Here is a 112,615-nt window from a genome sequence, read left to right as displayed (position 1 = left end):
TGCTAAAATCCTTCCTCATGACCATTCATATGACACCAAAGTAATTATGTCAAAAATAAACAACTAAATGACAGAAAAGTTCCCATTTTTTTTCACCAATTCCAATAGAAATTCCCCCTTTTCTTTTTTCTTTTTTTTTTTTTTTTTACAATGAATCCACAGTAAGATGAATAAAATCATAATAGAAAAACTTTCTGTGAATTAAAAACTGATTATAAAACAATGTAGTATCAGAACTTTTTCTCTAGTCTTAGACATTTATTTTTTACAATTCCAAGTCCAAAGAATCGTGATGACAGATCTCCATCCAGCTGGAGCCTATCCCAGCTGTCATAGGGCGAGAGGCAGGGTACACCCTGGACAGGTCGCCAGTCTGTCGCAGGGCCAACACACAGGGACAGACACTCACATTCACACCTAGTGGCAATTTGGATTATCCAATTAACCTATCCCCACAAGTTGCATGTCTTTGGACGGTGGGAGGAAGCCGGAATACCCGGAGGGAACCCACGCAAACACGGGGAGAACATGCAAACTCCACACAGAAAGACCCCGGCCTGATGGTGGAATTGAACTCAGGACCTTCTTGCTGTGAGGCAACAGTGCTAACCACCGTGCTGCCTTGATGACAGATCTTTCATTTGAAATTGTACTTCCCTTTTCTTCTATTAAGATATCTGAGGGATTAAATGTGTAGTCCAACCTCTTTACACTGACAAAAAGGGGAGATTCCCTCTGCCCCTGCTCTGTGGACAGGGTTGTTGTTGTCGTTGTTTGTTTTTTTTTGTTTTGTTTTTTTATGATTTCTGTGAGAGGGGATGTCTTTAATATGACCCTGTCGGAGACCACAGCTGTAGCTGAGCGCACAAGCTCCACCCACCTACTGTTCAAACTACCTGAAAGACATCAAATCAAAAGCCTTAAACGGAGCAAGGAGGAGAGAGGAAAAGGCTCATTTCAGGCAGCAAATAAACTGAGAGTTTGCACCAAGTATGGTGTAAATGATGAATGTTTTTAAACTTCAATGCAAAGCAAATCTGGTGGTGTCTATGCATAAAAATGTGCAACAGGAAATCAGCATAATAGGTTCTCTAGAAACATTCCAGCTCTATAGTGACAAAGTCTGTGAGAAAGGGATCATTTCAGGGAATTCACAAAGTTGTTGTCATGTGTCATGGACGCTGTCGCCGGGCGTCACTCCTTCCCGAAACCGAATGAGTGTTTCCAGGTGGGCGATTCAGGGATGTGATTGTTCTGACACTGTCTGGCCTTCATGTGAGAAAATAGTTTTTGACTCTATAGCTCATGTTGCCTTTGACTTGATGTTTTTTTTTGTTTTTGTTTTTTTAGAAACTTCACAGAGAGGCTGTCCATTAAAAATGACACAGCACAGTAATGGGGTGACCTTTATAGCCAAGCAACATTTTTCTTTTGATCTTGTCCTGCTAGCGGTCTGACGATACTTAAACTGAATAGTTTTAGTACACACTGGACAGGAATCCCTGCTCTCTGTGCTTAGCTACCATCAAGAAGTCTTCAAATTGACTTCTCTAGGAGCAGATTTGCATGCAGACCAACAGTAGCTACTTAAAACAAGCATTACTCTTTAAGCTGCAGTTGAGGAAGTCTGCTGCTTCTCTTCTTCTAAACTACACACATTCCCTCTTCCTAATGACCCTGACAGAGACAATTACAGTAGACCTACAGGGAACAAGCAGGCAAGATTTCCATTTAGATTTGAGACTTAGGCTTTCTGAATAGCTCATACACAGGGGACTGTATGTGTTTGTGAGAAATTACAGCTCCATCAAAGAGTAACAGATAATGCAGCCATGAGAGCGTTTTAGTTGCTTATTGAGAGCATAGATCCAAGTTTTCTCTCGTCATACTTGACTCTTCTCACTTGCATTCTGTGGCAAATTTCTTTTTTTCTAGACGCTTGGACCAATAAACGAGGATAAATCAGCTTCCCTGAAACATTTTGTTCCGTGTTGACTTCTCTCTCTCTCTCTGTCTCCCTGTCTCTCGCTCCGTCTTTGAGTAGCACAATGAATCTCCCAGATGAGGTGCAGTCACAGAAAGCAGCTCTGAGGGAGGTTATGCCACGTAGAGAGAATTTGGTCAGTGGAGAGGCTTTATTAAAGCGCTCCGTCTTTTTGGACAGGGTGCAGGTCAGACAGGCTGCCAGACCCGAATCTCTGTGCTGATTGTGTTTTAGCCTCAACATGCAGTCCAGATTGGGAGCATTGGAACAATTGCACATGTTTCATTCTTCAAACTCGGCGTCTCTCTGCAACATTCACTTTCAGATCAAATAAAAAATACACTAAAGGGCCAAGTTTCATCTTTAAGTTCACATCAGTTTGTTAGGATAGTGTTTTCATTCATGCCTACGCTCACTGGCCTCTTCATTGGGTACAACTGCTCGTTAGCGCAAATCAGCCAATCACATGGCAGCAACTCAGTGCGTTTAGATGTGGTCATGGCAACCTGGTGAAGTTCAAACTGAGCATCAGAATGGGGAAGAAAGGTGATTTAAGTGACTTTGAATATAGCGTGGTGCTCGGTGCCAGACAGGCTGGTCTGCTGGGGTTTTCCCACATAACCGTCTCTGGGGTTTACAGGGAACAGGCCAAAAAAAGGAAGTATCCAGTGAGCGGCAGTTCTCTGCTTGGAAATATCTTGTTGATGCCAGAGGGCACGGAGAAATGACCAGAGTGCTTTGAGCTGATAGGAGGGTAACAGTAGCTACAACCAAGTTATGCAGAAGAGCATCTCTGAAGACACTATATGTGAAATCTTTAAAATGATGGGCTACAAGAGCAGAAGAACGCGCTGGGTGCCACTCATGTCAGCAAAGAGGAAACTGAAAATACAACTCACACGGGCTCCCCAAAAGTTGACAGTAGAAAACTGGTGAGACGTTACCTGATCTGCTGAGTCTCGATTTCTGCTGCGAAAAACAGGGTCAGAATTTGTTAAACAACACGAAACCATAGATCCATCCTGCCTTGTATCAGCTGTTCAGGCAGGTAGTGGTGGTATAATGGTTCTAGGGATCATTTTGTGGCTCATTTTGAGCCCTTTAGTACCAACTGAGCATCATTTGAGCACCGCAGCCTGCCTGAATATTGCTGCCGGCCATCTCTATCCCTTCATAACCCCAGTGTACTCATCTCTTGATGGCTGCTTCCAGCAGGATAACGCTTCTTGTAGCAAAACTCAAATCATCTCAAACTGGTTTCTTGAACATGACAATAAATTTACTCTACCTTTGGGATGTGTAACAGGAAATTGACCAAATGGATGTGCAGCTGACAAATCTGCAGCTTTGTGATGCTGTCATCCATCGGCACCTTGTAGAATTAAAGCACTCCTAAAGGGAAAAGGGAGTTCAACCTGGTAAGAGTATAAGACTTTAGGTTAGCTGTGTGTGGATTCAACTTGTAATTTGAAGTTAATAATGTATTTCCAGACATTAAAGGTTGTTATTTCCCCCAAAATAGGCAGCTGGGTTAATTTAAAAACAACAAGGGGCAGGGATAGCTCAGTAGGTAGAGTGGTGGCCCCATGATCGGAAGGTCGGGGGTTTGAATCCGCTGAACGGCCACCCTGAGGTACCCATGAGGAAGGGACTGTCCCTACACACTGGGCGTCCAATGGCTGCCCACTGCTTCACTGAGTGAATGGGTTAAATGCAGAGAGGAATTTCCCCACGGGGATCAATAAAGTATACATTATTATTATTATTAAATGGCAGGTGAACACATGAAAATAATAAAATGTTATACAGCGGAATACAAGTTATCTGGATGAGTGGATTTGTGTGTTTAAGAAAACCCTGTTTTATATCTGCAATGTGTCATGAGTCCTTGTCAACGACCAAGCAAAGACCTCGAAGCCTCGGAGGACTCACAATTACAAAAAAAAGCCCTGCATTATTTTGAATCCAATTTCTGTGGGATGCTGAAAGAAAACATGAATCTGTCAAAAAAAAAAAAATCATGTATAGAGCAAACTGAAGAGAACAAGGAACGACTCACTAGCCGAAACACTCATTCATCATCAGACTCGGTGGTGCTTCTGTTTGAGCATGTATGGCTTGCCAAAGGAACTGGCACGCTGCCATCTATTGTTTTTGTTGGTCTATTGCTGGATGTAACAGGGTGGTCTATATGAGCATTCTGTGTGCTCTAATTAAGCAAAATGCACTGAAACCCAGTGGACAACGCTTCATTATTAAACAATGATCCTAAATCCTGGCCCGTTTAATCACTTGATCTCAGCTTGAACGAAGACAAGTCTAAAGGTAAGAGCATCGTGTTTAGGCAGGTAAAATCTGATTTTGACGTTCTCTGCTGAACACCAGTCTTCTGTTAACGATCAAATCAAATCTGAAGCAAAGCTATGCAGCCCTTCAGATACTTATGGTCTGGATTTGCTTTCCAAAATATGGGAGGAAAAAAAAGAAAGTAGACAATTAAACCTTTATGAGCAGATCTGCTGCACTTAACTCATGAATAATAACCATGTTTGCCAAAAGGGAAAATTAAGCAGCACCAAGGCTTCCCTCTGTTTTGATAGTGTTATCTGATATGACATTAAAGTTTCACACCAGACGTGCAGATGAATGGAGGTTGGCCCGCTGTTTGTGAAACAGGATGTGTCCAAATCAGAGCGAGTTACACAAGTGACAACTGACATCTATAAAAAGAAATCAGTCCAGTGCTTACCTTCTGAGTGCAACGCCAGAAATGAGAGTGACTCTGCAGTTTTACCGGCTTGCACTGTGAGTTTCCACTTGATTGAACGCATCATGTAATGCTTTTTTAGAAGTGTGGGCTGTCTTAAAGCTATATGGCAAAATAGAAATAGAAGATGAAAATATGACCTCATCTCTGAGCCCTTCGATTTGCTCTTGAGCCCTCTCGAGTTAGAGTCGGGGATCCAAAGGTCACAGTGACCGAATGACGCAAATAACACAGAGGGATAAAAGAATGCTTTTGTTTGCTTCCCCAAAAGAAAAGCAGCAGTAAGTGCTGTTTAGAATATATTACATACCATATTACATATCACGCAGCATTCATAGGTCAAACAAAGATTTATTATCTGAGTCAAATCTGTATGCTTGCACAGAAAAACAAAATGTGTTGACGCATCTTGAAAAACCCATAAAAATATCTGTTTTCTTCCTCTTACATTTTTGGGTCAGGTGTGCCTGTCCTCGCAGCCTATTTATGGAGTCAGATTGGGTGTGAAGTCGAGGACGAGGGCTGCCATTTAAACGGGCCGAGCTTTGCATCCTGTGTTTTTGCAGAGAGAAAAATAAACAGAATGAGGGACTAAGAGATTTCTGCTGGGTGTGTCGCTCCAGATTGTTTGCTAGGACGAACAGGGCTCCTGTATTAATCCTCCTGCTGCTGCTCCCGCTGAGTGGAGACGAGGACGAGCTGCAGAGCTGCCTGCCACACACACTCTTTTTCTCTTTCAGCCACAAATGCCACTCATTCTGGTACCAAGCACAGCAGGTAATTAACGATCAAAATTAAAGGGACGCCGTGGCTCGGAGATGCTGCAGTCTTTACAGAGTGCTTGCAACATTATGCTCCCAGACATAAAGTAACACTAGAAGGTCATAATCCCACCCTCCAAACAGGAGGACATTCAATAACCATGAATTATTGAAAGCTCTGTTCCCGTTTGCCTTTCCTTTCCCGAGAGACTGAAGGCCGATCTGCTTTTGTTTCATCAGTTACTGTGAAACAAAAAGACGTCTCCTTCAGATTTGAGTTGTTTGTCAGGTATAATCTGTTCAATCGTTGCTGTAGCAGGCCCACCATTTGTCATGTTGGTGTAGGCTCACTCGGGGAGGCAGAAGTCCTTTCTAATATTTCATTTTTTTCCTAAATTATTCTCAGCCGAAAAATAAGCGCGTATTTATTTTCAGCCTTGTAAATTCTCTGTGCAAAGTCATTAATGATGAACTGCAAAGTACATTTAGTCCTCTTGAGGAGACAGTCCCTTCTTTATCAAGAATGATGTGTTTTTTTAAGGATCGTAGTTACTAAAAGACATCAGGGAAAATCAGCGAGAGCATGAAGTAACATTTAAGTATATGATGTAACACAGACTATTGTCTTCTGCTCTTGTCTTCTCTAATCAGTGTTTTCTTCCAGCCTGTTTTTTTTTTACTCTTTTTAATAACTGCCAGATAGCCTACACATGATTTTACACATGAGCCATATTGGGTTTTAATGTCAGTTTTTGATTGCCCTGCTTGTAGGAATATAAACAAACACTAACAAACATAAATTAGAGAAGAAGAAAATACATCAAATACACACAATTTGTTGTCATTTTCTCGGAAAGTGTGCTTTACTGTGCAAGAATGTTATAACCGATGAACAAAAATCAAACTGGGATGGTCATCTTCTTGCTTATCTGGCAATTAATCTAATCCAACACTGATATCAAATGCTTTTGGGATGATAAATTGATCTTTATAGCACATTTATTGAAGGACTCATAAGAAAAGATGCTTCCTGTTTCCTCAGCTTCCACATTTCTGTGATATTCCTGTTAGGTGATTTTGCTCTTGCATCCTTATCCAACACACTACACCTACACACACCCATACACACCACTGTCACCACACACTCCCTCACTACATGTTTAGGTAAATAAATTGACAGGGGGGGTGAGGAGAGGATTACTTTTACAGAGTGAAGGTTTCCACTCAGAAATACTCTGTAAAACAAGAAGAAAGTTTTCATTTCCCTTTCTGTATGTTGGCACTGGACTTAAAACTGTTATTTACCAAACCGAGCTGAGCTTTGGGGCTAAAATAGTGAAATGACGATTTTCCATCCTGTAAAAAAATAAATAATTATTAAAAAGTCCCCTTCCTCCTGTTAACCAGTGACTGCTTGAGTTCTGCTGCTGTCGTGCATTCGTGCATCCTCTGTTTGGCAACACAAGCCAGCCAGCAGACGGCAGAAGAAAAGAGGAAGTGGAAACATCAGCACTATCTCTACGGCAGAGGGAGAGAGAGAGAGAGAGAGAGGGAGAGGAAACACCAGTGAGTGACACGCTCTCACACACACGGACACACACACTCTCTCACTCACAACACACAACTCCGGACATCGGCGCCTTTTAGTGGAAGAAGCGTCCTCGCGTCGTCAGGTTGGTGAAAGCCTCGTTTCCCTCTTCCTGCAGAAATGTTGTTGTTGCTGAAATTCCGTCTCACTTCCTTCGCGTTGTGGCGCTAAATGTTCCTGGGGGGTGGCTCGCAGTGTTTTTGTGTGTTCGCTGCGCTCTCGCCACGGCGTGCCCGAGTGTCTGTGCGTTACACCGGAGCGAGGCAGCGAGTGTGCCTGCGCTCACGGCTCTCTCCTGCCTGTCGCTACTTTGTTTTCGGTGGCCTCACAGCGGCTCCGGGCGCTGTTATTTTATTGACATGCTCTTTCTGATTTTCTTTTTTCTTTTTTTTAAGCATCACTGCTCTCTCTCTCTCTCTCTAACATGCGTGTTGAACTGCGATGCATAAATGAAAGTGCCAGTAAATCCAGGCTTTGTCCTCGGTTTAGTTTCTTGTTTTCCCCTTTTTTGAAACAAGTGCACAGCAATGCTGCAAGTTGCGTGTTTGCTGCAGATATACAGCCAAGAAGCAGCAGCGGTCTCTGCTTTTCCCGGCTTGTGTGATGGAAGTGCATGCTGCTGATGGCTAAATGCAACAAAAAAAAAAGAAGAAGAAGAAAAAGCTGTACGTTTTCTCGTCCCCCCCTAATTAAAGAGCTGCTTTAATTGTGCGCGGTGTGTAACTCCAGCCCTGCACGCTGGCCACACCGCGGGCCTGTGATTAGGCAAGAGGAGGGAGAGAAGAAGCCGGACAGCCTCTGATGCATGCAGAAGCTCTCTGCTATCCTCAAAACGGATCAGAACCTGCGATACCAACATGAGCTTCACTCACACCCTTTAAAGCGGTCTTCTTCACTTCTCTCTTTTCACTTCCGGTGGGTTTTCACCTGACCTCCCCCTTCAAATCAATGCGTTTTATTGAGTGTTGTTTCCCAAACTTCTGATTAGTCTTGTCCCTCAAAAAAAAAAAAAAAAAAAAAAATGAAGAAGGAGAATCTGTTGTCACTCCTCCCCTTGCACTGGCTGGATATCCAATCTCTTTGGGTAGAAAGACAGTAGTTAATCAGTTTTTCGTCATTGCTGATTTAATAACCTTCTGCTTTGTTTTCCTGCCTAACTCCTGTGGAAAGAAACAAGACGTTAGACCACATTAGACCTCTGTTTGCAAAGATTTGGCCCTAAGTAGCTCCCCTTCTTCTTCATTACCGCAGAAAGTATGTTAATATTGAAGATAAACAACACGGGGCCTGGGTGCATCATTCCAAGCATTATGTCTCCAAATTGCTCTTACGAGGAAAGACTGTGGAGTAGATCAGTTAATGTGAGATGTATATCAATTCTGATTTCATTAAAATATGATATCAAATGTTCTTCCAGCGTAGCCGGCGGATATCTGGACATATTGGGCCCAAAGCTTCCTGTTGTGTGCGGCGGTCATAATCTAATAACGGATCCAAATGCATTACTCAAAGTAATTAAAAGCCTAAATGCCAATCAAAGGATAGCTGATGATGTTGTGACTTTGATTCTTCCGGTGCATGTATTTATTTTTTTAGTTCTCCCTACAGATTGTTTACTGTTTGCAGCCAAACCCAAAAAAGAAAAAGCTTCTGGCACTGAAATCTTGTCTCTTGTCTGCAGATTCTATAAATTCATAAGCAGATATGTGTGGATTGGAGTGATTATTATCTCAACGCCTCATGCTGTGATTGAGAGTACACGACAAATAGGTAGAAATCAGTGAAAAACAGACTCAGAATCCATAGGCTAAAGGGGTGTAATGGATGTTAAATCTAAAAAAACCTCCTGTAACAGGATCGCTGTGACTTGATTCCGATGTGCAGCTACAAATCCATCGCACTGTGTTTTCCCCGCAGTGAAACGAGAAACAGCTCCATAATGCTTCCCTGACAATGCTTTTAAACTTGTGAGATAAGATGAGGTGGATGGAATCCATGCTGAAGATGAGAAAATCTACCAATTTGATGCCACGAATCCCACTTTTGTAACCACCTCACTTCAATCTGTAGCTGTTCTAAAAAGACCTCAACAGCAGACAGCTCGGCGTGTCTCGGCGCTGTCCTCGTCGCATCAGTCATCGTGCAGCCCTGGGTCTGCGCTGTTGTCTGCGTTCGGACCCTCTGCTCCTCTGGGCAACTTCTGGCAGAGTGAGAGCTCGTTTATACGCCCCGTTAGCCGCCAAAGACGTCCCTGTTGTGATGGAACCGCAAGCATGTTGGCATCATCGTGTCATGGCGAGATTGTAGCCTAGAAGCAAAAGCACTGGGACACACGCAGTCGTTACACTGGAGATGCAGAACTTGACCAGAAGGGATTCAGTGGAGTCGTTTTTCCAGTAATAATGTCCATAAGAATATTATTGTATGCATTTTTTTGCACTTTTGCCCTATATGTGCACCCCGTGACTTCTTATGACTGTGAGTTACAGATTTTCAGCAGAGGTCTGGCACAGCTTTACCACTCAAAGAAGGCCATTTATGAGCCATACTGGGGAACAGAGCGCTACCTGTAGCCCCATCACCCTGGCTGCGAGGTTAGTCCAGCAGCATCATATTTTAGGTTTACGTTCACACAAGGGACTCGTGTGCTTAAGTTTTTATCAGCTGCGGCAAACCTTCATTTCTTGTTAGCTCCCCTCGCCGAGTAAATATTTCTTTAGCTCTGCAGGGTTTTAAAAATCAGCAGCAGAAATGGAGTGTTGCAACACAAGAGCAAAACAAAGTTGGATGATGAAATGCGGCAGCAGTGACTCACCAAACAAACTGATGGAATTAAAATTGAGTACTTGGGTCTTTTTTTTTTTTTTAATCCCGAAATATAATCCAGGAAATCAGATTAGTACACAGAGGCTGAGATGGAGAGGCATTTGGGGAGAGGATGGGTGCCTGCCCTCGCCTCTTTGACTTGCATCACATGTGAGATCCTTCTCTGTACCCATTTGACGCTCCCTACTGTTTGGCATCTTCTCACCACCTCCTCAAGTGCAACCCTGTTAATTTCCTACTCCTCACGTCTGACAACCCCCCCCCCCCCCCCCCTCGCCTTTTTCTTATCAGCTTGCTCCCTCGCTTATGCTTCCTTTCTCACACATGCAATCCGTCTCTTGCAGTTTCCTCTCAGCTGCGCACTCTCACGTTGCACCCCCCCCCCCCCCCCCATTTACTTTTTCACTCTCTGTTGTTGCTCCCCAAGGGAAGCCGAGGTATGTAAATTGTTTTCTCCCTGATGTATCCCAAGCTTACTGCTTGTTCATCTTAAGCTGCAAACACGTAAATGCAAGTTGTTCCTAAAACAACGCTTTTAAAACTGAAGCGATCTTTATCCCAAGAGTGCTTTTAGCACCTGTTCAGAAGCAATCTCGGTCTATTACAGTGAGCTGCCGTTCAGGTACAGTGAACTCGTGAAAATGCAGGACACAAACTGACTATTAAGACCCCATCGGTCTCTGTCATTCTGTCCAAAGACTCTCTGCTTCTGTGTGACGCCAGTAAAACTCTATCCTGGAGTTCTCAAACTGAAACAAAGGAAGTAGCATTTCCAAAAGTCTCAGTTTTGGGAGTTCTGAAATGCAGGATTGCGTAAATACAGTAAAAGTCATGTGTTTTAGAGCAAAAACATATTAGCGTGGTTGTGAAATATGAACTGAGCTTAAAAAAGCTTCACAACTTTCTATGCCTTTTTAATAGACGTTTAACATTATTATTAAAACAAAAAGTCTCTTTAAAAAAAGATCCTTGCTGTTATCCTTGCTTCCACTGGTCATAGATAGGCCTGTCATTGTACAGCTTCAGGGGAGATTAATTTGCAGTTCCAAATTAGTTGAATGTTGCCTTGCATAATTGCTCCCTGTGGTATGAAGTTAATTAAAACAGTACGTAGGTACTGAAGGTGCAGTGGGGAAGTGCCAGACAGCCAATCACACATAGATGGGTGAGAAGAGATCTCATCGGTACTGCTGCCATGTTCTGCTCTTTACTTTACTGATTGTTGCTTCGGGCTAAGTTCAGAGCCGAACAACTCGATGAGAGTAAATGAGAATAAACTGATGGAGAGTCTTATTGTTTTTTACCACAAACCGTGATGTCTTGGCGGTTGCATAAGGCAACATGCTCGTGGGTACGTTTTGACCCTTAACCTTGGTTGGGCTTGTGTAACTATACATATCCTGCTCCTCGGGCACCGAGCCCATCCATTCTCAGAATATGAATCAGTTTAAGCGTAGACCATCCATTGGTGAATTTTTCGGTCCAAGTCTAGACTTCATGCGGCACGAAGCAGCCCTAGATGACCCAGAAACTCATACGGATCCCTCTGTATGCTTGCTCTGCCCGCTGCATTCCAGCCGTGGTTCTGCCGCAGAGCTCTGTAAATACTGAGTGAGAGGTTAGCCAGCTCTCTTGCTCTGTGTTTGTGGTATTTAGCATCTCTTAGCTAAGAGGCTCTCAGGCTTAGAGCCTACTGACCCAGTAGGATAAATGAATAGATAGCCTCTCTGTCTACTATATCCCCACTTAGCTGTGCGAGAGGCTCGAGATGATTTTACATTTATAGCTGGCCACTTTTTCAGATGGCCCGACTATGAGTAGGCATTAGGGCCTGCTGTAGTTGGATCGTGCTCACGTGCTGTGTGTTTTCAGCATCACTATGTGCATGAATTATGGCACGTGTGCACAGGTACTGCAAAGATTTGCAAAATTCTCTGCTGCGTCAGTTTTTATTTCTCTCCACTGCTTGCCTGTGTCATTTTCACAGCTGCTCGTGTGTCAGTATGACCCAGGTGCTTCAACCAGGTTTTATTATGTTGTAAACTAATTATAGCTTCCCCCCCCCCCCCCTGTGTGTCTCTGAGCCCTTTGGGTGGTGTTTAATATTACAGGTCACCACCTAATCTGTCTTTTGGTGTCCATATATCGATGGTTGTATCAATACTTCTGTTCCCTCTTTCTGTCAATCCATAAAAATATGATGTGCCAACATTAACTGAAGAACACACAAGTCACTGCTGAGTCCTGATCTCAGTAATTTAAAAGGAATTGGGAATGTAAATCTCTTTAGGTATATCTGGCTGGTAGGTGCCCTTGGTTCTAATTTGGACAGCCTGCAAAAAAAGAAGACAATCCACCACTGTACATTTACTCCACTACTCACTAATTTGACCTGCCTAATGGTTAAAAAAAACTATTATCCACTAAAAAAATAAAGACCGTTACCAAGCTAAGAAGTGCATTTCTTGTTCTCAGTGATAAAAACTCAAGGATTTAGGTTCTTAAATGTGCCCCTAAGTGTCTTGTCCACTTGGATCTTAAGTGAGCGTGAATTGATGGAAGTGCCCTAGTTTTCAGCGCTGCTCTCCCCGAACTGTGCTTTTGATTTTTTATTATCCTTTTGATGTTAGATTTGTGGAAGTCGAGAGAGAGACTTTTATGAACTTGTTTGCCTTGCACATAAAAGGCAAACACTTCATCGTACTAAAATAACGAAAAATTATTGATGCATTTATTTGACTTTCATCTGATGTAAACTCTTTAAAGTGGAGCCCCACCAGTTGCAAATGTCAGCGTTGGTTTTGGAGAACTATTACGTAAGTGGGGGGGGGGGGGGAAGCATAAATAAAGGCCTTTTGGATACAGAGGGAGCTGCGTGGAATCAGGATTATTTAGATACTCGGTTGGTATCAAACCTCTTAGACCTCTGTCTGCTCGAGGCTAGCGGCTCCATGCTACTCCACATGCAGCGTAACAAACCCAAATTTCTGACCAGACTGACTGTGGCCCTTCTGTTTCATTGTTGGTGCTGGTGCGAGTTTTTATTACGGTAAAGTAATGTAAGGAAAACATTAAGTTCTGCTGCATAGAGTTTAACAGTTCTTTAAAAGGTCCTTTACTGGGTCTGAGAGTGTTATGTGCTGCAATAAGTAGAGTATTTTTTAGTAAAATGATAGAAACCAAAGTTTTCTATTATTCTACTTTTTACTTCAGCCATTTTTACACTTTAACTCCATAAAATGACCATTTCAGAGGGATTCCCACTAGTGGAAGTACTGTGGTTTAAAGGGACGAGCGCTACCTGGACAGAGTGTGCATGAGGAAGGACGCCCGCTCACCCGTGCTGTTCTCACAAGGGTGCAATTACATGTCACACAGACTTCGTCCTAAGAAGCTGGCAGGTTAAAGACCGTTTAATATTCTCACATGTGCCGCTTGTCAAGTGACGTTGTTAAAAGTTTAAGGGCATGTTGGAAAAGGGCTTTTCAGGGCTGCATGTTTTAAGCTCGGCAGTTATTGGATGAGATAGAAGGTAGCAAAGTCCCGAGAAGTCCTCACGAGTCCCTCAGTAAATTTAACAAGAGCTTAAGGCTCTCTTGGTTTTCTTTGGGAACTCTCTGTAAATCCAGCAGAGCTTGCTTGAAGGAAGTACCCAAAAATGGCCTTTAAAAATCTTGCATTTTTGTAGAAGAGTGAATTACAGTTGAGGTGAGAAACCCGCAAACCTATTTCACCCTTCATCTCCAGTGTTGTTGTGTTTTTGTGGGTTTATTTGTCTTCATTGTTCTTCTGTTTCTAAAAGTAAATTTGAGCAATTATTATAAAGTCTGAATTTTCTTTGATTTATGTATTGGTTAAAAGCAACTCTGTTAAGACTTAATTTAATGCTTTGAAGGAAAGCAAAAAAAAAGAGGACGATACTGTTAAAATGAGTAGCTGCAGTTTTTTAATGGTGTTTATGCCTCACAAGCCTTAACACACAAATATGAACACATTTTCAGGTATTAGCCTTTCTGGGTGCTTGCTATATTTCTTGTTGCTGCTGCGAGCTTTTTCATTTCTGGTTATTTCTGTTAATGTGAGAATAGAGGTGAGGGGAACGGTGCGATAACGCTTGGCTAAATGAACAGTATAATTAATGTATGGGCTGAGATTGTGAATTTTATCCCTTTCTGGCTTGACGCCTCTGATGTCAGTGCAGCAGGAGTGTTTTCTATTAGACAAGTCAAGGCTACATCTACAGAGATGAGATTTAGGAGTGGAGGGCCTCTCGTAATATACCAAGGTCACCAGCTCGCTCGTTCTCTCTAGGCCCGGGAACTACAAGCGCTGGATTGAAGATATGTTGCTTTATATTGGAGCTGCTTCTGGCTCTCTGAATAAATCAAAACGCGCAAGAGCGTACGAGAAGCAGAGCATTCTGATATTTCACCCTCTCGTGGTTGCATCCCTTGGATACCCAATCTTTATGTCGCTCTTTTAAAGAGTGGTTCTGATTTAGAGCTGGGCTGGGCTTTGCAGATGCACATCTGCCTGTTCAAGCAGTTTGCTGGTACTCGGGACCAGTTTCAAAAATATGTGGAAAAGCTACAAACAAAGGCCACTATTGCTCATGTTTGTGGTAGTCCTTTATCTCTGCTTCAGCAGAGGAGGGGTAAGCAGACTTTGTTTTTTTGCTTTTCTTCCTCCTTTTGGTGAACTCTGGTAAGACTGATGTCTTTCCAGTTCAGGCCAACCCTTTACCCAATTACTACTTGAACTTTTCACTGCAGGACTTCATGCAAGTGCATCTCCATAGCCTTTGTGTTGGTTAAATGTGTGTCATCCCACTCTCTATCCTGCATGTAGGTGGAGAGCTACGCAAATGAAGACGATGTATTGGCCTAAAGACTTTAATTCCTCCTCTTTTTCTAGCATCCTCGTCAGTGTTTCTGACTCGTCTTTATCTTCTATCGTCATGTTTTCTCCATTTATACAGCTCCACATATCCATATTGCCCAGTCTCTGACCCTCACTACCCACACACTGACCAGCAGCAGCAGCATTCGTCAGGGCATCATTGCTCCAAGCCTCATTGGTCATCTCTCTTGCTGCCACTGTACAGCTCAGTAGCAGCCTGAGGTGAGTTTCTGTTGGCTCTAAGCAGCCGGGAAAACAACAAACCATAATTAGTTGTCACACCCTGATGGCAACGTTATCGCTTGTTAGAAGGAAGAAAAAATCTCAAGCAGGGTATTTGATCTGGAAAACAGCCACAGCGAAAAGGAGGCCTCCCAAAGCCTCGCTCAGGGGGATGTCGAGCTGTCAAAGAGCATCAGGTCAGATGGTGAAGCTCTTTTACCTCTTTTCCAATAGTACCTTGGCTCGGTTCAACTTGACTCTACTTTCTTTGGGCAGTTTTCTATTACAGTTGAGTACCGCCTCAATGTGCGTGGGGTCATTATTGCCAAAAGTCTCGTGTCATCATTTGTATGTGACACAAACACAACAGTAGAGGACATTGATGGTATTCCTGCTGCAAAACGTCTACGCCTCATCCTTGAACCACAGTGTTGTTTTGTGTGTAGCTATTTCCCTCATTGCAGGTTTCAAAGATGCCGGCTTTAATTCATGTTAAGGAGTCACTATTGTGACTCATCCAGTGATGACAATCTTTGGCCAATCAGTGGCACGCAGTCTGACAATGTCACATTTTCAGCTTAACTCAGCTAGCTTGTAACCCCGGACGAGTAGGCGCTAAAAAGGTACCTGGTACCAGGTAGTAACACCTAATGGAAAACCATAAAGGCTGAGCAGATACTAGTGGAGGCTGTTACGACGGAAAGCTAATGGATGCTTGGTCCAAACTTGCCTCATCCCACCTCAATGAACTATGAAAGACATATTAGTTTTACGTAACTGCCCAGGTTTGTTAAGTTGATCAGAAATACGTGTGAAAAACGCCTCTGTGTGTCTCTTTCTTGCCTCGTGAGCTGAGTAATTAGTACAGCATAAGAGTGCCAGCTGAGTTCACAACAAAATTAATGCATCATTGTCAAAAGCAGAGTATGCCTATGTCAAGACACCCATGTGGGAGATGGTTTTCTTTGGCAGAGACAAATATTTTGTCTTCTGTTTAGTTCTTATCAGAGTTTCTGCTTCTTGTTAGTTCTGCCAGTCACACTGTTGTGTCTATAGACACGAGTTCTTCGTGCCATCTGAGAATAAACACCGTGTTTTTTGTTGCTCTCACACTCGGCTGAATCATTGTGATGAGCTCGGGATTCTTCTGCCGTTTGTGGCTCGCTCAGATTCTCCATCTGTAAACCACCTGTCTTACCCCGTGTCACCCTGGCTGGTCTGTGCTGGCCACACATCAGAGTTTTCCATTTCCTGTGGATGTCACACGTCGACTGTGTGCTCAGCCCTTATCTTTTACCCTGCTATGTCGAAGTGAGGAATAACACATACGGCTCAGCTCGCTTGGTCACAGCATGGCTCTCTATTGAAAGAAGAGGGGTATTGTAGTGGCAGACAAGCTGGGTTTAATGTTGCCTTCGGGGCTTGTTGCTGTGTCTGTTCTTTTGTTGTCTGGAGGGGAAGCTTAACACCCAGTGTTTGTATTTTTGGTGTGTGTGTGTGTGTGCATGTTTGACTTGTCGAGCTGCATTTTCCAGCCCAGACAGCAAAGTAGAAGAAAGGTACAGGAAATACCGAGGGCAGTTTTACAATAATAGGGGAACTGTCAGATGCAGGACACTCTGTAAAAGCAGTGAAGGTTTGCTACATGCAAAGTGCGATTTCCCATTGGGGTTAAGAAGAGCTACTGTGGTTTGCTCTTATAGCTACTATATAGCACAAGCCTCATCTGAACAGAAGGTACAAGGTGAGCCACTTCCTGTCGATATCCACGTGTAAACCAATCCTTTTCCTGTTGACAGAAAGTACGTAGACAAAGGTCAAAAAGCACAGACAGAACTCCACAGCCCAATGTTATCAGATATTAATTTGCTTCCAGTGTGAATTACAGGGCAGCCTGACCAGCTGAAACAAACCGTGTCTGTTTCCAGACACTCTGTGAAAAGATGTACAGTATGAGGGCTTGATATGCACCGATTACATCATTCCAATGACATCGCACCCACAGCAATGAAAGCCTGGCCTGTGGAATGCCCACCACTGGTGTTTTTCTTTCTCTCTTTCCTCTTCCTTCTTTTTCTGTCTCTGTTTCGCAAAAATGTGGGTTACAAGCAATTAACCCATAAAAGGCAAACATGAACCTCTGAATCCTTTGCCCCAGTTTATAAATAGCCAGACTTCAGCCTCATTTCTGCTTTTGCTGCCACTGTACCACAAGCAAAGCCCTCACCCCTCAATTTTACTACATAGCTTGACAATTATAGGGCATGGGTGAAGCCCAAATGAATAGCTTTTGTATGACTTGGGCTGGGGATGCATACAGGATGAAAGTGTTTTAGCCGTGGCCAGTCACCGCACTGCTAGGGTGGAGGCTGAGCTGGCATTGTCACTGGTTTGTGACTGACCAGACCAGGCTGAGGGCTGTCACTGGGTAAACATATTGAGGGGAGGGCATGGTTGTAGCATATGGTTAAAAAAAGATGTGGGGTGGGGTGGGGGGGGGGGGGGAAATAAATAATAGGAAGGGGGGGGAGAGTGGGAAGCTTAGGGCAAAGCTTGGGGGTTAACAAATTAAAGGGTGAGCCCAGTGGTGGGGCACAGGGCAACTGTCAGGAGAGGGGGGAGGGCATTGTGGTGAAAGGGCGTAGTACGCCCTAAGTGGCTGGGGAAATAAGTCTAGCAGGCAAGAGAGAGAACAATAACAAGCATCTTGGAGACTTTAAAAGCAACAAAAGAAACCTGCCTCATGTGGAAAATATTCTCAAAAATAAGCCTCACCATGTTTTCCGTGGCACACATGAGTTCATTGTTGTGGGTGTGTGCAGTGGTGTGACGCTGATGAGCCGTTGGTGGATGGCGAAAAACATTGTGCCCCCCAACAGTGCGGTCAGTCAGTCATTCAGTGTGGCAGATAGGCAGTGACCACGCAGCAGGGAGGAAGAGAGTGTTTTGGTCAGACCAGGTCCTGAAGCCACCCAGGAGATGCGTGCTTCTGGGTGTGTTTGCGTGTGGAATTGAGGTTTGCTTGATGTATAGCCACAGCTGGGGGACAGTGGGAGGGGATGAAGAGACAGCTGGCAGGGCAAAGGGTGAGTGTAACGAGGAGTGTGTGTGACAGCCACAGTGACTCCTTTGTTCCTACTCACTTGTGCCAGTCACAGCAAGTAGATGGCTGGTGTGTGAAGTGACTGAATCCTTTCATAGCACCTAGACCAGATACACAGTTTAGCTTTACACTCAGCCTGTGTGTGTGTGTGTGTGTGTAGGCAGGGTGTGTGTGACTCTATGCAACAGAGAAGTGGCAATGGCGGCAAGAGATTTCCACAGGAGAGCCCATAACCATCTTCCATAATGCCAGTGTTCCTGTAGAGCGTTTATTATGCTTGTGATGATAGTCATCAGCGCTAACATAATTGTAGCGCCAGCAACACTGAACAGTGGCGTGCTTGCTATATGCTAAGGTAATGAGTGTTGTTGAGGGCCTGTGTTCTCTCCAGAGTTATGTCTTAATAAGAGGAGTAATTTTTGCTCTGGTGGAGAGGAGTTCTGCATGTGTGTGGCTTCTGCTGGAAACGCTGCTAACGTGTGGACTGAGTTTGTCAAGGTGCAAGGTCACATGAGACGTCTTCTTCACCACACCTTTTATTAAAGCCCTCTGGTTGTGTGTTTGTGTGTGTGCGTTTGCTCGCATGAACATTTTCCAACGTTTTCATTTTCACCCGTCAGAATACCAGCAGTCTTTCAGTAACAGGCTAATGGATAGAGGATAGCTTATTGTTCTCTACTATTAAAAGGTGCTTTTTTCCCCCTCTTTGAAACCTCTACACTGAAGCATACCCTCTTCCAACACCATTTAGCTTTCCAGTGATATTTTTTTATGAGTTCAATAAGCCCTTTCAGTGCCTGACATCTTCCTGTGAGTATCTGAACCATTTATTTCAAGTAGGACAAGTAAAAATAGCCATGAATCAATCCCAAATGTTCTCGGGCTTTTTGCACATCTCAATCTAGGCTACAACCCAACAGGGGATAGAGCATTCAAAGCTGGGCAGAATAACTGGCACTTCGGTGGAGGGGCACAGTCATTAAATACATGACTGGTGGCAACAATTTGGACTTTGACATACTTTTAAAAGCCATTAAAGGTGCAGCGGCGGATTATGATTTGTTGAGTTATGATGATAATACGACCCTTTGGTTATTACATGCTTCAGTGGAGATGGTAATCCTCTGATACAATTGATTTTAGTTTAAGTGCAGACCATGTTTCCGTTAGAAGATGTATCTTATGAAGTTAAGTGTGCAACACTGTAGCAGCAGTTTGCTGCAGACCAAATTATCAGTTCCCCTGAAATGTCACAGTATGATACAGAGTGGTTTTTGTTCAGTGCAGGGATGAGAAGCAACGTTCAAGCGGGGGAAGAGCAATTGTTTCATGTAGGATGCACATGGTAGGAAGTTGTGTTGTTTAGGTGTCTTGTGCCTAGGTGCTATATAAATACTGTGAAAGCATAAAAACGCTCAATTGATGGAGAAATACATTTTAAAAATCAGTATGTATGCAATGTGCGCTGCCAAACGCACCCTTAGAACTGCCTTAAGATTCATTCACACATTTACAGTCAACGCCCTCAGCCACCCTCACAGCATGACCCGCTTGGGCCCTCTGTCGAACCTTAAGTCACCTTAAGAAGAAAAGGCTCTTTTAGTGCTAAAATTTCTCAGTTAACAGCAAATAGAAAATCTTCAGCTGTTGGTTGTAAGAGTGAGCTCAGTGACCTTTATGCCCTTCCATCTGTTGGATTGCTCTTTATTTTTTATTTTTCTGACCTAGGATATACTAATGCAGGATATTAACTACATGTTGATCTTAAACTTCTTTTGCAAGTCATTTTCCTCGGTGCTCTGCATTGCATAAAAAATTTCCATAAACCTCAGCTAATACTGCTGAGGCTCTATGTAAAATGAGAGACGTTAAAAAGTGAATGTCTCATTCACATCTGTGTCAGCTTCCACATGTTCATCTGCATATGCTTGTGCTGCTCTCATTTGCTGCTCTTGTCTGGCGTTCAAAGACCTCATCCTCAAAGGGGCATGAGCGGCAGCAGCTGACTTGTATTTAACTCTGCAAACGTGCGGGCGCACAAACACACACGAACTATTTGATCTGAGCTAAAATCCAGAAATGTAAACTCTAAACGAAAAGGACACTATATTGCCAAAAATATTCAGTCACCCATCCAAATAATTGAATTCAGGTGTTCCAATCACTTCTGTGGCCACAGGTGGATAAAATCAAGCACCTGGGCATGGAGACTGCTCCTACAAATGTTTGTGAAAGAATGGGTCGTTCTCAGGAGCTCAGTGAAGTCCAGCATGGTACTGTGATAGGATGCCACCTGTGCAACAAGTCCAGTCGTGGAATTTCCTTGTTACTAAATATTGGACAGTCAAGCGTTCGTGGTATTATAACAAAGTGGAAGTGATTGGGAATCTCAGCAACTAATCCACTAAGTTGTAGACCCAGAGGTCTGCCAACTTTTTGCAGAGTCAATCACTACAAACCTCCAAATTTCACGTAGGCTTCAGATTAGCTCAAGAACGTGTACAGAGCTTCAAGGAATCTGTTTCCATGACCAATCATCCAAACGTTACATCACCAAATGCAATGCAAAGTGTCGGTTGTTGTGGTGACGGAGACGTGTTCTCTGGAGTGATGACTCACACTTCTCCGTCTCGCAATCTGATGGACGAGTCTGGGTTTGGTGGTTGCCAGGAGAACAGTACTTTTCTTGCTGCGTTGTGCCAAGTGTAAAGTTGGTGGAGGGGGGGTTGTTTTTTAGCAGTTGGGTTCAGTCCCTTTGTTTCAGTGAAAGGAACTCTTAATGCTTCAGCATACCAAGACATTTTTGATAATTTCAGGGTCCCAATTTTGTGGGAACAGTTTAGGGAGCGAGTTTGGTACGGAAGAACTTGCCTGGCCTGCACAGAGTCCTGATCTCCAGCTGATAGAACACATTTGAGATTAATGAGAGCAGAGGCTGCAAACCAGGCGTTCTTGTTCACCATCAGTGTCTGACCACACAAATTCCCTTCTGGAAGAATGATCCAAAATTCCCATAAACACTTCTAAACGTTGTGGAAAGCCTTCCTAGAAGAGTTGTAGCTTTTACAGTTTTAAGTATTAAACCCTATATATCAAGAATGGGACATCGCTCAAGTTCATATTCACATCAAGGAATACTTTTTACACTATAGTGCAGACTTAAAAGGACTTATATTAACTTTTTGCTTTATTTTTTAGCATTTCCTTATTCCCATATTTCTTCAGCAAAGAACTTAGAGTTGGCCAATTCCCGTGATATTTTCCATGTATATTGCTGTTGTGAAATCGGTGCAAATACTAATGACTGAAATGTAACCCAAGTGCTGCACGATTCATTTATCCATAATTTCATGTCAACTTGTTTTTGCATGGCAACAGTTCTGCAGTTGTTAGGGAGCAGCAAACAGCTCTTACCCATTAAACCAAGTGCTTCTAATTTGTCCCCACATTGCATCAGTAAATGACAAAACTGTGGTGCACGGCATGACAGGCTTTTCACAATCGGGAAACAAAAATAGAAGTAATATGTGTCTGTGTGTGTCGGCAAGAGAGAGAAAAAACAGTGTTGAATACTAAAGAGTAAAAAGCCAAAACAAAATGAGCTTTAATCAAGGAAAACTCGCATTATTTATTAGGAACTGGAAAAACTTCAGATTTTCAAACAATATTTTCCTCATTTGCGGTGGTTTCATAGGGTGGAGGTTAACACATTCACTTAACGCATGAAAGATCCCCAGTTCGAGAAAGTTAGGAAACACAGAACCACACGAGAGTTGTATTAGGAAAAGCATCCAGCATAGAAACTGGTGTCAAAGTATACTGATCTGTCCCCGCTGAAACTTACCTGTAGCAGGTAGGGGTGCAACGATACACAAAATTCACGGTTCGGTTCGGTTCGATACTTTGGTGTCACGGTTCGATATTTTTTCGATACAAAAAAAAATGTTCATGCCTTTTTAATTTGTCATTTATTAAAATTATAAATATATATTTTAACTCAAAAGTACAGTTTTTAAATTTAATGTTGCTGAAACAAAAGTAATTTAAAAAAATAAATATATCTCAGGGCTCTCAAAATTTCGAAATCCCTGGTAGCCCTTCGGGCAGGGACTCTTCAGTTTTTGGTAGCCCAAAATAAATGTAAGTAGCCCGAATAAAAAAGAGAGCAATTTTTTGATTGATGTTTTGTTTCCTGTTTTGTTTCCTTTACAATATTATACATTAAAGTATAATATTGTAAAGGAAACAAAATATTAATCAAAAAATTGTTGAAAAACAAATTACAACATTGTATAAAAATTACAATCATCAACTCAAGTACTTGGTTCTAATTGAACAGAAATTTCTATGAACTTGTAAGAACTGTGTAGGACATGAATCAGTCTGTGTCAGATCCTGAATTTGAAATTTCCGCTGAAGTCACGGGTAAGAGACAAGTGGAACCAAGATCTAGGCCATTTGCTTTTTGAAGTTTGCAAAGACTGCTAAATTGTGCCAGTGGTAGTTCACTCTTTGCAACATAGTACGCTGTTCTAAACTGATTTTTCAGGTTTATTTTTAGTATGTTATTTGCAATTGGTGTTTGTTCTGGGAAAGATATTGCATTTCTTGCATTTCTCATGGCTTCTAATGGGGGCCTTTCTTAAAATGACTGGTCCCAGTAACAAAGGCGCTTGTCGACTCAGAAATCGAGAGAAAACCAACAACACACCCGGCAGAACATTATGTTATTTACACGGGTGCACATAAGTGGTCCCCATGTGCGCATTCGCTGTCAAAATAAAAGACGCGCACCAGATAAGAAGTTGCAACGCGCGTTTGCGTCCATATAAAAAGCACTGTTTTTGTCCGCTAGAGTGGGATTTTCACGGCACATTCTGCACCACATCTCTGTGCGTTCATCATTTGTTTGAAGCCAGCTCACCTCCTGCAACCACTTTTCCGAGAATACGCGCTTCTTTTGTGGTTCGGACTCCTTCTGACATTTCTTTGGAGGTGGAGGAACACCAAAGTAATTGCCAAAGGAGCTTCTTCGACATCTTTAAGAGTTTTAAACAAATGTCTGTCCTCCTCCAGAAAATCTTATGTATGCAAACACGCGTTGCAACTTCATATCTTGTGCGCGTTTTTTTTTGTTTTTTTTTTGACAGCGAATGCGCACCTGCGGACCACTTATGTGCAGCCCTGGTTATATAGCTCGTCATATTGCAGCCACAGAAATTATTTTGTCCATGAAACCATAAAGCTGCACTTTCTTTTTGCCTTATAGTCTGATTTGTCATAACTTTTCCGTTTTGTGGTAAGCTTTTCTTTGGCTGTCACTTCTTCACCCTGACCTGTCTTATTTGGCTCAGCAGAACTAAAATATATATCCGGCTGCTTTTACACACACACACACACATAACGGTCAGCAATTCTCTGCGCGATCAACCTCTCATATGTTTAAGCTTGCTGCAGGAGATTTCACTTGTCATGTTTGCATAGTAAGCTAACGATTGATAAGACGATGTCAGAGGAATTGGTGCGCAAATTATCATCACTCACCAATCAGTGCTGTCGCTCTCTAGCGATTTTGCAAGCCCTGTATCTGATTGAGGAATCACTCATCTTTGGAAAAGAGAGTTTATTACAGAGAAATAGCTCTTTCCAAAATAAAAGCTATACTATACGCTTCTTCTGGGCTATATTCTCAGCAGCATATTGTAGCGGGTCAGGGCTGTTCGGGGTTCTGTTTGTACAGTTATGTTTTGTTTATGTTGCCATAGTGACGGGTGACGCCCTCTCGCTGCGACGGTGTGTCCTTCCGGGGTCAGAGGGCGCCTTGTGTGTTGTTGTTGTTGTTGCTGTGCAGTTGCCGCGCTGAGCAGTTAGCTAGCGGCAGTGTTCTTCTGCAGATGTCAATAAACGGCTGTGCTCCCTGGCTAGCTCACGGGAAGCAAGACCAAACGACACCTCCGTCTCCTCGTTGTCTGAGCTCGCCACATTGGTGTCAGAAGTGGGATGATGGTGGCACCCCATGTTCTGACCCGAGTGACTTTTCCCCCGCCGGTCGTGACCGGCCGGTGCGCCAAAAGAAGGCACCTGGACATTTGCAAAGTGAAAGCAAAAAACAAGCGCAAATTCAAACGCGATTTCAATATGTCACATATTGACAGTGGCTCACCGATGCCAATGACATAATTACCCAGCTACATTTCCGAAAGAATGCAAAAGCATTGACATATATTTTTTCCTTCCTACAATAGCCCGACGGGCAGGGCAGAGATAGATTTTGGTAGTACGACTGGAAAAATCGCTAGCCCCGGGACGTCGGGCTAGCGATTTTGCAAGCCCTGTGTTACAGGCATGGCCCTTTAAGGATGAAGCCTGATGGGAAATGTATTCGGGATGTGTGTAGCGGGACCGCCTGGTGTGTGTGTGTGAAGAGAGAGAGCGGAGAAGGGGAAAAAGTAACGGTTAGCTACAGAAGAGACGAAAAGAAAATAAATAAAAGGAATATAATAACTCCCTCGACAGCCAGAGTTGTGTCGGCGATGCTCGCTGTGAGTAAACTGTTTCAGCCCACTGTATGCGGTGTTCGTGCCTTAGAGAAGAAATAAAGTTCGGTGAAGCAGTTTCCTACGCCTCCTTCGATCTTTTTGCTAGCGGAGTTGACCTGTATAGTAAGCTGTTGCCGGCTACGAGTCAGTTACGGAACCTTCAAGTAACTGCCAGAGGTTTCCTTACTACGGTTCGGGGCCGCGGATCTGGCGCGGTAACACCTGTATCTGATTGAGGAATCACTCATCTTTGGAAAAGAGAGTTTATTACAGAGAAATGGCTCTTTCCAAAATAAAAGCTATACTATACGCTTCTTCTGGGCTATATTCTCAGCAGCATATTGTAGCGGGTCAGGGCTGTTCGGGGTTCTGTTTGTACAGTTATGTTTTGTTTATGTTGCCATAGTGACGGGTGACGCCCTCTCGCTGCGACGGTGTGTCCTTCCGGGGTCAGAGGGCGCCTTGTGTGTTGTTGTTGTTGTTGCTGTGCAGTTGCCGCGCTGAGCAGTTAGCTAGCGGCAGTGTTCTTCTGCAGATGTCAATAAACGGCTGTGCTCCCTGGCTAGCTCACGGGAAGCAAGACCAAACGACACCTCCGTCTCCTCGTTGTCTGAGCTCGCCACATTGGTGTCAGAAGTGGGATGATGGTGGCACCCCATGTTCTGACCCGAGTGACCCCGGCCGGTGCGCCAAAAGAAGGCACCTGGACATTTGCAGGACTTTGTGTGGGGTAATGGGGTCGTCGGGGACGACTGACCCCTTAGGTGGGGGCTATGTAGCGGGTCAGGGCTGTTCGGGGTTCTGTTTGTACAGTTATGTTTTGTTTATGTTGCCATAGTGACGGGTGTGTCCTTCCGGGGTCAGAGGGCGCTCTGTGTGTTGTTGTTGCTGTGCGGTTGCCATGCTGAGCAGTTAGCTAGCAGCAGTGTTCTTCTGCAGATGTCGCTGTGCTCCCTGGCTAGCTCACGGGAAGCAAGACCAAACGATACCTCCGTCTCCTCCTTGTCTGAGCTCGCCACAATATTAAACATATCAGGTCCCCATAAGGAGAATCATGTGCTAACGGCTGTCTAAATGACTCGGGTAAAGTTTGTAGCATGCATGCTTGTTTTTGTCTGCTTCCACTTGTCTTTGCACTAGGATGATGTCGGAGTAAATGTGCAGTCATATTCGTTGTGTTCCCACTAGTGCTGTCAGCGTTAATCTCGTTGAAATGACGTTAACGCCACAACACGGCAAATCTCCGTTAACGAGCTACCCCTGCGTGGGGCTAGACGGCCAACAGCTAACTGCGCTAACACACTAGTTCCCACCCATGTAATTGAGCATTGCGTGGCACATCCAACATACTGTTTTACTTTAGTCCATGACGCGCATACCTTCAGGGTCATACATCACATGAAAACCAAAATAATTCCAAACGCCAGATCTGAATGAGGGTGGGGGAGGTTCAATTTGCCATGTTGCAAGGAGAGCTTAACTTCTGTCTCGCTTCTGTCTCGCTTCTGTCTGTGTTGAACGCTCAGTGGATCTGCGCTCGACAGTGCAGCCTAGGCGGAGTAGTCGAACGCAGATTCACTGAGCGCTCAACACAGACAGCATCGTCAGAAGGAAAGTTGATAAAATAAATTACAAATTTTGTATTGTTCAATACATATGCGTACCGAACCGAAAGCACTGTATCGAACGGTTCAATATCGATACGAGTATCGTTGCACCCCTAGTAGCAGGGTAACACTGCATGTCTGAACTTTTCTATTGCCTAAAAATTATGATTAAAAGTGTCAAAAAAAATCCTACCTGAGCAATGTTTAGTGTGTGTGTGTGTGTTGTCATGCACACAAACACTGAACTCTGCGTTTGAACAACACAAATATCCCCCAATAACAGTCAATCAATGCTTCATGGGAAACTTTACAATGCAGTCTGAGTTTGAGGGAGAACATCCAGCATCTTCCTGTGTGCGCATCTGTGTGGGTCCCTCTGACACCGACACAATACCGTCTGAAAGCAGTCCCGGTTTGTATGTTTGTCTAAATGCCGAACAAAAAGAAAGCCTTGCCTTAGCAGCTCAGCAGCAATCATTTGCAATGGAAATTCCCTGACCCGGGATGCCCAGTCCTTCACATCCCATTTGATTCAATGGAGCACATGCCAACTCTGCCAGCGCAGTGAACAGAGAGAGTTAAGCTCATAATATGTAACAAAACAGGTCTGAAAGAGCTTTCTAGTCATCAGCTTAACAGTAACCTTTCATTTTAAAACCTGAAGACTGTAGTCATATCTGTAATGCCTTTCTCATCACACTGTTAATATCTATATCTTTTTTTGTTAGTTTTTTTAAATAATATGCTGTATGAGCAATTTTATAGTTCCTGTCTTTTTGTAAATGGTTAACCTAAATCTGAAATCATCTCAAACATACCTCAGCAGATAATAAGGCAGCCAGTCCTCCTTTTGTTCAGTTGTTTGTTACCTCGCCACACTCCACCTGATGAGTTGTTCAAAGCGTCCACGACTAGTTCTGGTTCTGTAAGTCAGCGTATGCTCTCACTGTTGTGACAGCTTTTTTCTTTTGCTGCTGAAAAAGATGTAGAACACCAGCACCTTTCAAAGCATCACAGTCAAACATTCCAGTATGTGAACAACAGTAATAGGAATAGGATGGTTATATCATCAGATCTAACTTGTGGACCAGCGTGTAAGGTGCAGAGCTGTTCAACTGTGGCTGTTCAGGCACACATTCGCTAAAAATGAAAGGATTTATTTGAAAGCTGGGCTTGAATGGTGTGTTCGCTCCTGTTTGTGTATGATGAAATGCAACAAGTAATTTTTTTGTTTTGTTTTTTATATTTTTCAGTGACCACTCATAAATCTGTTTCGCTTGTCATGGTTTAGGCATATAACCAAAGATATTTTAAAGCGCACATGAAGTGGGTGCAGTTGTTTCTCATTTAGCCATAGACGGTGTAAAAGATGATGAGAGGGGCGGGTCTGACTGTGAAACTGCTTGCTCATTGGCTAACAACTTGTCAATCGCAAGTCGTTATCCAAGGCAGCTATTTTTTTTATTACCCCTCAGCCATAATCATGTATTATCATCACTCTGCTGGGCGGGAGAGCGACATGGACAATCAACTTTGTGAGCACGAGAACGAGACGATGTAGGATTTTCAAATTCGTACCAAAAGTGCTTCTGTTACAAATCTTAGACAAGTTTGAATCACAGTGACCTCAGTCTCAAGGTCAAGGTCAGAGGTCGAGTTTTTTTTTCTGTTTTTTTTTTTTAATCTTCTGAATCCAATAAAAGTCAAGACGGAAGTTACAGAGGATCTTCAAATTTATACCACATCTACTAGAAAGCTGAAGTGTAGCATTAGCAGCCGTCAGTGTTTTTTAGTATGATATAAATGTGTGACTGAGGCCATAAACTCAGCAGGAAAGTTCTTACTGAGGTCAAGTCAGAAAGTCTTTTCCCCATAGACTTTTATGGGACCAGAAGACATGTAGCAACTACAGCTGTCGCCATCCAGTGGCCTTCAGATAAAATCCAGGTTTAAGCTACGTCCGTGTTTTACACGGCCTGCGTATATAGTGTAAATGAGTGAACTTTACATCGTTATACTTTTTCAGCCTAAGGCCTCAATTTTACTCAGCTGCAGACAAGAAGAGCTGGAGATCAGATGGCCGAGTAGTTATTAGTCCTGTTGTACTTCTTTGAAGTCTGCCACCTTGAGCAAATATGTACTTGGTGCATTGTAATATAAATTCGCCACGGAGAAGTGTGCGCAGTCACAATAGCACACACGGGCACGCAAAGATCTGCACGGACCCTCACATTCAACATCTGATGAAATCTACGTGATGTGGAGGCGAGCGGACTCGCAGATGCATGGGGCGACATGGACACCCAAGTTTGTGAATGAGAGTTTCAAATTGATACCATAGGTGTGTCTACTAAAACTCTTGGACAAGTTTGACTCTCAGTGACCTTGACGTTAAGGAGGTAGGAAAACCTTGTGAATGCAATAACTTGAGAACAAGGCAATGTAGGATTTTGAAATTGATACCATGCATGGATCTACTAGGAGGCTGAGAGGTACCACTGGTCAGTATTTTTAATGTCCTGGTGACCATTGAAATCAAAGTTAATGTAGACATTGCCTTAAATAAAACTGCCCACACAAGAGATAATACCAATATGGCTGGCGAATGGTGAGACTTGCTTCTGAAATACAATACATGGTATTAAGTAGTTGCTGTCAGTAACCTCAGAACAACCAGAACATTCTCTACTTTGCACATTTTCAAGCAGCAAAAATAAAATATAGTAGCAGAAAGATGAGCAGTTTAAAGTTATGCTTATATTTCCTGGTTACAGTATCTTCATCTGTCCTCGTTGCTTCTGTTGGCAAGGTGGGCTGCGTGACACATTAAGACTAACACTCACAGTAATTAGCATAACATTGCCATACTGCCCGTGCTCTAGGGCAGTGCCGCTCTCTTTTCTCTCCAAAATGAGTGAAACTAAGCCTTTAGCTACAGTATTGTTCTTGCATAATCCCCTCTGCTCTATTCTGAGGTGTACACTTAGCTCACGCCTGGTCGGCAACAGTGCGTGTGCTCTGTTTTTGCAGCTTCGTAGGATCCTGAGTGTGCAAGCAACTTCCCAAAGCATCTGTCTTTTCTGTTTGCTGTTTAGCACACAGAAGCCGTACCAACACTTCCTTCCTTACGAGCAATGATAATCCTGTTGAGAGATGAATACCCTTCAAGAGCAGTTTTCACTTAGCTGCGAAGAGATAACTACCGTCTGTGTTTTATGAATGAGAAACCTCACAGAGGAGGCTATAAAAGACAAGTGTGATGTCTGTTGTCTCCAGCTTGTGTGCGCTGCTTGTGGTTATGTATGCATGTTTTCCGTAATAACCTTTTGTCCGGTGCATTTCTTTCCTGCCGTCTGGTGTATAATTTTAGCATTTTAGGAACACAAATTTCAGGGCTGATTATTGCTAAACTGCACATTTGAGAGACTGCTTTAGCCTGACCTTGTTGAACTAATTTTGAAGAACGTTTTTACCTTTTTAAGATATTTTTTTAACACGACAGGAAGCAATTTAATTATCCAATTGCTGCTTTTGTTAGGATTTTTTTATGACCTCAGTGGCAGTTTCAATGAGCCAGATTAGCTGGCATTTGGAAAAGCTGAGTTATTGATTTGCCCTCCAGAAACGAGGGTTGATTGGTAACATAGCACGAAACTGGAGCTTGTTATAACTTGTTCCCTGTCCTAAATTTGGTTGGTCGGTTGTTTTTTCAATGAAGGCCAGTTTCATAACCTCAACCGTGTCAGTGTTTTAAAATAGGCAAAATGTTTACGTGGTTGTTTGCTTCTCTGAAATGCGCCCACCTAGAGCGAGGGGTGGGAGGGTTGTGTGATAGAGAGGTGCTCGGATGCGCTCAGTGTTCTGCTAGAGTAGTCAAGGTCACTGTATGATGGAGGCGGGTTTAGATTTTTTTGCTTGTGAATGAAAAATGCTGCGCTGGTTTCCTCCCTGTGTTACAACGCCTTCCACCTCCTCCAACACATGCCTCGCACAACAATGGGACTATAGACCTAGTTCTATAACTTCCCTTTCTATCCAATCGAAAAGCACCATAGATCCCCGCCTTGGTCATGTGACCTGACAGGGTTTTGTTGTGTGCCTACCATCCCCACTAAACACTCTCCACACACACACACACACACACACACACACACACACACACACACACACACACACACAGATGGGGGTCAAGGGAACTTTTTCAGGATGGCTTGTTCCTTGAAGCGTGGCCCCTGAGGCTCCAGCCCTTTGTTGTCTGCAGTGATCAGTCAGAGGGGAGCTCTGCTCAAACTCTTTCTGCCCCAACTCTCTGCCGCTTTTGAAGCATTGCACTTTAATGCTTTTCTTCATCACACACAGTTGTGGCTTTGGCAACTGTTACACACATTTTTATGGCGCTGAAGAAGAGATTTCATATTTGGTTTTGTCAACAGCGAACGGACATTTACGTTTCCGCAGTGGTTTTTTGATTTATTTCTTTATTTTTGAGCCAAAAGTTTGTTTTACCTCAGTTTTTAAAAATGTAAAAGACAGAAAGACAAAAGAATATATTTTGTATTAGATTTACATGTGATGTTCTTTCTTTTGATATGAGAGACTTAGAAAATGGTCATTGGTCACATTTGTTAATACTGCTATGACTGCTGCAACATAATTGTAGTACGCCTAATTCACAAATGTAAACTCACATTTATAAAATACGATCATACAAATATGAGTTTGGCTGGCTTGAGAAACTGAACGACACATGGTCTAAATACACTAACAGCATCCAAAGTACTATCCTTCTTGTGTAATTCTGAAATATACCTAACCATTTTTGTTAGATGTTGGATAGGCTCAAATGTTTGCAATGGCTAACGTGTAATACTTAACCTGATGTAATGTAACTAACATTGTGCCTTGTAACTATAGTAGGCTACTCGGCAACCATCCAAACATTTCATTCAGTGTCCTGTCAACAAAATATAATATTAGCATCTTCTCTTTTCAGCTGTTGTTGATTTTTTTTTTTACAGAATTGCTTTTTTTTGTAAGATTCTATATTTGTTTTGTTTTGTTGGTATTGAATTGGGTATTAAGAATCGTGTAATTCTGTTGGTCCCAACTACTAAATTTCTGTTATGAAGACATCCCTACTCCCCACTTGGTAGTCATCATGGTATCACATTTGGGCCGTTATTGTAAAGTGATTTATCTAAATGAACTGCATCTATAGACTCACAAGTCAACTCTAAGAAACACAGCATGGAGACTTCACTGAATTTTCCCCAAATAAGTTTTTAAACAGTCTTCTATCTCCCATAGATTTCAATTTCTTCAGGTCTTTGAGTGCTTTATCTTATATTGTCTCACTAAGCAGTTAGTTAGCTTGTAATAAATAACTTGTTATATGTCTGTGCTGCAATTATTACATACTGTAAAAAGTCAGTCGGCACCATTGTCAGGGTTTGTTCAACATCAAAGGTTTGAGATTATAAGCCTCTAGCACACCCCGGGAGTTTTCTGTGGAGCCGTTTATTTATAAGAAATATATTTAGAACATGACATTTAAATAGTGCTAGTGCATTTGAATACCTTACCTAAAGCCATTTCTACTGTTATGACTATAAATGTAGTCACATCAGTAGCAGTCAATCTGTCCCTTTAAGTATCCAGCCCCCTCTTTCCTGCTTCATTCTAACAGTCCAAAATATGTAAGTTGATTACACCCCAGACCCCGCGGGCCTACAGCCAGACCAGCCACTGGAGACTGGAGACATGCATAGCATAACTGACATTTTTATCTCTTTAACCAGAATCTCTAGCTGAGGTAATTTAAGGTTCAGAAACCGCTGTTATCAACCTCAGGATTTCATTGAGGTCCGTTTAAAAATCCCGATGGTGAAGTCTGAACCGACCACTGGTTGAGTATGCGGAATTTTCTTTGGAGGAATTTGTGATGGTACTGTGTTTTTATAATAATTCTAAGCATGTATCCCGTTATTATTACTAAGGGTCTAAGCCTGCCTTCCACTAAAGTAGACGTTAAGGTCTCTTTGCTGATTGCACACGTCAGCAGTGGTAACAATCCGGCACACTGATGGCTTTCAACCCAGCTGGATCCCAGCAAACTTAATGTTTCCTACCGCTGCGACAGATTACAAGTTTGGATCTACTTTTAAAGACAATATTGGATCACAAAGTATTTCCATAACTCAGTCCTACTGTTCTGTTCTGTTTGGAATAAATAAGCTGTGGAGACTGTGTGTTTGACCTGGAAAGGCTGCTAAGAAGCCCAAGAGCAGAAGGTCACTCTCACACTCTCGCACACACTTTTTCTCCTGTAGCCAGCAGTGGAAAGGCTTCCGGGGTAAACACCTAATTGCGCGCCTCTTTTCTGTTTTAAAGCTCTCGCCGCCGACCTTGGTGCTGACTGATATTGAGTTATGTAATGGGCGAGGATGGCATGTTATTTTTAAATCTACAGAGAAAAGGGATTGTGTTTGAACAGAGCACATCGCCTATTGTGTATCAGTAAGGAAAAAAAACAACGTGTAATAGTCACCTTATGCAACACCCTTGACAACGCGCACTGTAAGTGCTGATTTAAATATACACACAGGGGTATTTTTGATGATGCAGATCATGTTTCATAAGCGCTTACATATCCTAAAATATCACACTTTCCATTTAGATTGATCACAGAGCAGTGATGAACCTCATTCATGATCAGCGGGTCACCATATTTGTCTGTTCACTTCTCAGCGGTTTATGATGCATGGATGCTGTAAACACCTGATATAATTAGATAAATAAATACATTCAGTCATTACTCATTACATTGGTAAAGAGATGGAGGTACATACAGTGGGGCAAAAAAGTATTTAGTCAGCCACCGATTGTGCAAGTTCCCCCACCTGAAATGATGACAGAGGTCAGTAATTTGCACCAGAGGTACACTTCAACTGTGAGAGACAGAATGTGAAAAAAAAAAAAAATCCATGAATCCACATGGTAGGATTTGTAAAGAATTTATTCGTAAATCAGGGTGGAAAATAAGTATTTGGTCAATAACAAAAATACAACTCAATACTTTGTAACATAACCTTTGTTGGCAATAACAGAGGTCAAACGTTTACTATAGGTCTTTACCAGGTTTGCACACACAGTAGCTGGTATTTTGGCCCATTCCTCCATGCAGATCTTCTCGAGAGCAGTGATGTTTTGGGGCTGTCGCCGAGCAACACGGACTTTCAACTCCCGCCACAGATTTTCTATGGGGTTGAGGTCTGGAGACTGGCTAGGCCACTCCAGGACTTTCAAATGCTTCTTGCGGAGCCACTCCTTTGTTGCCCGGGCGGTGTGTTTTGGATCATTGTCATGTTGGAAGACCCAGCCTCGTTTCATCTTCAAAGTTCTCACTGATGGAAGGAGGTTTTGGCTCAAAATCTCACGATACATGGCCCCATTCATTCTGTCCTTAACACAGATCAGGCGTCCTGTCCCCTTGGCAGAAAAACAGCCCCGTAGCATGATGTTTCCACCCCCATGCTTCACAGTAGGTATGGTGTTCTTGGGATGCAACTCAGTATTCTTCTTCCTCCAAACACGACGAGTTGAGTTTATACCAAAAAGTTCTACTTTGGTTTCATCTGACCACATGACATTCTCCCAATCCTCTGCTGTATCATCCATGTGCTCTCTGGCAAACTTCAGACGGGCCTGGACATGCACTGGCTTCAGCAGCGGAACACGTCTGGCACTGCGGGATTTGATTCCCTGCCGTTGTAGTGTGTTACTGATGGTGACCTTTGTTACTTTGGTCCCAGCTCTCTGCAGGTCATTCACCAGGTCCCCCCGTGTGGTTCTGGGATCTTTGCTCACCGTTCTCATGATCATTTTGACCCCACGGGATGAGATCTTGCGTGGAGCCCCAGATCGAGGGAGATTATCAGTGGTCTTGTATGTCTTCCATTTTCTGATGATTGCTCCCACAGTTGATTTTTTCACACCAAGCTGCTTGCCTATTGTAGATTCACTCTTCCCAGTCTGGTGCAGGTCTACAATACTTTTCCTGGTGTCCTTCGAAAGCTCTTTGGTCTTGGCCATGGCGGAGTTTGGAGTCTGACTGTTTGAGGCTGTGGACAGGTGTCTTTTATACAGATGATGAGTTCAAACAGGTGCCATTCATACAGGTAACGAGTGGGGGACAGAAAAGCTTCTTACAGAAGACGTTACAGGTCTGTGAGAGCCAGAGATTTTCCTTGTTTGAGGTGACCAAATACTTATTTTCCACCCTAATTTACGGATAAATTCTTTACAAATCCTACCATGTGAATTCATGGATTTTTTTTTTCACATTCTGTCTCTCACAGTTGAAGTGTACCTCTGGTGCAAATTACTGACCTCTGTCATCATTTTAAGTGGGGGAACTTGCACAATCGGTGGCTGACTAAATACTTTTTTGCCCCACTGTACATAGCAACTTTTTGCATCTGTTATCGGGCCACTTCTCATTTGTTTTTCTATGTTTTAAAGTTGTGTTTAAAAGTATAATCATGGGAAGGAAGAATCAGAGCAAAATGTTAACCAGTTGTTGAGTGGTTGCTGGTAGCTGGTAGATGAACTTGATTGCAAAGAGGTATACAGTGCTGCACCAAAAATCTCCTTGCAGTTGCTCTGGTTGCTAGACTGATTGATGCGGTTGTGACACCAGTTTGTCTACAAACGCTAACCAACCACCAAGTGGTAAGTAAACTTAAAAAACTGCAACACAAACCAGAACTGCCACCCTGTTTGCAACCAATTTCACCCAGCGACACCCAGCAACCACTTGCAAACCGTCTGGGAAAAACTGTTTTTTTCCTGACAACCAGAGGTTACCGGGAGATCACTAGCCAGTCTCCAGACCTGTGTACTGTAATTGAGCCTTCATATGATAAGCTGTGTTAGCCTTGTTCAGTTAGTGCACTGACAGCAGTGTCCCTGTTATTGCTATTTGCAGTACGGTGCATGACTTACTTTCTTAAATTCTAACATTGCTTTTTCATCCTCAGTTTAAAGTTGGCATGGGTTAAGCGCCTGAGCCATTTGCATTATTAAAATGTAACTGTGTTATTTTTTTTCATGCATTACAGATAAAGGGCAGATGTTAGAGTGACTGATGGTCTGTGAAGAGTGCTGACTGCAGCATTGTGCAGACAGATAACGATATGGGCAATTAAAACGATTTATCATTACACACAAAACAATAGTGTACAAGTGAGTTTCAATTACGCCAGAGTTTAAGAAACTTTTAGTTAACATAAATATTTGACCTTTCCCATTTTGAGCTTAAAAAATGATACAAATAAACTTTTTAATATTAACTAAGCTCAATTTGTAATAATTTCTTCCTTTGTGTCACAGTAACCCTGTTAATTTAAATAATAGTGGGCACTTACTTACAGTTACTTATATTAAAATGAGAATACTGGTTATTAAATGTATTTGCATAAGGCTTTAGTGGTGACCTTTTCTCGATAGCTTGAGATTTGCCCCATAAGACTTTATTATCAAATTGAGCAGAGCATCACTCTGCACTCTCTTATCTGCATGTGGGTTGTCAGTCATCCAGGTCATGGCACTGCCTGTATCACTGAGAGGTGTGAACAGGGCAACCTCTAAGAGGAGAAGCCTACTATGGGTTAAATACCTGGGGCTCTATCAGTTTTTAGAATGAATGAAATGTGAACCTAAAAAATAAGCCGACTTGCCTCCATTTCAGTCGCATAAGACTCTTATCTGTGTCAACACGCCGATAATCAAAAACCCCAATGCACCCATGGTGTCACTGCTCACTTTCTTCACATAAAGGGAATAAATAAAGCCTGAGAAAATAAACTGTAAGCATAATGGAACAAACATAAAACAGTCATGAAAACAGAACAGGCATAATTATGAACTGCAAGCTCTGAGCTTCCTTGACATGCACGCTGCAATATTAATAGATAAGTGCAGACTCTAGCAGACAAACATCTTCTTCCCGTCTTTCTTGATCATATTAAGTGCAGTAAGTGCTTGCATGCATATTTTTCTCAGCCTGACTGTGTTTAGATAAAAGAGCTGAATGCTTTCCTGACTACACATTACTGACACAAGACATCCATCCATCCATCCATTTCCTTCCACTTATGCGGTCCAGGGTTGCAGGAAGGCTGGAGACTATTCCAGCTGTTCTATCAAGGCAGAGTACACCCTGGACTAATCATTCATCTATCACAGGACCAAGATGCACACACTTAGACTGAATTAGGAAAAAACAAACAAACAAAAAAACCCACTTTTAATTGGTATTTAGATTATTTGGGTTTACAGTACACCTGTCTGGTGTGCTGCACACACAGGTTTAGTCAATTGCCCCTGAACCTGTGTGCTATTACTACTGTCAGACAAGCAAGGAGTCAGCAGCACATTAGCGTGTGCAACGATGTTCCAGTCATTGTTATTCATAAGATAATAAGTGGATACTTGCACAAAACTGGGCAGTGAAACTCAGCTAAAACACTGTATTTACATTTGACATTTTCTGCATTAAAATACGCCCAGTTGTGTTTGGACCAATTAAGGAGCTGCTGTCGAAAATTTTGTTCCTATTAATTTTGCTTCTGTGGTTTTGCAGACTGTTGCTGTTTCTGCTTCTGCTTCTTTTTCTGGCGGGTCACTTTAGGGGTCACCACCACAGCAGATCGTCTGCCTCCGTCTCATCTCCACCCTCAATATTCTCTGTGGTCTAATCGGTTGATGACACACTGCTTTAAAAGCGTCATTTGTAGAAAAATAATGACGACTATATTTTTGTGTTCTAATAACATTACTTTGATTGACGCTGTCATTGCGTAACTGTAGATTATTGTTTATCTTGATGGTTTACAGACCTAGCATATGCATGCATGGAGCATTGTTAATGATGATATGGACTGGCAAGATGTAATTCATTTCTTTGTCCAGTAAGAATGGTCTACTGGTGCACGATAACTCCATTACAGGTTATCTCTCTTTGCATTTTATCTAGTTTAGAGTCTAAAGCAGGAAGTCTGTCTCTCTCAGTGCCCCGTTCAAACCCCAGGACTTTCCTCTTTTCTTTTTCTTTTTTTTCTTTTTTTTGCAGGCTAATAGCTTGTGTTCATTTACGGCTGTAGTTTGATCATGCAAGTGAAACGTGTTACTCTTCTTAAGTGGAATAAGTGTGGATGTGGCTTTGAATAATAGATGAACCCCCGAAGTGTTATGGAATTATCTTGGCCTGACAACCTCCTCTGCAAGCACAATGTGGGAATGTGCCGATTCATTTTATGTTTAAAAAAGAGAAAGTCTGTGAATAAGAAAAGAAGCTTTTGAAACACCAGTCAATTGGATGACGTCAGCACCTGCCTGACTTTATTTAAAACCTGCATTTGCTTTAAATTTTCAGTTAACGCTTTGATCTACAACCATGTAGAAAGAAGTGCATCCACAAGCTCACATTCCTCGCAAACAGTGGTTATCTAGGCCATGGTCATAGAGCTGCTGACTGATATCCAGCTCCTGAATTTTATAAACAGTAACACTTGTTTTGAATATTTGCCCATGTGTTGTTGTTAATCAACATCTTGCTGCTATGTATGTGAAAACTTCTGTTTACTTTTCAGAAATAGGTCAGCATAGCTGGTAAATGAAACAATCAGCTTTAAATTATTAGTATCCTAATATGCCAAATTCTTTGTTTTTCCACTGAGTAATAGCTGATTTTAAGCTCTCACAGTACTCTGCAAAAGTCTAGTCCATAGTTCTCCAGGCTTCACGGAGGACAGTCAAAGCTTTTCTTTGGATGCTGGCTGCTTTTTGTTCTGCTCTCCATCCTGATGATCCCACACTGCTTAAATAATGTTGAGGTCGGGGCTCTGGGGAGACCCATCCATGACTGATAGTGTTTCAGTGTGTGTTTTTATATCCAGCTATGCTTTTCTGCAGTCTCTGTGTGTCTGGGATCATTGTCATGCATGTAAACTCTTCATCACCTCCATATATACCGGTGACAATTTGAATCAGACAGTTCAAACTTGGTTTCATTACTCCATAAGACTTGTTGCTGTTGATTTTCAGTTCAGTTCTTGTAATTTAGCATACCTCATCATTTTCTGCCTGTTTCCCTTCCTTGACAGTCACCCTTCCCCTGACACTATTTCTGATGAGGCTTCAGTGCACAGATCAACTGAAGGGCCACATGTATCCGGTGTCAGGTCTTCACTGGATTTTCCCCTATTTTTTAATTTTCAGCTACTGTTCGTCTGGTATAAACAGTTATTTATAGTTACTTCTTCTTTTGTCCTCTGTTTGTCCAGCTTCCTCAAAATTATTGAGGGCGCTCGGCAAACCATCCAAAAACATACAAGGTTTTTAAGTGTGCAAGCTTTTTAATAATAATAGGGAATCACCTTTTTGGTGTTAAAATACTATTTTATGCCTGTGAAACATTGTTATTTTTGAGACTGTTAGTAAATTCAGGTAAAGAAGTGGGGAAAAAATAAATGTCTATGTGATAGGCTGCTAGTTACAAAAGTCCCCAAAGATAGACACAAAACTAGCTCATCCCGTGGAGTTATGTGCTCTGATGTGCTTCAGTGTTAAGTGGCTTAATTTAAAAGACAAACTAAAAAAAACCCTCACAACATTAAACTGACAATTGACAAGGAAAAGTGAGTAAAAAAGGCTTTTTGAAAGTCTGCAAAGCTATTGCTCAAGACCACTTTTTAAAAGAATTACAAAAGCTTTTGGCTCTTTTAAAGTAAAATAGAAAGAAGTGAGGGGGGGCTTGAAACGTTTGCACAGCACCGTACAATTGTAGTAACTTAAGTAAATATAATTGCGTTCATTCTACCAACGAGCTAAGGCTGAATAGCCCAAGACTAGAGCCACAAACAGACGAGACTGCTTCAGTCAGTCTGCTGCTTTTGGATAAACTCGACACATTTCAGATCTAACACAGAGATCATAAAATCAACTAACCAAAAAAAAAAATGTATGTGTAAACATTGCAGCAGGTCAATCAAGAGTTTTGAGTATCGACCCCCTCGTCACTTACAAGCTTAAATTTTGGGTGGTACCATTTAGCGCCTTTTCTGTTCTGTTAACGAGGAACGTTTACGGGCGGCTTAAATTCTTGTTCATCATTACGTAAACATCTCAAAACACTTGCACAAAATAGTTTACTGAAATGCTGTCTGTCCACATGCTCAGAAAGGTCCGAGCATAAATATTTCCACCTCGTTGTGGGTTTTTTTTCTTTCTTTTTTTCTTCCTTTTTTTGAGGTTGTGTAGGTTTGGACTTTTTGTTCCATTTTGGAAGAGGGATATGCATATTAACTGCATTTGTGGAAATATGCCAAAATGAGCTCGTTAGAGTTTGACTTCAGATCGTAAGACTTTTAACTTTGAAAGAATGGGGTGGTGTAATTTCTTCAGTAGTGTTGTACAGTTTTTGAGTTTTAGTGAGCAGATGGTGACATGGAAGAAATGTCACGTTCGCCAACCTCGACAGATATGTCGTAGCATCCTGGATGAATCATGAGGGCTTAAAGCGACTACAAAGTCAGGACATTCAAGGAGGAGTTTAGATAGTTTGGACAGATTAATAAAGCTCTGGCGTGCTTCTCTCTTTGCTAGCTTTCGTCCCTCTGTCACAGTTTGCTGACAGTCGGAGTATATCCCAGATATTCTTAGCTCTATAGCCAGGACATAGGTCCTCTAAATATTTTCACTTCCTCAGGTCAGGATAGTTTCCAAGTTTGGCTCTGACGGCACGGCCGATCACATGACCGCTCATTTCGCATGCAGGCCTGTCATCTTGCTAATATTTCCGTGTCTTGGAACATGAAAGACTTAAATGAGGATATGATATATTTCAATTGGCATGTTTTGTTTTCACCGCTGTGGCTGAGCTGAAATGTTTTCCCGCTTGGGCGCTCGCCTTTCGGAGGCTCCCTGGAAGAACCGAGAGTCCCGACTGTTTGTATTTATGGGGCTGACTCTAACCAAAGTTGACCTCAGCCTGGGTGGAGCAAACATCTGTTTTTTGTATGTGTCGCTTGCACAGATGGCCTGTTGAGCTCTCAGCTGGAGATGAAGATGTCATCGTCTTGCACAAGCTGTAAATGTTTAATTTAGGCGTTTGGCCTGATGATCAGCGATCTTTTGTGACAGTATAAACCATCTGAGTCACTCTGTTGTTGCAGACTGTGGTAATTAGGGGGAGCGAGAGGTGGAAGTGAAAGTGTGAGCTGCACTGGTTGATGATATCTGAATCCATACATGAATTCATCGTTACTCTCAGCCCATGTTTTAATGCCAACATTTTAGATGCAGCAGCAGCTTGGCTCTCGAACAAGGGCGAACCTTGCTCTTTATTTTTGGCGTGCTAAATGTCACTGATAGGTTAGCTGTCTACTCTGACATATACACACAGAATAAGTCTTGGGCTTAATTTGTTGTGCTTGTAGATGGCTATTAAGGCTTCAACAGTTTAGACTAACACAGTGGAGCTGGAGTAGGGGGGCACTGATGGCATATTCATAAGCTATAATTACCCATAAGTAATCCAGTCACCTCACTGAGTGTGTTTTTAATTCCTAGGCTTGAAACAGATGCATTGTTTGTCTTTCCTTGCATGTGAGCTTTAAGTTTTCTCGGCTGTTGTCGTCTTATCTTTGAATTTACCGCTTTTTTTTCTCTAACAGACAGACCTGTTTCCTCCTCACTCGAAAAACGCCTACTTCCTCTACTTCCTCCTTCTGTCTCAGCACTCTGTCGGTTGTTCTTTTGCCTCAGGCGAAGCACTGCACAGACCAGACCGTGGTGAACTTTTTGTTTGTGGCTTGTGATGCTGAAGTCACTTTACTTGGAGGCAGATTGTCACACCGAAGTCGCCCTCTCCATCCTGTTATTGTAGTCGCATGCACAAGAAGCAGGTTGATTGGGAAGAAAGCTAAGAGTACTGGTGGATGTCTTGCGGGTGAGTCCTCAAGTCTTCAGTACTTTTCACTCTTTAAAAGGCTACACAGGATGCAGTAGGCCTCAGGGTGTGGCTCCGTGTGCTCCCCTGCCTCCTTTAATCTCCAGTGTGCCACCTCCTTAAGCACGGCCATTGTGTGGTAGGATGTTTGCCGTCTGGAGTGGTAAAAGTCTTGGTATGTCTGTTCCAAGAACAGGGAACTTGCGTGGGTTTTCCTCCAGCAAACCAAAGAAGAATTGCGCTGTCAAAGAACGGACGAGTTTAAAGACAGCTGAGTCTTGTGGCCTCGTAATTTGGTGGGATGGAAATGTGGTGTCAGTAGTTTATGATTTTGGATTGGCTAAAGAAAGTGTATACTTACACAGCTGATAAATCTGCTGCATTGGAAAGTAATTACTTGGCAATACGAATGTTCCCTCACGATAAACATTAAGGATTAGTTTTGTGCTTTGGGGCCTAATTTTGCCTTAGATTTTTTTTCTATTTCTCTGTCTCTGTTTTTTTGTCTCCTCATCACTAATAATTTCCGTGTTTTTATTACTTGGTTTTACAGAATATCATCCAAGTACCTCTAATTGTTTCTGATTCACTTGTTTACCTTAATTTGCCAGCTTGCTCTGCTCCGAGCGCTATACTTAGGCTATGTTTGTTCTGTGTTTGGTGGTGCATCATAGCTCCATGCTCATTTCTTTTCTTGTGTGTGTAGATTTATGTTTAAAAAACATAGAGATGGTATATTGAGTGGCACATGTAAACTCATAAATGCAAAAGTCAGCTTGGTGTTAGCGGCATAACTGCCTTGAAAGAGATTGGCTGGCTGCTGCTGAGAGTTGCTACGAGCAGCTGGTAGCGACCTTTGACAGGATATCCTGCTAGTGTTGTGTGAGCGAAGGCGGTTTGTGACACAGAGGCCCGCTGAGAGGCACATGGGTCGCACAGAGGCTTTAGAAATTTTAGAAAATGGTCTATTACATAATAAAAATATTTTTTTTTAAAAATGACTTGGCTAGATTGTTTTCTTTGTCTTGCTGGTATGCGAAGTCCCTCAGAACGTGACGCTTCCTGTTTGTTTGAATCTTGATGCCACATTTCTCAACCCTGTCCCTAGCTTTACCCTTTATGTCTTTGTCCTTTATTTGAAGCCTTTTTCTCAGCCCTTTGTCTTCCAATCAGTGGTTTTTCCTGTCGACTGGGTGTTAGGTATACGTGTGTTGTGGAAGAATGGGAAAACAACTAAATAAGCATGAAGATTTTAAGATTAAGTGTACTCTTGCTGTTATGCCTTTCATGGCTCTTGGGACTGTGCTCTGTTTTGTGTTGATACTCTATTCATCAGTGATTCCCAGCCAGGCGAGTTTTCTTTTTTTTTTCCAACCTCCTAAATGGTTGAATTGTGTTTAATTTATGCCAGCAGTAATAGTGCAAATGTAACTGAGCTGTAATAACTACTATTATGCACACTTCTGTATCGTTAATTCAATCATATCAAGTTAAAGTAACATATTTGGAACATGAAGCGTCAGATGGTGTTCATAGTTGATCTACCTTAACTACAGGGTGTGTTTTGTATGTACGCTCACAATAAGTGTAACGTGAACATCTACTGTGTGTAGATGTGTAAAGGTGTCACCTTTAGAGCGACAATAACTCTAGGTCCTCTGCAGCACGACTGTGGCCTTTTGTCTCAACTCAAATAAAAGATGGTGGTCTTTTTGAAGACACGCACACACACACATGCACACACACATACACAGACACTAACCCCTGCAGCTAGGCGGGCCCTTTGTAGAGGCATCAGATGAAGAGCTTGAAGGGGTTCTTTTGAAATCCAGCCAGCACACAGACTAATACAGACACACCCACACAAAGACAAAGTTACTGATCTCTCCATATACAATTCTTGAAGCTCTCATGCGAAAGCAATAAACATGAAACCTCTCCCACACTAATAGTTCACATGATACCGTGAAACCTTGTGGTGCAGACACACTTCAGGCACACAAGAGCTTGGGTGACCAGATGTGTTATGATAGGATTTTTTACATTTACATTGCGTTTTGCTTGGTCTTTGTGGATATAGGGGGATAAAAAGGTCTTGTTAGTACTTGCACGTTTTGGTTTTCTTGAAGCATAATTAATACTGTTCAGCATGTGCAGGTAATCCCTGATTCAGACCGCTCCAATCAGTCCCTTTCTGCTCTTTTGTATGATGAAGGTGAGCGCAGTAAAGACCACGACGATATTATATGTCACGTACCAGCTATTTGCTGATAAGTTTAATAAATCGCAATCGGTCAAGCTCCACCCACCTGCTGTTCAAGCCTTCTTTTGACAAGGGTCAGCCAATCAGAATAAATGTGGCTGAAAGGTAGTGGGAATGGCTCTCGAACCAGGAGCTGGTCAGACGATAAGTGATGTGCTGTGCCAAGGCCTAGCGAAAGAAATGGGGACTTCTTTGAACTCTAGTAGAACCACAGAATGATAACAGATCTCCATTATGTAAGTTGTAAGAGGCTGAAGTTATAATGATGAGCAGTTAAGAAACTTGTTACAATCATGACAAGTAAGATGAGTCAAATAGAGAGTTGTCTTGGAGAGTGGAGAAATTTGGTTACATTTTTTACAACTTTAAATTATTTCTTTTTTTAAAAAGAAAAATGTAAATGCATTAATTATTAAACTGTGTATTTAACCAGACTTTAATAACCAAATAAATACTATGTAAAAGTGTTACCCGATCAGACTGTGTAATGCAGGGATGGGGGCTTATTTTCCTAGGGTTCGGCCCTCCACAACAGTCCCAGTTTCTAATGTGCCCAGTCCTGATCCTGGGTGAGGGTGTTTGCACATAACAGCCTCCTCAGGTCGTGCTGCTTTAAATGCCACTTAAATGTCCGAGTTTGAGAGCGACACTGAGGTAAATGTGTTAAAGGCGTCTGACGTTCATCAAGTGCTGCTAGGCGACACATCACGGTGTTTAAAAAGTGCCGTCTCATGGTCTCTGTCACAACATTGACGCTCTCACAGAAAGTTTCTTGGAGGAGCAGCCCAGTCTCAGCATACTCTAGCACAAGTCATCCTGCGGTCTGATACGTCCATATAATGCGATAATAACCCTTGTCTTTCTATTTTTAACCCTCTGTTTCTCCTTTTCTTTTGTTCTACTTTCTCAGATGTCTATAATGTGCTGATTTACTTTCTTTTTTGCTTTATTTCTGTTTTTTATTACATTTTCTCTGGCTTTCTATTTATTATCAGTACCCTTCATTTTAACTTTCTCTGACACGCTGTCGGCCCCGCTTTCATTTACGTTGCTTCTCGTAGCCTTCCTACCTCTGTTCCTACTCATGTTCCCTTGCCTTCACCTTCACCCTCCCCTCGTCCCTCCACAGATTGTGGGACCCTCCTATTACACATCATGAATTATTGAGGTGAAACCTAGTATTGCCTAACAAAACACAAGATTTCTCTCCCCTCTGTTTCCTCTGCTGTCATCATCTCTCTTCTCTTTACTGATGGCTTTGTTCCTTAATTTCTACCTCTGGCAGGTGACAGAATCACACAATAATAAACTGTTTAATGGACTATATGATTAAATTAAACTTATAAATGGAAAGATGCATAAATTGTACTTTGATAATTTCAGTCTCAGTCTTTTTTTTGTATTTGTCATTTATTTGGGTTTAAATAATGTTCAAAAGCAAAACAGTCATAATCCTTTTCTCTGCTTTTTTACCTAAATCAAATAATATTCTCTCTCTAAAGAAAACTGGTACCCTCTCCAAAATTCCAGTATCAACAAGGCTCTAGCTTCTTCTGTTTATATGTAATCATGGGGAAGATAGATACTGTAACCCAGCACTAAATGCCTCCTGGTAACAGCAGGTGGGCGAGTGTATAAGGACAGATTAATTGCACACATGTACTTTCAAAGCTTACAATAACTTTGGGCTTGACTCTGGAACAGTTAGACTGTGGGTTCATTGTATAAGAGTCATGGTGCTGAATAAAACGTGTAAATATGAAGATTTAAAAGAGAGCATCCAATAAGGCTTTTCTGGTCCTCGACTTACAGTGCCATGTCAAATTCTGACCCTATATTCTGAATGTTGTGACAGAAACCCAGACTCAGACCGGTCAGTATATTTTTTTTCCATCTTCTGTTGTCCAATTTTGATGAGCTTGTGCAAATTTCCCAGTTTTTCTTTGTTCTTAAACACTGCTCTCAGCTGACAGCAGGGGCACCCGGTGTGGTCTTCTGCCCTGCAGCCCGTCTGCTTCAAGATTTGACGTTGTGCGTTCAGAGATGCTCTTCTGCATACCTTCAGTGGTTATTTGAGCAACTGTAGCTCAAAGATGTCTGGCCACTCTCCTTTGGCAACAACTATCCAGAAAACTGCGGCTCAGTAGATATGTTCAGTTTTTGTACCATTCTCTGTAAACCCACGAGATGGTTATGAGGGAACATTCCAGTAGATGAGCAGTTTCTGAAAAACTCAGACCACCCTGTCTGGCATCAACAACCATGCCACATTCAAAGTCACTTAGATCACCCTTCTTCCCCATTCTTATTCGGCTTGACCATGTCTACATGCCTGAATCCATTGAGTTGCTGCCATTTGATTGGATGATCAGATATTTGCATTAACCAGCGGTTGAATATATGTACCTAATAAAGTGGCCGGTGAGTGTATATGTATTATTTGGGTCAAATTCTGCAAAATAATTTGTTTTTGGAGAGAGAAGCAGAGCACGGAGTGGAAAAAGAGGTCGATGAAAGCAATAAAACATCAGATGCGGTAGAAAAGCAGAGAAGAGAAAAGAAGCGGGGTCAGATCCAGAAGATAAAAAAAGATGGAATGAGCTCTTTATCCCGCTGGCCTGCTTAACCCTCTAGCAGAGCGTAAAATAAACACACTCAGTCACTCAAACTCAGCTAAACCAGGTTGCAGCAAATCACCTGCTCTGACATGATGAGCTGTGACAGCAGCTAGCGCGATAACAAGGTTCCATTTACAGTGTAAAGAGGCTGCAGCGAGATGCCAAAGTGACAGATAAGGGAATTGATACACAGACCACATGGCTCATGTAAATCATGATCTTTTGTAGATATGAGGGCAAACGTATACGGACGCCAGACATAATCCTGGTGTGAAAAGCTTGTTTCTAAGAAGCTGTTTGCAGGAGCGCGGCGTGTCGATCGCTAGAAAAACATGTTGATCGAATGAGTCCTGGACCACTTGTAGCTCTGGTGTGCTATGTGTGTTGAAACGTTGTGTTTCTCAATTAAATTGAAGCTTTAGATAATGTGTGTGTGTGTGTGTGGCCTGGTACATGCACATGTGTGTATTTCCAATCAATATGCCTCAAGGCAGTCCATCTTTGAGTCATCTGAAGTTCTTGGAAGATGATGACAAGGTGCTGGGAACACACACACATACAGATACAAACGCACAAACACGCACACACTTCTCATCCTTATTGGAAAAACAAATCCTGTGTCAGGAGAATGAGCTTGTACTCTGACTTAAGGTACAAACAAGTCTCTCGAATTCTTCACTTAATGGATCTTCCTGTAATTTTTGGTTATTTCTTTGTGTTATCACAGCAGGGTACTCGGTGAACTGAGCCTAAGTCTTGGTGCAAACATATCACAGTAGCTATCTTTGGCATTTATGCACTCCAGTTTCATGTTACTCATCAGATCCTGTTATGTCTGTGATAACATCAACAGAAATATGTCCCAGTGGACTTTATTGTTTGCCTTTAGTTACAACTGGAAGTCCCAGAAATTGCACTGGTAGGTTTAGTTAAAGCAATACGAAACAATTACATTCAAATAAACTGCTTTACTTATTTACTTTTTGTGAGTGTTTTTAAAAGACAAAAAGGGGATTGTTGATTAGAGAAATTATTTAAAAACCCAACATTGCACTCTGGTATCCAGCCATCCATTTTTTTTTTTATGCTTATCCAATTCATTATTCACATTTCATTTATTAGGTGTTATAAATGCCAGTACCATCGAATATCATCAAATAGCTAATATAGGCTTAGAACCTAAAAAAACCCAACTGGGTTCTGTTGAGGGTCCCTGATATTTTAGATAATGCTAACATGTTGGTGCAGAAAACGGTGTCAGCTTAAAGTCTTAGATTCACTGTGATGGTGTGTTAACCTTAAAGGATAAAGTTTAGCATGTACCCTTCATCTCATGAGGCTCTTTAATGCACTGTGTTGTATGTGTGCTGGAATAATCAGGAAAACTTTGGAAATGGGATCATCTGAAGAGCATGTGAATGTACAAGCTTTAGCTAATGTTATGGCTCTTCATCCAACAGCTGTTGAGATATTTCACTTAAACGTTGCTGTGATATTTTAACCTGAGGAAACTGACAAATTAAACAGTGGACTAACATTAAAATCACTGGAATATCAGGGCTAAAAATGTTGACGGCAGTCTCAAGAACAGCAGATTTCTAGCTTTCATTTTCTGTCTCTCTGTGACTTCGGGTCAGTTTTGAGAGGGATGATTATCTGTACATAGATGACTAATGCGAGTTTCTTTGTGTAATGCAACTGAATGAATCATACATGTGTTAGTACAGTAAGGCTCCTGTATTTGGGACATGTGTTTTTAACATGGAAAAAACAGGATGAGCCTGAAATGTATTTTTTCTTCTTCTTTTCTTAAAAGGCACATTTTTGTGAACAAATAGAAAAGCAGGATTCAAGAATTCAGTTTATCCAGATGTTTACATAGATCTCTTTCAGTGTTGTCTTTCCATTTTGTTTTTCCTCATCTTTTGTGGCATTATCTTTTCTGCGTAAGGTTACAGAGCTGGAAAGCGGAGCAAAACATTAATTTACTGAACATCACTGAAGGCAAAGTGTATCAGAAAGTATTTAACATGCATTAAGAAACCGTTCTAATCTTCAGCAGGCACGCTCGTTCAACGCAGAGGGCTGGAGTGACTCATTTTTGTGAAGTTGTGACAAACGTGACTTGAGTATGGGCATGCAGTTTGGAAAGAAAATGCATCCACATCTCAAGCTATTGATGCAGCAGCTGCCATGGCAACGGGCCCTTGAATAAAGGCTATGTGGATTATTATGGGGTGAATCACACACAACGCCAGGCCGGTGTCCTTAAATTAACACACGCTCTTTAAATGTACACGTGCATAGATTACATGTGGTCAGTGTTTGTAAACATGTCTCCAGTCATCCATCCACAGGTGCTTTTGCCATGTGTATTAACACTATAATAACACCATATTCCGCTCAGCAGTTTTCTCCCAGGAATTAGTCTGAGCCAGCCATTATACATTATGCATTTTCAAATTAAATATGTAATCAGACTTCTTCACCAGGAACTAGGATTATCTGAGTTTTTTAGACAAGCTGAGAAGGTAAATTATTGATGCCTTCCTCAGTTGATTAGGCGGATTTCTATGCTACATTTTCCACTCGAGACTCGTCCACCGGCGGGTTTCATTAGACCCCCTGCAAGGACACAGAAGTGGTTTTGCTCAGCTCTCCCCGCACGATTCCGGGTGACTCTGATTTGCCTTTCTTTAAGCTGTGGAAGCACAAACTGGCTTATCCACAGCCTTTCAGGTCGATCTGGCTGTCGTCTCCTATGTGAGATATCATGCCGTTTTTGGTGCCCTGAAGGGCTGTGCACCGGGACAGGGGTCAGGGAGGAGGATTACAGGTTCAGTGTTAGTGTAGGGGTAATTGCATGAAAGTGGAGTGAGTGTTGACGTATTTTGCCTTTGCTTTGTTTATGAACAAGAGTTCACATGGTTGCTTATACAGATTCAAGGTATAATTGTAAAATTCAGTTACGTTGCGACCCATCCCCAAGTCAAGTACTAACATCCATCTTCTTTAATCTGTGCTTCATCGTTTTTCTGCTTTCCTTTTGCAGATCAACTTTTTTTTGTTTTAGCTTTTTTTAATCTGCAGCTAATCAAGTCTTTTTTATCAATCCAAGCTAAGATATCTGGGTCATGTCACTAAAGTAGTTTACTCAGACTTGACAGAGCTCACCCAGAATAACAGAAGACATTGCTCAGATCTTTTCAAGGTTGTTTCATGCGCCCCATGATGAGTAAACTGACCTTTTATATGCTAAATTGAAGGGATACCCCTTAAAGCAAGTGCTACTGCACAGGGCTGTGGAAGAAGCTCTGCGCTACTAACGTGTTTAACCGCTTGCTTTTGACTCTTATGTTCATGCTAATGTGGTTTAATGTGGCAGTTACATCCTCTCTCCCAAACTACAGGAACTATTATGTGAAAATGTCCAAAGGGACTTTCAAACTGAACTGTTCCACTGCTTGAGTCACAGGAAGATGCTGCTGAGTGGTTTATGGTTTTTCTGCTGGACAAAAATGTCTGAATTGAGAATAGAACCAAGAGTAGCAGTTGAATTTTGACTCGAACACCAGTGAACAATTTGAATATATCCAGATGTGTGGACTTTTTGTCTTCCCTTTTGGCAGTGGGAGTAAATGCACTTAGTTGCTCTAACGTCCTTCTGAATTCTTGTACAGAAAGTAACTGCAGTAACCACATTTAAAACTCCAGTTTTGCAAAATACAGAGAGATTTACGTGGCTGTGATAGGCTTAATCAGCATTGTGTGAGCTTGTTTGGCAAGGGCTCGAATTTATTGGATGGTTATTTATATGTAAATGTACCACACTCCAACTTTAAATTAGTCTACCCCTGGAAAAATTGATCTCAGAGGACAAATAAAAAGTCTGCCTGCCTTAGTTTGCATAAGCGATAGTCAGAAGTTTAACTGCATTCACGTATGACTTTCAGTGCCAGTATGTGCAGGAATAAGCATGCAGAGCATAGTTCTTAACTGAAGAGCCTGTCCTAGCTGTGGGCTAATGAACAGCATGCAGTGTATTTGTGGTTTTTAAACTGGTACTGATGCTAAACCCCCCACTGTTGTTGGCCAGCCTTACCTGAGATGCTTTCTTGGTACGAAATAAAAAGAGCCAGAGTGTTTACTTTCTTGTGGGTGCACAAATTATAGTAAATTGATGTAAGTAGGTCAGTTGACTAACTTCCTCTAAAAATTTAAATGCTATACGAAAGTGATCTTATTGGTTTTAGCAGTTCACTAGCTTCTCCTGAAGATGAGTTTCATTTGCTTGCGCTCACCCCCCCACCCCCAGAGCGCTGTGTCTTATTTTTCAGGGCTGTCCTTGTTGGCCTTAAAATAGTCTTTGAATTTCAACAACTCTAACACAAGCAAACATCAGTGACTAATGTGCCTCATTTTCTGCTTCTTTTTGTTCCCCTTCACTCTACCCTACAGGTTTGGATGAGCCATCTTCAGTAGTACTGACAGAGGTGTGAGGCAGTGAGGCTCTCACCCCCACCCTGGGAGCCATGCCGCCGCCGGCAGATATTGTCAAGGTAGCCATTGAGTGGCCGGGGGCATTCCCCAAGCTCATGGAGATAGACCAGGTATGTGCCTCAGTGCAACAAAAGACACCGTCATCTCACCAGCAGACATTACTGTCCTTTAAATCCAGCACAACCAGTGAAAAATGTTTGGGGTCTGTGACGCTCACCGTGCAGATTTAAAAACCATAATCACAGTGCGTGTTTTGTATGAACACATTATTGCGCAGTAATCCGTTGCTGTGTATATAATGAAATCGCTTGGATGTTTGTAGGTGTCTCTCTCTGGAGCGGCTGGGCGGATGTGATCAGGGCTTGGTGCAGCTTTTGCGTTGTTCCCATCAATTATACTAATTAGCCTCAAGGATGTGGCCTTAATTAAAGATGTTTAACAGTTAGTCACAGCTTTGACATAGCTTTAAAGAAATTTCACTGAATGCAAAGAGGCTGGCTCTGTCATTAAGAAAAGTGACAAAAAATATGGATGTTTGTGGGTAAATACCTGGGCTGTTTAGCTCACTGTCAGAGCAAAAAGTATTCATATGATTGGAGGTGAGATTTGGTATAAAGCACAACACCATGTACAAAACAGGTGAGCAACCTTCTCACTCTTACATTGTCTGCTATGGAAAACAAACTCAGTTAAAGCTTTATGCATCTGTCACATTACAATATCAATGAATCTTAGTGATGCTGTTTTTTAAAATGTAAAACATAATGGTCACAGCTGTGGTCAGAGGCATTATGTGATATCTCTTGAACACCTTCAGGGAAATTTCAGTAGGTTTGGACAAAAGCTCAAAGGAATAATGGATTAACTTTGCCTGTCAAAGGTCAGGGTCTCTGTGACCTCCTGTTCTTTTGACTGTGATGTCTGAGGAACTCCTCGAGCGAGTTTCACTTCATCTGACACAAATGTTCACTTAAAGTAATGGCCGTGGTCAAGGATCGTTGTGATGTCACGCAGTTTGGGCCATTACCCAAGACGTTCAGCATCACAATGTTCTGTTTGTGGCGATTATTGCACTGTAACTCGGGAGCGTGAGGAGATCTTGCGACCCTCTTCGCCTTCTTTCGGTTTCTTCTTTTCACCATCACTCTCTTCCGCTATCTCACCCTACCCCTAGTGTTCTCTTCTTCCAGCCTCTGTATGAACTTTTTTGCTACATCCATGAATCTCCTCTTTCTTCAATCTGCGGTGTTTTCACTATTAAATTTCTTCCAAGTCTTCACTTGATATATTGCATGCATCTGGACAAACACAGATCTAAACTGCAACTTGAGTGGTTGGTGGAGCTCCACGACTGTAAGGAGGGTTTTATCGTTTGTTTTTTAAAAACTGTAACATTAAATAGCTGCAATGCTAAAGCGCTATGAAACCTCATCAGTGCATAGCTTTATATTCCACTGATTTACATAATGCAGTTGCTATGTTTATGCTCAACAGTTAACAACACTGGTGTGTGCTTTTTAAAACTGAAACTGCACTTCTGTGTAGATTTGCGTCGCAGCTGCTTTCGCCTGCACGCAGCTCGCATCCATTACGAGCCCACAGATAATGGCCATGCCGTATGTCGGCAGATTGTCGGGGTCTATCCAGCGCTAGATTACATGCTAATAAAATAATTAGCCCAAACAGCGACTACCCCGTGTGTGTGTGGGGGGACATTTTTGCTGTTACTTTGTTTGATTGCACATACAGTTTTATAAATTGGCCTGTTTGTTGTTTGTGTGACTCACAGATAGGCTAATGATTGTAAAAGCTATGAGTCACCGTGGTAACCGGAGTTACAACTGCCCTTCTCAATGGATGAACTAGTGAATGAAGTATTGAACTGTGAAGTACATGTGCTTCTGGTGCTTTAAACACTTAAGTAGAGATTTAGGGGGTGTGGTTTTTGTATTAAATGCCCCCCCCCCCTATCAGCAGCGCTGTTCCAGTCTGAGTAGATTGCCTTTAGCTTTGCTTAGGTCTGTCTTTACTTCTTTAAGCCACCTCTCCTCCTCCTCCTTTTATCTCTCCCTGTCATCTTCCTCTTGTTCCACCTCTGTGTTGCCTTCCTCCTCTTTGTCCTTCTTTGCTTTCGCTCTTGTTTGCTCCCCCCTTGCACTCCTCCTCCCCGTGTTTTGTTGTGACTGCGAAACTTGCGCGCGCTGTGCCTCTTCCTCTCTTGTCCTCCACCATCAACCCCCACCTCTTCCTCCTCCCTCTGCATCTTCTCTGTACAATAGGCCCTGCAGCAGCATATGGCTGTCTGACTCATGCGACGGGGAGTGGGCTTCTGCAGCTCGAGCTGTTTTGATACCCAGAGAAAGTGTGTGTGTGTGTGTGTGTGTGTGTGTACATGCCTGAAAACTTGTATGTGTAAATTTTGTTTACGCAGGTAAAATTCTGCTTAAGTGAAAATGTGCGTGGGTGTGTTTGTGTGGCAACATGGATAGTTGTTACTGTTCATGCTTGTGCATGCTTATTTGCTGTGTGTGTGCATGCATGTGCCTGTATCCATGTGCATGCCGATAAATATGTGTATTTTTATTATTTCTGTCTGTTTGTATATGCGCCTCTGCAGTGCACGCTTGAGTGTGTTTAGGCTACATCTGCTTCGGTGTGTGTCTCTGTGATTTCTGTATCTCTCCAAACATCTTCAGGCACAAAAGTCCAACCTTTATGTAGGAATGCGGGGGAATCGCTACAAGTTTAGACAGTTGTTTGTAAGTGTTTTTAATTGCTTTTTGTTTATCAGAAAGGCAATAGAGAAACTGGGGGAGGATTGGGTGGTGGGGTTTCTGGTGGAGTAGAGGAATGAGAGGAATGTTTGCAGGTGGAAAGGGGCAAGAAACAAACTCTAAGACTAACAGCCCGCTTAGTTTTAGGTAATGTGCTAAAATTGGTTATATATTAGTGTCACTGCTGTGGTTAAAAGATAGAAAACTAAAAATAAAGGCATTTATTTATATTTTGGTGTGTGCTTGTGTGCACGCATCTAAGCACAGTGGTTAACAGAAGAAAAGTCCAGAGGGATATATTAAACTGTTTCCTTGAGTGAAATAAGACTAAATACCTTCAGTGAATGTGCAAAAATGGCTAGCAGGTTCTAGCAGGGTCATGCTTTATTGCATATAAATGATCTCGGAGGGGGGAAAAAAAGAATAACCACCAAATGTGCTAAAGTGGAATAACTCCTTAGATAAACTATTGTGTGGAGTAACAGGAGCTGAAATCTAGTGGGTGGTATAGGATCTTATAGATAACAGCTTTGCTTTTCACCTTTGTACAAAGTGAATTCCGGTTATGTAGGTGCTACCCTTGAACTGTACTCCTGACTGGGCTTACAGTAAGTTAAACAAAGTGGCTCGTGTGGGTTGAAAGTAATAGTAAAGGAGAGGAAGATGTAGTGGGAGGTTAGACAGGGAAATGGTAGATGGGGAAACAGAGTCAGTTTAAAGCTTGGAGAACTGCTTGTATTTATAGGTACATAATAGGCAACATATAAAGTAGGGTCACTGGAAGCATCTCTGTGTTTCTCTCTTATTTCACATTAGCATGACTGGGTATAAAAAGAGTTTACCAGAGAGGCTGATTCACTGAGAAGTTAACACGGGAAGGGTTTTACTACTCTGTCAAGAGCTGCCAAATAATTCAGCAATTTAACAATGAAGTTTTTAATCCTAAAGTTGCATCATCTGCAAAAACTGAATGATTCTGAGAGGCTGAAGAAATCTCTGTAAGCAAGGAAGTAATCAAAATCAGATTTGTTTTTTCTTTTTTAATCATGAATGCTCCATCCTCTGAGCTTCAGTTGCTGTCGTGGGAAAAATAACAAGCCAGCATCCACGATGGCTCCTTAGCGCGCAGCGGCTTGGACGACATGCAAACGTTGCACGTATGCAGGTTTTGGAGCAACATTTTCTAGTAAGGGTTTGCTTATTCCTGAAATGCCAAACCACATTCTGCTCGTGTTACTGCAGCATGATCTGTAATGAAAGAGGGACTCTCTGCAATCCATGTCTGTCAGCGTCACCACTGAAAATATTCACTTTCAGAGCTACAGCATCGGTCTCTTTTAGTTCCCAAATGCCTTCTGAGTGTTTTTTAAAAGAAGAAGTGATGCAACACAGTGGAAAACATGCCTCTGGTTGAAACATGTAACTGGCACTAAATTCTAAGAGCATTTATTTTTCCCAAAAATGATTAAAAATGTCTTTGATGCAACATTTAAAATGTTGTTTTTGTGAAGGGGGGGTTAAGGTAAATATGGGGTTTAAATAGCTGAAAACTTTTAGAAACGTGGTTGTAGCGTCGAGTACTTTTATGAGTGTTTGTGCTTGCGTGAGTTTGTATATAGATTATGCATGTAGCCTGGCAGCATACTGTATCTCCCACAGAGCCTGAGGATGATGGCAGTGGCAAGCAAGCAGATATTAAGTTAACACTGATTAGCATTTCTCGTGCACACGCTGCTTTTATTTATCTCGGCTTCCCTGCTCATACACATCTTGCATGCTCCTAATTTTTCATCTTTCTGTGTCCATCTCTGTTTGTTGTCCTCGTTATTAGCTGCATTGCTTTTTATAAGTACACTGAGAGCAGGAAAAAAAAAAGACTCAAACTCCTTTTATGTGTACACTTTTTCTTTTCACATACTTTTTCCTGCTTTTGTTTATTCCCCTTCTCCCTTTTGTTCACAAACAGCCCACCCTCTTTTTCTGTCACCACTCTGCCTTTCTTTCCTTGTCATATATGCCCACCATCCTGCCATCGTTATCTTTTGTCTGTCTGTCTTCATCACCGCAGCTTCTCTCACTGTCTGGGCTAATCCCCAGAAAAGCAATAATGCAATATGCTCGTATATTTTGATATATAGATACTCAAACGAATCCATCTTCATGCATTTGGGGGGGAAGAATTTAAAGAAAAGAGTGGTTAGAATTGGCCCCGCAGAAAATGAAGTATCCTGATTCAGAACCTGATATCGTTTTTCTGTACTTTTATTATCTTTGGTTGATCAAAGTCATTTTAAAAAGGTGCTGCCCCAACTACGTAATGAGTAAACATTGTGTAATTGGCTCAGTTTGTTTGTCTGTTCTCAAACTTCACAACAATATACCAGGCCCTGGAGGACCAGAGTACATAGGTTAGCTGAGCATTTGGCTCTGCTACTTTATAGCTAGCACCCAAGGTCAAAGTTAACACTGAAAACTTTTTTAAGAAACCATACTGAGTAATATATCATATGAAAAGGCATGGAGAGAGCTGTACAACACACATTTTATTTTTTCAATGACACCATAAAATCTCAAGTTTTACAGCCAGTTTTAATCCAATAATATGGTTAGTTTGTAATGCTTCAAGATCATAGGTCAAAGGTTAGACATCAGCGTGTTGTTGTGAAAGCAGGCTGACGTCAGCATGTTGTAATAAAAACATCATAAAACATCAAAGTTTTAGTGTAGCCTTTGCCCCTTGGGGGGGAAGGTTGGCCTCAACATGAGTTGACTTGTAATGCTAAATCTTTCACTGCTGGTATACTAAGGCTGTTATTAGATGTCCCCAGATCTAGATTAAGAAACTTGTTTCACTTTAGACAGTATCTTGTTTTAGGCTTCCTGGGGAACTGAGGGGTTTCTGTATATTTCATTGAATCTTCATTCAATTTTTTAGCTGTGAAACTGTAAATGTGGTTCTTGAAAAGATGTACTCTGCACCGCTGTAGAAACACTGAATCACTAATAATGAATGAAGCGGTGCAGCAGCCATGGTCGATGATCCCACATCAGCAGTTGGATAAATACAGGCTCCTGAAGAACAGCCTCTCATTGTGCCAGTCCCGCAATATAAAATAATTGCAGCCCTCTCTGAATTGCCTGTTGTTTTAGGAACTCAGTACTAGACTGTGAACTAAATGTAGTTTTGCCTTTTTTTTAATTCCCAGAAAAAGCCTCTCTCAGCCATCATTAAAGAAGTATGCGAGGGGTAAGTCTTCATTTGCTTTTTTTTTTTTTTTAAATGTATGCACTAGTTCATGTCTTTTGGATTTGAATTTAACTGTCCCCTACCCCCATACTTGAATCCTATTTGCTGTTTTTAATGCACTTTTAAACCAATTACACAGTGTATTTTGTCTTTATCCAATGCCTTTTAGGTGGTCGCTGGGGAGCCCTGAAAACTTTGCTCTGCAGATTGCTGACGCGACAAATTTCTACATCACAGAAAAGGTTTGCTCATCTGCAAAGCTGCTGTATCCAAGAGGGGGATATAAAGGCCTGAAGTGCACACTAACTTCTGCTTGTGTCCTTGTAATCCTCCACAGAATCGCAGCGACATTAAGAACGGCTCGATCCTTCGTTTGACCACCTCTCCTGTAAGTGTTTTGCCATTTGAAAAAGCAAATTCTGTGAATACGTATGAAATCGTTCACAATCTGGGACACGTCCTGTTTCCTTTTCCCTTTTGCCCTCCAGTACCAGACGGCAGTGCAGCTCCATGAACGGATCCAGTCATCAAGCATGGACGCCAAGCTGGAGGCTCTTAAGGACCTGGCTAACGCGTCCCGGGATATCACCTTTGCCCAGGAGTTCATCAACCTCGATGGTATCTCGCTGCTCACTCAGATGGTGGAAAGTGGGACTGAGTAAGTGAGAAAAAGACTGTTTCTTTTGCTGTTTGGATTTGCCTTGTTTGCACCGTTTTCCCCTGCAGCATCTTTTTTGTTTGTGCGTGTGTGTTATAGGGAGCAGGGAAGAGTACATACTTCCAATGTTTTCCTCTGGATTTTGGATTTATGTGGCAATATTAGACTTTGACTCAAGAATGTGATCCATCAAAACTAGCAAACACAGACTCCAGTTCGATGGGATACCTAATTCAAATCTTACTATATTTAATTTCACATATCGCTGACATTATTTTTCACAGGCCTGATGTAACAAACCACAAATTTGTAACAGAACCCCGGCGTTATTTAAAAGGGCTGCGGGTTTGGATGGTATTCAGGTGGATCTCTGATTTCAGTGAGAATAAAAGGGGGTCTTTGGAGTTGCACTGTGCAGTCTGACCGGTTAAGTTCAAAGCATTTACAGCAGTTGACTGGCCGCTCATTCACTGACATTCCTCAGTTCACTCTGTTAAGCTGGATTTATTTTACTGGTGTCTCGTGTCATCGCCGTCTTTGTGAAGATGCCTTTGATGTGGAACGCTTTTATTTCAGCGTGCTGCAGGGTTGTGCGGATGTTTATAGGTCATATAGCAAATGTCATTATATACACTGCATGAAATAATCAGTCGTACATTTGCGCTGAATGAAAACCCTAACCTTGAGCATAAGTTTTGCCTTGGGTTCAACAATGCTACCCTGTGCTGCAAAGAGAAGAACAGGTTCACACAGTGCCCAGCAGCTCCTGTTCATCTTTGGTGACCATGATAGTGATATTGCACACAGCTGAGAGGAAATACTCTGCCTTTTGCATGTTCAGCACATCCAAAAACTCACAGTGTGTGTTGAGGTGGGGGATGGAGGGCAGGCGTAGTGCCCTGGAGACCGTCTCAACTGAAGGTTAAAGCGAGGACTTTTTTCGCTGAGGTGAAACTTCTCAGCCGTGATGCCAGGGGAGGGGAGTGGGCGGGCGAGGGAGATGGGGTTTGTGCCAGTGGCGTGCTGTGGGGAGTGCAAAGAGCTCGCCAGAACCAAGAGTTGAATTACAGTATGAAAAACGTGCACGCAATCACACAGAAGTAGATGGACGGTGCAAACTGGCAGGGAGGGCAGGAGCGGCCAGCCGTGCGAGACGTGCTCGTTTTCTGCTTCGTGCAATTCTCATTATCCAGCCCTTCTTTTTTCCAGGGAGAGAAACGATAGATTGAGGAGTTGTTTTGCACCTAATGCGTGGTTATAAACACACGACATTCAACGTGTCCTGACAGAAGCGCAGTGAAAACCCAAAGTAAGAACTGCAGTTTTTTTGTGCAGGTGTCGTCTTGTCACGCTCATGATTGCTTTTAAATGAAGGTTCAAATTCTGGTTAGACATGTAATGGCTTTTTCTTAGCAGAAACCACTCAGTGATCTAGTGTTTGTGGGTACAGCTTGACAGGAAATCAGTGAGGCCTCTTCTCCTTTTTGAATATGATGTTCAAATTAGCAAATATTTGATCTTAATGCAAGGAGCTGTCACAGCAGCACCGAGGTTCCTCCTGTTGCTCCTGGCCCTTTGATTAAATATGTTTTTCATCTAAATTCCCATCAAATCCTATTCAGGGCTTGAGAGTTTGAGCGGCGCGTGTAAGCAAAAGAGAGCAGGGCGAGTGTTTCTGCTGCATTTCCATCTCAACAGAAGGAGCTTATGAAACAGGCATGCAGATAGGTATCAGAGGCTAACGCACACACTCTCTCTCACACACACACACACACACACACACACACACACACACTCATTAGTGTGCCTGCCAACCAACTTGGTGAACTGTAATTATTCAAGAGGCTCTGTGCTCGAGACTCATGAGGGCAGAGCAGTTCTGTGATCTGATGCTTCTGCCAAAGATGCTGCACAATATTCATGTGTAGATCAGCTGCCCAGCTAAACTCCAAGTTTAAGGCAGACATTGCCCTCTACTGACAAAAACATGGAGCAACTCATACTGTGGTTTGACACACGTTCAGAATGTACAGTGCAACTTCAAACTGATTAACACCGCCAGACTTACTATCAACTTCGGTCTTCTTTGACCAGGTTTAACATATGCTGCCACCTTGATATTGTCATTCATGTTTTTTCTGTTCTTGTCTTGTTAGCTCCCAGCATAATCTTGCCTGTTAAATTCACAAAACCTGTTCTAAACATTATTCCATTGAATTGTACCTTATTAGCAGTGTCATCCCTTTGAAAACTGGATTTACAGAGTAAAAGGAACACTGATACTGAAATCAAACCCCACTGTTAAAACAGTTTTTTGTTTGTTTTACCAGGTGAAATTAAGAAGTTCTGCAACTCCACCCATTAAGAGCAAAAAAAATGTCCCTTGTTTAAATCCCATGAAGGTTGTCTCTTTCTGGCCCTGGCCCTCGTTTCCAGGGCTGCTGCTGTTTGTAGATCGCTTCCAGAAAGTCCCGTTCTGACCAATCCTGTTCTATCAGATTTCTCCAAATTAACAGTCTGACCCTGAGAGATGAATTCATGGTAAATTCACTCCATACCCATGTTTGCCCTTCTGTCTCAGTGCATGCTTATCAAATGTCTTTGAGCTATTCAGCTAGTCTAGTCTGAGACCTGGATCTTCCTAGCAGTGATGATCCACGACATAAAGGTTGAATCAGTTGGACACAGAAGCTGAAGTTTGAGATCCATGCTGAAATCCCAGAGCCCAGATGCATGTGGTCGGAAGCAGACTGCCAGATCTCTGAAGCAATACAGAGGTGCACATGGAGACAACCTCATATTAGCTGATTTTTGCACACATGGGTAGTATCGCTGAACTTCATGAGTGCACCTGTCATCTCGAATCTATTCAGGGAAAGTTAACTCTCTGCAGATGTTGCTTCCTTTTGCTTGTTTAGCGTAAGGCATTTCTCCCACTGCACCTGTCACATATTTACAAGTTGGTCTCTGCTTTTTGAAATGTGCAAAACTCCGTTTCGTTGTGCTCACTGTGGCACATTAGGTCTGCAGCAAGCCGCTTTGTCAGCCGTTTCTGCTTGGCATGCTTTGAGCCCCTTAGCGATCCAAAGTGTTTATTTTGAGTCGGTGTATTAAAGTTGTTTATATTGAGACTTGTTTTACATTTGCACAGTAAGGAATCCTTCTTCTGTGTATGAGAGTGGACCTCCTTAGAGTCTGGTCTCTTTGAGGGATGCTTATTGTTAAAAGATTGTGATTTGTGTTGCTCCCTGCTGAGACTTTAAGGTTTTGTTGTGTGTTTCCCACCTGTGACACCTAAGTTTCTCTTTACAGGCGCTATCAGAAACTGCAAAAGATTATGAAGCCATGGTAAGCCCCTCCCATCCCCCCGGGTAACGTCATTGACTCTGTGCTCTTCCTAACCTGCTGCCTGAGTCTGCATGATGAAGACTCTGGCCCCAAAGCCTTATGGGGAATTACTATAATTATGTGTTTAACACAGCCATTTACAGGCTTCTGTTTTGAAATCAGTTTTGCACTTAAATTTTTATTTTATTATTTTTTTTTGCATGTGGTTTTGGGCAAAATAATCTTCTTACGTCTTTGCCTCAGACTGTTGGAAGGCCATGATTTATTTCTAAAAATGTAATGCCGTGAGAAATCTATAAAAACCCGATCAGATATTGCTATGGCCATTTGGGGTTCAGCGGAGCTAATTTATTAGTTTTAATCGGTGCTTACATTGAATTAAATCTTGGTCTTCTTTCCTAAATAGTGCTCAGGGTGAGGGGGATTGTCTCTGCACTCACTATTAGACTTCAGCTACTTTTACATTATTAGCCAATAGCACATCACACATGAAGACATCACACATTAGGATCATCATCCATCTGTCAAATAAGATTTTCTTCTCTTTCTTTATCTTAAATAATCTATCCTCTAATTTCAGTGTTCCTCGATTTCATTAAGCATTTACTAGTTACAGTAACTACATCAAAATGCCCAGTACCATCTGCAAAGGCCTCTTCATTCTTCAGCTGTGGGTTACTAATGACTGTTACTAATCATGTACCATGCAGCAGTACTGACCCGTGTGCTGAAAGCATTTCTTATCATTTTATCTTCGGTTTCTGGTTTGCTGATTTGATGCCACTCTGTTGTGTTTAAAACGGCGATCTTCACTTTTGTAAAAAGTGTATCTTTTTTTTCCTTCTCGATAGAAGTTTCAGGAAAGATGCCAACATTTTTTAGTCAAACATTTATTGTATTTGACTATAGCCTCATAGGTGTTTGCTATATTTTCATGTTGCATCTACTAAAGCACCTAACAGTAAATCAGTGTAAGATAAACAATGAGCAACACGTTTAGGCCAGGTCACAGTATTTGCCTGAGCAATGCCAGTTGTAAGCAGTAGAGGTCAGTACTGTAAAAGCTACTGGTGAAACTAATAAAAGGCCAGAAATCCCAAAACTCACGTAAAAGTTAAGTAGAAAGGTAATGAAACTCCAGAAATTCCTACTGCTGTGATTTATGAGGAAGTAAAAGCTTCTATATTTCATCATTTGCGATTTTTTTTTTTTTTCATTAAGTTCATGCAGCAGAAATATGAAGTGGAGGCTGTTTAATGTGGTCCTTGCTTTGGCCCCCTGTGACTCTTGCAGAGCTGATTGATTTCTCTTGATATTTGTGTAACTGCATGACTTCACTCTATAACATAGCTTTCTGGTCCTGATTGAACGCCGCCCTGTGCTGCCCGGCTCCTGCTGATTTTCTGATGGCCCCTGCTGTTTCTCGAAGGCCAGTTTGTCTGCACTGCATCTCAAGCCTCTGTCCCCATTTATTCTTCTCTCCCCCTCCGCCTGTCTTCTGTCTTTCTTCAGCCAGCCTGGTTGCGGCATTGAATTTATTTTCATATGCACCATTTTCTCTGTTTCTGCCTACCGCTCGCCCCTTGTTGCCTTCCAAGCCATCAGGGCTTTGCAGATTATACACTGCTCCAAGCCATCTGCTAGAGAGAAGCATCCTATGTTTGCGTGTGTCTCTGTGTGTCCTGCCCTTTAGTTTTGGAGACTTGCTGTCCTTCACTTTGACGGCCTTTGTGGAGCTGATGGACCACAGCATCGTCTCCTGGGACACTTTCTCTGTGGCATTCATCAAGAAGGTCAGACCAAGAAAACGTTTCATTAAAGGCAGCCCTGATTTATTAACGGCATTCAGAGTGCTGTTGTTATTCGCTGAATAAAGCTTTGATTGAACATTTACATCATGACATTTACAGCCTCTGCAATGAAGCTTGTTCTATGATAATGTCCCGAAGCTCAATGTCTATAAAAGTGTTTGGCAATGGTCCGATATTCAGGACATAAACATTAAAGGCAAAAATACTCATTATGAGATGTGTGTTTAATTTTTTCTCTCATCTCAAAGTGTTTCTATTTTTATTTTTTTTACCTTTGTGGCCTCTATGAAATGTGTTTTTGTAAAACATGTTTGCAGAGTTTGTACCTAAGTTTGAATTTAAACTTTTAAAAGTTATGAAATCTTTTCCATCCTATTTTTCCAGGATCCTGTTGCCTTAATTTTCAATCAAAAATTGCTATGCAAAATTTGACCGTGTCTGCGACAGATCCTCTAAACGCTTTGCCCTGGTTTTTTTTCAGATTGCCAGCTTCGTGAACAAGACGGCCATGGACACGGCAGTGCTGCAGCGCTCCCTGGCGATCCTGGAGTCCATGGTGCTCAACAGTCAGGATCTTTACCACAAGGTGGCACAAGAGATCACCATTGGACAGCTTATCCCGCATCTTCAGGGGTACGTGAACGAAATTCTTCTTTTTTAACATTAATCGAGCTCGCTGGTTTCTGAAAAGCTTCATAGTGATAAATGCCTTTAACCTCCTATTTGGACTGTGTTTTAATCACAGGACTGATCAAGACATTCAGACCTACACTATAGCTGTCATCAATGCTTTATTCCTCAAAGCTCCTGAGGAGAAGAGACAGGTGAGGCTGCGGTGCACGCACACACACAAATACACTGCATATACTGTATCGTGGATCATTTCATGTTGCAGTCATCAGCATTTTTCAACTCTAACAGTGTCTAACTGTGTCTTTTGTATGCATCCGGTGTGCATTTGTATACGAAACTATAAAACATCTGCAGTGTAGTGCAATAAATAAAACCTGAGTGTAAAGAAGTGCTACCATGCTCCCATTTCTCCAGTCTTTCCCGCACACACACGCTCTCTCACACATGTCACGCGTTGCCCTGAAGCTCATCACATGATCCCTTGCCCCAGCACCATAGGGTCCAGGGATGCGCTCTGACATTAATAATGAATGATGCTAACTCAGAGCCTTTCTCCTGCGCAGCGCACAAAGTTGAAGGCACGCTAGACCGAAACGAGCTTCGCCGCAGTGCTGAAAACAGACTGCGTGTGGCTGTTTATTATCAATTTAACACTTTTTGTCACAGAGCTTGCTCAGAGAAGATGTTGTGTTTTATAAGACTCTGTTTAGGGAACAAGCAAGCTGTTTCTCTTTTAGCTCAGGTTACGTGTTTGTGTTATTTCTGCGAACAGGCCGCTTTTAAAACGTGGTGCTGTGGGACCACAAACTAACACTAATCGTGATCGTTTATTTCAGCGTGATGCAGAAGATGTGAGATGCTGGCTGCACTCTTTTTGTTTTGTTTTTCCTCTAAGGTCAGAGAGTGTTTTGTGTGTCTGTGTGCGTGCGTTAAGGACTCGACCATCAGTAGACCTATTATTACAAACCCCCAGACTGTCACCGTTCTGCTGACTCTGTTGCCCCCCCCCCCCCCCCCCTTTCTCCCCTCTCGCCACAGGCTGCTCAGCTGACAGAAAATGTTTTTTTTTAACCTCCTCTCACACTTTTTTTTTTCTCCTCCACATTCACTCACTCACTCACCCTCTCTGTCTCTCTGTCTCTGACTTTGTTTCTTCACTGCACACGATATGGTAGTATGATGAGCACATTGTGGACATCCTAAATTGTCCCCTGACAGTAAGTGCACCCTTGATTAGCACCCTTTGTAGTTTGCACTGTAGAAGACAACAGTTAGTGCATTTAGTATCCCTTCTTAAGTTCCTTTTTTTCGGATGGCTTTCTTACTTTTTTAATTAATTAATTATGTATTTTTCATTTTTACCCGCCTTAATTCCTCATCGTAGCATGGACAATCCTAAGACGCTTTGTCTTGATATGGCGTTGTGTCTCACTCTCTCTCCCGCTCTTCCCTGTTCCTCCCCACTGTTCTTTCTCCCCCTTTAGGAGATGGCCCATATTCTTGCCCAGAAACAGCTGCGCTCCATCATTCTCAGTGTAAGTCTACCCATACCCTTCTCCTCTTTACCCCTCCAGTGTCTTCCTCTGTCTCCTCCTCTCTGTCTTTGTCTCTCCCTGTTGCTGTTCGAGTTTCAACCTCTTCTCTTCTGTAACAAAAATGACACCTGCCACATCTTTCTCTGTTTCACCCCCTTGGTCATTATCTCTTGTGGATACTTTTTCCACACCTGTTCCCTTTTGTCTCTTCATCATCTCTCTCCTGTGTGAAATCTCATTCTCCGTCCCCTTTTCCTTCATCTGCCTTCTAATCCTCGCCATTCACGTCCAAATCCTCTTATTCCTCTTTGTCATATCTTGTCGTCCTCCGGCATAATCCACTTCTCGCCTTTCTGACCCTAAACCCTTTCCCCTCTCCTTTACTTTTCCCATTTGTCCTCTACGCCATGCAGAATGTGATCCGGAGCAACACGCCCATTAATGATGAGATGGCACATCAGCTGTACGTGCTGCAGGTTCTCAACTTCAACCTGCTCGAGGACCGCATGATGACCAAGATGGATCCTCAGGACCAGGTGTGGAGTGGGACAGTCAATCAAAACGGGTGGTGTTGGGTGTGAAAAGGGAGGGAGGGAGGTAGATTACCATCAGATTTGCATATCATCTGCAGCGGCTTCATTTCTCAGGTCAACAAAGATCCCAAACAGACTGCTAATACGTTAAAAGCATCCCTGAATAGAAAAACACTGTAACGACTGGATGGATCATAGACTGACTTTCAAGTTCGTTGGAATTGTACAAACTCTGTTTTTGCCGTATATACTCTGTTACCATGTGTGTTTGTACCTTTCCCCCCATTTTTACAATCATTAATCTTCTGTTCAGTGGCTCGTGGGTTGTTTGGGCTGGAAGCATCCAAAATAATAATTTTGGCTCAATATTTAAATCGGGGAATTGGCTACTGTCCAGATTGCCTAGGGAGCTGCGAGACCCCAGACGATGGAGAATGAGGGTGAAAGATTTTAAGACTGTAAAGTGGTAAATGGAAGAAAAGACTGATGGGTTTGTGAGCAGCGCTTTAACATTCCTCTCTGTGTGTGCAGGCTCAGAGAGACATCATCTTTGAGCTTCGGAGAATCGCCTTCGACGTAGAGTTGGAGCCCAACAACAGCGGCAGCATTGAGAAACGCAAGTCGATGTACACCCGCGACTACAAAAAGCTTGGCTTTATTGTAAGTCTTTTTAGAGGGCTTCGTTAATCCGCTTCCTCTCTGATGTTATCCGCCTGGTAAAAAAAGCTTCTTTTAAACATATCGCAGCTAGTGCAATAACAGGCTGTATATCAAAGATAAACAAAGCTGACATGATGTCACCCACTGGTTTGCAAACTTCCTAAAGTTAATGATTTTGGCTCCTGTGGTCTTTGAAAGCCACATATCACAAGTGAAGCGGAGATCTCACTGAGAAACTGAGGATGTTCCACACTTACACAGGATAGTCGTGACCCAAAGGTTACTGATTCATCGTTCTTTGACAATGAAAAGAAGAAAAGGACTATCATGTCGTATTAACCTGTGACTATAAACTCATCATGCTTATGCTTTGGCTTTGCTGTTCATACCCAGTAGCTATGTGTTTTGTACAGCCTTGGATGCAATGTACCAAAATAAGTATAGTATTGTGGAATGTGTGTGTTTATGTGTTGCTTTTGTGTTGTATGCAGCAGTCTAACTATGGCATAAGAACTTAAGTAAAGCCACTGTGGCTTGGTGTAAGCCCAGAGCCGTTTCGGGGCTCTTCCCATTCACACTCCGACTGCAGTGTGCTCAGTAGAGATAAGGCCAAATTGGCCTGTCTTGTCTCCACTGTGTGGAGAAAACCCACCCTAAAAATCCTTAGTCTGCTTTCAGTGCACCTCAGTTTGCACAGACCCACACACGCATACTGCGCGTGCACACATATAAAACTCATCATTCTCTAGATCAGCCTTATCACTACTGAGAAAAGTTGTTTACCTTCTAATATACGCAACTTCTATTCAGTAGATATTGTTGGACATGCTGGGAGATTGTTCACATTTGATTAGATATGCATGTGCCACGTAGTCTATTTCTGGTTTAAGCCTATAAGTCTGCTTGCTGTCAGGCAGAATTACAAAACTGATGAGCCAGGTCTCACTGTCCTCCATTTCTCTTTCATCCTCCGCTTCCTTTACTCGTCTTCCTGTCGCTGTCCTCTTCAGTATTCTGCGTCACATTTAAAAGTCAAGAAGAGTCTCGGAGTGACGCGTCTTCGCGTGTATCTGTGCATTTAATTGTTAGACGTCTGCAATGTCTGGAAATAATTACGTCTGACAGACTTTCAGCACAAATGGTTTCTTCCCGCGTGTCTGATGCAATATTTAGATGTTAAAAGTAGTGCCTGTGTTTTTGTTATTTAAAAGTTTTGAGTCTGATTGTTGAATATTGTTGAATATTTTAGTATAAGTTAGTATTTCATATTGTTCCTTCCCCATGGCCCTTCGCTTCCAGTTAGATTTACTTACCATATTTCGAAATTTACTTGAGTTTAGTGTCGTAACTACGATATCCATCTCCAAAATGTCAACTTTTAGCCCAATAATCTTTTGCATTTCACCTACTGTGGAAGATATTTTAAGTGTTTATACACCAGTAGAAGATATTCAGACTCTCAACAGGCAGATATATATATAAACACCTAGCAAGGCTTGGAAAACAACCTTTTTAGTAGTTTCCATTGTAGTAGATCTTACAGGGTATCAGCCATGAGTGTGAAGATCATGTATCTGTTTAATAATCAGCGACAAGTTGTGTATTTGTTTTTACTTAACAGATTTCAAGTGGGCAGAGCTCTAGTTTTAAAAATAAAGTCTGCACCAATTATAATTTTGCATTATTTTAACCTAAATCTAATTACAGTGGGTTATTTGAGACTGCCAGCCTGCTGCGAATAAATCAGATCAATCCACACCCACACACTCCTCAGTACTTTTCTACTGTTTGTTTAGTGTTTTTTTATTAACATTGTCTTTAATGGAATCAAAAGCTTTGAGGGGCTTTAAAAGGACGACCTCCTGCTCCACTAACGCGGCCCTAAAACTCCAAGTTTCCTCGCTGACAGAAGGAGTGTTTATGTTGTGCATGTGATCCCTCAGCTGGGGGGAAAAGGGGAAACGGGATGTTTAATCGATTATATCAAAGAGATTAAAGGTTAAAAAGGAGATTTGGTGAAATGTGTTTAAAAACATGTCTCACACTGCACCTCTGTTTTTCTCAGAACCATGTGAATCCAGCTGTGGATTTCACCCAGATTCCTCCAGGCATGCTGGCTCTGGATAACATGCTGTACTTTGCCAGGCACCACCAGGACGCTTACATCAGGGTAAGCACGCACGTACAACCCTAACGCATACACACATGCCGCACAGAGGTTCCTGTAGTGTCCTACAAAAGCCTCACTTCCCTCCAGCTCATTCAGTCAGTGAAGTTTCTGGCTCGTTCTCAACACATCTTTCAGTAAAACTGCATTTCACGAGGCTTCTCAGCCCTGACGATAAAACTTATTTAATTTCTTTCACCGCCAGTCTCTAAACAATGCTGCACTGACATTAAGTGCTTTTTGTCATCCTTTCATGATAGCCAGCATGATTTTATACAGCTTTCATCATTATGTGTGTGACGGTTTCTAGACACGATTGTGGGAAAAGAGAAGCGTTAGTCGTGCCCGCTCAGCCCTTATCAGACGGACAGTGGGAGAAAACACAGCCTTCAATTCCACAAATGAAACTGTCGCCAGCTAAAATGATTGGGACCTTGATGGCCTCGGTTATGGCGTGCTGCCACCATCCACGTAATTAGAGTGGGGTTTTTTGCTGATGACTTTTATGTGTAGATTTAATTTATGTTAATCCACGAGCTCTAAGGGGTCGGATAAGGTCAAGAAAAAGACTTATAGTTTCTACCTCAGTGTTTATGGGTAAAATACCTTCAGTGTGACATTGAACCCTTTTAAAAGGGTTTAAGGCCCCTGCACCTAATTAGTGTCAAAAATGCATTGTGTGCTAATGCTCACCTGTCACTGCAGCAGGTAGCTCTGAATGTTTGATTTTACACCGGATAGACTTCCTGACACAACTCCAAAGGGCATTTGTTTCCCAGGCTGGAATTAAACCAGCGACTTTTCGCTTTTCCAAGTGAATCTGCTTTAACCAAACCCAGTAAATGCTATTAATTCCTGTCAGTTAACCTGTCAGAGTGGAACACAGCGCAGCATCACAAATTATTCTTCACATAGAGCTGGGGTATCAAACATAAGATCTGTGGGCCAGAATCGGCCCAGCAAAGACTCCCATCCGGCCCCTTGGATGGCTTTGGAATATACGAAGGAGGACATAAATTATGGCTTTTCCTACTGATAAAAACACCACTCACTGCTATTCATTCTGCACCAAAGTAATGAAGTAATAGATTAAAAAAAAACAACAAAAAAAACCGAAATTACAGTGAAAAATCATGAACTTTTCTATCAAATATATAGAAGCAAAAATTAAAAAAAACAAAAACAAAAAAAAATAATTTTCTGTAAATTAGGGAACATTCAGTTTTTTAATTAGTCTGGGCAATGAGCTTGTTTCCAGCCTTCGGGCAACACACTCACCAGAAATGTCTTTTTTTGTTTTATAGCCCTGAGGAAATACGGTCCTTATTTCTTGCCTGGCTTATTTTATAACCTCTTGTTTCCAGATTGTCTTGGAGAACAGCAGTCGAGAAGACAAACACGAGTGTCCGTTCGGCCGCAGCAGCATCGAGCTGACCAAGATGCTGTGCGAGATTCTGAAAGTGGGCGAGCTCCGTAAGTCTATATCAGCAAACGCACGCACACACACACACTTTGCACACACTTTGAATAAAGAAATAAAAAAAACCAAGATGCTTTACGTGCAGAGATGCATATAGTTGTGTGCAAGAATACAAACATCCAGAGACACAAGTACACACAGCCCCTAACTGTTAAGATGAAAGCAGCCATTATGCCCTGTAATTGTGCTGCCAGGAGTTCATTATTTAGTGATGCACCTCGCCCCCACGGAGCCCCTTTTCAGCCTAATATGCCGCCTCTGGACGGCACACTGCGCAGAGAAAGAGACGCTGTGCCTACGTCCACTTCAAATTGATGTGCCCTTTTCATCTGTCTTTACTTGTTTAAATAGCTGAGCTGGTCTCGGTTCCAATCCAGACTGACCCCTGCTGCTGCCTGTGGGGAGGAAGGAGGCATTTTTAGCTCAGTTTTAAACAGATATGCCCTTTCCTTCTGCTTATATTCTTTTTTTCCAGAGGAGTTGGCTGCAGTGCAGGTTTTTGTTTTTTTTAAACTCTTGTCGGAAAATTGTCCTGATAAAAGTACCAAGCTAGGTTTCAATACCAGATAAGAAAGTGTGGAAACACTGCTTTTTTTAAACGTATTGTAATTGCCCTGTCTATTTTAAACATGCTCTTATCTCTGCCAGACTGAGCTCTAATGCTACATTTCTATCCCCGACTTTCCTACCTTTGTCACATTCTGCCTGCTCTACTTTTATCCCGCGAATGACCTGTAGACACGTCCTGACCGGGAGAGATGGGCTGGGTGAGTGCAGGGCACCGGTGGCGTGTGAAAACATGCTGAGCTTTTAGTTTTTCATGTTTCGGTGATCACTTTCATTCTATTTCGTGTTTGTTTGTGCATCGGTACGTGCCTGCTGATTCTTTGCAGCAGATCTCTGGGTTATATTTATATTCCGTGTATGTCAGTGCTCTTTTTTTCTTTTTTTAAATCCAGTGCTTCACTCCACGTGCCCTTTAGGCCTTTTCTCTTAGCAGACTGAAATTCTTCACTTCAGTCTCTCTTAGAAATATCATTTTGACCTCATTCGTACCAAAATACAGATGAAACAGCCAGACTTGTCCCTAAATAGGGAAACATGTGTATCTCTAAGGCTTTTTCTAAGCTTCGAATTGAAGGGCTTATGCAACAGAGCTGGATCCCTGGGATGAATGCCAGACTGTCATTATGAATAAAACTTTCTGTTTTTGAGAGACTTTCTCGTTCAAATACAGTCCAAATTTCCCCCCCCTCCCAAAACAAGATTTGGGATTCACTTTGAAATGTAAGAGCCGTGATGCCAGCTTTTGAACTGTGCACTCATAATGAGCCGGATGGTCCCTCTCTTCTTTAGCCCGAAGGATGCGACTAAGCTGATGATACTGTTATGTTATGACACAAAAAAAATTCCCCTCCAGGACCGGATGCCCTAGTTGAATTATAGCAGTGACCTTGACTCGTACTTCTCAGCCTTTCAGTCCCCAGTGGCTGTATAATGTCCCCTTTACTGAGGGTGTTAGTCTGGGACACTGAACATACCATTAATATTTATGATGCAGCAGACTGTGTTTATGTATTTGTGAAATGGGAGGGCAGATAAGAATTGCAAAGGTGAACCCATAACCTGCAGAGAATGACCGATCTATCTGCGATATTATGCTCTGCTGACATGATAACGGCACATACGCCTGGTTAAAACATGACACGATGGCTTTATACATAAGTAGGCCATCGTTGGGTACAAGGTTTTAAAAAAATGGATGTAGAGGGAATGAAATGAAACAAGGCAAACACTGGGGGCAGGAGAGAAAAGACAACATTTTGATATATTTTTATTTACTGAGCTCTAAATCTTAATCTTCTCATCCATCTCCGTCAGAGCTCCAGTAAATATTTGCTCAGTCTCACACTCTTTGAACATTGTATGAGTCCAATCCTTATGAGAGGATGCCACTGTGCCCCAGAGTACTCATAAGCTGCATTGCTTTTCTCCTGTAGTGAGCTAAGTGCATTTTCATACACACCCCATTAGCCCTGTGTATATTAACACACACTAATGAACGTACGAGTAGGACAAATGTAACATGGGCCTGGCAGGTGCTTAGAGAGTGACGGCTAGTCATTAATAGAGTGTGCGTGCGTGCATGTAGCACTTTCCCCAGAGAGATGATGGTGGAGAAATGAGTCTTGGCTCTACACTGACATCATTTGGTTGACCTTTCGTTGGAGAAACAGTGAAATACCTGACACTAATGAGGATGTTAGAACTTTTCTCTTTTTATCAGCTTTGATGGCATTTAAGCCAAGATACTGTTGTGCGTTGTTCCACCAGTAACTTAAAATGTAACAGCGACGTTTCTCTTTATTGTAAGAGTTTGTACTGTGGGGCAAAAACAGTCTGTTTCCTGTTCACTACAAAAAAGTATGAAAACTAAGTCATGGACGAATAAATCTGACTTTTGACAGTTTGGAGGGTGGAGCCCAAAGGCCCTAATGTGATTGGTCACTTTCAAAGCGGTGACACCTCCACCTCTGTAAATGACAGACCACAGTGGTGCTAGAGATGGCAACGTTGTTTGGCCAGTTGGTAAACAGTTTTGGATAGGGCATCTAACATAGGTGGAGTTGCCATAGTAACATCACCTATTTAATTTAGGACTTACATTTTGAATTTAACTCTGTGGCTGTGAACATTTTTTTATGTTGTTGTTGATGTTTTGCTACTATGTATTTTGTACTATGCTATTAACACGACACATTAATGCTAGCAAGTCTGGTTAGTTCTTAGAAGATTAACTGGTAGCTTGAATGTGTTTGCTAAATCTCTGGATAATTAGATGAATGGGTTTCAGATTTTTAGTGCTGACTTGCATCCTGCTGTCAAGATAAACTGTAAAAGCTTTGTAAAAACCTTGTTGAGCTTATAAGTTTTTATGCAGCCCCATCGCTACAGCCCAGTAGTTCAATCAAAGACTGAAAAACATGAAGAAATTTAGTAATGGCTGGTGTTGTTTTTTGCCAGCCATCTACATGGTGATGCTTTTATTATGAGTGTGCTGCTAAGCTATTTCACCACTCATCTCAAAGCACCACTCTGACTCCTGTAAGCACAGTTGCACACGAGCTGCTGGAACGTCTGCATCCATCACTGTAAAACAGTAACTTAAATGTTCTTGTGAATAATGTTCCACCACACAGTCTTAGTGCTGCAGAAGATAAATAAGAAATTGATACACTGAGAAAGCTGTGCTTCCCAAAAACTTTGATGCTACCGAGCTACATGCTGATGCAAAGCTGCAAAACAGGAAAAAAGTGTTCGCTTTTTTTTCTTTTTTTTTTAAAATCTGCTCTGTATCCCTTTGTGGATAAAGGCAGAAGAAAGAGACCGTGGATTAATGGTGACAGCAGTGACGTCTCTGTGGCTCATTTTCTCTCTCCATCTGTGTGAAATGCAAGTATGGCTCTGGCACGCAGACGCTCTCTTCTTGTTTTCTCACGAGGATGAAACGCGGAGGGATTCTGGATTTGCCGGGGCCTGCTGAAGTTGCCTTTCTTCCCTGCTCGCATCTTCAAGTGCTTTCATTCTAACCACATTTTTCTCACTTTTCTCAATTTTCGTTCTTGCTTTCATGCATCCTCCTTTTTTTTATTTGTCCCTCTTTGTGTGTCTGAAGAACATCTGTCCCGCTCAGACTTGTAGTCCTTTCTCCTGCTTTTATGGTCTCGGTTGCTGTCTTTTCCCATGAATTTGACAAAAATGGCACAAGCACACCAGAAAGTAGCACTATACCATTGTCTAGAAGAAATACTATATAATCCACTCATGAATCTGCAGTGATAGTTTTCTTAGTCCTCGCTCAGGTGAACAAACTTTCTTCTATTCTGTTTTTCTATTTCACTCTATCCGTGTTTTGAGACCTTATAGTATTTTGCCTTTGTTGCTGTTGTTCAGATGTCACTGTGCATATTTGATCTGCACAAAGGAGGCAAGCTTATATCAGCGCTGATAGAGCCTACATAATTCATAACAGCAGGTGTCACTCTCTGTCCTGCCTCCCAGTCTCTCTTTCTCAATTACTTCCATTAATACATACCTGTCCCGGCTCTATTTCTCCATTTCTGATGCCTCGCTTCGGATCCTAAAAGATTAATTGTCCCAACAGTGTTTCCTGCTGGAACACGGGGCCTAATGGAATCTGTGTCTTTGAGACGCCGAGCCATGACTTCTCTCTCCCCGCTTAAGCCGGCCCATGGAATATTTATGAAGTTATTTAGAACAGGCCAGGCATGGTGAGTAATGGCCCTGCTTGGTGATTCACGGTGTGTCGTCTCTGTGCTGAGATGGAGAGCTGGGTGGTGAGGCATGGCGCGTCCAGGTAGGACGCGCGCAAGCTAGCAGACACGGATGCCAAAATCAAAAGGAGACCAAACCCCATTTCTAAGAACACAGAGAGAGGCAGACTGACGGTCACGTGCTGTTCTTCAGGTTTGTTTCTGTGTCTTTCTTTAGAAAGCCATCAGCCAAGGTCGGAACAAAAGGCCGTGTACAGCACTTTGGTCAAATCCACTGTACATTTCAGCACATGAGCAGCATCGCAATAAGGAATATTTACAAAATTCTCTTAATTCAGTTTTGTTGTTTATATCGCCTCATCTGCCATCTGTGTATCTCTTACTTTAAGCAAAAATTTATTATACTGTTCATATATTTGCACCGCCTTCTAATATTCTAATAAACTCTAAGTGACGCTAGTTAGAGAGTAACGGGGCTGTTGTGATACATATGGCTAGTTGAGTCCAGTCACTCAAAGGTTTGTGTGTGGACTTGTGTGTATGTAGTATGTCCAAGCCCAGCAGGTGACTCAGAGTCATCCAAACTCATTAACCTCCCCTGCTGTTACCCAAAAAACAACACACACACTTCCACACATACACGTACAACCCTTGAGAGGTAACACAGTGTGAGATTAAAAGGCTGCTATGTGTTCGGACTGGCCCGCAGTGTGCCAGTGAGATGTAGTTTTTACACACACTCACAGCCGCGAAATGGATATTCATGTTGGGACATGCATCCATACACTCATGCAGAAGAGTAAATAGCAGCCACAAATATCATATCTCACATTCTCAGGCTTTTTAATCAGTCCGTTTCAAATGGAAAGAAACAGCTTCACAGCTTGTGATGTATTTCATTACGACTTTATGGTTTCTGATTGTTTTCTATGGCACGTGTTAGTGTCTGTAGTCGCTATCTTTGCTATCTGTACCTTAACTAATTTCTATCCGTGAGCACATCTGAGGGACGAACGTGCATTACACACCATGTGGTGCATAAAACAGTAAAACAAGCACAGAGGACGCATTGCTCAGGGATGAAATTCTACCTCCTGCTCGTATGTCACACGCTGCGGGGAGGCCAACGCAGCATAAGAGCAATAAAGTCGTGCCAAATATTCAACAGTGTCACTACTTCAGAAAATCATATCAAACAAGAATAAGCTCAAACTTGCCACCGGTAAATGGTCCTTGAAGTATCCGTGACTCAGCTCGCAAGGTATTTATTTTCATCATAAAATGTTTCTGATATTCTGGAGATTTCCTAATGCTGGGATATTTTTAGTGCCTAGCAGCAGAGTTTGCTCTGCAGGATTGATTTGAGACTTTTGGATTATGTTTTCCAGCCTAAAACTTGTAACCTAGCATGAGTCCAAGCACATCGGAAGTAATCGATTTTGAGTCATTTCACTTTTGATAGCATTATTCACACTTCTGATTTGACGAGGCATTTTCCAAATTCAGCAACTTCTCCAACTACAAATATTAAAGTGTACAAACATTAAGTTTTAGCTGTGCATTGACGTGGAAGCCGATCGTCAAATCACAGCTGCCACTGCAAGCCACCTCCTTTGTAATTCTCCCTCAGTGAATCAGGAGGAGATGATGGCAGAAGGATGTAAAGGCCGAGCGCAGAATCCCAAGTATCCCTCGAGTCATGACATGAGCATCTATTTGGCAGTCAGCAGCCACTTCTCACAGTTGTCAGTTGCAGGCTTGTGTTAACTGGGGGGAGGATAGCATTCTTCAGGGTTTTCCACTTCATAGCCTCGGGCATACACCAGTAAACGGATTGTAAATTTGAGAGCACAAACAACAACAAACTTGACAGATGGGTGCTTGAGAATCTCAATTTTTGAGCATCATTGGCATTTTCCAGAAACTCCCATCCCCTGTCAGTTCTCAGCATGTCGTGATATACTAAAGTGGCTCAGTGGATGAAACATAAGCCAGCCTATGCAAGTGCTGCCGATCTAAATTTTGCTTGTATGTGTTTTTTGCTCTTGGAGGTCCTTGGATGTAATTTACCAGCAAACCATGCTCTCAACAATCTGTTTCCCCAAAAGACCTCTTACTGGCAGGCTGTCGAGGGTGAAATCAGACAATACAAAACCGCTGAGGTCTAGCGTCTTTATATAGTTGTAAAAGCACCAAAAGGTAGCTGCTGCGGAAGCTGAGAGTTACAAACGGGACAAAGTTTTCTGTGCTGTTAAAATGAAGGACGATGTGAATATGGTGTAAATGCACGTTTCTTTCCTATCAGATACAAAATGAGATCAAATGCAGAATTCTATCAGTGTAATCAAATATTCAAAAGAGGCCATTTCTGCGCTTGGAGGTTAAATTGTGGTTGCTAGCTAGTTGTAGTTTGCATGGAAGATGCGGCTTGTCTGCAAATATTTGGCATTTATTCCCCGAGCTGTAGTGAAACATGGAAAAGTACAACACGACCTAAACTGAGACAATATGGCTTCAAAGTAAAAGCAAAAGTTCTCTCTTTCCGGTTTGTGACACAGGTTTCACAGGTTTCTACCGCTTGGTGAGCAGTTTGCAAGTGTTTGCAGACCAGTTGATGTCTTTCATACTACTGTAACTGAAGTAATCATGGGGCGATTTTCAGCACAGAGCCTTACCATCATTTTCACAGTAGTGACTGCCAGCAACCAGTTGTCAACCAGTTGGGGAATAAACCTTTTTTCCTTAGTGACCAGTGGGTAAATGGGGCTTTAGCAATCAATGAAACCAATTGGGGAATACATCTTTTTGACCGCTGATTGCCAGATGGCCACTGCTGGGTCTCTAGGCCTGCATGCCTGGGGCGTTACGCAGCATTTGTTCCTTTCCAAAAAGTGAGGGCATTCCCAGATTAAAAGGAAAATGCACGTTATCGTTTGCACCTGACGCAGCTACAATCTTATAAGTCTTATTATTTTTAGTCGATGCACAGTACCTGTGTATGAATATGTTTCGTTCACTCGTGCAAGCTGTGTTTGTGTGCATACCGCACTAATGCACGAACACATATGTGCATGTAAGCTGGATCATTTTCTGTTGTTTTGTAATGATTAACAAACATTTCTGTTTTTTTGCATTTGGACCGCCGCAGACAGATTGTGTGTTTGTTTGCGTAAGCGTGACTCACGCCATCTGACATATTCCTTCAGAAGAATCTGGCACGAGGCGTAATAGAGTGCATGGTTTAGCCCCCATATTTTGCATATTAAGATATAAGTTGTGTTTAGTACCTTTAATAATTGCAACCCAGGCACAGCAGACTCACAAAACTCACAGCTGGATGCGAGCCTCATTGTAGCTGAGAAAGGAAGTCTGTGCGAGCAGATGCTGCGAAATTTGTTGGATTTCTGTCTCAGTCCACAGCGCTGATGGATTCACTACATGCCTCCCTCTGTCTCATTTTCCTTTCTCTCCATCTGTTACCCTCCTATCCTTTGCTCTTCCCCTGTCCTCTAATGCTTCTTGACCATTGTGAGCAACACCACACGCTAAAGTGGTTTTGTTATGCAAATGAAAGCCCCAGAATTTCGAGGCTCCGACTTTTCCCTGTTTTTCATCCTTATCTAATCTGCATCCCTTCCTATAATGGCACAGTTGTTGTTAGGAGATTCCAAATAAAACAAATGTAATATTTTGAACAAATGGTTTCCCGTTTATGTCTTGCATCTCTTGCACTGCCTCTTTTTCTTTTCTTTTTTTTAATCTTGCATTCCTGAGCAGAGCCTTGGACCAGCGACCCCCTTTCTGCTGGCATCCTTATTTAATGATCATTAGTTTCATGATTGAGATACTTTAATCAGAGCAGAGCCAGAGCCTTGCTGGTCTGGCCCAGATATTGTAAAGTTTTTATTGTTATTTCACATAGATTCCCGCCTCAAAATCTCATTGACCGTGCATTTGAAAGGGACACACTGACCCTATAACATTTGGCAGGGTCTTAATAGGCTCGTAGGATCATTAAAATCCCTGCTGAATTCATGTAGCAGTCTAGCACATAGATGGATCTACAAAAGCTCTCTCCCCTTAGATCCAGTATATTAGTAGAAACACTAGTGAATAGATTTCGCTTTGATGCATATAGGTTAGCTTTGATGTGTTTATTTTAAGCCTGATATCCATTACTTATGTGGTTTTAGTGACACTGTGCTGTAGAAATACACAGTCAGCCTGCTAAGTCATGCAGCCAGCTGCGGTTTGCATCTCTGTGTACCTGCTGCTTTGGCATCCTGTACACTCACGCAAACAGTGACTGGATCCGAAAGATGATGCTGACGCTGCTTGCTGGACACACACACATACGCATGCACACATGCACACATTCACACACGCTCTCCCCTCATCACAGTTGGACATGAGGCCATGCTGGTATTGTAATTAGAGTGGGGATGACACTTTTTGCTGTGTATTCATCATGTGGCATAGCTGCAAGGTGACTCTGAGAGTTGTTGTGCTTGCTTTGTGCACGCTCACAGACACGCGTGCACACAAACAAATACACAGCAGACCTTGACAGATGTCAGGATGGCATTCAGCCTCTGTCTTCCTCTCACACATGCATAGAGATGTGCGCTCATTCTGTTTGGGCACATGCTTAGTCACCTCCCTCATGTCCACGACTCATCTGTTTGGTCGCCAGTTGAGTAATTAGCTTTCAGCCGATGTCACCGAGTCCTCGGAGCGATCACGTCGAATGGACTCTGATAACATGATGGGTGATGGCGGCGTACACACGCAAACGCACACAAGTCCACTTTAGGAACGTGACAGTGACCCTTGAAAGCGGCCCACGTCCCAGAAGATGGATGAAAGGAGAGGAGAACTGCCCGAGCCCCCTGAGTGGCCTCGTCTTCATGATTAAATTTGTTGATGTCGTGGAACATCACTGTACCGATGTGTCTAATTTAGTCTGCAGCCAATGGCTTTGAACTCCTCCCTGCTGACAGAACTTTAACATCCTATCAGTCAGGCCATGAGCTACTGAAGCAGTGTTAAAAAAAAAAAAAGTTCACATACGCCTTCGAGTTGTGATTCTGAATTATACATTTTCCAGTATTTTATAATATTGCTTTCCCTTTGGTGAAAAGAACTATAAAAATATCAACATTCTTTTAAAAAATTCATTCAAAAAGCCTACACTTGCTCCTACAGCACCAGAAGTCTACTTATTATTTTATTACAATTGGTATAGATGATTTAAAAAGAGCCGATGAAGATGGTGCGTCTACACAGATGGCAAAACAATGTAGCAAAAACGTGTCAGGAACAAGTGGCAGCCTGTGAAGCTGCAGAGTCGATGCAGACGTGTCAAAAAGTGCAGTTCCTCAAAGGGCCAGAGATGTGAAAATGCCAAGGCTTACAGCAGAAATAAATATGCTTTCAGCCTGGTACAGAAAAAAAACAAAACTTGTCTCTGTAGCCAGACAGCTGCATGGGCATGAATTTCTTTTAATAACTCGCTCGTTTACATTTTAATGGTTATGCATCTTTTTAGTGGCCGGTGGATGCAGACGCAGGTATCTGCAGATATTAGCTGTCTGCTAAGTTTCACCTCCGCTAATTGGAGTCGCTGAACTGAACCTCATGACTAAAAAACGTGTTTAGGGTGCTGGTGAATTTTTCATGCAGTTTTCTAAATAAATGGCTTGCTGTGCATTTACTGGAAATAACGGACTGTCCGAGAAGTGTGTGCTCCAGTTTTTTACAGTAGGTGAAATTCTATACTTATTTATATTTAGCACTAATTAGCAGGTATGTGTCGGTCCAGTGCACCTACACAACTGTGAGTGCTTTGTGCTTAGCAGGCAGACTGATTTGCTAAAGCGGAGGCTTCCACAAACCAGTCTGTGCGGTCTCTATTTGTATCGTGCTGTTTTGGTTTGCTTCTTTTTTCTATTCTAACTTGAAAGCTAAATTTATACCTTCAGTTCTTTCTTGTATATTTTGGCTGTCAGCTGTCGCTGTCTCTTCATTAATCTGAATGAGATCAAAGCTGTTATAGGGGCCTCATCTTAAGTTGCAGAACTTCTTGTTTTTCCTCTCTGGTTTTTCACAGCAATGGCTTTTTGTTTTGGGTCATTATCTGCATGCCAGATGTTTCTGTCTTTCAGATTTAATAATAATTTGAAGACCTACGTTTAGCCAGTGATGGGTGTTACTCTCTCTCTCAGTCCATCAGTCCTTCAGCTAAGCTGGACGTCAGGGTGTCTGTCCATACCAACGCAGTTCATAGAAATCATTGTTTCTCCTACAGTTTTGGTCAGAATTGAATCAAACTTACACTGATTATGTAATGGGTCTTCATTCAACGTTGAAGTCATATTTGTTGTTTTATGGACATTTTTACAATAATTATTAATTGTGTATTGGTCAACCTTGAGTGAAATGGATCACGAGCCAGATGAGCTATCATGTCACTGAGCTTCCGGTTCTCTTCGGGATTTCAATGATCTGGAAAAAATAGCTTAACAGGCAGTGATTGAAACAGCATAGAATTGTTTGCATAGCCTCAAGCAGGAAGAAACAGGCATCAGTCACTACAAAGGCAACTATCTGTACCACCAAAGATGCTCTTTCAACATTTTCTGTTGACTGATAATGAAAAAAGTATTGAACCAATGTTCTGCTGACCAATGTGAGCATATGGTCAAGCATAATTTAAATGAGCCATTATAGTGTCCTGTTACTTACTCTGAGCGGTACAGGCACTGAACATCTGTATATGCAGATGGATGAAACACACACAGGACAAAGAATACTCATTAGAGTTGGGTTATAATATCACTCCAAGTGTCTGCTGTGGCCCCATATGCTTGGCCAGAAAGAGTCATAAATTGTGACTTTAACTGAGTATGAGTTCACGGCCGCCCTGCTGTTTCAGACTGTTTTTAGCCAGCTGCAAGCAGAGTTCAGTATCTGGGTGTGTGTTCAATGATGTGAGTCTTCATAAAGTCATCAAAATATAAACTCATGGTGTAATGTACTTTCAAAACACGCACACACACACATATATATATATATATATATATATATATATATATAGAGAGAGAGAGAGAGAGAGAGAGAGAGAGTGAGAGTAAAATGTTACTTGAAATATGAAATTTACACTAACCTTCTTAATGGAAAAAGACCAAAAATCAGTTTTTTTGGTAGAATACAGATGAACTCTTAAGTAGGAAGTTGTTGTTGTAATGGTCTGGACTTTATTTGTTTTACTTTTTTATTTTTAATTGTGGGGTTGAATTTAACCCTGAACGTGTGCATTTTGACCATCATCCTATTGCTTTATTGAAACAGCAACGAGTGGATGAGTCACCCCTTTAATGGTCTATTTTACTCAAAATGGGACAAAATTATGGAAAATGAACCTCATGCTTTAATAAAAAAAGAGCTGAAACCAGCAATTGAGACATTAAACTCAGTAAGAAAATTGTTACTTTACTAACTTTACTTTATTGATTTATATAGCACTCTTCACAGGATAAAAAACAAAAAGTGCTTCACAATAACATAAAACAGTACAATTAAACATACAGCACAAATCTAATTAAAAGCTAGTCTAAATAAGTGAGTCTTAAGATGATGTTTAAAAGAAGAGATGGAGGGAGAGAATTCCACAACCTGGGGGCCACCGCTCTAAAAGATCTATCACCTCTGGTTTTAAAACGTGCTCGGGGAACTACCAACAGCCTTTGATTAGATGATCTCAGGCTGCGAGGTTCTAAAAGATCAGAAATATAGGCAGGAGCATCATGATTCAAAGCTGTAAAAGTCAGTACTAAGATTTTAAAATGAATCCTAAAATGTACTGGAAGCCAGTGTAATGAGCGTAAAACTGGTGTAATGTGCTCTCTTGACTGACTGGAGGAGGTGAAGATTCTTTTTGCTCAAACAAAGACAAAGACTGTTACAATAATCTGTGCGAGAAGAAATAAAAGCATGAATAATCATTTCTAACTCAGATTTAGACAAAAAAGTTTGCAGTTTGGAGATGTTTCTTAGCTCAAAAGTCGTTTTAGTGGAGCCGTAATTCAAGTGAGAAATGGGATTGTTTACTTATAAACTTCTATCAATTAGATTGCAACCAGAAGAGTCGCCCCCTTCTGGCCATTTGAATGAATGCAGATTTTGACATTGGCTTCACTTTTCAAACCTGGAGGCTTGATCCAGTCTGTTTGCTGTCAAAAGTCAGACTGAAATAAGCCGTTCGCGTTGATTCCCGGCTCTGATTTCACTTGCAGCTGTTGAGAGTAGTTTTATTTTTTTTTATCATCTTAGTTGATTTTGCTACTCAGTGCAAGGCAGTATTGTAAGTGATTAAAACATGGATCTTATATGACATAAAATCACAATTTCGATCTTTACTGTATATTTATTTTTTATATGGATACAACTGATCGTATCACAGCTAAAAACAATAAGTCTCTCAGTAAATTACCTTGGAGTATTCTCAACATCCATTCTAAATTTTAATTAAAAGTTTATTGCGTGACTCTGCAGGTCTCCCCTTTTAGAAGGACATTTTTAAAAGGTAGCTCCATTCACCAGTACTCCTTAATGTCAGGTCAGTAATGCCAGCCTGTGCACTGAAAGAAGTTTTCTAATGGATTCCTCCTTTCATGCACACAGCGTGATGTCTCTCAGCTTCAAATCGAGGTCGTGTGCATGATTTGAGACGAGCAGTAACAAGAAGCTAAATACTACTGTACATCGATTTCAGCTGCATAGCCCCTTAAGTCAGAATAATGGGCAATACAGTTTTATTGCGCCTCTATTTTCATTTCATTATTGTGTTCATAGTGTCACTCAGAAAAATGCTAAACCGCCGCTCTGGTTAGGGAAAAAAACACAAAGGTTTGTTAAGGCTAGCAAGGCTTAAAGCTCTAGTTACCTAATCATGGCAACAAGACTTTGCACTCACACAGTTCCAGCTCCATTCAGGTGGATAATTTTAAGTGCCTTTGTGCAGTGCTGAGAATGATTCAGTGGCATTTCAGCTAGCTGAAAAAAGGGAAGTACTAAATTGTTCAGCATTTCCCTCCATATGAACTACAGCACTCTGCAGTAAAAAAAATCAAATATCAAAAAGCTGAAAACAGCATCTATATGTAAACGTGATGTATTTAAATTTGAATGAACAGACTAAGGATCGCAGCCATTTCTCTGCTACAGTCGCATGAGAACCATTTAAGGCTCGTTCCTAATGTCGATTAAACGGCATCTTAAAGTGCACATTTTGGTGTTTTGCTTTTTTCCACTTACTCTAAGCTAAATGTGTTTGTATTCAACCATCCGCATTCTGTAAGCATTTGGATAACGGCGCTCTTTGTAACCATTTGGAGCCATCCGCACAGTGCCATGTTTTACTTTCCCCCCTTAGCATCGGTGCTTCTGGAGGTAATAAAACCACCCTCGACTCAGCACGCTTTACAAAACCCAGAGATGGACAAATCTCTGCAGCATCACACCAGAGAGCTCGCTGTCTGTATCTCCAGAATAAACCTTGACATGTAATTCCCCTCACCTTGGCACCTTGGGGCTCTGTTGGTCCTATCAATAAATAAACCATTTAGCTCAGAGGTCACTTCAAACTTCAGCCTTCCCGACACCTTGTACCTGCCAGATTTTTTAAAAATGGGGGGGGGGGCTGTACTTGATTATTGAGGGAGTTTTTTGTAATCTGTCCTTTCTTTTTTTATCTCTTTCCTCTCTTTTTTTTTTCCTGTCCCCGAGAGAAAGACTGTAGACTAAGCAGGTAGTCGGCATCTGTTTTGGCTCACCTCTATTAGCTTCCTGATTGACTACTGGCACGGGTAACACATTTCCCCGGATTCCCCTCTCACCCTCCCCTTAATCTCGCATCTATCGCTTCAAATCAAGGCTCAGGTCGCTGTGCCCGTGGGCTGAGGGCATCACTCATTATACTGTGAAGTTTCAATTGCAGCCTGACCCCTTCCATCCAATTTCATGGCTGCTCGTGGTGGGCGAGTGCTCCCGCTGCTCCATTCTGAAACTCTTTAAATGAACCAACCTTTGGCTCAGGGCCGCCACTCATCTCAGCAAGACGAGAGGGAGACGAATTTAGTTCAAATGAATGTCAAGCCTTGTTATTGTAGCTCTTGGTTAATGCGGTTTGGGCACTCAAGAGCCTCGGCTTTCTCTCTTCCCTCTCGTTCTTATTTCGTACATGCTCTCGCACAAATGGTGAGGATTGAAATGCTTCAGTGGGCCGCTAATAAAAAAACAAACCACCTCTGGCTTTGGAAAATGGAAAGTCTCGACGTAGTCCACTTGGAGCCGTTTGCAGGTCACAGCTTGCCTCTGAGGGGCATTTTTGTGTTTGAAGTTGATGAGTGGCGAAATTTTCAATAACACGCAGTTTTGCTTCATTGGGAAACTGCATCTGTTTCTCTGTAGTGTTTTTCTTTTTTTTTCTTAATGAAATAACCTTACAAACACGTCAACTTCCTGCCACGTCTGCAACGCTGAAGCAGACAATCCCTATCAGGCTTCTTAGATTTTGTCTAATGAACCGTGTGTCATATTCCATAATATTCTGTCGCTAGTGGAAATTACATTATTTTCAAGGTGGCTCTTTAATATACACAAACCTGATGATTCTGCTTTCACACTTAAGCGTCTCTGTGATCATCAGACACATTTGTCAGTGTAAAGCAGAACCTTTAGTGTATGATTTTATTTGTAATGTTTCTAGCTAAGTGATGTTTACTTGCCGTGGTTGTTTGTGTGGGATGCCCGTCCCATTGTGCTTCTGTCAGGTGTCTCGACTCGAGCTTCAGGCCACAGTCCTTAATTGAAAGGAGCATTTGGGTTAAAATAAATGCACCTTTGCTCAGCAACTGGCTAATCCTTTGGCATTTTGTTGTGCCTGAGGCTATCTGTTAACTAACAAGATCATACTTTTTAAAATATTTATAAATCTAATGATGAGTTCAGTGGTACCAGAAGTCACAGTTACAAACAAAATATCCAGACTAATGTAAGATGATTCGCTCTTGTGGTATTTGCACAAAACAAGCTGTTTGCCAGGCATCATGTCAGGATATCAAAGATGTTGCCTGAGCCGTCTTCTAGTTTGCGTAGCTTAGCATAAAGAGTGGAAATGGGGCCAACGGCTAGCAGGGTCAAGCAGAGATTTTAAAAAGGCTTTTTCTGTCAATTAATAAAAAGCTCATATTTTATCATTACAAGGTTAGTCTGGGCAACGAACTATCAGCACTTTTCCATTTCTCATGTAGTTTCACTGCTCCAGTCCGGCACACTTAAGATCAAAGTGGTCTGTATGTGGCCCATGATGTAAGCTGACTTTGACATCCCTGTCCTAGATTGTTGACAATAGAAGTTTTTCATTTCTAAATGCAGTTTTGAAACTAACATGGTAAATAAAACCAGACATGTTGCACCAGTAAAACTTCGTCTGAATTCACAAAAATTTAGGCAAGGTGTCACAGTGGTTGCCCAGAAGAGCAGCACAAAAATAATTTCAGCACACATACAGACTGTATATAAAATGTCATGTATGTCATGTTTCTGAGCTTTGTTTTTATTAGTTAAATGCAGCATTATTTGGGTTTAGTCAGATTAGAGCTATCTCCTCTGTACTTAAGAATCTGTATTTTTTGTGTCCACAGCCAGTGAAAACTGCCATGACTTCCACCCCATGTTCTTCACCCACGATCGCGCTTTTGAAGAATTCTTCTGTATCTGCATCCAGCTGCTCAACAAGACCTGGAAGGAGATGAGAGCCACAAGTGAAGATTTCAACAAGGTATGCTGCGTGCGTGTGTGTGTCTGTTCTTTTTCTTTCTTTCTTTTGAGGGAGCAGGAAGGTTGAGATGAAGACAAAACATCACAGTATTCATGAATATTATCGGGCCTAGGTTTTGGTTTTGTACTGAGCTTTCCACATAGATGTGTCACAGCTGGAAAAAGCAAGTAAGTGTGCTTGTATATTTCATCATTACGGCAAAGTTCATGCACAGCTCTATTTATTCATTAAGCATGGAGACCTCTTTAGTTTATTACCCCTCAGGCACAAAAAGGCTGATGGGGGATTGTCGGCTAAGTTTGTGAATACAATAAGTCAAAAAAGAGGCGACATAGGAGCTTCAAATTGATACCCTGGATGCCTCTACTAAAAATCTCAGACGAGTTTGAATGTCATTGACCTTGTTTTCTGAAATCCTTGTGAATGCAATTCTCTAGGAGGATTTTGAAACTGATACCACAGGTGTGCCTACTTGGAGGCCGAGGGGTAGCACTGCCTTTCGCCAGTATTTTCCTACTGGGGTTAAGAAGTGGATTTTTTCATTTAAATAAGAGGAAATCTGGTGTAAGGAGCATCTTACAAAACTTAGCGCACCACTTAAAAATGACAAACCTGAATGCTGCAGTTGTACAGTTATCCATGCTCTTGTGATACTCATTATTCCAACATTTACCCAGTTGCACTCGGTTCAATATTCTGCAGCAAGGCTGCTCACTAAGACCTCGTATAGCTCTCATATCACGCCAGGTCTGATGTCGTTACACGGGCTTCTGATTAAATTTAGGATTCAATTTCAGTTCCTCCTCATCTATAAGGCCTTGAGTGGTCTGGCTTCAGAGTATATCAGTGAACTATTAATGCCATATATCCTTTTAGACCCCCTGAGGTCCTGTGAAGTGGGGGCTGATGATAGTAGCCAGTGCAAAACTGAGAACACAAGGAGGCTGTGCATCCCACTGCCGGTAAATGTTGCTAAGATGCGTTTATTTCTCGTAATATGTAAAATAAAACTTAGACACAAAGGGCTGAAAGATGTGACGGATGTGAAAGGTGTGATTTCTCAAACAAGATGCCGCAGATTTAGAAAGGAAGCTTGTACACATGTTGGAATATTTTTCCTGCATTGTTCTGCTCTGGTTCTGGTATAAAACATTAGCTTTCTCTGTTGGCAGAGAGAGCCCATATAAAGGCCCTACATCTTCATTTGGGGATCAGTGGAGTTTGGATGAAGATGACATACTTCCTGTTAGCTGGCTAATGTTGAATCGGCTCACACGGGAAATTTATGTAGGTGCATGGCCAGACGGTGTTAGTAATGAGGTGTTTATGACAGATATTGTATGTTGTGAAGTCAATTGGGCATCAGTTGTAGCAGACAGCAGATGCTCTGTGTCTTTTCTCTAATTTATCAAAGAAGTTACGATTACGTTACAATGTCAAATGCCAAACCGGTACGAGCTTTACCACTGAAGAAACCAGCCCTTATTTCAGCTCCGAGGGTAGATGCTGTGTGGTTCACTCTACCGTAAGCAGACACACACTGTGCTGCATAATGGTGACACTCTGTCAACTCAGACCTCAAGCGGCCCCGAAATATATCTTCAAAGTTTGTTTTTGGTTGAATTTGAATGGAGTTGGTGTGCATGAATAATTGCATCATCTTCAGGTGTTTCGTCGCAGAGTCAAATGATGGAAGACGGCAGTGGGAGTTTCATAAGCCGGTCTCAGTGTCAGCGCAAATGTAACTCGGTGTTCAGATGGAAAATTGATGGAAAAATCTCACGCTCAACTTTCACAGAAGAAATGAGAAGCGATATGGAAAATGTATCGGTGTTGTTTCCAGACTTGTTTTGATCCACTGCGAGAGGCTTTAGGAAGACACCGTGTTGAGACCGAAACAATAAAAACCTTGTTGTCTCCTTTTTAGCATTCGAGCCAATGTCAAAGCCACCTACTGTCGATTGATGTGCTCACCAGCAGCTGTGTTTTTATCTCCAGTTAATTTGACAGCGTGATTGTTCTGCTGTTGTTTTCCATTCACAACCGAATGGAAAATGAGTGATTTTCAGTGTTACACAAGAGATTTGTTATGTCACCTGATTGTCTAATAGACTGAAACTTGGGCTTTATTTAATAATAGACACAGAGTGATGGAATAATCTCCTAATTGACACTTATTGCAACACCACAACTGGCTAGTGATCCTGTTACCCAGTCCCCTTCCCTTCACATCGTTCACTTGAAGCTAGAATCAGTTTCAACTGATAGAGACAGAAGATGCTTACCTCCCCAGCCTCGTCTTTCATTGCGCGTGACTTTGAAATTCAGCAGTAGCTGTTGATAGTAAAACCATTTGGTCTCAAGGACTGTGTGTCAGCTAAATGGGGCGTGTGGAGGTCAGTGCTTGCATCCTCTGCTTATTTCCCCTATGACCTTAAAAGGAAGCCTTGAGACATCTACCCCACCTGATGATATTTAAAAGTTGTCATTTCTACCTAATTTGGTAAACAACGATCTAGTTTTTTGTTTTTATCTGTAGCTGAAGCAAAAGGATAGAGAAGAGGAAAATTCACACTGGGAAAGCTCAGATCCTTTTAAATGCAAAGTCTCAACATGCTCAGTTTAAAATCAGAACGTGATACTTTGAACAAGAACGAAACAATTTAGTGGAAGCAGTTTATCCAATATATCGCTAAAAGGCAATAAAGAAAAATACAAATCACAAAAATTTAACATTTAAAGTCATAAAAAGCCTTTTGAATGTTTTAAACGTATCTCTCGGACAAACATCTCAGTACATGAGCCCGCTGATCATTAACACCAAGAGATCTACTGCAGTAATTCAGCCAATTACAAAGAGGCATGGTATTAGCATTTGGAAAATGTCTTGTTTTTATTATTGCCTGTGTTTTTAAGGAGTAAGAGTAGGAGAATTTCTTTAAATGAAGAGTAAAGGAGCAAGAAAATGTATAGTTTGGAGAAGGCCAGAGACTAGTTTTCTAGATATGTCCTGCTTTAATTCAGCTGCTTTCTTGCAGAGAGTGCAGGAGGCAGGAAACATAATGGCCACTGGCTACCTGCGCTATTTTCTCATGGACGTAATGAGGCATTGCATGAACTTTGTGTACGAGGCAGCTCACGGCGTAAAGACCATTTAATGCCGTGTGAATGAGTCAGACATTTGCTTTCTCACATGCAGCTCTGCCGAGTGATGTGGAGTATATGGATGCAGATTATCAGTCTTTGTTGTCGTTTGTCTTTATCGCCTATGAAGGAATGATTTTCACAAATAAATAAGTAAATAGCAGACATTCAAGCCCAGGTACGCTCTCTTGAACAAGCAGATATGGCTGTGCTATAAAAGGACCAGCCCGTACCTATAGTGTGTAGATGTGTGCCCCGGCTCCAAATGTGCACACAGTATATAGGAGGGTATATCCTCTTTGGAGAGGACGCATGGATGCGTGGGTGGATAATTCCATGTGTCAAGTGTAATTCTGAGGGCGTCCACTTTAGATAAGGTTCCCATATGGCTAGATGTTCCTGTAGGTTCTACATTTGCCAGGCAGTCAGCTTTCTGAAGTGCTGAATACTTGTTGGGAAAAAAAATCCTTGGTCAGGTTTTGTCTACGTTTGGATGTGAAGTGTGTGAGTAAATCTCGATGGTTCTTTCAGTGGCTGCATCTTCACGCTCGATGGAGCATCTGCCCAGTACACACACACACACACACACACACACACACACACACACACACACACACACACACACACACACTGTGAATTTAAGCTCATTTAAGACAAAGGCACAAGGCTTAAAAGAAGCTTAAAACACTATGGCGGTTAAGCCCGTGCACACAGCACCGCTGCAGAGCAGCTGTACATTCTGCCTTATTGGTTTTTTGAATGTTCAAAAAAAAAAAAAAGACAAAACATGAGAGCATAAAGGCGTGTGTGCTGTGAGTACATGATGTATGTATGTTTAATAGAGGCAAGTCTGATGCTCCCAGGGCACAGCGCCGACCGTCAGCAACCGTTTCCCCTGTTTCCATAGCAACCGCTGTTCAATTACCTCTGCTGTGCTGCACTACTCTGGCTCTGTGTCGGTAAGATGGAGCCACTGTGCTGCATGCGTGCATGTGTGCATGCGTGCACGCTTGCGTTTGTGTGTGCGACAGCATCTATCAGAGACTGTCTTGTACAGCTGCCTGTCGTGCCTTCATCCAAACGTCTGTGCTGTGCGCCGCTCCTCTTCCTCCTCTTCTCCACAGGAGTGGGAAAAAAAACACCTTCATCTCTCTCTCTCTGCTCAGGCTCTTGGAAAAAAAAATCCCTCAGTGATGTAGCGGCTTGCAGCCACTCACAAAACCCCTCCTCCTCCTTCTCCCCATCTCTTATCCTTTCCTCCCTCCCTCTTCGTCCAAACTGCTCTCAGACAAACACACACACACTCTTATCATGTGATCCACTTGCTGCACCACGATTGGTGTCTCTGATCGTGGCGTGTGTCCAATCAGGGCATAAGCCCCGAGATCAACCTAAGTGAAGCAGAGCAGCCTGGCTGATGCTCTTAGAGTCACAGAGGGAGGGAGGAAGGCAAATATAGAGGCATGCAAAAATATAGTAGAATTGAGATGGGTAAAGTTTTATGAAGGGGAAGAAGGCAGGGTTTTTTATTTTTAAATTAAAGAGAACATGCTGAAACAGCGAGTGAAGCAGGAAAGCTGATTTAGTAGGATAAACAGATTCGAAAAGGCAAACCGGAGGTGGTACACAAGCTGTGTTGACAGACAAGTCTCCCCTTATTGTGGCTAACGCTAAAGCTAACTGTCCACAGTCAGCTTGACTGCTCTTCCGAGGAGCCATCTGCTCCCTCCGTCCGTCCTTCCGTCCATCCCTCTCTCGCTGAGCTCTAAAAACTCCAGTTTCCTGGCAAAAGCACGAGGATTCGTCAGCCACTGTGGAGAGTATCACACCACGCTTGGAACCATGGAGGTGACATGTAAGTACTAAGAATGGAAATGAGAATGAGAAAGAGAGGCTGGTTTGCAATTAGCCTGCACGGATGGGGCGAGGGGAGGTGGTAGTAAGGGAGGAAGAGGGACTGTTTGTGTTGTTGCCTGGATGCGGAGGAGGAGGCGGAGGATGGAGAGATTGAGGAAAGGAGTAGAAAAGGCAGGCATAGATGGAGAAGATGGGACGGGGCAGAGTGGCAGAGAAAAGGGGAGGGACAGATGGGGTCATGTAGACTCGGCGAGGCGTAAACAGGTTAGACCGGGACCCAGATCGCATCTTTTTCATTAACAGACACAGACTCGGTCACACAAATATAATCTGTCTTATAAGCTCACACCCACAGCTACTTACACTGCATGCGCACATTTCCCTGTTCACCTACCCCCCCATTAGACTCCAGGCATCATCTGTATTCCTGTGCGAGTGAGTGTGTGTGTGTGTTGGGGGTTGGGTTTTGTTGTTGTGAATGGGATTACTCCACATTACCAACACCCACTGTTTGTCACCAGAGGAATTCAATGCCACTACTACTGCTCTCCTCTACTCCACACTGTCTCTCTCAGCCTTGGATGAGCTTCAACCAGTGTTTTAGCCAGAGGGGTTTGACACAGGATTAGAGCGAGGTCAGCCCCAGACTGTAGAGCAGGCGTCTGTGCAGTACTGCCAGTACCTGATTTTATTTGTTTGGGACACAATGCAGAGAGGATTGCCGTCACATGTTGTGCTGCTCACCCTATTATTGTGATGATAGATAGCATCTTAGCTGTCGGGTGAACTATACGCTGCTGAGGTTAAAGCTGAAATGATTAATCAGTGAAATTAATATGCTGACTAACTGAAGTTAAATCGAGAACTAGATACTTTAGATAGTTTGTTAAAGTCATCACGCTTTTTGAAGTCTCTTAAATGTTAGGATTTGTTGCCCTTTTTTGGTGCTAATGTACACCAATGCTATATGTAGGATGTAGTTCTCCCTCTTCCTTTCTGCAGCAAATCATCAAACTTTCACACGTTATCCCAACTACCCTCCCCTAACTCCCAATTGGTTCCTGCAGATTGCTGCCCCTCCCATGGGCTGGTTGTGCTGGAGGTTTCTTCCTGTTAAAAGGGAGTTTTTCCTTCCCACTCTCACCAAGTGCTTGCTCATAGGGAATCATCTGATTGTTCGGGGTTTCTCTGCATTATTGTCGAGTCTTTACCTTATAGTGCCTTGAGTTAACTGTTGTTGTGATTTGGCGCTAGAGAAATAAAATCAGTAGTATTAACATCTTTCAGCTGCTTCTTTATTCACAAGTTTTTGCCATAATGGATAGATCAGCATGTTTGATTTTACACACATGTTTCCGACGTGACCCTTTCAGGGAACTGTACCTTTTCCCAGTCGGTTTTTGTTTGTTCATTTAATTAAGAAAAATCTCTGTCTTCTACAACAGTTTCCTGTAACTAGTGAGATATCAATCTGAATTTTGAGGCATGTGTTTGAAATTTGTCTCGAACAATCAAGGGTCATGACTTAGTCTGCGGCTCAGTTTGGTAATGACTGATTAAAGTAAAAGGGTTTTACCACAACCAATACACATTTCTAAGCACTTCAAAAAAAAAAAAATGTCTCCCACACAGCATGAAACAGTCAATTAAAAGTCCATCTATATTTTTGAAAATACGCTCAGTCAGTGTGGGATTCTCCTTAAATCATGCTTGTTTATATGTGTACATTTCAATTTTCTGTCATATTTTTTTTTGAGCAATTAAAATAAACATGCAATACTGAGCCACTCTAGATTTACCAGAGTATTTCTTGCCAGGGCCGGGATTTATGCCAGCTGCGTCCTGGATCGAGCTTCATTCTGAAGTCATCAATTCTCAGAACGAAAGCATTGCATGTCTTACTTTAAATCAATACTGGAAATGTTTATTTGCAGTTTCAGCCCTGTTAATGATTGTATTCTCTAAGTGACAAGCCGAGCTCTATCACGAAATCCATGTGTCTGGTTATCGGTGACCAGTAAGCTGAATAAGAGACCTCGAGCGTGGTGAAGGTAGCACTTCAGCTAAAGCCTCTTTTCCTTTTTTTTTATTGGTGTTTGACATTTCTGTTCCTGCCTGTGGTGATATAGAGGAGAGTAGATAATCTGCTTTGTTCAGCCATGTTGAAGAGTGACTATCCCAAGTGGGATTATTCACATAGCAATCCCCAAAAGCCCTTGGTACTGTAACTGCAGTTCAGAGAGCCTCTCATCAGCCCAACCCTGATAAATCGCTCGCTTTTTTAGAACATAGAAATGTGGCTTTTAGCTACTATTTCAGCTTTACTTAATGGTGCAGATCAGCTAAGGCCGCTTAATGCAAATCAATGCAAATGATTTCTGACTGTGCTCTTTAGCAAGCGGACACTTCTTTCACTTTGCCAGAAGGTTCCCATAGATGCATGCATACTTGATTAATCGAGTGGGTGCCGGTGCGTCCAGTCAGAAGTGATGTGACAGTAATAATTGTGAGTGCAGGTGACGAAGGCTTTGGGCGAGTGCCATGTTTGGATTCCAGAAAGCGGCTCGGGACAGTTGGTGAAAAGTGCTCGCACACGCCACCATCAATATGCCAACAACTGTGACCGCTGCTGTCCGGCTTTGTATGGAAATGATACGTCTGATGGCGAAAGGGCACCTCCCCCACTCCTCTCCTCTCCCACAGCGAGACCCCTCCTCATTTTGTTATAGCACACTGGCTTTACGTACCTCAGCAACTCTGCAGATGTTTACGTTCCTCTTTCCTTCCCTCGATTTCTTTTTGTCTTTCTCTCTCCTCCTCCTCCTTAGTCGTGTCTCTTGACCCCTCCCCTTTCTCCCCCTACACCACCACCACCACCACCTCTATTGTTGAATTCAGACAGGCTATTTATATCTTTCTGCCTGGCTGCTTCACCTCCCACTCCCTTAACAAGGTTTTCTTTATTGTTTTTGCTTTTTTGGGTGCACGTGAAAGCGAGCGCACACATGTGTGTTTGTAAATGCGCCGCAGCAAAGTGGCGTATTTGTGTCTGAGTCTTTCTACAGAGCACATGAGGTTGCGTTAGCTTGGTGTGTGTGTGTGTGTGTGTGCTTTTGTTGTCCACATGGTTTGAGTTTGTAGCAGGAGGACGGTGCGGATGCTTAGCTGTGTTTCTGCGCTGGGATTTCGCTCTTTTTTTTATGAGTACATTAGTTTTTCATGACTGTGTGTGTTCCTAAGGGGGTATCTCTGATGTCAGGCAACGTTGGCCCACTCACACTGAGAACACCAAAGCTAAGCTCACTAATCAGACCAGAGAGATCATCAGTCATTAGCATCAAACCATCTGAGCTGCACAGGCAGAGATGCAGAGCTAACATTTTTTTGTTGTTGCTGTTTTTGTTGCTTTGTGTCAGGATAGAGATAGTCTTGTCTCATCTTCACAACAACAACACACTGAAAATCAGCAGGGGAAGAGATGAGTAAACTCAAGTTTTCTTGTCTTTTGATGCGGTTATTTATCTATCTCTTCATTTATTTATGTGTGTTTGTGTGTCTCTGTGTGTGTGTGCCCAGCAGTCAGCAGTATATAAAGTCTTCTTGCAAGAAAAGTCTCTACAAAGGTTTTGGTTGTGTGTGGGTGAGGCTTATTGTGCATATGTGCTGAAGGCCCTGTAATTAATATTGAATAATTATCCAGTTTTGATCTAACACAGCTTGAATCAGTGATTAATTTAAAGCACCTCCTCTGTCTGTGGATTGATACTCGTGTGCGGGGAAAGGAGACAAACCCAGAATCTCTCTCTGTCTGGTGTTTTTTTTCAATACCTCACTTTCCTCTGCCGACAACAAAAAGACAAGATGTATGATTGCAATTACCACTTTGGACTAAATATGCAAGAGCAAATCATGTGCACAAGGATTCATATTGTTCCTTTTCTTTTTTTCTCTCCTCCTTCTATTTGATATTTTCTGCAGCAGGTGAGAATTTCTATTCAAGCCGCATCAGGAGACAGTGGTTGCATACGTAATGGCATAAAGCCTGTTTTGCACAAATCAATTTTTCCACCGCCGTTTTAAATTAAGTGAAGCGCAATAAACTTTACGTCCTGACAATGTCTGGATCCCACTGTGCGTAGAAAATCACTGCTGTTGCATGGCTTCTGCAGCGTCTTCCATATGCTTTTCTGTACAGTGCCAAACTTGCACTTTTAGTGTAAAAGCTCTGTAACTGGCCTAAGTAGGAGCTGGTTGCATTATTAATGGGGAAGCTGTGTGATTTAGTTTTCCAGACAACTTCAGTCTACCCAGCATTCATGCATGAACGAGTGCTCTTAGGCCCTTTCCCCCCCCCCCCTTATGCATTACCTCATATAATTAAATAATACCTGATTTTATGTCCTTGATGAGATTGTTAATCACCACCAATTTACTTACGCCTGTGGGACAATTAATGCAGAATGTTCATATTTCCAGCAACAACTTTGTCATAATAATACACTCATTAATGCAACGCTGTACACAAGCCAAGGTCAGCGCTCGGCTTTCATCAGCATTTCTTGATAGACTTGCAGTAAGTGGCGATTTCCCCAAGCGACTCTCTTCTGCGGTCATCCATATGGGCTGTGCTGCGCCTCACACAGAGCTGGTTGTTGAAAAAGAGCTCCTCTGACAGTTTGTCTCAGCATGCATTGCTAGCCCTCTAAATATGGCAACAACAGCAGCCAACAGCAACAGCCGGTGTCGACCCAGCATCACTCATGTGGAAGGAAGACTAGAACCGATGCAAGGAAGGTCTTCAGATGTGGTTTGCGGGTATGTGGAAATATTAGGAATTTCCATTAATTACTCAACTAATTGTTGTGTGCGCTAGTGGTGCTTGCTCCTACTGAGTAATGCTTGGGAGAGGAGGAATACAGCAGCGTACTGTGCACTTTAAATGTGCACATTGGGAGTGTGTAGAAGTGTTTTGCCTACAGTACAGTATGTGTGCTTCTCTGTGGTGCAGTAATGCTGTCAAATAGGTCCCCGAGGCATTCACTGAAAGAGAATGGAGCTGCTTTTCCCTGCGCTTTTAAAGTTGCATTTACCCCGTACCACTCTATTTTATTTCATTGAAATACCCAGATATCATGACTCCTTGCATGTCAGCTGTAGGGGGGTTTGGCACACGATTGAAATTTTAATGGATGAGACTAGCGCCTTATCCTCTCAGCAGAGTTAACATAGAGCCGCGACAAAGTTTGTCAGTAGAGTCTAAGAAAAACCAAAGGCTGAAGTGGTGCTGTGACTGCCTCGTTGTTCTGTTGCCGAGCAGTTTGTTTAAGGTAACTCCAGTGATTTTCTTAATATTTTCCTTATATACAGTACTGTCAAAAGACTTCTGCCACCCCTTATTTCTTTAGATATCGCCAGGAAAATGGCAAATGGCTGCAGCAATTTATTGAAATGTCAGGGGCCATGCTGAAAAATTAACCCACTGCCATTCAAAGGCTTTCCAGGTGGTATTGCATGGTGGAAAATCCGATGGTACTTTTCTGCGTTCATAATTTCATCAATTTTGATGAAAGATCTTCAACACCACTGGCTAAAATGCAGCCCCAAACCATGACGGTGCCTCCACCGTGTTTTACAGATGGCTGTAGACTCTCTCATCACCTTCCATACTTAAAGAAATGAGGGGTGACTTGAGACTTTTGCACAAAGGGAACATTACTATCCCAGTTATGATAATTATTACTGATATTTAAAGATATATCCTCTCAAGTTCCTTTCAGTTGTCCCCTCTGTAACCAGCACATGTATGCCACTGACAGCAGCTAGCACGCAGTCGTTGTTTCAGCTCAAGCTTTCAGTGCTCCAGACCAGTGCGAAGCAGTTAAAGCACAACACTATGCCAGTGTGTTTGTGCTGTCTGACTCCTGTCAGACGGAGATCTGTGTTTTGTCGTGCCTCCCCGAACGTCTTCTCACACACAGGCTGCAGGGCTGAGTTAGAGCAAGAAACCGCACATTTGGCATTGTTGGCAAAGATTACTGTCACTATGATTTCGGAAACAGAAACCAGAGTGAAACAATGTCTGTATTCACAAAGGAAGCTCGTCTTAATATGGATTTAATAAACTAGGCAGCTTGCATCATCGATACTGATGTTTTTTCCCAGGATGTTTTACAGCTTTGATGTAAGTCGTATCCTACCTATAAATCTTCAGCCACATAAAGATTTATATTTTTTCTTTATTTTTAAACTCTGCCTTTTTATCAGCTTTTAAATTTAATACAAACCGTACCCACCTCCCCTCTCCAGGCAGCATGATAAGAAACGGGCATTTTTTAATGTCCATCTCTGTGGCATTGTTTTACTTTCAATGACATCATGGTCAGCTCTCAAGAATTTAATTGTTTACTGAATGTGGGACATTGTTGCAGGGAGGAGAAATGTAATGAATGATCCCCTTTATTAATTTTTTTTCTGCTAGTCACTTAAAAAACCCAAATCTGACGGGAATGAACTTGTATGCGCAGATAATTATTGCACAAACACGTGCTGGTGTACATTCCTTTTGTACGCGAGCAAGCGTGCATGGTTAGTCTTCTTCATTTACGGCCTCATTGGCACCGTGTGAGATTGACTTTTTGATTGCTTTCACTGAGTTATCAGCGAAGTCGTTATTCTGTGATTACTGCGTTGTTACTTTGCCCACCAAAGTCTTACCAGGACAATCTCCAGTTTTTACCACACAGGCGTGAGTGGCAGGGTGAGCAGTTGACGGGCAGCTGGTAAATGATGTCATTAGCATCTCTCAGGCAAATGGAACGGCGGTGACAGTCGATTGGTCGTTGAGAGGGGGAAGGTAATTTGTTCCGGCCGATGATGGAGAAGCCGACTAGAAGAAAGGAGGAGGACGAGGAGATGGGAGCGTGGTAGACGCGTCAGTGGCCGGCTCTTCATTACATGGACTTGATGGCTCATGGGACAGCATTTAATTACTTTTGCTGACTCTTGCTCTGCTGTCCAACTTCTCTCTTGCAAAGAGCTACAAGTAAGAATCACTGACTGTTGTCTAGAATAGATTAGTGCATGAGGGGGAAAATGGAGAGAGGCAGAAATACAGATAGAGGCGACGACCAGGATGAACGATTGGCCACTTAAATCATCTAAAGTGTACTTTAAGATGACGCCATTCCAAAAGCGGAGCCTAAATTTGGTGCTGAGGATTTCTCAGCTCAGGCGGTAAAAAGTTTGTTTCAGCGTTGACGTCATCTCACCTCTGCCAAGGTGCTCTCTGAGCAATCGGTGGATAACAGAGAAGGATGAAGATAAAATATTCATAATGCCCTGTTGTGAAAGGACCATGTGTTCGTATTAAATGTGATGAATATTCGCAGTGTTAATTAGCATCAGAGCAGCCACATGGGCCAACAGAATTGTTTTCCCGGTGAAGACATGACTGCAAACAAGGCATATTAATGAACAATCCCCAGAGACAGCTGGGCTGAAACACCAGAGCTGGATGGCGGTCTGTCCCTGGAGATTGAGATTAGGTGAGAAAGCAGGCTACAGGTGACAAGAAGATTCGAAAACGTCATTTCAGGGGTGGTCTTCAGTGTACTCCAGATTCCAACTGCAACTGTTTTTGTCACAGTTTTATTATTTTCTTTATTTTTAAACAGATTCTTAGTGACATAATGTTCCTTAATGGCAACCTGACACCTCATTTGTAATCTTAATGGGGAAATAAATTCATTTTAGGCTTAATTATCACTTTTATAGGCGTGTGTGTGCAAAAAATGATGGGGAAGTCGGTGAGGGTGTGATTAAAAGTAGGGGAAAGGAGTGATGAATCTCTGGTAGCGTGATTGCAAGTTGTGGCTTCATCCATTTGCAATTTTCAGCTCAAAGAGGAGGAGGAGGAGGAGGCTGGGGTGAGGGGCTGAAGCTCAAAAGGCAGTCTCGGGGTGCTGTAAACCTGTCACAACCTGGACGCCTGTTTCACCTCGTGAAAATATGGCATTCATGTTATGAGGATGCACAGGTGAGGACAGGACATGGAAAAACAGATGGAGAAGTCATCCAACAGTGGGAATATGGATGTGCATGGATTTATGTCAATTTAGTCCCGACTGGTGCAGAGGGAAAACATCAACACTCGCCCTCTAGTGGACACACTTTTTTTGGGGGGGACGTTTACGTTTTTTAACCTGTTCATGTTGCACTACTGCACATCAGTTAGTAAAGAGATTCATGTCTCATCACTAGAAGAAGCCACATTGTCCGTGCAGTTCTTTTTAAATATAGTAAATCATAACATTTTTACTCAGTGAGCATGTTGGTTTCAAAGAGCCCTCGTGCACAGCTGTCGGGATTGTTATGAAAATGATATAATGAGGTCAATACGTTGCATAAATGGGCTTTATCTTCATCCAGTACGGAGCTTCTTTGTGACCAACCAAAGATCCTGATTTTGGCTTTTATGCACTCTGTTAGGGGGGATTTGAAGGATGCACTTTTGTACAGTCGTTGATGTTTTGCATTAGTTATAGTGCCACTTAGATTTGGATTACATTAGAGAAAAACCACAAATCCACTAATGCGAGTCTGTGTCTGGGCTTTGTAAATGAATCACACTGCATATGGTCAAAGTCTCAGCTCTGTAAGTGATTCTTCAGAGGAATCTAATGACCTGTCATATCTGGTCGCTTTAATGTACTAATTTCAGAGGCCAGCTGTAACATTGCCAGTGTGCTTGCGGTTCTGTGTAACTCCCTCTCTGACCTCCTGACACTCCTTGTCTCCGTGCTTGTCACCTTTTTGCATGTGTTTAGTTCCCAGGATTAATTTGTTGCCCATTAGTTTGGAAGTCAGTCATTACCGCCTCCAAACATATTTTATTCCAAAAGTTAATCCCCAGATTAAAGGTTGTAATCGGTTACAAAAATACTTTTTTGTGGTGAAAGCTTAATACCAGCATTTTACCACGAGACTCCATCAGATCTAGAATTAGACATGGGTTAAGTCCTTTTTCTGGCAATATTGCTGAGCTGCTCCAACTTCCCCACAGGAGACTTTGGGTCGAGGCCTCCTCATAATGCTTTATAACACAGAGAGTACTGCTGATTCTGATCTAAGAGGATTAACTTCAATCGCCTGCGTCATCTGGAGTGTTTTTGTTTTTTGGTGCCGAGCTGGGGTTTATTCTGTGCCTGCTACACTTTCACCAAGTCCAACCTATTTTTAATGCCCTCACCCCTCGATCTGAGTAGTGTGAGGCCACAGGGTTAGCAAGTTGATGAGTAATCGCTTTGCAGTAAAAACAAACAAGAATAATATTACGTAAGACGATGTTTGGGATCTTAGCTGGGTTTTGGCATAGCTGTTAAGAATGGGAAGCTGAGAGATTTCACCGATCACGAATGTAGAAGTATCCATTTGTTCTGTGCACGTGTTAGCACAAAACATGATCTCAAACTCTCATCATCTCCTAATTTAATAAAGTTTGTAAGAAAGCGTCTCCAGAGGCTGGAAACAAGTGTGCTCTTAAGCACTCGATCAAGCCAAATCAAAGAGAACAGAAGGCGGACGTTATTTCTTTGCATCACCTCAGTGTGATTAGATCTAGCGAATCAGCATCTGCAGGCTCAAACGGCGCTTCTGACAAAGTTGATCTGTCATCGTATCTGCCGTCACATCATCTCCAGTTAGTGGAGGAGCAGTGCTTAGCCAGAGAGAAATGGTAAAAAGTGTTTTTGAATGAAAGCTGCTCTCTTTTTGAATGTTCTGTTTGAAACTTTTCAGGACGTTTTCAGTCAGATTCCTTTTTCGTGTGTTGGGAAAATGCGTTCGCAGATCAAGAAAATTCAGGATCTTTGGATCACACCAGTGTTAACGTTCTAATTATGCAAACTGCAAATCACTTGTCAGAGCACAAAGTTAAATGGAAGCAACTGTCATCGAGTGTTTGAGCACAGGACTCATTTTCTAAAATGCTTCAGTGTGACTAGAGAAGGATGAAGAGCTTTTATATGCATAACCAGCGTATTACTGTCATAAACCTGGTTTATTACTCGTCCTAGCTTTTGTGTGATTTTAACCATTCTTTATGGTGTCTGGCACTTTTGTTATGTCATGATAGAAACTTGTGTAAGCTCTTCATTTGTCAGAGAATTTCCTTGCGTGTGTTTTTTTTGAGTTTTCTTGCGTGTGCCGCACACCAACACGTCAATTACTGCGTTTCATTTTTATTGCACGAGCAGTTAAGAGGTCATTTATTGATCTGCCTTGGTTGTCTCTTTTGTCATTGCTCACTTCAGACAGTGTGCAGATGCTCTAAAATAAATAATCCAGAAATGCTTTTGATGACTTTGAAGAGCACTCCTATCGCGCTTCTGCACCCATTTCCAAAAAACTGGTTTTAGCTGAATTTTAATACTGTGAGCAAGTTCTGTCATGTATTTTCCCCGATATACGATACTTTTATTCGACTACCCACTGCTAAACTGATCTCCTTTGCTCTTTTTCTACTTGATGCCCAATGAACCAGACTGGATTAGAAGCTCAAGTTCTGGAAAAAATAAAAGGCATAAATCCTTTTGGAGTGAAACGCTCCCCTGAGCCTAAAATTTGCGTGGGGTTAGAGTCAGGGGGGTGATTTTGACTTCCTGTGTCTTCTTAGATGTAGTACACGCTCTCTGTCTTCACCCATTATGTCTCCTGCACCCTCTATAATCTCATCTTGCTCTCTTTTGCTTCTCTGCTCTGCTGTGCAGGTAATGCAGGTGGTGAGGGAGCAGATCATGCGAGCACTCACTGCCAAGCCTAATTCCCTGGACCAGTTCAAGAGCCGCCTGCAGAACCTGAGCTACACAGAGATCCTGAAGATACGTCAGTCAGAAAGGATGAATCAGGAAGACTTCCAGTCCCGCCCCATCCTGTGAGTCATGCAGTCACTTTTTTTGTTTGAGTTTTGTTTTGTTTTTTTGCATAAACTCCAAACTTACAAAAGCATGCATTTGACAGAGGGTTATATTGTTTGAAGTGTTACACCAAAGCTCTCAAAAGCAGCAGCCAAATGCTTTATTTAATATGAATAGTAGCTACTAATGTTTTATTCATTCATGTTGTAGAGCTTTGCAGGAAAAGCCACTCTGAAAACAATGAAAACTACAGCTAGGTGATATTCCTGCTGGTATATGGACGTGCATGAGAGCATAATATGTGTCTACAAATAGCTGTAGTACTTTTCTCCTGATCTCCAACTTGGCCCACAGCAGGTTGCGTCTGCGCTTTGCTCTTGTAATTGAAAATATACATAAAATTCAAATTGATTGCAAACGGTATTCCAAATGAATACTCCATTAATGACCCTCCTGCTCACTGCGCTCGGAGAGCTAGCCCGTAATAGATCACTCATTCAATGATGCAGGTCCAGTAATGAAGAGCATTGTTTTGTCCTGCCTGTATTTAATGGAGTAGGTAGCACTATTGAAAAATCGTTGCATCAAGAGAGCTTGTCCCTTTGAAGAGTAATCAATGCCTTAGCCAAGGGCTTATTGAATCAATATTGGAGGGGTAGAGACCAAACTTTAGTAAGCAATTAAACCCGGTGAAAAAAGCAACACAAAATAAAGAAAGTTGCACAAAAGTTTTTATATAATCATATTTAACAGATTGGTTTGAATCACTTTCCTGGTTAATCTAGCACACACCAATTCATTGCTGCGTCCTTCATTAATGAGGAAAAGATGAGATGCACCCAGTCTATGTGAAGTGATTTAAAGCCAAGTGAAAATGAAACGGCATGCTTTAAAACTGTATCACAGCTGTGGAGAAGAGCTGAGCATCGCAGAGCCTCTTCTAAAGACTGCCGTCGGAGTTTTCCTCTAATCTTTGCAGCACGATTAAGAATTGTAAACACAATGAGCTGAGCACGTCAGACCAGATATTTAAACGAGCCCTGCTTTACTCGCTGCGACCGCTCGCACTTCTCTACTACAAATTATTGGGGGGAATGAGTTAAGACATTAAAAGAAGGTGAAGCGACACTTTCACTTCACTTCAAAGCTGCCCGTCTTTGTAGACGTTCTGAGCTTATTATTTTATGTAATTTGAGATGTACAAAATCTACACCTTAATTCAATTGTAATAAGTGGCCAAGTGTACATTACCAGGAGGCCCGTGCCTCATTGCTTTCATCATTTAAACACTTGTTAACAACCACAGTGCCTTTTTTGCGGAGGTCTGTTCGTACAAGACGTTCAATTTTCAGTGACTTTCTCCATTTGCCAGAAAGAATGGATTCAAATTAAAACTGAGGAGCTGCTTCCCGAAAAGACGAAGCAACAAAGTAATCTGAAACTCTCAGGCAAAAGCAGCCTCGCCCGTGTCGACCTCAGTCATGAGCGCGGCGCATGAAGTGGTAAAGACGAGCTATCGTCATCCATCCTTTCCCAGCCATGCCTTTCTCACTAGCTGTTTCTTTAAAGATGTCAGAGCGAATGTCCTAACACAGATCGGTGTAATGACTGGAATCACCAATGAGGCAAATACATGCCTAGGGAGGGCCAAGCAGGGAGACGGATGAAGGGAGGAATAAGCGAGTGAGCCCGAAGGAAGACGACGATGCGATCAGGAACGCCGAAACATAAAATTCTCACAGTCAGTAATATTTCGACGGTAGAAAACAAATGTATAGTAAATGTGATGAGAAAGGACTCGGCTGTAATAATGATGGAGAGCGGCACTGCTCAGGCAGATGATATACATAATTCATGTTGACCGGTGCTGTGTGCTCTGCATTCGTATGCAACGGAAACAACACACATACATGAAGCTGCATGAATAAACGAGAGGAAATCGAGCAGATGCTTCAGAAACACAGGTTTCCGCTGATCCAACCTCACGAGATGCTGTGACATATTTGCTGTGAAAGTGTATGTCTGTGTGTTTTGGCCCTCTCTGTTTCATTTCCAACAATCTTATTGACAGGGAGGGTCTTGTGACTTCGCTGTCACCGGCTCGCCACACCGGGTGCGGTTAACGGGATTTAAACAATTCTCTTAAAGCAAGGGTGTGTGCTTGTTTTTCGGCAGGGAGCTGAGAGAAAAGATCCAGCCGGAGATCATGGAACTGATCAAGCAGCAGAGGCTCAACAGGCTGTGTGAGGGCACTTGCTTCAGGAAAATCAGCAGTCGCAGGAGGCAAGGTGAGGCGCAGCATTCACACATGTACGCGCACAGGAGCAAACACGAATTTACAACCATACAAACTTGACTTTTGGTCATACGCATCAGAATCCACTGCCACGCCTCTTGCATCCACAAAAGATCTGCTTCTGTTTCCTCCTTTGTCTTCTTCTGTTCTCTGTTTCCATCGCCTTATTCTCTTTTCCATGTGAAAACACCACGGGAGATATTTTATCTGAGGGGGATCTTTGAAGCTGTGGACTGCTGTGCGTCTGCCGTCATGATCGCTCAGAAGTTTTCTGGCTCTCTGAGCCTTTGAGGCAGACACATAGTGAAACTCTGCCTCTCTCCTCGCTGCATACAGAAAAGCAGGAACACGCGTGTCTGCCTTGAGGTGCACGCGCGGCGTCTTCCGTCTCCTTTTGCTTCTGCACATACAGGGAAAGGGCGCGCTAACAAATGCAAAGACGCATAAAGCCAAAAGCCCTGTAAACACACTTCTGTTTGCTCTTCTTCAGACACATTTGAGGGGAAAGCTTTGAATGGAAAGAATGAAAGATGACTGTGATAATCCCCAGTTCTACACTACAGAGGATGTGGTGAAAATGGCAACCCGGTGTATTGCCTTTAGAGAATAACACGAGTGTGTTGTTCAGGAGATATTAGGACGCTCCCATTTAAAGCAGCACAATGGAGATGAGAGCAAAAGGAATAAAAATTGAAAATCCGGCAGACTGCTTGCATTCAAATCATTTCACCTAATATTGCATTTCACACTCGCTGCCACGAGAGAGAAGGAGCAGAGAGGGATAAGAGAAGCGGGAAAGAGAGGAGTAGCAGGTATAATATACTGCTCTTCACTCACAGAGGATTTAATCTGCCTGAGGCCTCATCCCTTCACTCTTCTGTCCTCCCACCTTTCCATAACCCCTCTCTGCCACTTTTGCCTCTACAAATACATTAAATTAAAAAAAGGAGCCCAGTGACAAGCTTTGGATGTGGTTTGGTTCGCTGTTATTGCATTGCTGTCAGAAGCTACCCTGCAGGAACTGTACTTTTCAATAAGGCAAATCAAACTGACTGACTGAGTTTAGACCTCGTCCTTTTTTTTCTTTTTTCTTTTTTTTCCCTCCATGCACCAATTTATTCTGGCATTTTAAAACCTGATCACTGATGCATTCATCTTGGCAGCTGTCATCCAGATGTTGTCATAGCCGGATGACGGAAACGGAGAAGTCGAAAAGAAGCACAGAAGTGGGGGAGAAAAACAATTGAGTTAAAAAGATTATTCAGGACAGACGTTCAGGTGGAAACCGTCAGTCGGATTAAGTGTCTGATCTTCTTCGCTGCTTGTGGCCGACTGATTTACGCTTGTCTAGGTTTTCCGGAGCAGCATGCTGTGATTGAGCTCATATTACCATATCATGGTCATCATTACTTCACAGAGATCCTAGAAAGCTTCTCAGTGGAACTGGGAACACGCAGCCTTTGTGGATCCTACACAAAAAGAAAGCACGCTGGACCCTTTTAGAACACGAGTGTATGTAAAGCTATTTTGGAGCCCTGCTGGATCTGACACCGGCCTGTGGGGTTCCACCGGCTTTAATCTGCTGCAACAGCGCGCTAACTATAGCCAAGTCATCTGCCTGCTACAAGCTAGCTGTAGCTGATATCGCCTCTGAGGACTCTGAGGAGATTGCCGTTTATCCACAACACTCCTGCACCCCCATTCATCAGCGTCTCTCTGTGGCTTGCTTTGTATCCTTCCTCTGCACGTGTGAATTTATGCATTCTTTATTTACTTCTTCCTTCATTAATACATGTTGCTCCTATCTGTTTTCCCACTCTATCTAAATCTCTAAGGCTTTGTTCTCGTGCTGGTACTGACAGCAAATTCATGCATTGAAAAGTGAGAAGCTCCTCTTCTTGCAAAGCTTAAGGAAGCAATGCCACTACGAGGCTATCATGCTTACCTAGTCAAAATTTTCCTTTATCTTTGGTGCCTTTCTTAGACAGATTTCCCAGTTATTACTTTATTAAGTCTCTGTATGCTGGAAGTGTTTATTTTATACATGCAGTAAGTTAGATGGGCTCTTACTGTCCCCTCACGCAGTCCTCAGCACTCCACGGCTTCTTGTGTGATTATTTCAAAGACTCTCGTCCCGACATAAAATATTAATTAAGCTGACTTCAGTGCATTTGAATCCTCTCTCTACCCCCATGCTGCCCATTACAGGAAAACACTTTTTAAAAGGTCAGCTTGATGGCACTTTAAAGTTGGAAAGAGTGCTATGTGTGCCGTCTTAAGTGCAGGATACTGCAGGCACTTTGTGTAAATGCTTTAAAGCAAAAGTAAACTTTAAAATTTGACCTAATTCTGTTAAACGTTATCGCTCACCAATGTTCTGGTTGCTGACTTTGTGATTGTTACGAGTGATACGAGAGATAAGTCTAAGATCAAAGACAGCAAGAAGACGAGCATGCACTGCTGCACAGACACACCCTATCAGTTAAGATGAGCAGTTTGAGAGCCTCCCATCCCCTCACAGCCACTGCGCAGATCTCTTCTCAGCTCCCTGTGGACCAGTTCCACTCGAACCAATGGCCTGGCAGCACCGACTGTCTATTTTCAGCAATTAGGATTTGGACTGTGCACGCACCGAGCCGAACTCCCCAGTCTGTGCACTCTTTCTGCCAGCTCAGCTCGATGCCCACCTTGCCAGGAAACGGCCGACAAACACCAGGCTGGAGGCAGAGGCTGCTGATGGAGACAACAACCAGCAGTGTGTACAGACACAACTGGTGCTGAAGCTGCTGGGGGATTGCTCAGGAGAGCGGCCACGAGAAAAACACACCAACACGATTTTGACTTGAAGGGTCCTCTTAACGGTTACAATGATGTGACAACCTATGCACAGTAAATTTTTTTGCTCACCTAATTTTAGGCCACTTTTTAAAAAACTAATCAGATAATATTTTGCTGTCGTATATATTGTGATAATTGATGCTTTATCTTTGACAGCCTTTGTAATGTTGGATGTGAGCTTTGATTGCCTTTTAGAGAGAACATTAGCTTTTGATATTAAAAGACTGTCATTTTCTACCTCATTTCCTCAGTCTTCACAGAAAAGTAGCTTGGATCCCATGTCTCTGCCAAGGACCCGATATACACTTCGTTTAATCAGGTCACAGTTAAGGGTTCATGCTCTTTTGAGCCTTTTGAGTGAGAGTTAAAGAAACCTGGATGTCCTTTTGTGATCTTGAATCGACCGTGTTTTCTGCTGTTGAGTCATTGTTCGGTGAAGAAGGCCGCCAGTTTTGTTGTTGCCCGTCCAGATCCCTCCCTCCCTCCCTTAGTGGAGATCATCATTGCCCATCTGTGGATTTTCCTCAAGGCTGTTTTATTTTTTGACACATATTTTTTGCCATGCTAATTTTCTCTGCTGTTGATGAGTCATGCAAATCCATACCCGTGTGATGCCTTTGCCAGCTACTGCTTATTTCATAACACCTCTAAATCTGCTTCTTACTCCCTTCTGTCTTCCTCATCATTTGTTCTAGATAAGTTTTGGTACTGCCGTCTGTCTCCGAATCATAAAGTCCTGCACTACGGAGATCTGGAAGAGAGCCCTCAGGGTGAGGTGCCCCATGACTCTTTACAGGACAAACGTGAGTAAAACCTTTAATAGTTTGTTTGTTTTTTTTACAGTATTTTAGCACAATTTCTATTTAACTGCTTTCCCAATGACTTGCAGAGGAAAATATTTATCAGTATTTTATGTTGATTTCCTGCAAAAATGTGTGTCTTGCTAAATTCAGAGACGAGCAGCAGTCACCGACACTAACAGTTGGCTTTTTACAGACAGTGTTAACATCAGTTTTTCTTGTGGGCCTTGCACAGTGACAGATTTGGGGAAAATTTAAAGTTTTAATCACTTGAAGGAAAAAGGAAAAAAAACAAAACAAGAACCCATATGGAATAGCACAGTTGTCAAGGGGATGATGATGTTGTTGTTGTCGTTGTTGTAAACTCACTTCTGTCCTCTCTGCAGTGCCTGTGGCTGATATCAAAGCTGTTATCACTGGCAAAGACTGTCCTCACATGAAGGAAAAGGGAGCCCTGAAGCAAAACAAGGTGTGTGTTTGTGTGTGAGCGTGCGCACACACATGCACGTGCACATGTGCATGTGTGTGGGCGGGTGGGTGTGTATCCAGGCGAGAGAATGAGTTCCTGTGTATGCGAGAGTTGCATAACGAGGACGTCGGTTACATAATTTCGCTTTAGGAAATAACACAATAACTTGCGTCTCAGCGCTCTGCACAGAGACGTCTCCGTCAGAGGCCTCGCGTAGAAATAAGTCACCGAATAGTCCGTTAGTTACAGACGACAATTACGCCAGAGGCGCTAAAAACGTGCTGGCATCTTTTCTTTGCTGTGAAGGTGTGATAGTAACGTTTGGGCGCGCCCTCTGCGGTGCCTCAACCAGGGTGAAAGAGCCATCATGTCTGCATCTGTGTACACATCAGCTCTTCCTCGTTCGTACTTTTCCTCTGCAAACCCTCGGCCCCCACCCACGGGACTCCGATATATTGGATCTTGGATAAATAGCCTTGAAGACAAAGGAGCACGCCTCCTCTCTGCTTTGTCTCTTTTATTACCTTGTCGATAAGCGCAGGTCTAGGAGAATGACCTGAGGGGGGTCTGTGGGCTGTCTAGCAGGCCTGTCCCAGCCTTGTGAATGAGAACATAAGCACATTTCATTACTCACTGTTAGAAGACCAGCCAAAGTCACCTCTACAGACTTGAGAGCAGAGCAGGCAGTGCACCGTTTGTGGGACACTGGAAGAATAGAGAAGTGTGAAGGGTTTCCATATTATCTCCCAAATTCCTCCAGATATGTTACGTTACAGCATCACACAAATGATTGGAGGATATATGACAAGTGTGGATGATTGCATGCTTTGCTGTATTTCCACAATGTTCCAGCGATTTATAATGGGACCAGTTTATGTGGGGGGGAAAAAATCATCATCATCTAAAAAGCAAGTGCATATTTATTATTTAAAAATATATATATTGTGGGAAAGAGGAAATTAAATTAACCCATTACCAAAAAGACAGCTGCAGCACCAGTAAAAGGTGCATGCACTTAATAAGTTAATGAAAAGAAAAGCAGAGCGGTAACAAATGAACATGATCTGTCTTTTAATTGCACCAAAAAAGAGAGGAATTGGCTTTGAGGTCATAAACCTGGAAAAACTAACAATGTTGTTCATTTAATGTGGGTATAACACTCATTTCCTGCTTACCGCTGAAACGCTCAACAACTGTTTCATGAAGTGCACGGACACCCTCAGGAATAACTTGATCTACAGTATCCAACAACCAGTCACTCCATCAGCTGTTCTTTGAGTTAAGTAATTATAACAGGTTCTTTACTGAATCAAGAGGGTAAATATAGTAACGACTGCCCTTTTAGATGCTCACTGTGTGAGTGTGCAGCTTAAACCGGCTGCACAGAGTAGATAGAATTACTCTCAGCACTACTTTGTTTTTCTTTCCCTCTCTGAGTCAAATCTGACCACAGATTCTTTAAAGCTCTCCTCGGCTCCAGGCTCAGCCTCTGACTGAGTAATCCCCTACTGGCTTCGTAAAACCAGACGCTAATTTCACACAGATAAATTACTTGCATACATCTACAAATCTGGCTCTGTCACTACACTGTCCTCCTTCTCCGTCCAGTTAATTTCATAAAAGAGACTGAAGTGAATTTGTCTTTTTTGTCCCCGATCCCCAGCCCCTACTGTTATTTTACAGTAGCTAATATAAAAAGATCCCTACATATATCTCACTGGTACCAGATGAGTTAATGTGCAGCTGATATAACAGATGGTGATGGGACGTGGAGGAGAGCAGCATCGCGCTAGTATGGCAGCATTGTACTGTAAATCTCACCTGGTATTTCTTCTTCTTTTCTTTTTTGCTTCTACCTCTCTCTCCGTCCCACCTCCTCCACTCTCGCTCGGTCTTTGCACCATTTTCTCCGCCTCACATTCTCCCTCTGCTTTTCACTCTGTCCTCTCTGCAGGAGGTGTTAGAGCTGGCCTTCTCTGTCCTCTACGAGTCGGACGAATACTTAAATTTTATCGCTCCTGACAAGCATGAGGTAAGCTGACCCTGCAGTTGTTGACGGTGTCACACAGAATGAACGTGTGGGATTACGCATAGAGATCCAATGCATGGTTTATGCAGGTATAGAGCTGACACTTAAATAGTGGAGAGATGCCTTTATGGACAGATATAATTTCATCGAAAAACAAGTATAAAGCTTGTGCAGGTAAAGTGAAAAAAACATGTTTTCTGACGTGTAAAGCATAACTAGCACTGTTTAAACGTTGCATATGAAATGATGAGCGTTCATAGTGCACCAGCCTGTTTGCCGTTGGCTTGGAATGAACTTTATTTGGACTTCTGACTTAACAATGACTCGACCCAGTTTACTTGACTTCATTTTAGTTTGCCCCAAAAGGCTTTAAGACAGCTCTACTTATAAATAGCTGATAGTCCTTGGGGAATGTGGCAAATAGAATTGCAATGTTGGTGGGTTTTTTATAGATTGGGGCCAAATATACCTCATTGTAAACAAAGGTGTAATGCCTGAAAGCTTTCGCTGAGGAATGTAGAAACTTTTTGCCCTTTTTTTTGAAGGTGTTTTCTCTGTTTCGCAGAGTAGATTTTAGAGGTTTTGTTCTTTGTGCCGTAGCTTTTTTTAACCATTCTTATGAATATTCTAATTTACGTGCCTCTGCCCGTCTCTCCGCAGTATTGTGTGTGGACAGATGGTCTGAATGCCCTCCTGGGTAAGGAGATGACCAGCGAATACACCAAATCTGACATGGACACCCTGCTCTCTATGGAGATGAAGCTTCGCCTCTTGGATCTAGAGAACATCCAGATTCCAGAGGCCCCGCCCCCGATTCCCAAAGAGCCTAGCAACTATGACTTCGTTTACGACTGTAACTAGCTGTACGACCCCACAAGCCCGAACCCGAAACAAACCCCAAACCCACTGTATTCACTGGACCGGTCCCCTTTTCTTATAAACTGGAACAAGAATAAATAATAAAAAAAAAAAACATATAATATAAAAAAATGAACTGTGATTGAAAGAAAAAAAAGGATTTCTTGAACTATTTTCCTCTTGCTTCTTGCTAGATGTTTATAAGGGAGAAAATGGTGCGTATTAACGATAACTGTTTGCACTTGAGGGACTTGGGGGTCGATGCAGAGTCATCACGTTGCCATGGAGAAGAGAAACCAGGAAGTGTTTGTTTGGCCTGTCGTTGGTCGTCCCACGTCTCCTCCTCCTTCTTCACTCTCCTCCAGTGTCTGGTGTTTGAAGACATTCACCCTTTTCTTCTTCTTGGCTGCGGCGCTTACTGTCATTTTGCTTCAAGAATATTGTGGACAAAAAAAGCTTAGAAATTCCATTGGATTGTCCTTTCTTTATGTTCATGTTATTATTGTTCCTCAGGGCTTTTGTCACTAGGGGGTGAAGGCTATAGGGATCAAGATGGTGGTTGTGGGATTCAGGAGCAGGGAAGGACGATTGGGCGTCAACGGGGAGGGGGGCGTCAACTTCCCAGTAGTATTTCCTGTCACATTCCCACTTACAGTAGGACAATTGTGGCAGCTAAGTGTTTCCCAAGAGGCTGAATTACCTTTTAAGATGAATACTTTTTAAAAACAGAAAGAGAAAAAATAGTGTCGTCTGTCTACTCTGCCCTGCTTCACATGTAATAGAGACTGTTAGAAAAAGTCAATCCTTGAAATCCAGGCACTGTACCACAGTAAAAAGCCTCTTTTTGAAATATAAATGTAATTATCCCACCACTGCTTATTGCTTATTGTACACACCTACACAGTGGCTTTGCCATAGAACAACTGTAAAAGCGCCACCATTGTGCAACACGCGCTCAAACACACACTTGTCTCTCGCTCGTTTGGGTCTCTCGTTGTAAAGACTGCTGTACACAACATTCCTAAGCAATATTTTAGCTTTTTTTTCTTTTGTTTCGTTTATCATTTGTAAAATGACTATGATTTAGTGATTTTGCTTTAGAAAAACGAAAAAGAACAAAAATTGTGAACGTGCCGGGTAGTTAGTATTGCAAAATGTAAGTTAGTATTTGATCAAGGGAAGTTGACATTTTTTGTGTATGTTCAGGACCATATGGCCACAAAATTGAGAGTTTATGTATTTTTTTAATTTAAAAGCAGATCGTGGTTGTTATTTCTAAGTATGATTTATATATTCCCCCCTCCCCCTTCCTATTTAATGCCTTCAGATTGTTTTTTTTTTCTTTAGGATTTTTTTCAAAGCCCCTCAAAACTGCTGTTTACATTAAAGGTTTAAGAACTGTAACCACTCTACACTGTGCCTCTCTTCATTCACAAAGCACAACCGCAAGGGTCCAAGACATGACTCGTGATGAAAAGCAGTAATAGTAATTTCACTCTGTATTGAGACATTGATTCTGATTTGTCACTCAGGCCGAATCCTTTTAACAATGAAAGACACATCGCTATAATTAATAGGTAACGGTCCTGGAGGCAATCTGTTTTTAATGGAACAGATAAAACAAGATTAACTATAACACAAATGAAAGCACTTTGATATTATCTGACCAAATCGCATGTTGGCGCAGGATTCAATTCACAGGCATATGAAGGAGTTTTGTGTCAGTCTGCATCTGGACACA

The 112,615-nt window shown here is 42.3% G+C and overlaps 1 protein-coding gene across 6 annotated transcripts; it reads left to right on the top strand.

The window, feature by feature from the left end:
• The first annotated feature begins 7,024 nt into the window (after window positions 1-7,024).
• elmo1 (engulfment and cell motility 1 (ced-12 homolog, C. elegans)) lies at window positions 7,025-112,286 on the top strand. Of its 6 annotated transcripts, none has more exons than XM_040020991.1 (23): window positions 7,025-7,185; window positions 50,646-50,797; window positions 56,668-56,708; window positions 56,878-56,950; window positions 57,046-57,096; window positions 57,197-57,366; window positions 60,679-60,714; window positions 62,408-62,507; window positions 63,007-63,158; window positions 63,271-63,349; window positions 64,334-64,375; window positions 64,643-64,693; window positions 65,107-65,229; window positions 65,758-65,886; window positions 67,952-68,056; window positions 69,418-69,526; window positions 85,534-85,670; window positions 101,438-101,601; window positions 103,760-103,872; window positions 107,414-107,521; window positions 107,905-107,987; window positions 109,942-110,019; window positions 110,677-112,286. In XM_040020991.1, exons 2-23 carry the CDS (start codon window positions 50,720-50,722, stop codon window positions 110,875-110,877), a joined length of 2,223 nt encoding a protein of 740 aa, XP_039876925.1. In that variant the 5' UTR covers window positions 7,025-7,185; window positions 50,646-50,719; the 3' UTR covers window positions 110,878-112,286. The 6 variants fall into 6 exon arrangements, with proteins under 6 accessions (XP_039876925.1, XP_039876926.1, XP_039876924.1 ...); XM_040020990.1 differs by lacking the exon at window positions 7,025-7,185 and adding an exon at window positions 38,101-41,306; XM_040020992.1 differs by lacking the exons at window positions 7,025-7,185; window positions 60,679-60,714 and adding an exon at window positions 38,042-41,306.
• The last annotated feature ends 329 nt before the right edge of the window (window positions 112,287-112,615 follow it).

This window comes from Simochromis diagramma, unplaced genomic scaffold, assembly GCF_900408965.1.
Source record: "Simochromis diagramma unplaced genomic scaffold, fSimDia1.1 OVJJ01000753.1, whole genome shotgun sequence".
Taxonomy (NCBI): Eukaryota; Metazoa; Chordata; class Actinopteri; order Cichliformes; family Cichlidae; genus Simochromis; species Simochromis diagramma.
The sequence above is the reverse complement of the archived record's forward strand: the minus strand, read 5'-3'. Positions and strand labels throughout refer to the sequence as shown.

What these genes read in the sequence shown, in the direction of transcription:
- elmo1 (XM_040020991.1), top strand. Translation starts at nt 50,720, where the DNA reads ATGCCGCCGCCGGCAGATATTGTCAAGGTAGCCATTGAGTGGCCGGGG. An exon ending in TGACTCTTTACAGGACAAAC is followed by an intron (nt 107,522 to 107,904) that starts GTGAGTAAAACC and finishes TCCTCTCTGCAG; the next exon opens with TGCCTGTGGCTGATATCAAA. An exon ending in TCGCTCCTGACAAGCATGAG is followed by an intron (nt 110,020 to 110,676) that starts GTAAGCTGACCC and finishes GTCTCTCCGCAG; the next exon opens with TATTGTGTGTGGACAGATGG.